Below are 144,179 nucleotides of genomic sequence, written 5' to 3'. Positions count from 1 at the left end.
CTCACTCACTGCTGTCAGCACTGTCTGCTTCAGTCCCCCTCACTTTTCATGCTCCCTCTGCTGTAGTCATTCACTCGCGTCTTCTAACTTTGTTGCACTCATGAACACTCACACACTCAGATAGTCCTCTACTCACTCATTCACTGCTGCAGTCAGTCACTTCTCTGCACTCATGCGTTCCTCCCTTGAATTCTGCAGTCACTCCTGTACTCGCTCACTGCTGTCAGCCCTGCCTGCCTCAGTCCCCCCTCACTTTTCATGCTCCCTCTGCTGTAGTCATTCACTCATGTCTTCTAACTTTGCTGCACTCCTGTTCACTCACTCACTCAGATAATCCTCTACTCACTCATTTACTGCTGCTGTCAGTCACTTCTCTACACTCATGCATTCCTCCCTTGAATTCTGCACTCACTCCTGTACTCACTCACTGCTGTCAGCACTGTCTGCTTCAGTCCCCCTCACTTTTCATGCTCCCTCTGCTGTAGTCATTCACTCATGTCTTCTAACTTTGCTGCACTCATGAACACTCACTCACTCAGATAGTCCTCTACTCACTCATTCACTGCTGCAGTCAGTCACTTCTCTGCACTCATGCATTCCTCCCTTGAATTCTGCACTCACTCGCTCGCTGCTCATTCCCTTCTGTGCCCTCACTCCTTCATTCATTCATTCATTCATTCTTGTGCACGGATTCCTTCGTTCACGCCTCGTGGGGCCATTACATGCCCTCATGGGTGCAGCAGGTGCAGGACCCTCACTGCCAATCCGGTCAAGAGGGCGGGGCGACAGGCGTGTGTAGCAAGGAGAGGTGTCATTTAAAAGGCACGTGCGGTACCTGCAAGAGAACAGCGAGTCGACATTTGAGCATGTTTATTTTGTACTAAGGATGCTTTTTCTGTGTTTTTTATTTATTATTTGCGCAGGTTGCCTGTAATAACGTGAGCCGCACAGTGAGGCAGGGCTCGGCCATGAGACGAGTGAGAGGCACTTGCCTGCTCCCACGCTGCTCAGTCCCTGCCTCCTCCCGCCTGGCTCTGCTGCGGTCAGTCGGATCCTGCTCCCTGGGCCCAGCGCCAGCCTCTGTGTACACAGCAAACAGGCCCAGCGGCCCCGGACTGGCCCCGCCGGTCCCTGCTGCGCCTCTGACGGAGCCCAGCAGCGGCAAGGCCCGAGGGCTCCAGCACTGCTGCTGATCACAGCAGAGTGGGAAACAACCAACCATGCCTCAGTGGAGGCTGACGTCATCACAGCTGATGCTCCCTGGGCCAGCGGAAGCGGGCGTCATCACAGCCTAATACCCCATGACTCAGTGGAAGCTGCCGTCATCACAGCCTGATACCCCCCTCCCACCCCCATGACTTAGTGGAAGCTGAGGCCATCGCAGGGTGCTGATACTTAATGCCTCAATGGAGGCTGACGTCATCACAGCTGATGCTTCCTGTGCCAGTGGAAGTGGGCATCTTCACAGAGTGATACCCCATGACTCAGTGGAAGCTGACGTCATCACAGCCTGATACCCCCCTCCCACCCCCATGACTTAGTGGAAGCTGAGGTCATCACAGGGTGCTGATACTTCATGCCTCAGTGGAAGCGGACGTCATCACAGCGAACCACCACGTGCTTCAGTGGAAGCTGACGAAAGCAGAAAGAACAAATGATGGACGGAATGCTGGCTTGGGGTGAAAAGAATTGGCATTACATTATAAACAGAACATGCAGCTCCAAGAAAGATGTGAAACTGAAGCCTGGTGCATGGAGTTAACTTATGCAAGTCTCAAACATGGACACTCGATCACACTCATTCACGCATTCACTCACATACGTGCATGAACAGAGACTCACTCAATCAATACACTTGTAGAGCGCGCTACTCACCTGTGAAGGTCTCAAGGCGCTGGGTTGGGGGGGGGGGGGGAGAGGAGAGCCGCTACTGCTCGAAGAGCCAGGTCTTGAGGTGTTTCCTGAAGGTGAGATGGTCCTGGGTCAGTCGTAGGTGGACGGGGAGGGAGTTCCACGTCTTGGCCGCCAGGTAGGAGAATGACCTTCCTCCGGCGGCGGTTCTGCAGATCCGTGGGACAGTGGCGAGGGCGAGGCTGTCGGAGCGGAGTTTGCATGTTGGAGTGTAGAACGTGAGGTGGTTGTTGAGGTATTCGAGACCTCTGTCGTGGAGCACTTTGTGTGTGTGGGTGAGGAGCCTGAACGTGATCCTTTTGTTGACGGGGAGCCAGTGCAGGTCTCTCAGGTGGGCTGATATGTGGCTGTGGCGGGAAATGTCGAGGATGAGTTGTGCGGATGCGTTCTGTATGCGTTGGAGTCTTTTCTGAAGTTTGACTGTGTTTCCTGGGTATAGGGCGTTCCGTAGTCTTGTCGGCTGGTGACGAGGGCCTGGGTGGCCGTCTTTCTAGTTCCGGTAGGGATCCACCGGAAGATCTTACAGCACATGCGCAGGGTGTTGAAGCATGAAGATGAGATGGCGCTGACTTGCTTGGTCATTGTGAGAGAGGAGTCCAGGATGAATCCCAGGTTGCGTGCGTAGTCAGTGGGTGTTTGGTGGGGTGCCCAGTTCTGTGGGCCACCAGGAGTCGTCCCAGGCGGATGGGGATGGTCCGAGGATGAGGACCTCCGTCTTGTCTGAGTTCAGTTTCAGACGGCTGAGTTTCATCCATTCAGCAACGTTTTTCATTCCTTCCTGGAGGTTGAGCTTGGTGGCGGCTGTCTCTTTGGTGAGGGAGAGTATCAGCTGGGTGTCGTCGGCGTATGAGATGATGTTGAGGTTGTGTTTGGGTGCGATGGTGGCGAGGGGGCTCATGTAGATATTGAAGAGGGTTGGGCTGAGCGATGAGCTTGAGGTACGCTGCAGATGATCTCGGTGGCTGCGGAGCGGAAGGGAGGGAGGCGGACTCTCTGGGTTCTGACTGAGAGGAACGAGGTGATCCAGTCCAGGGCTTTACCTTGGATCCCGGTGTTGTGGAGGCGGGTTATTAGGGTGCGATGACAGACTGTTTCAAAGGCGGCCGAGAGGTCTAGGAGGATGAGGGCGGTGGTTTCCCTGTTGTCGAATAGGGTCCTGATGTCGGTGGCTGCGATGAGGGCGGTCTCGGTGGCTTGGTTGGCTCGAAATCCGGACTGGGATGGGTTGAAGGATCCGTTGGCCTCGTGGAATGCGGTCAGTTGTTTATAAACGATCTTCTCGATCACTTTCGCCGGGAAGGGAAGAAGAGAGATGGGGCGGAAGTTTTTGAGGTCTTTAGGGTCCGCTGTGGGTTTCTTCTGTCAGGCGTTGATCTCTGCATGCTTCCAGCTCTCTGGGAAGGTGGCAGACGCGAGGGAGTTGTTTATTACATTCCATAGGCGGGGAGCGATGATGGTGTCGGCTTGCTAGGTGAGCCACCAGACCAGCTTCTCACATCAATGCCCAGAGGCTACAAATAACTCCCAATAGGTTAATTTTGCAGAGACAACCAAGCTACAGATGTTCCCATTTCTGCTTAGTGTTTTCACAGGTGTTAAACAGAATACAGCACACGTAGGTGTGATATCTTTCTGAGAAAGGGAACAGGCTGTCTGAAAAGGCAGGGAGCGCTTGACTGCACAGTGTGATGGCCACAGCACGCAGGAACAGCACATCCCCTCACTTCTGACGGGGAAGCAAGAGGCGAGGCTATTCACGCTCTAAAATGCAGAAGGCTGAAAGGCAATTTACATCTCGACAACTGCAAAAGAGCCATCAACAATCAGAACATTGTGCATGCTCAGCACACACTGAAGAAAAAGAACTGGCTGTATACTTGAACCGACTGGAGGAGGTCTTTTATTATATTTATTATTTTTTTATCTGAAGAGTTTTGAGTAGCGCAAGCATGACCTGAGGGTATCAAAGCGCTTTACAGCAATGGCACGACAATTATCTGTCAAACACAGTACAATAAAAAAGAAATGTTTTTTTTTAACACCTTGGCTGCTAGGTGTTTTCCCCTCCTGTGCTGACTTTTCATTATTTCCTTTGTTTCATGACGAGCTCAGCTCGTCACCAGCACAGCTCAACCGTGCATCATGACGAGCTGAGCTCGTCATCAGCATCGAAAGGGTTAAATTTATTTTATTTTTATTATTTTTATTTTTGGTATTTGCGTATATACATACAGTTTCGAGTGAATAATCCTATCTTTTCTTCCTACACCGTTAACACTGCAAAATGCATCAGATGGAAGCATAAATCTCTGCAGAATATTCTTCCGACATCCACGGATCGACATTTCTAGATAGCGATGTGACATTCTTAAGGGAAGGGGGCTACTTTTAAGGCAAATATGCACATTGTGCAATAGTACAATGCAATCACTCATAGCAAGGAGAGCCAATGGGTGAAGTGGGCTGACCCACATCACTGGCTGTAGGCTGTGGTGGGCGGAAGCAAAACATGAATGACAATTTAACAAACCAATGGATGAACATCACTGGCCCAAATCTTCAGTATGTCCGTACATTTTGTGAGATTTAAAAAAATAAAAAAAGTCTAGCAAAAGTGCTAAAGTGGTCTCAAATTCCAGACGTATTGCAAACGTTACGACCGATAAATATATATATTTTTTAAATCCTTGAAGAGACGTCATTTGTTTCCTGTCTGTTGTAGATAATGTATCCAAAATAAATATATTCCCTCTTCAGATCCTCCCCTGTACTCCTGCACTTTAACCCCACCTTTTTACAGCACTCTATTGCTTTTCTCTAGTGTTGCACCATATAAATCCACTTGTGACATGTCCACATAAAAAAAAACATCTAACACCAGTCTGACCAGATAGCTCAGTGAGGAAAATACTTGCTGGTGATATAAAGAGCTACAAGTGACAGGTCTGCTATCAATTTCTCTAAATTGAGTGACACCTGTCATTTACAAAGCAAAACCAAAGGGGATGATGGACGGAGTGTTGACCATTGCAAGCACTCACCCCCAGTCAACTGATCTGGGTTGAATCCATCATCGTTCTTTAGCTCACTCCGCCACCCCAGTTCAGCCATGGCCAAATGCAAATCAGTCTGACCCTGTCATTTACAGCGCTTACAAATGGTTTGAAATGTTACAAAAAGGCAGTTATTATTCCGCCAGCTGTAACATCCACTGATCTATGCTTTTCTCTATCATTGATCTGTCCACAGTATGAAGCGCTAAATAACTTATTTACTGACTGTTTGCATTTTACATTACATAGGAGAATTTGAAAAGTCTCAACATAACACAAAGGGTCAACAGTGTGTTGTACTTGGGGGCGTGGCCTGGAGCCGAAGATGGTGGACGTGTAGCTCTAGAGCTCCGTCCGTAGTCCTCTACACTCGCAATTTATCCTGCTTCCCCCACCTGCAACCCACCTGATTGCTGCACCGGAGGCTTCCGGAGGTGTCCTGCTGGAAGCGGAGCGGTGCTTCTCCACTCTGCCCGCTCTGCTGACGCGCCGACACGGCTGCTTCGGCCGAGGCCTGCTGCTCGTGGTAAAGCCCCGGGCTCAGGTGGGCAATCTCCCCGGCCTCCCCATAGCCTCTGGCGCGGTCCGATCGGGACTCCGCGCCGGAACACAGAGGCGGACACCAGCGACAGACATCGCCATTGAAGAGGCGCCCTGCTCCTGCAGCGACCCTGCGGCCCCCCTCTCCGCTGCAGAGCCCTGCCCGACCACCCTGCTGGGGGCTCTGCAGAACGAGCGGAGGCTTTCTCTGACCGGCTGACCGGCTCGCCGCCAGCCTACACGGAGAGCGAGCCGCCTGTTATCTGCTGTGCTGACCGGGACTGTGGGACGGGCGGCGCCAGGCTCCTGACACCAGCACTACTTGCTCCGGACCCCCCCGGGCACTGCAGGCCTCAAACGCAGTATCATCGGCGCCATCTTGTCTCTGGGTCCCGGACGGAAAGTGTCCCCGGCCCTGCACTGAGACATCTCTCTGGCTCACACACTTGCCGATCGGCGGGACTGCGACTGGGATTTCACGCGGAGTGACGCACTGTTGGGGTCAGTGTGCCCGACAGCAGGCAGCGGACAGTGGACAGCAGACCCTGGATATCCAGACAGCCGGCCCCAGCCAATGGTAAGGGGGTGAGACACGTGCGCTGCGGACCTGTCACCACGCGCTGGCCCACACTTCTCGAGTGCCCCTGCGTGAGGCCGACTCACTTGACATTTGCAGCAGGCCGTCTTTCTCCCTTCATCTGCTCTCTGGGGAGCTAAGGTCACTTCTACCCACGGGGCCTCCCTGTGGAAGCCGCCTATCCCGATACCGACGCCACGGACAGAGATTCCACGCACTCCCTGCCAACCCTGGGTCTACGCTACTTTCACCCTTGACCACCACACCCTGATCCTGCGGTGGACGCGGTCCGACGTCCAGAGTAGACACGAGGGTGGGCGACGGCGATCTGCTGTGCCCTTTCCAGCGCCACCCTGTTAACGAGATCCATGGGCAAACATAGGAGCAAGACTCATGAACAGGGCGCTGCGGCGGACCTGCAGTCCACGGGCTCCGAGGACCCGCTGGCCTCCTCCAACATGGACATCATTCCGCCGACTGGAAAAAGGTCCCAGGACGCAAAGTTGGACCTTATCCTCAATGAGATACGAGCGACTCGCGAAGCCCTGGAATCGCGTATAGACAATATGGCGACTGGCCTATCGCTATTAAGGGCGGACCATAACACATTGGCGGAACGAGTGGCGGAGCAGAAGATAGCGCTGAATGACCTAGTGCCACAACAGACGGAACATTCCACGAGGTTGGAGGGAGTGGAGAAACAGCTCAAACATCTCTGGGACAGGGTGGACGAGGCCGAAGGACGAGCGCGCCGCAACAACGTCCGCATCTTAGGCATTCCGGAGAGAAGCGAGGGGAGGAACCCCACCCAATTCGTGGAAGACTGGTTACGAACGCTGGTGGGCCAAGAAGATCTCACTGCCCTGTACAGCGTGGAGAGGGCACATCGGATGCCTCCTCGGCCCCCCAAACCGGGGGCGCCCCCTCGTCCTCTGATAGCGCGCCTCCTTCACTACAGAGACCGGGACACGGTGTTGCGTGCGGCCAGGGAGAAAGCACCAATACGATTTGAAGATAAAAACATTTCAGTCTATCCTGATTTCACGCCCACTGTGCAGCGCGCCAGATCCACATTCATGGGTTTAAAACGCAAATTAAGATACAGGAATATGAAATATGCACTGCTGTTCCCTGCTCGGCTCAAAATCCTGCACGACAACAAATCCCACTTCTTCGACTCACCAGAAGAGGCTGAGGAATGGATGGAGGTCAATCTGACGCCACCGACCTCACAGGACCCATTCGGGGAGCACCAAGGAGGCGGCCGCAGCGACCACGGGGACCCACCGGACCGACGACACAACACCCCCAGCCCAGGACACCACTCTTCCCATGGATCCTCTGCGAAGACGCACCATCCTGGTACTAGGGTGGCAAGCCACCCGTCGTCAACTCACCGGCAGCAGCTCACGGAGGAGGCACTGGCAGCCCACGACGCGGAAGCACTTGGAGACAGGCACACCGTCACCACCGACACTCATACAGAGGTGTCTGGCTCAGTGGACAGCTTGCCGCTGTTCCCGAAAATTACGGCCCAAATGGCAGAGGAGTTCTGATCTGCTGAGAATATGATCCCCTCCAGGTGGTAATGCATACTTGAACTTCCCCCCCCCCCCCTCCTTTCGTATGTGGTGGGTTGCATGGGGAACCCACTTTGTTGAGGACTAACTAGCCCATGCAGACCGTTCAGTGACAGTCGACAGAGGCCTGTCACCCCCCGGTATGCACACGGACTCCATTGACTTGTGCCCACGTTGGGCACCACAGTTTGGATCCCGGGCACGTTGGCTTGGGGACCTTTTTGTTCAGGGGTTCTTTGTTTTCACGACACTCTCACCTTATCGCAATGCTGAACTGACATGGGGACCCGGGCGTTTCGCTGGGTTGCACCACACAGATGGTTATGGGGCCACTTAATAAGTACCAACTGTGCACCTGGAACGTGCGTGGCATGGGAGCAGTGCAGAAACGTCATAGAATATTAGCCCAGCTTAATCGCAGGGGGACCCAGATTGCATGCCTGCAAGAGACACATTTGAACGCTGCTGAAGCTGTGAAGCTGCGCAAGAAATGGAGGGGACAACTATTTGCTACCTCCTATTCTGCGTTTTCGAGGGGAGCAGCGATTTGGTTCCGCGGCTCTGTCCCCTTTCAGATGTTAGAGCACAGAATCGATAAAGAGGGCCGATATGTATTTGTGCGGGGGCTGTTAGACGGGGATACTGTTGTATTTGGATGTGTTTACTCGCCGAATTCTAATCAATCGGAGTTCTTGTTAACAGTGAACGGGGTGCTGGCGGAATGGGCTGATCATCGTTGGTTTATTGGGGGTGATTTCAATGCAGTGCTTGATGTTACATTGGATAGGTCACATCCCCCTTTACAGGCGACTGAGAGTAGGAAACAAGCAGATGCTCTTACTAGGTGGGCTGAGGGCTGGGACCTGACTGATGCATGGCGCAGTACACATTCACAAGAGAGGGAATATACTTTTTTCTCCCCACCACACCAGCTTCATACCAGAATTGACCACATATTCTGTTCCCGCTCCGTAGCAGATGCAATTGTCCAGACCCAACACATGGGGAAAACTCTGTCCGATCATGGCTCCGTGGAGCTCACATGGCAGTGGGGCAGGCGACTAGCCCCCATCCCCACTTGGAGACTGTCTCCAGATCTCCTTGAAGACTCGGTATTCCGGGCCTCACTGTCCGATACTATAGTAACATATTTCTCCACAAACATGAACACGGCCAGCACCCGTCAAGTGGAATGGGATGCATTTAAGGTCTGTCTGAGGGGGGCAGCCATGACCGCTGGAATGGGCAGGAAACGGGAGATAATTAATCAACTGAAGGAGGTGGAGGGCTCCCTAGCTTCCCTAGAGAATGAGGCTGCCGGCACCCATGCACCCTTCACACCACTACAGGAGGCTCACATTCGACACGCAGAGCTACTGGAAGACCTGAGGCTCCTAGACTATAGAGAATACTTGAACAGGCAGCATGCACAGGCGGATAGAGCTGGCCCACTTCTAGCCCGCCTTTTGCGGGACTCCCCAGTGAACCACCCCATTTTGAGAATCTTAGACCAAGCAGGCAACCCAACTACCACCCAGGTCGGGATCAACACTGCGTTCAAGGGATACTACACAACGCTGTATAGCCCCCCACAGCCCCTTCCCGAGATTGCATTCGAGGCCTTCACGAGGGACTTAGCCCTGCCTCGACTTACTGACGGGCAAATCAAAGACCTTAAGCGCACCATTACAATAGCTGAAGTCAGACAGGCAATACGCGCCCTTCCAAAGGGCAAGACCCCTGGAACTGATGGCCTACCAGCCGACTTTTATGTAACTTACATAGACCTACTAGCCCCACGGTTACACGCTATCTATTTAGAAGCTCTGCGGACAACTACCCTACCGCAATCGTCTATGCAGGCGTTAATTACGTCCCTTTTGAAACCTACTAAAGAAGGGCTTCAGATGGCTGACTATAGACCCCTGTCCCTTCTCAATACTGATTCCAAGATATTGAGCAAGGTGCTGGCGTCGAGGCTCGTGCAATACGTACCTCAGCTGGTCCATTCGGACCAATGTGGTTTTGTCCCTGGCCGCAATACGGCCATGAACCTCAGGCGACTAGCTCAGCTCATGCTCGGTGACCGTGAGGACACGAGCTCCGAAGGCTGCATATCCCTAGATTTGAAACAAGCATTTGATTCCCTTAGATGGGACTATATGTTCGACACGCTGTCAAAATTTGGGATTCCACCCGAATTCCTCGCTTGGGTCAGATTGTTGTACACCGCCCCCACAGCTAGAGTGCGCACCTCAGGCCATATTTCAGCCCCTATAGCTATAGCACGGGGCACCAGACAAGGCTGCCCACTCTCCCCCCTCCTCTTCGTCCTTGCCCTTGAGCCGATGCTCTGTAGGCTCCGCCAGATGGCCCCCCGATATGGCATTCTACGACATGGGACGGCACATATAGTGTCCGCTTACGCGGATGACATTATCTTATATCTCCGGGATTTGAGGGGCGACTTGAGCCCTGTTGCCCAGGTCTTTGAAGACTTTAGGTCAATCTCAGGCCTGACCAAAAGCGAATCCAAATCATATGGGTTTACATTTGCAGCCGCAGGTCTGGCTACTCCACTACCCTTCGCCCCCCACGAGTTCCAGATAGCTGAAACCACCTTCAGATACCTGGGGATGCAGATCTACAGGGAAGCCGACAAGATGCTTGACGGTAACCTCGGGAGGGCCATCAGAGCACTGAAATCGCAGATACAATTCTGGCTCACACTACCACTTTCTATACCCAGCAGAGTGGCGATATCCAAGATGGTGATGCTCCCCCGCCTTCTATACCACTTCACTAACTTGCCACACCTGATCCCGGCAGCAACCTTTAAGACCCTAGACACTCTACTCACCGAACTTGTGTGGGGGCACGGCCGCAGGCGTATAGGTCTGTCCAAGCTGCAGCTCCCCTCTGACGCCGGTGGCATGGGTTTGCCTGATTTTAGAGCCTACAACTATGCGTGTCAACTACAATGGCTGGCCTTCTGGGTGGCAGGCCGCAATCTTCAGGAGATCAATATAACGGATAGGGAGCATGCATTGGGGAGAATACACACGTTACTTTTGCCCAACTCGGTTATACCGAGGGATGCCCCGCCTCTCCTCAAACTGGCGATAACTTACTGGCGAAAGGCATTAAAGTATACGACCCCTGGGTCGTCTTATGCACCCACGATCCCGCTCTTGGGTATCCCGCTGGCCACGGGGGCTCTATCGGCGGACTCGCTGGAACAATGGCATGACGCGGGAGTGTCACACGTAGGTGACCTGTTCGCGGAAGAGCACCTATTGTCCTTCGCAGACTTTAGAACTATCCACGGAGTCCCTAGAGGCACCTTCCTCCTACACGCTGGCCTTCGCCACTATATCACACACAAGTGGTCCCCTGGGGGCCGAGAGCCAGCTACGAATCCTCTCATCACAATGCACTACCTGATGGGCACGGGCGCCCACCTGACAAGGTGGCTCACTGCTACTGTTAAGAAGGGGAGGGCTTCCGATCTGTCACCACTCCGGGCAGCATGGGAGGGGGACATTGGTAGGTCCCTGAGGGATGGAGAGTGGGAACGTATCCTTCAGTTTCCAAAAGAAGTAGCTAGGAACCCCAAGTTTAAGTGCATTCAATTGATGCTCCTACACAGAGCCTACCTGACCCCACGCCGCATACATACGATGTTTCCTGATGCGAAAAGTAATTGCCCCCGATGTGACACCGAGGACGCAACACTAATACACATGCTCTGGCAATGCCCCAAACTAGGATACTACTGGACCACGGTCCATGAATCGCTCCAGAAAGTGGGCGCTCTATCCCGATCTCCTACACTGGAATGCACGCTACTAGGGTTGAGGCCCTCACAACGCACCAGAACCGTGGCGGCACGTTTCTCGGACCTGGCCCTGTTGCTGGCGAAGCGTGCCATCACGATGAGGTGGAAGTCACCTAGACCTCCCAGCCCTGAACTGTGGAAGGCAGAGGTGGTGCGGTGGGGTAAGGCGGAGGGAGATGCACTGCAGCGGGAGGAATACAGAGGCCTGAGGAAAACGCCAATCTCACTGGACTGGTTTACCACATTAGGTATGTTTGAAACTGGGGACGACGGAGAGGACGAGGATGCAGGTGCCTCTCCGAATGTAAGATAAATGTGTCCTTAGCCGGACTGACATGCACTGTCACTGACCGTGGTGCGCTATGGAGAGATGAGAGGGGCCCCCCAATCACAATCACTGTACTTGTCTTGTTTCATCTATGTGTACAGATGGATGGAGCCATATGTTGTAATGCCGTAAGTGCCCCAGTCTAATGACTGCTGGATAATATGTTTTTGTGAGAGTGTCGGGTGGGTTTGTTGAGGGTGGGGGGAGGGATAGCATTGACCGGGGTTAGTCTATAGTGTGACGGTTCTTGTCACCAACAAAATGAAAAATCAAGACAATTATGCAATTATAAGTTCTAAGCAAACTAATGTATGTATTACCCTGTTTCCCTCCGGAACTGGAAATTTCTGTGACTGCTTTACCTACTATGCTAATAAAAAGATTTAAAAAAAAAAAACAGTGTGTTGTACTTATCAATTGAGAAATGACAAAGATGCATGGGTATACAGTCAACCAATCGATCAATCAGTCAGGATTTATAAAGCACAGCTAATCACCTAATAGGCTATCCAGGCGCTCGCAGGCCCTGTTATTAATACAGATAACATTTGAAAGTATTTTACAAAAATGTAAAAAATCAAATCGAATGCAAAGGCATTGTTGGGCTGAGGATGAGCAGGCATGAATGAAGTGCCTGAATAAATTATTAGCAAGTGGACAGGAGGGAACAGAGGGCGTGGCAAGTTGGTGATTGAAGGAAGTGACCTCTTTTCAGTTCTTTCCTCAACTGGCGGAGGATGAGGACAGCTTCATGTTCAGTCACAAGCCACGCCAGACTTTGGAGGCCACAATGTCTCCTTATTGGCCCTCCAAGTTTTCAGTCACGCAATGGCAGTGGCTTTCAAGCTGTGAGGAGCCCGCCCCTTCCTGGAGGCCCAAAGGGGAAGAGGGTGGGGCAGGATGTGAGGTGGTTGCACAGAGGACTCAAGTTGCTTCAGCCACTTCAATGGGAGAGCAGCTGCATCTGCAGTCGACGGGAGCCATTTCAGTGAAAAATACCTGCTGACTTGGCAGTTTTCCATAAATATGTCCGCCATACCCTCAAAGCTACTCAGTGCATTATTTCTTTTTTGGGATGTGGGTGGAGGGGTGCAACAAAATAATTCTTGCAGGGGGAGGTGCTAGGATTGGGCATGAGAATGTTTGATGGCCGCATGTTCATTTCAGGGCTGAGGGTTGTGTCATCCACCCGAAACCACAACTGTTCTTTGTTTCCTTGAGATGTGAGGCTGGTAATAGCTGGAAAGCACCAGCTGCGGGAACCACCTGATTTATCGGTTACTTCATGGACTTCACATTCATCTACTACCAGGTGCGCCACTAGACCCGCACTGGTCGCGCACTGTGCAACAGTCTTTTTTGGCACCCCTCCCCCATTTCCTCCTTTTTCACGACTTCCCTCACTACCACTCACCAACAGTGCACCTAAACTCTCTATTGCCCCTTTCTGATAAACATTTCATTTTTTTACAAGGCTACTCCTAGTTTACTCGGACTCACTTCTGTGATCTGCATGGAACACGCTCTTTGTAGCAGGCACATTAACCATCTGTGCTGTGTGGGTGACAGGAGTGTCCATATGAGTGCACATTGAGTGATGCAACAGTGTGAGAGTAGGGTGAGAGGAGTGACTGCAGGGTGAGTGAAGTGACTATATGAATTTGGATGCGGATGTAAGTGCAGAGTTGGACGAATTAATGTATGGTTAGTGAGGGGCTTGTTTGAGTGAGATTGCAGAGTGAACAGTGAGGGGGACAGGTTAGTGAAGTGTTCCATGAGTGCAGGGTGAGTAGTGTGCTTGTGTGAGTGCAGGGTGAGGTACACGGTGAACAGCACAGCGCAAGGGCCTTGTGAGCGCAGGGTCAGAGGAGGGAGAACGGTGTGAGTTCATGGCGAGTGGCTGTGTGGTCATTGTGAGTGTAGGGTGAATAGCGTGAGTGCATGCTGATCAGTGTGAGCGCATTGTGATCACTGTGAGTTCAGGGTGAGTTTGAAAGTGAAGGGCGAGAATGAGGAGTGAGTTGTCTGAATGCAGGGTGTATTCCCAGACACATAAAGTAAATCAACATGTTATTGAGGGCTGATGTAGGGTTTTCAGATATCAGTTAAACTATTGCTGTTATGGCATTATTCAGGGACAGGGCTGAACTGGCCGTAGCAGGCACCAGGCGTTTCTAGGGCTGCCTGAATGATCCATGACTGATAATTAAAGGGAACAAAGACAGAAAAGTCACTTTACAAACTACATATGATTTTATTTATAATCCTATTTGGTGTCAAGAGAAGGCCTTTGCATGCTTTTTAAACAGCAAATGGATGGTATTTTTCTTTTGGCAACCCTACTGTATATATTTATTTTCATTAAATGTATTCTCACACTACAGCAGTAAAAGTAAAATCCAAATGTAAGGAATAGGCAGAGAGGGGCCGAGGAGGTACTGAAACCAGAAAAGAAAACTAAGCCTTGTTCAACAGTTTACAAAGGTATGTAAATATGCAAATGGTCTTTCAAAGACCTGTGAAAAACTCCTGTGTGCAGGAGATAAGACTCCAGACACTGCTGGCTGAGCCCACAGCAGCTCAAGCTGCAGCAGCCCGAGCTGCGACACACCACAGGGGGGGCTGAAGCCCTGTCAGCCCTATGGGCGCCGCATGTCTGTCTACTACCAATCACACTGACTCCGTTTCACGGGCTCCCTCATCCTCATCTAAAAACTTCAATTCTATTTAGAGGACCTTTGGATCAGCCTTGAGAATAAAACATAGCGCCTTAAGGCAACATGAAGTATAATAAGTACTATCACTCTTACTCGTTCAGAAATAACTTTATTTATCTTCATAAGACCAAAAAAGAGCAGGAAAGATGAATAAATACTAACAATTCCCACATTAAATAAAATGTTCCAATTGATGTATACCAGTATTATAGGCCCACATGCATCAATATGGGCTTTTGCGATTTCTAATTTGCGAAAAATAGCGATTCAGAAATTAGAAATCGCAAAAGCCTATGCATGAATATTTGTGCATTTTTTATGCAATTCGGTAAAAATCGCTATTTTTACCGAATCGCATAAAAAATGCGTTTTTCAAATTGCGAATTCGCAATTCCCATTCATTCCTATGGGCTCAAATGCCCATAGGAATGAATGGGAATTGCGAATTCGCAATTTGAAAACGCAATTCAACAAAGCATTTCAAGGGTGGAGAGGGGGGTCCAAATGGACATGTGTGTCTGTAATTTAACAGTTTAAAAAATGAATTTTTGTGCATTTTTAAACAATTTCGCAAATTACCACGAGGTTCAACTTCGTGGTATTTTGCACTTGCAATTTCAAATTTCGCAATTTGAAATCAAATGATGCATAGCATTTCAGAAATCGCAAAACTGCGATTTCTGAAATGCTATCGCAATTTTAGAAGTCGCAAAAAAGTTGCGATTTCTAAAAAAGCATGATGCATCTCAAAAAGCATTTTTGGAATCGCAAATGGCCGATTTTAAGGAATCGCACCGTTTGCGACTCCAAAAATGCTTGATGCATGTGGGCCAAAGTGATTAATACAATCAGTTAAAAATGCCATACATTGCATTGGTTAATACAAGAATAAAAAACATATATTGATTAATGCAATATATAAAAGGTTTATGAACATCAGTAAAATACATCAAGTATTCCTTATTTCTTTTTCTAAAGAAAAATCTATACGCATGTGTAAACCTTTTTAGCGACAATCATAAACCTCCCTATGGCACACGCTATATCTAAAGACCGCATTTCAGTTATAATTTGTATAGCTTGGGTTCCATTTCTAATCTCATATTTTAGAAACATTGGACGTAAAACCTTTTTTCTCTCAGTTATTCTTTAAGGCAATCCAACAAAATGTGCAATAAGTTGCACTTAGTGATTAGACTACATGTACAATTCCCCTCATGGTCCATCATGGCTGTTTTTATCTTTTCATTAGCATAACAAGGCTTAATTCTGATTCTTATCCTTAACACTTCTCTTCTCAAGCAGCTATCTGGAAGTGTATCTACACATGGGTATCCTACTTCCTTTTTCCATGGGCCAGACATGAAGTGAACTGATTTTTTCTCCTCAAGGTACTTTTTTTTATCATAGTCTCGGGATAATTCCAGGCCTAATGCCCTTAGCTCACTCTTTGTAATCTCAATTTGTTGGACTTGTATGGGCAGCTTGATTCTCATCTCTCTGCAAACGTTTACCAAGGTTTTCTTAACCACATTGGGCCATTTTTAATTCACTGTACTTGTATTTCCTTTCTTGCACCACAAAGAGATCTTCTGCTCTTCCTCCGAGCTAAGGCGCATCCAATATCTTATCAGTGCCATACAGGCCATTATTTTCCATGATACCAGTTCTGTCTCTATTCTCATTGCCTGGATCATGAAAGATTTAGATAGTGCTAGGACATGTTTTAGGTATTTCCCCTCTTCAATATCCCATTTGTTTTTACCGCTTAGATAATGCAGTTAACTTCCATATTGGAATTGTGGAGGAATCATGTAAATGTAATGTAAATGTATTTGAGCTTATATAGCGCACAGCTACCCACAAAGGGTTTCCCGGCGCTTGCTTAGGGAACCCGTCCTGGTATTCCCCTGTGAGATTACCCCGGCAGGGTATCCACAAGGTGAAAGCCAGGCATCCCGCCGCGAGGGGCCGTTGTGGAGATTAAGCAAGCTATTGCCCAGAGTCGCAGAGTGTGAACCCGTGAGTTGAGAAGGCACCGGAGCGAGAATTATCGAGTCCGTGGAATTTTTGAGCCCAAGACCCGCCGAGGCGGGGAATTGAACCCTGGTCCAGGGCCGATCTCAGCTTCCGGGTCTGCCGCCTCTAACCCCTGAGCCACACTTCTCCACGGCTACATAGGCTTTCCTAAATTGCCCCATCATTTTTATTACATTTCTTCAGGCCACTAACTGAAGTGAAAGTCCTTCCTCTCAATTATTCCAAATGGACATCCCATTTTAGTGACTTTTTGAACCAGACCCCTAAACACTTATATTCCTTTACTGTCTCCAGTTTAGTGGGACCAAGGTACCAGCTGAACTTTGTTTTGCAGCCAAAATACAAGACTGTTGTTCTTTCCTTGAGACTTGAGGCTGGCAATAGCTGGAATGCACCTGCAGCGGAAAGTAAACCACCTGTGTAATTGGTTGCTTCATGGACTCCACATTCATCTACTACCAATCACATTGACTCTGTTTCGCGGGCTCCCTCCTCCTTGTCTAAAAATTACAATTTCATTTAGAGGACCTTTGGATCAAGTCAGTTTCATAAAGTCCCATCTCATCAACCTTGAAAATAAAACAAAGCGCTGTAGGGCAACATGAAGTAAAATAAGTACCATCACTCTTACTGCTACTACAAGTGCACAAAGCGCTATTGCTAGCTTCACACTGGAAGGATTACAGTGACTACTTTTACTCCAATGACTGCTACTGTTACCACATCTACCTCTCCTATTACTAGTAATAGTCCTACACTACTACAGCAAGAAGTGGTCAAGTTACTAATAGAAACAAGTAGTATTACAAGTGCTACTCTCGCCAACACTCCTAATAGCATTTCCGTATATATTGCGACCTTAACTACTTTCATTATTACTACTGCTGGTACCATTGCTCCTACTGCTACTACAAGCGCACATAATACTGTTGGTAGTTTTACCCTGGAACAGTTAGAATGGCCAGTTCCACACATGTGACTAGTAATACTAAGAATACTATGGGAACAGTACTGCAGCAAGTAGTGCCAACCTTACTAATAGTATAATTTCTACAAGAGTCTATTACTGACACCTCTTCCACTGCTGCATCCTCTGGTACTGCTACTGCCTATATAATGGTTACACCATTACTTCCAGTAATACTGCAAACACTACTAACACTAAGAGTCCACTACAGGTATAATTTTAGACCAGACTCATTGCGTTTTATGTTAATCTTAATGCCATGAATCTCAATCATTGACAACAGACCAATTTTAACCCTTTGGCCTCGGCGGTAATTCCGCCGCGGCCCTAGGGGGGAGAGGGGCCGTACGGCGCCGCCATGCTCGTGACGGAACCACTCCGTCACGAGCCGCGGTGGCGCTGTGCCTGTGATGGAATGGTTCCATCATGGCCCCGCCCGCCTAATAGAATGATCAGCGCAGGCGCGAAATCAGCGCCGTGCAGGCGCGGCGGCCGGGCGGTGACGGAACCATTCTGTCACCAGCACAGCACCACCGTGGCTCATGACGGAATGGTTCCGTCACGAGCATGCAAGGGGTTAAATGAATAAAAATTATTATGCAGGTACTCGATTATGTGTATAAAAGAAAAACAAAGTTTATTTGATCAATTTTATTAAAACCTTTTCATTACACAAACGCAATCAGACATATAAAGTGTTAAGTGCACCCAGCAAATATGAAGTCTTGCTCAAATATACACCTGAAACACCGCCAAGACCACGGACCCAGCGCAACCCACCCGCAAGAACACACCCAAACACAAGACCCTGCAATGCATCCTCCTCAACGTCCGATCCCTCCACAAATACGCCACCAAAATCTGGGACCTCCTCGACAGCACCACCCCGGGCATAGTGTTCCTCACCGAAACATGGACCAACACCTCCTCGGGACCGGGCATCGCCATCACCATCCCCCAAGGATACAAGATCTCCTGGATGGACCGACCCAACCGCCCGGGAGGAGGAATCGACATTGTCCACAAATCCACTCTCCACCTGAGCACACTCGCTGATGAGCCCACAGACCTGATGGAACACCTACACTTCAAGATACTGGCCAGCCCTACCACCACCCTCCGAGAGGACCCTCATCTATCGACCCCCTGGACCCTGCGGACCCTTCGCCAACTCCATCACGGACATCATCTCCCCGCAGGCCATCGCATCCACCAAAGACACCCTTCTGGCAGACCTCAACTTCCATCTCGACAACCAACAAGACCCCAGCACCCCATCCCTCCTGGACAACCTCCACAACATTGGACTTCGCCAGACCATGACGAACCCACGCATTCAGCAGGACACACCCTCGACCCCCTCTTCACAACAGGGAACTCCATCACCTTCAGCCACATCACCGAACTCCCATGGACCGACCATCGATGCGTCCACTTCACCTTCAGAACACCCACTATCCACAGACACCAGCACCTGATCTCACGAATAAATTGGACCAGAATCGCCGACGACCAGCTAACCTCATCACCCAGCAACTCCACCCTGACCGTCGCGGAAAACGACGACCCCATCGCCGCAGCCCGAACCCTGCACAGATGGATCACCGACAGCGCCAACACCTTAGCTCCCCTCAAGAAAAACAACAACACCCACGCCAAGAAAGCTAGATGGTTTAACACCGATCTTCGAGAGTCCAGACGCACTTGCCGTTGCCTCGAAAAGGACTGGAGGAACACCAAACCCACAGAAGCCCACAACAACTTCAGAGCCACCACCATAGTCCATCACCAACTTATCAGAAAAACAAGGAAAAAAATCGATTGAAGACAGAATCTCCACCCACGCACAAAACAGCACAGAACTCCTCAACATCATCAAGGAGTTTTCCCAACCAACCAGCGAGTCCTCCGACATCCCACCCTCACAAGACCTCTGCGACAAACTCAGCACCTTTTTCCACCACAAAATCACGAGCATCTACAACAACTTCGATAAAGACAACCAACATTCTGAACTCTCACCAACCACCCCAGACACCATAAAGCCAACGATCCACAACTGGACAGCCCTCACCACGAAGACACACTGAAGACGGTGAACTCAATCCACTCTGGGACCCCCAAGGACCCCTCCCCCACCACATTTTCAACAGAGCCACCAACACCATTGCATCCATGCTCTGCCACACCATCAACCGCTACCTGGCAACTGCATTGTTCCCCGACGACTGGAAACATGTTGAGATCAAGCCCCTCCTCAAGAAAACCTCGGCGGACCCCACCGACCTCAAAAACTACAGACCCATCTCCCTGCTCCCCTTTCCCGCGCAAGTCACCCAGAAAGCCATCAACAGCCAACTCGCCACGTTCCTCGAAGAGCACAACATCCTCAACTCCTCCCAATCCGGCTTAAAAAAAAACACAGCACGGAAACCACCCTCCTCTTTGCAACAGATGACATCCGCACCCTACTGGACAAAGGGGAAACAGCAGCCCTCATCCTCCTCAACCTCTCAGTGGCGTTCGACACAGTCTCTCACCGCACCCTAATACGCAGACTCCACGATGCAGGGATTCAAGACAAGGCCCTCGGCTGGATCTGCTCCTTACTCTCCAGCAGAACGCAGTGGGTCAGACTCCCCCTTTCCTCTCGGACCCTACACCAACCACCTGCGGAGTCCCCGAGGGGTCATCCCTCAGCCCAACGCTCTTCAACGTCTACATGGCTCCGCTCGCCCCCATCGTCAGAACCAGGGGTGGGCGTAGTGGGTGTAGTGGGGCTATGCGGAGTGCCACAGAGACGGAACCAATCTCCGCACACTCAGCGTAGCTCCGCTATGCGCCACCCGCCGCCCTCCGGCACTATTAAAACGTTAAGAAAGAACAATTTAAAACACCTTACCTTATCGGCGGCGTCAACAGGCTTCCCTCTTTCTCCATTGCGCCTTCTTCTTGAAAACTGCGCATGTGCGGGGCCCCCACATGCGCAGTTTTCAAGAAGAAGTTGTGATGGAGGAAGAGGGATACTCGGGGACGCCGCCGATAAGGTAAGGTGTTTTAAATTGTTCTTTTTTTATCACTTTAATAGTGAAGGCGGGAGGCGGGTGGGAGGCCAAATCCGTTCTGCCGTGAGCGTGCAGAGATTTGCCTGCTACGCCTACTTCGCGGAGCGCTGAAGAGGCAAAATTCTGCACATTCCGTGGGCAGAACGGAGTTGTCCGCCCACCCCTAGTCAGAACCTACGGACTCAACATTGTGTACGCAGACAACACCCAACTCATCCTCTCCCTATCCATTGAACTCAACACCGCCAGACACAATTTTCGAGAAGGCATGGAAGCCGTCGCAAAATGGATGAAAAACAGCTGCCTTCAACTAAACACCAACAAAACAGAAGTTCTCATCATGGGCCCGCACCCTGATGCCTGGAACAACACCTAGTGGCTCCCCGCCCTCGGAAGTCCGCCCACCCTCACGGACCACACACGCAACCTGGAAATCATCCTGGAGATCTCAAAATGGACCGCCAGATCAACGCTGTCTCTTCCTCCGGCTCCTACAGCCTCCGCCAGCTATGCAAAACCTTCAAATGGATCCCCTTGAACACAAAAAGACCTTCACTCACGCCCTGGTCACCAGCAGACTCGACTATGGCAATGCACTCTATGCTGGAATAAACAAAAACCTCACACGCAAGTTACAGAACATCCAGAACGCCGCAGCAAGACTGGTCCTCAACCTGCCAAGACACTGCCACATCTCCCAGCTCCTGCGCACACTTCACTGGCTCCCCATCAAAGCTAGAGTCACCTTCAAGATGATCACCCACGCTCACAAGGCCCTCCACGACACCGGACTAGCATACCTGAACAGCGGACTCAAATTCCATGCACCCCAAAGGACCATGAGATCAGCCCAGCTCTCCTACGCTGTGGTCCCCCGCACCAGAAGGCCCAGATCAGGCGGCCGCTCCTTCTTCTTCCTCACTACCAGAGCCTGGAACACCCTCCCTCTCCACCTAAGACAGACAACATCTCTCCCTATCTTCACAAGAACCTCAAAACCTGGCTCTTCGACAGACCCCCTCCTTGATGGACTGGAACCTGTGAAAACCCCCTCCCCCAGCGCCTTGAGACCCTAACGCTTATCAAACGCGTGATTGATTGATGGAACCACTTTTTAGGAAGCGTGACATCTCTTTGTTTGCACACACAGTTTTTTCTATATACATGTTGTTTCTTTGCAGTTGCTTAAGCAACCTTTTTGCAGCAGACCAAGGCTTTATTACTGGAGAATAGTACTCTGTGCACCACCAACACTGCAACTGCTAACGTTGTCATTTGCACCCAGTGCTGATCCTCTTTTCAGAACAAATGTTCCTTGGAGGCCTCCTGAGTGATGTCCCTCAAGGGATCACCTGGGTGTAGGTCAGGGAATCTGTGGAAGTGGAAGCTTCTGCCACACCACTGTGTGTAGGTCATACTTTCTGGGCCTTGTGCTCTGCCAGACATCTGGATGTGCAACAGCAACACAAACTGTCTAACTGAGCACTTAGACCTCACAGCCTGGGTATGCCCTCACTTCGCTATCACATCCTAAGGGTAAGCCAGCACTTAACGCTAACATCCAAAGGGTAAGCCAACACTTACCTTTCACATCCTAAAGGTAAGCCAGCACTTAGCCCTCACATCCAATGGGTAAGACAGCATTTAGCCATCACAGCCTAAAGGTAAGCCCTCACTTAGCTATCACATCCGAAGGGTAAGCCAGCACTTAGCTTTCTCATCCTAAGGGTAAGCCAGCACTTAGCCCTAAGATCCTAAAGGTAAGCCAGCATTTAGCTTTCTCACCCTAAGGGTAAACCAGCACTTAGCTTTCACCTCCTAAGGGTAAGCCAGCACTTAGCTTTCACCTCCTAAGGGTAAGTCAGAACTTAGCTTTCTCATCCTAAGGGTAAGCCAGCACTTAGCTTTCACATCCTAAGGGTAAGCCAGCCAACCATACCGCGTTGTGGCATACCACTTAATGGGCACTAGGGGGCATGCTTGAAAGCTGGACTAAGAAAAACAAAAAAAGAAGCAAAAAGTGGAATGCTTGAACTAATCTCAGTTACTAGTGATTACTGGGGTTGCATTCTAGTTCATCATATTCTACCCACAACGCCACGCCAGATAGAGACCAGCAATGGGCAAATCAGTCCTGGTACTGCACCAATGGGAACAGTACAGCCAGACTGTGAGGTCAGGTCCCCTCTAGATGGGAACAGAAGCAGCCCCAGATGGGGTTGTACTTGCTGAGCTCCAGCAGGGATTGCAGTTTCAGTCCTATGCCACGTTGAGCATAGGGCCTACATCTGGGCATACCCTTTTCTCTGAAGGACTAAAGACTCATGCATTGTGATTGACAGTGTTAAGCTTTAAAAGATAGTCAGTCACTCCATGAGGTCACATACTGTCAGTCACAAAGCGAATGTGAGTACAGGTCAGCCTGCTAACAAGAGACAAGACTGATGCAACAGAACCAGATTCCAAAGAAAAAACTGGAGCCCAATGCAGCTGTTCAGGTCAGGGTTATGGTGCCATGCCACAGCTGTGTGTAGGATCCCATGTTCTTAGCACAACATGACTGATGGCAATGACCTGCAACCATGATAAGGAGAGGGGTTGTTTGTGTATGTGTTTGTGTGCGCTTGAGCATGGTCATGTTTATTTGCCTGCGTAGGTGCAAGCGAGCCAGCGATGATGGATGTCTGGGGAGTCTGTATTATCCAAGCATCAATCAAAGGTATAGTGGCATAATGACCCTGAAATAAGGTGGTTCTCCTCAGTATATTTGTGGGTGTTCTAGGTAATATGGTAGCCATCCTTGGAGGACAGAAGGAATTCTATGTGTAACAATGACCATGGCATAGGTTTGCTCTGGTTGGCATAATGTGGGCATCCTAGGTAATATGGGGTCCCAGGCACGAGGTGCCCACCATGGCAAGTTGTGGGCAACCTGAGGGACTGATTAGCATATTGTAAGCATCATCAGCATTATAGTGGCAGTGGCATACATTGGGCCACATCGACATACTGTGCCCATCCTAGGCATTACCAGGTGGCCATTTATTTTTTATTTTATGGAGTTTGTAAAGCGCGCAGCTACCCCCGAAGGGGTGTCCCGGCGCTAAAAACCAGGGGTTACTGAGTGGAAACAGGAAGAGAAGAAAAAGGACGGTGCAAGAAGTTAGAGTCCGGAGAAGAGCCAGGTTTTGAGCTTGGCTCGGAAGACGGTTTCAGAGGGGCAGAACCTCAGTTCAAGAGGAAGGGAGTTCCAAAGTCTGGCAGCAATGACACCGAAACCTCTGCCACCGGTTCTGGAAAGTCTGAAGCGGGGCGAGATGAGGAGGCGGAGGTCATTGGATCTCAGGGATCTGGCGGAGCGGGATATCGAGACCCGATTTTTCAGGTAAGTGGGACCAGAGTTGTTGACGGCTCGATAGGTAAGGGTGAGTACCTTAAACTGGATGCGGCTGGCCACAGGGAGCCAGTGGAGTTGCCTTCGATATGCAGAAACAGATTGGCGGTAAGGGATGTTACCGATCAGCCTGGCCGCAGCATTCTGGACAATCTGCAGCCTGCCGATCAGGTACTGCGGGGCTCCTGCATAGAGGCTATTCGCATAGTCCAGGTGGGACGTGATAAGGGCCTGGGTGACTGTGCGACGGGAGTCCGTGGGAAGGTACGGGAGGATCTTTTTTATCATCCGTAATTTCATGAAGCAGGCAGAGGTAACCTTATTAATCTGGGTTTTACATGACAGGGAGTCATCAAATATGAAACCCAGATTCCGCGCCGAGTGCACCGGGGTTGGGGCGGGATTAAGAGCTGTCGGCCACCAGCAAGGCGAGGGAATAGAGGTTTTTTGATTAAAAAACAGAACCTCCGTTTTATCTGCATTCAGTCTTAAATGATTCGTAGTCATCCAGCTGCTGATGTTATTCAGACACTGGCGGAAGTTGAGAAATGCGGAGTCCGAGTGGTCCCGAAAGGAAAACACCAACTGAGTGTCGTCGGCGTAGGATACCACCCTGACCCCGTAGGACTCCACGACGTCCGCCAGGGGGGCCAGATAGACATTGAAGAAAAGAGGGCTGAGGGCGGAGCCCTGTGGCACCCCACAAGACAGGGGTTTTTCCTGTGATTTGTAGGGGCGCAGTAGCACTTTCTGACTTCTGGATGAGAGAAAGGACTCTATCCAGCCGAGAGCAGTGCCACCGATGCCTATCTGCCTGAGACGGTCCAGGAGGATGGGGTGAGAGACCGTATCGAAAGCTGCGGACAGGTCGAGGAGAACCAGCATGGCCTCCTCGCCCCTGTCCACACACTCCCGAACGGTCTCCGACACCTCTAACAGGGCCGTCTCGGTGCTAAACCCTGCTCGGAAACCGGATTGGGATCCGTGAAGCAGAGAGTGGCTTTCTAGGTAGTCAGTAAGTTGGAGCTGAACTGCTTTTTCCAAGACTTTGGCAGGTTTGGGGAGGAGGGAGATAGGACGGTAGTTGGAAAAGATCGAGGGGTCCGCGTCTGCTTTTTTCAAAATGGGGATCACCAGTGCCTCCTTCCAGGAGGTGGGGAAGAAGCCATGGTGAAGGGAGGCATTCCAGACGGAGAGGAAAGGGCAGGCCAATGAGGGTGCCAGTTCTCCCATGATTTTGGCGGGAACAGGATCGGAGGGGGCACCAGATTTGCAGGCGATGAGCAGTCTAATGGCCTCGTCCGTGCTTAGTTTGTTAAATGCAAGGAGAGATGGGGACTCAGGGGGATTGAGAGCAGGAGGTGAGGTGATTGTCTCGGTGGGGAAGGAGACACATAGTTTATTTATTTTTTCTAGAAAAAAATCTGAGAGTCCCTCACAAAGGGCCTGACTAGCGGTAATTTGGGGGGTTCTAGCAGGAGGGTTGATGAAGTCTTTAACAACATTAAAGAGCGTCTTTGAAGAGTTTTTTGCTCTGTTGATTTGGGTGGCAAAATGGTCTTTCATAGCGCCCTTTTTCAGTTTAAGAAATTGTTTGAGGGCCAATCTGTAGAGTTGTTTGGCATCAGGGTCATAGTGAAGCCTCCATTTGCGTTCCAGAGCTTTGCACTTGCTTTTCTCCTCCCGAAGGGAGGTGGAAAACCAGGGAGCCGAGGGCCGTGACCTGGTGGAGGAGATGGTTATCTGGGGGGAAATGGAGTCGATTGCCTTAAGAAGGGTAGAGTTTAGCCTAGCGACATTTTCATCAATGTTCGGGGAGAGGAGCTCCGATTGGTAGTGGAAAATGGGGTCCAGGGTAGCACAAGTGACCTTGTGCCACTTTCGTCCTAGTTCCTTCCTATGAACCGGTTGGACAGATTTGCGTCCTAGGGTGAGCGAGAATGGGACGAGGAAGTGATCGGTCCAGGTTAAAGGAAGAGGCTGGAGGGCAGTGATGAACGGAAAGTTAGCAAAGATGAGGTCCAGGGTGTGGCCTGCCACATGCGTGGGACCTGCAACCAGTTGCTTAAGATTGAGGCTTTCCATGGTGTCAATCAGGTTAGTAGCTTTAGCACAAAGCGGGTTGTCGATGTGGAGATTAAAATCGCCCAGAACAATGAAGTTTTGATGTTTAATAGAGAGATCGGCTAGCAAGTGGACAAGGGCGTTCAGGGAGGGCGTGGAGACGGGAGGGGGACAGTAGATGAGTGAGCCAGCTAGAATAGTAGACGCATTGTCGGAGAGGGAAAAGTACATGGCTTCGATGGTGCCTATTTCACTAAGTCTAGTGAAAGTAAGCTGGAAGGAAGATTTTAGAATGACGGCAAGACCGCCACCGGACTTGCCTCCGGTTCGATTAAGGCATTTGATGTCGTAGCCTGGGGGGATGGCCAGATAGATGTCTGGTGAGGAAGAGTCTGTGATCCAGGACTCGGTAAGGAAAAGAATATCCCATTCCTCAGATGAGATGGACATCCAGATGTCGTTTGCGTGACGGGGCAGAGATCGACAGTTAATCAAACCTGCACGTAGAGTGGGCTGATTGGAGGAAGAAGAATGCGATGGTGAGCAAGGGGGGAAACGGGGTTGGCAGGGTGGGAGCGTGAAGCTGCATAGTGGGCAGAGATAGTGAGTGGTTTCCAGGTGAGTCGGGCTGCAGCGGGGGCAGGTCGGGTAACAATGCGAATTTAGCCGATGTAGTTGGGCAGAAGTCCAGCAGATGCGGGAGGGGCTGGTGGAAGAGGCAGGGGGACTGGCCCTGGGCCCGGTCCAGGCCCGGACGGGCCCAGACGGGCTTGCCTTTGGCGCGCCTTCGGCGCGCTGACGGCGCGCCCGCTGCGCCCGTCCGCTGCGCGTCCGGTAATTGCACATGATTTTATAGGGGGAAGGGGGACGGGTGGGCGTGGCCTCGGGGTGGGCGTGGCCGGTTCACCTCGCCGTCAATGGCGTCTAATGATTGTGAGAGTCGGTTCCTACGTTGCAGCGAGGGTCGCTGTTCGGCGCTTCTGTCGCCTAGTAAGTGCTGAAAGGGTGGGTGAGGTTTATTTTAAAAAACACAGAGTAATACACAAAGAGAGATTCAATAATCAAGTTTTTAAAAGGTGCTAGGTGTCTCCCGGCTTCCGCCTCAGGAGAGTTGCTGGTTCAGATTAGGAGCGCTGGAGGCAGCGTTTTTATGCAATCGAGGGCGGGTGGGCGTGGCCTCGGGGTGGGCGTGGCCGGTTCACCTCGCCGTCAATGGCGTCTAATGATTGTGAGAGTCGGTTCCTACGTTGCAGCGAGGGTCGCTGTTCGGCGCTTCTGTCGCCTAGTAAGTGCTGAAAGGGTGGGTGAGGTTTATTTTAAAAAACACAGAGTAATACACAAAGAGAGATTCAATAATCAAGTTTTTAAAAGGTGCTAGGTGTCTCCCGGCTTCCGCCTCAGGAGAGTTGCTGGTTCAGATTAGGAGCGCTGGAGGCAGCGTTTTTATGCAATCGAGGGCGGGTGGGCGTGGCCTCGGGGTGGGCGTGGCCGGTTCACCTCGCCGTCAATGGCGTCTAATGATTGTGAGAGTCGGTTCCTACGTTGCAGCGAGGGTCGCTGTTCGGCGCTTCTGTCGCCTAGTAAGTGCTGAAAGGGTGGGTGAGGTTTATTTTAAAAAACACAGAGTAATACACAAAGAGAGATTCAATAATCAAGTTTTTAAAAGGTGCTAGGTGTCTCCCGGCTTCCGCCTCAGGAGAGTTGCTGGTTCAGATTAGGAGCGCTGGAGGCAGCGTTTTTATGCAATCGAGGGCGGGTGGGCGTGGCCTCGGGGTGGGCGTGGCCGGTTCACCTCGCCGTCAATGGCGTCTAATGATTGTGAGAGTCGGTTCCTACGTTGCAGCGAGGGTCGCTGTTCGGCGCTTCTGTCGCCTAGTAAGTGCTGAAAGGGTGGGTGAGGTTTATTTTAAAAAACACAGAGTAATACACAAAGAGAGATTCAATAATCAAGTTTTTAAAAGGTGCTAGGTGTCTCCCGGCTTCCGCCTCAGGAGAGTTGCTGGTTCCATCACTTTCATATTCTGCGTATTTTATGCATAATGGACATCTGAGTAGTCCTAGCATAATGTGATCATCCTTGACATAGTGTAGTTATTCCAGGCATATGGTGAGCCTGGTATTAATTGATCCTGTTTTGTATGGTGTTGGAACTGTGGGTAGCCCAGCACGTAGGGACCATCCCTGATTATGCCCACAACCATTGAAAGTTCACCATCTGCAACTGTGCAGTGGTGCTCCCAGCTGACAAATTGGTGGTCAGAGCCACGAGTTCTAACGTTCAAAATGGTTGTACTGGACACGTGGGAGGGGACACATACCCAATCACATACATACAGTATTCTTTGTGTTACAGTTGTCTGTAGAAGTGGGCGAGCCAACAAATTAACAGGGAGAGCCGAGCCAGAGCCGAGCTGAGGGTCTGTCTGGGCTCTAAGAGCCTATGCACAAGCCAATCCCTGGAAATGTTTGGCATGTAGCTATGCAACAAATACCATGTAAAGTATAGTAAAGACTCTTCAAAATTAAATAGAAGTGCATTTAAGATGTAGACGTGTTTGAAGTTAGTACATCAGATTATATCCCTGCACTCAGAGGGTCATTTATTAAAAGTGACCGCTTTTAAACATGTACTTATTCACCCCCCCATCCCCGCCATGACAATAATGCCATTAGCAAATTAAGAGGCGAATCAGTTGTCATGTGCGCCTAGATTGCTACATCGAGCAGCATTATAGTGGCCTGGCCTCTTTAGTTCCTGCTTAAATGGATGTTGACCATCCCCAGTCCCCAGCCTTGTTCACCATAGGTTCTCCTGATTCCGCAGGGCCATTGATGAGTCTCCAGCCTCCAGTAATTCAGGGTCTTGGAAGGGTACCAGGGAACCAGGACATGAGCGAACGTTGCCCTCAAAAGGAATCTGTTGCCATTTTGGCACCAAAGAATGCGTCCAAAGAGCCTCCTAATCCATTGTGCAGCCTGAGAAAGCAACGAGTTAGATGACCCTCAACCAGCCATTTGTTTCTCTCTTCTCAAAAATGTCCATGTATTTTTGATGTTTTGACTTTGTTTGAAGGAACCATAAAATACCAATCTGGTGCTCCCAGAGACCATCCTTGATGACCACTGGCACAATGGAGACCCCAAACTTATCTGCACCCAGGCTCATCCTTGGCATACCCGACGGACCCACATCACACCCCAACTCAGGCAACTCCACTGGCTCCCCGTACAGAAGAGGAGCCAATTCAAGCTGCTGATCCACGCACACAAGACTCTACACAACCAGGAACCCGCCTAGATTAACCACCGCCTGAACTTCGACCAACTGTCGAGAAGACTACACCCTGCCTCCCTTTCGCTTGCCTGTACTCCCCTCATATACCGAAGCAGAAGTGAAGGGCGGTCCTTCTCCCACATCACAGCAAAGACCTGGAACAGCCTCCCCACGCAGCACTGGACCATCACCTCACTTACGGACTTCCGAATCGCCTGCAAGACAGTGCAGTTCAAATTAGAGTCTGGGACATGCAAGCACCTGGATAACCTATTGGGTGATTAGCGGCACTATATAAATCCTGATTGATTCATTGATTACCTCACAGTCTCAAGAGGGAACAACAGGCATGTTCCAATGTTTGAGATCAGTATTGGGGGTAAGTATCATATTAATGGTCGCCAAATTGCCATTCATTACCCCTTCGCTGCGGGGGTTAATCCCCCGCTGTGCTGGGGGCCAGGGGGCGCGCACAGCGCCCCCATGCTCATGACGAGCTGAGCTCGTCATGAGCTACGGCGCTCCTGTGCTCATGACGAGCTCAGCTCGTCACAGGTGTATTGCCTCCCGTGGAACGCTCAGCACAGCGGGGGAATTCTCCCCGCACCTGAGCGCTCCACGGGCCATGACGAGCTGAGCTCGTCATGAGCACCGGAGCGCCGTGGCTCATGACGAGCTCAGCTCGTCATGAGCATGCAAGGTGTTAAAGAATTCCGGCCATTACTATTAATTAAAAAAGTAAATAAACAACAACGGGTCCTGGTTTTCAATCAATCAATCAATCAATCAATCAATCAATCACAGACATTTATATAGCGCACTACTTACCCGGAGGGTCTCAAGGCGCTAGGGGGGGGGGGAGGGGTGCTGCTACTACTGCTCGAATAGCCAGGTCTTGAGCTTCTTCCTGAAGGAGAGATGGTCTTGGGTCAGGCGCAGGTCGGTCGGTAAGGAGTTCCAGGTCTTGGCGGCCAGGTAGGAGAAGGACCTTCCTCCTGTTGTCGTTCTCCGGATGCGGGGGACGGTGGCGAGGGCGTGGCTGGCGGATCAGAGGTGTCGTTTGGGAACGTGGAAGTTGATGCGGTTGTTGAGGTAGCTAGGTCCTTGGTCGTGTAGGGCTTTGTGTGCGTGGGTGAGGAGGCGGAAGGTGATTCTTTTGCTGACGGGGAGCCAATGCAGGTCTCTCAGATGTCCGGAGATGTGGCTGTGTCGTGGGATGTCGAGGATGAGTCTGGCTGAGGCGTTCTGGATCCGCTGGAGTCTCTTCTGGAGCTTGGCGGTGGTTCCGGCGTAGAGGGCGTTGCCGTAGTCCAGTCGGCTGGTGACGAGGGCCTGGGTGACCGTCTTCCTTGTCTCGGTGGGGATCCACCGGAAGATCTTCCGTAGCATGCGCAGGATGTTGAAGCATGACGAGGAGACGGCGTTGACTTGTCTGGTCATGGTGAGGGAGGAGTCCAAGATGAAGCCCAGGTTGCGTGCGTGGTCTGTCGGTTTGGGTGCGCTGCCCAGGGCGGGGGGCCACCAGGAGTCGTTCCAGGCGGAGGGCGAGGAACCCAGGATGAGGACTTCCGTCTTGTCTGAGTTCAGTTTCAGGCGGCTGGTCGTCATCCACTCGGCTACGTCTTTCATCCCTTCGTGAAGGTTGGCTCTGGCGGCGGCGGGGTCGTTGGTCAGGGAGAGGATCAGCTGGGTGTCGTCAGCGTAGGAGATGATGTTGAGGTTGTGTTGGCGTGCGATGGCTGCGAGGGGGCTCATGTATACGTTGAAGAGGGTGGGGCTCAGCGAGGATCCTTGAGGGACGCCGCAGATGACTTCGGTGGCCTCTGACTTGTACGGTGGTAGGCGGACTCTCTGTGTTCTTCCGTCGAGGAAGGAGATGATCCATTCCAGTGCCTTCTCCTGGATTCCGACGTTGCTGAGACGCTGCACTAGGGTGCGGTGGCAGACAGTGTCGAAAGCCGCGGAGAGGTCTAGGAGGATGAGGGCCGCTGTTTCTCCGTTGTCCATCAGGGCTCGGATGTCATCGGTGGCAGCGATGAGGGCGGTCTCGGTGCTGTGGTTGGCTCTGAAGCCAGACTGTGAGGGGTCGAGGGATCCATTCGTCTCGAGGAAGGTGGCCAGCTGCTTGTTGACGGTCTTCTCGATGACCTTGGCTGGGAACAGGAGGAGCGAGATAGGGCGGTAATTCTTGAATTCGGTGGGGTCCGCTGTAGGTTTCTTTAGTAGAGCGCTGAGTTCGGCGTGCTTCCAGCTCTCCGGGAAGGTGGCGGTGTCGAAGGAGGTGTTGATGATGTCCCGCAGGTGGGGTGCGATGACCGCGTCGGCCTTGTTGAAGATGTGGTGAGGGCAGGGGTCGGTCGGAGATCCGGAGTGGATGGAGTTCATCATGTGGATGGTGTCTTCGGTGCTGATCGGAGTCCAGGTGCGGAGGGTGGTGGTGGGGGGCGGTGGTTCGGTTGTGGCGAGCGTCGGTTGAGTGCTGAAGCTGTTGTGTATTTCCGCGATCTTGTTGTGGAAGTAGGAGGCGAGGGAGTTGCAGAGGTCTTGCGATGGGGTGATGTCGTTGTTTCCGGCGTTGGGGTTGGAGAGCTCTTTCACGATGTTGAAGAGTTCCTTGCTATTGTGTGCGTTGTTGTCCAGCCGGTCCTTGAATGCAGTTTTCTTGGTGGCGCGGATCAGTTGGTGGTGCTTCCGGGTGGCAAGCTTGAGGGCGGTCATGTTGTCCGGTGTTGGTTCCCTTCTCCAGGTTTTCTCGAGGGCTCGGCAGTTCTTCTTGGAGCTCTTGAGTTCGTCGGTGAACCAAGGGGCCTTCTTGCTGCTGGCTCTGCTAGGCGGGGACCTCAGTGGGGCGAGTTCGTCCGCGCAGTTGTTGATCCACTTCGTGAGGTTGTCGGCGCCCTGGCTGGGGTTCGCTGAGCTGGCGGGTGGGTGCTGGCTCAGGGAAGCAGCGAGCTGGTCGGCTGTGATCTTGTTCCAGCTTCTTCGAGCAACCGGTTGCTGGTGGTGGTGGATCGTCGTTCTTCTGAAGGTGAAGTGGACGCAGCTGTGGTCCGTCCAGTGGAGTCCGGTGGCGTGGCTGAAGGCGATGTCTTTGCTGGATGAGAAGACGGCGTCGAGTGTGTGTCCGGCGAGGTGGGTGGGGGTGGATACCAGCTGCTTGAGTCCGAGGTTGGCGAGGTTGTCGAGCAGGGTGAAGGTGTTGCGGTCGTTGTTGTTCTCCAGGTGGAAGTTGAGGTCCCCCAGGAGGATGTAGTCGGCGGAGGGGAGGGCATGCGGGCTGACGAAGTCGGCGATGTCCTCGCTGAATTGTGTGCGTGGTCCTGGGGGTCGGTAGATCAGGGTGCCTCTGAGGGTGGTCCTCGGGTCGGTGCGGATCTGGAAGTGTAGGTGTTCGGCGGTTTTCAGGGTGTCGTCGGTGTTGGTCGTGATGTGGATGGTGTCCCTGTGGATGATGGCGATGCCTCCTCCAGTCTGTTTGACGCAGTCCCTCCGGGTGATCTTGTATCCGTCCGGGATGGCGATGGCGATGTCGGGCGCTGAGGAGTCGTTCATCCAGGTTTCCGTGAGGAAGGCGACGTCAGAAGCTGTGGTGTCGAGGAGGTTCCAGAGTTCGATGGCGTGCCTGTGGACGGAGCGGGTGTTGATCAGGATGCACTTGAGGTGGTTGCTGCTGGTGTTCGGCTTGGCGGGTGCTGGAGTGGGGCAGGTCCGGATGCAGGTGAACTTGCAGGCGTGGCAGCTGAAGGGTCCCTGGGTGCGGGAGCGGGGAGCGGGGAGGGTACAGAAAGGAAAAAGGGGGCGTGGTCAGCGGCGGTGGCGGGAAGCGGGAGGCGGGTAGAGGGAGACGGGGGCAAGACAGGCAAGCAGGCAAGAATTGACAACAGTTAAACAAAAAGTACTATACAACAAAATACAAAATACTAACAGTGCAGAGGGGCACACGACGAGATAGGGGGTACAGGCGAGCACAGCGCTACGCCGTGGGAGACCACGCCGCGAGGTGGCAGGGGGCGTGGTCACACGGCGGCGGCCGGGGCAGCGAGGCAGGCAGGCGGGAGGCACACGCAGCAGCTGGTGGCCGTGCGGCGCGGGAGGTGTCCTAAACTAGGTCACACTCACCTGCGTCGCACGGTCGCCATATATGGCTAAGTGTGAGGGAGGGCGGGGCAGCTGGGAGGCGGGAGGGTACAGAAAGGAAAAAGGGGGCATGGTCAGCGGCGGTGGCGGGAAGCGGGAGGCGGGTAGAGGGAGACGGGGGCAAGACAGGCAAGCAGGCAAGAATTGACAACAGTTAAACAAAAAGTACTATACAACAAAATACAAAATACTAACAGTGCAGAGGGGCACACGACGAGATAGGGGGAACAGGCGAGCACAGCGCTACGCCGTGGGAGACCACGCCGCTCGGTGGCAGGGGGCGTGGTCACACGGCGGCGGCCGGGGCAGCGAGGCAGGCAGGCGGGAGGCACACGCAGCAGCTGGTGGCCGTGCGGCGCGGGAGGTGTCCTAAACTAGGTCACACTCACCTGCGTCGCACGGTCGCCATATATGGCCAAGTGTGAGGGAGGGCCATTGTCATTTATTTGCACTAGGGCAGTAAGCATCATCCCAGGGACCTGCTGCAACACCGTAAAACAGATGACAAGGGGCAGAGGGATCCCTTCTGCGGGGGGCAGAAGCATGATTCCGGGGGGGGGGGGGCATTAGTCCCTAGACCCTGTGTTCAGGGTTCCACCCTGATGCAGCAAAATGTATTCATAGATGTTGAAGCAAAACTGCCCTGTTTACTAATGAGGAGGCAGCAAGCACAGCTGTACCAAAGATGGCACCAGATGCTGGAGCTGCCCTGCTTTGCCTTTCCTTAAGTATTATGGGGCATATTATCAAGAACGGCGTTAAAATTATCGCCGCTTTAGCGGCAGGAAACTGCTGCTAAAGCGGCGATAACGGGCTTGATAATATGCCCTGGAGAATCCCTTAGAAGCCCATGTTGACACCAGAACCTGGGCTTCTATTGGAATTCACAAGGGCATATTATAAAGCCAGTTATCGCTGCTTTAGCGGCAGTTTCCTGCCGCTAGAGTGACAATAATTTTAACGCCGTTCTTGATAATATGCCCCTTATTTTTTTATCTTAGAAACAGGTGTTCCTGTTGCATGGGGCCTGGTGTGAAATGTTTTACCTGGCCCCGAAATCTTCTGACACGCCTGCCCTTTTGCACCAATTGGCTTTCGAATGACATCATAATGAAATATCACTTCCACAGATGGTACCGCTAACAATGCATCATTTCCCTTTTCATGCCGCAAAATTTTGCGACCGGAGACTTAATTTGGTCCTCTCCTGTTTCCTTATTCCAGTGGCCCAGACTTTAATATTTCTGATGACGGTTTAGCAGTGTGCTGTTCTGCTTGTCTCTCCTTTCTCATGCACCCCCACAGCCGTGGCTTATGTCTCCCACTCTTCCCTGCTTGTGAATTATCCTCCAGGTGAGTGCTCTGTGGACGCGGATCTGCTTGAAAGAATGAATGCGGTTATCTGTGTTAACTGCAATCATCCCGGTTAATTAACCCACCGGTGAACTCCTGAACTCTGATACAAAATCTCAGGATAGACACTTATTTTCTATTTTCAGGTAAACGGTAACCTATATTTGCACTTTGACGAAGCATTCCGACTCCACTGCCAATTACTCACCAGTTACAAACAATTCTTTAACTTGGTGACCTGCACATTCACCTAAGATCCTGGATGAGTCAGTGAATGCAAAGCACGAAGCACCAGTTACACAGAGGTGATGTGTCAGCTGCAGCAGCAGGGCAGAGACTTTAGAGCCAACATTAATCCCACCATAGAAAAATAGTTCAAACCAGACTGTGGGAGCTTGTTACTTATATCAATGCATTACAGAGAGCGCTGGTGGGCGTGCACTTGCTTGTGCTTATTTGTATTACGATTACTATAAGCTCCCTATATATGTTAGCGGTCTTTGTATAGCGCCCAGTCAGCCATTAGGTGGTCCTCGAGGCGCTGCTGGATGCGCCTCAGCGCGTGGTTCCTGGGTTTCCTGTGCAGAATGGGTTCTGAGTCATCACGTGATGCTGTGACCCTGCTCTGGTTGGACGGCAGTGTCTCGTTCATTGAGCTGTCGGTGTGTAGCTCTAGTGTTGCAGAGACTTTTTATTTATCAATTGTTTACACATCTTGAAGGAGGGAAACGTGCACCTTTCCACTTAATTAGAGATGCTGTCTGCCTGGCTGTGGGGCATCCCTGAGCTGGGTTGGGCTGTGAGTAGTTGCGCCTGCTGTGCTCAGCTGCATGTTTGTGTGTTGTGTACCTGGTGGCAGCTTCCTATCGGACCGTGGTTGCTGTGCTGTGGGAGGGAGCGTCTCTCTGAAGATTGCTGGTGAATGTCTGTGTGTTTGTGTCGTCTCATGCTGGCAAGTGTGTTTGGTTTGTTCCGGTGGATTTATCTACTAAAGTACAAACCAAGACAGAGACACTGTGGTGCTATGTGTGTTACATCACAAGTGCGTCATCACAGGAAGTCAGGCCCAGTGAATCAGATGGAGACATAGGCAGAATCGAGTGCAACCATTTCAGGCAGGGGCAGTGGCCCTGCTGTGCTTAGCGCCAAGTGAGCGCAGCAACAACTCAAGCAGCACCCACGGTTGGGGACATGAGTAGAACCCATGCAACCTTCTAAAGCTGCATATTTCAAGACTATATTATCCTAGAATATGAAGCATAAGTGCTACCGGATAGGGCAACTCTCACTACAATAAAGTTTTTCAAAGAGTGCAACAAACAAGTACAAGCACTGATAAAGCCAAAAAAGGTGGCAGCCAACGCCAAATGTATTGGCTTTGCCAATGCTTGTTGCAGCAGGAGTCCTACAGTAAAAAGTAGACCGTGGACAATATTTATTGTCTGGTTCTGTTATCAAATCCCTTGCAGAATAGAGACCTGAAAAGCTAATTTTAGATCTGCCAAAAATAACAAAAGATGTTGCTATGCTTTGTAAACACTTTAAGTCCATGTTTTTGCCGAACAACCCGAAGCTCAGCCTGTACCCTTCGGCTCAACAGAAAAGTGGGCTAAAAGGTGGATTGAAGATGGACACCATGCCCTGTGAAAAGACTGCTTGATCTTCACTGACAATCACTCGCTGCATCCCAGTCTGTAGTGTTTTGCCCACCTTGAGACCCCAGTTTGGACCCAGCCATATGCACATCAGTCTTGACCCTGCTCCTCATGGGAACAGTCAGACCAGGTCCTCTCTGAACCAGAACACAAGCAGCCCGGGATCTGTTTCGCTCCTGGTATAGGGCCCTCAGCTAAGTCTAGCTTAATTCCAGTGACACAGTGAGCACGGGCGCTATGTCTGGCATACCTATCACACTTAGGGCATCAAAAAACAGTGATTGATTTAATGCTTGAATAAATCTCAGCCACTGGCGTTTGCTCGGGACCGGATCCTAGTCGATTGCTTTTCACCCACCATGCCACCTCAATTTGGACCTAGTCCTATGCAAATCAACCTTCTTCCTGCTTCAATGGGAACAGTCCAAGCCAAAGTGCCAGGCCAGGTCCATCCTGAACCGGAACACAAGAAACACAGGACTGCTTTCACCCTTATTATGGGCTCATCATTAAGCATGGGCGAATTTTGCGGATCTCGCGTTCGCGAATTTGCGGATTTTTGAACTCGCAATCCGCAAAATCCGCGAATTCTTGCGAATTTGCGGATTTTTTTTTTTTTTTGTGTTCGCAAGGATTTCTGCCAGTTCGCGAGGGTTTCGTACCAGTTCGCAATTGCGAACTTACATTTCGTCGCGCAACGGTCGCGAATTATGTTGTTTCTACGTCTGGTTCATCATCACAGGTTCCCAGCACCCTCTGTTTCACCACTGCAACCCTCTGTTACATCAATGCCACCCTCTGGTTCATCATTACTGTAGATTATGGGGGGGAAAAGCAAGCACACCATCCCTGCTTCAACTCAGATGAATTAATTTGGGGTTAGTTTATTAATGTGTCACTGTTTTAAAATTCCAGTCTGGCACCTGCTTCCTTATCTGTAATTTTGCTTTCTGTTGCAGTGCATTTTTTTTCCCCAGGACCTTCTTTGTGGCCTACTTGTAGCTATTGTATGAGCCTGCTGTGAGGGTCAGAGCAGGGTCATACAATTGTTGCAACTAGCAACTGAATTCTGGAGGGGCCCCAGTCAGGAAGCACTACCGGGAATTGTTACTAATGATGAGTTTGAACTCTTGCCCCTGCCGAGTGCTTTCACTTTTGAAAAACTCGTTTTTCTGCAATTTCGCGGGGTTCGCGGGGTGCGAACACGCGCAAGATCGGATTCGGAAGCCGCAAATTCGTGCGAATATGCAATTTGTTTTTTTTGCAGCGTGTTAGTTGGCAAGGTTTTGTGCGTTTTTGCGAGCCGCTCGTAGCGCAAGACGCGAAGTTACCCTCGCGGTCGTGCAAGGGCGCAGCCATCTTGTTTGCCTGACGTATTTCCGTTTCCGGGCGCGAAGTGTAATCTCGCAAAGTCCGCGGTTTGCCAGTACAGTCTCGCGCGTGTTCGCAAGGAAAATCTCGCGCGAACTTACCCGCGCGGTCGTGAACGGGCGCGGCCATCTTGTTTCTCATTCATTGCTATGGTTCTGGGCATGGTCTTTGTATCCTCTGTCAATCTCTGCCATCCTTTGCTTGTTTGAAGTTTTTTTTTATCTATTTTACTTATTATCTATCCCTCTATTTTTCTAGCCCTATATTTTTGTGTTTACTGCTACTTTTGGTTAATTTTAAACTACTTTTGTAAACTCTTTTCTTTTCTTCTCTTCCCTATTCTATTTTCTTTATTCCTTTCCGCCCAGACCATGGTGAAGGGAGCCGGGAAGCATCCCGAGAAGGGGAAGGGTCCCGCACCCCGTGTCCGGCTCCCGTGCGGGCGTTTGAGGGGGGAGCTAGTGATGCCACGGGAGATCTTTACCCCGGAGGAGGTGGGCCAACTCATTTTTTATGTTCAGCGCCGCCTCCCCAGGACCATCATGGGAGGCGGCAAGATCAGTGCCGGGTACGGGGCCCGGGAGCGCCGGAAGCGGTGGGAGAAGGTGTGCCAGGCCATTTACCACCACTCTCGGGTCTGGCGCACCTACAACCAGGCCACCCACCGCTGGACGGATGTCCTGACCCGTGAGCGAGATCTGCTCGACCTCCTTGGCCTTGAGATCCCCGGGCTTGGTGAGTAGTAGTAGCTATGTCTTTACTACTATGTTTTCTCCTGCTGTGTTATTATATTGCAAATTTTTGTTTTTTTTACAAGAGCAATAATGCTGCTCATTACATTGTAGGTACATTTTATTTCAAAATCTTCTGTGCATTTCAGGTACACTGCTCTCCTTCTCAGTAGTGTTGCTACTATGCTTATTTGTTTTAGATTTTGTGTTCATTTCATTGGCCTGTGAAATTATGTATGAGTGTAGTTGAAAGAACTGCGCAATGCTACACACTAAGGTTCAGATTTTTAATTACCGGCGCATCCCTGCAAAGTTGCAGGGATGCGCCAGTAATTGTGCGTCACGCCACCATCACCCATGGTGCGCCGTATTACAATGCGGCGCGCCATGGGCCCAAAACGTCACCAAAGCGTTACGCATCTGTGCCGTAAAGGTGGCGCATTGCTGGAGTTGCGTCGCAACGATGGTGCAGCTCCATCAATTCTCTGGGGTGCCCTATCTCCCCAATGCTGCGTCAAGCCGTACGTCTGCTTCAAGCAGGCGCAGGGTTTGAGTCACGCATCATTGTCCTCAAAGTGACTGATTGAAATCTTGTAGATTTCCCTCAGCCACTTTTAGGATGCGTTCCTGCGCAGGAACGCCCTCCCTTGCGCCGGAACACCCCTATTGGCGCAGGGCTTTACAACGTGATGCATCTCCCAGATGCGTCACGTTGTTAATATACGCCGCACCATTGCGCCTCTTATGTGCTGTCGCTGCGTCACAAAAGTCACGCAACAATGGAGCAAAAGAGCCGCAAGGGCCTTATAAATCAGCCCCTACAGACTCAAGTCCAGTCCTTCCTTTGTACACATGGCGATAAGAAGAAATAGTGGTGGTGGATTAATAGTTTGAGTATTTTAATGACTGGTGAATGTAGTAGGAAACTTTAGTGTTGTCGCTGATCTTCAATCACAATGGACTTTGGCTGTCACTTTGCGTGCTGCGGACTGCTGCCTGCCAATCCTAGGCAAACCTTTTTAGTACTTTGTTTAGTGAGTTACATAGGGTAGTTTCCAATTCGACGGTCCGCAAATCAAGCAATACTAAAGTAATGACGTAGTCGACCACATGAGATTGGTCAATAATATATCCCGTGGAGTCGTTCCCTATTTGCTATTTCGCAAAAATATTTTGTTACTTTGTTAGTTCTTTTTTAAATGTTTGATTTGGTTGAGAAATAAATATCATCCATGTTTTCTGTTTTTCTTTCTTTCATGTTGTACATCAGCTTCCCCCAGGGGCAAGAGGAGGACACAGGAGGAGGAGGAGGAGGGTGCTGTTGTCGATGCAGGCCAGGACCGGGCAGTCGAGGGCTCCTTTGCTGGCCCCAGTAAGTTTTAATTTTAATATAGAGTACTTATTTTTTCCTAGCGTTCCTCATTCGATTTTTTCTAAATCGTCTTTGATCTTCTTGTAGACAGGATCTAAATTCTTATCCCTATGACTCCGTGTGGTATTACTAGATTATTCTTATTAGTCTGTCTGTGTAGCTAACTAAGATTGCACATTTGGCATTTCCATTGGACTCCCATTCTAGTCAGCAATAGCTCTATGCACTGAGTGTAGTCCTCTGGGATTGTCCATATTGTCTTTTCAAGTATTCTAAATGTTTATGCTTTGACCATTGCCAACAATAAAAAGGTGAATGACCACCACCAAGAAATAATAAGATACTACTTTACTTTTGGTTTGGATAGGACAATCCATTCTACTACTGTTGCAGGGACAAATCTGCACAAACAGAACTATGGACACTAAATAATGCATCGCTTAGCTTATCAATTATAATAGGTGCTGTAACTGTTAGACTTTCCACATACCTCAGTGATAACAGACTTTGTAGTTGAACCCCGGCCCCAATCTCCTTACTGACTAGATAGTGTGGCAGAGTCATTTAGCTCCCAAAGTCACCGATGGCAGAGGCACGGACTCATGCTTGCAAAAATTCGAAAACCTTTAGCTCATCCACTCTAGTCTGGAGGACCAAAAACCACAGACTCTATTTAAGTTTAAAAGCTTTATTAAAAGTAAACACATTTATTAAATTCAAGTTTGTCATAAAAGTGAACGTGTAACTGAAAATGGAAAAGTGCTTAGTGCTGACGATTAATTGGACACATTTCTTGTGGTCGAGCCGAGCTCTCACCTGGTTTGAACTTGATCCTGCTCGTGTTCTTAGAAGTCAAGGTTCTGTCTGTTAGGAGAAAAAGTGGTGCGTGTTAAAAAGTAAAAAGCAAACATTCATCAGTTGTGCCAAAAAGTGCAGCAAGACAACAGCCTTCCCTGGAAAAAGGGACCTTTTTACTCTAGAGTACACAGTCAAAAATTATTAAATTGTACACTTTTTTTCACATTTCTTTCTTCCTCCTAGACCAAATATTATATAGTAGTGAGTGGTGTATTCTAACATTATTAAATGTACTTTGTAGGTGGAACATCTGGAGACGGGGCCAGCGCGGAGGTGGTGGCATTGGACGAGGAGGACAACTCTGGGGAGGAGGCGGTGCAAGTGCCGGAAAAGGACATGCCTGTGAGGGTTCACACGGTGGTGGCGGGCAGAGGTAAGCTATACATTCCTTAGTCATTGAGATTGAAGACTGCAGAGTGTGCTTTCTGCACGGGTGTATTATAAAAAAAGCAGGTAGTAGCCTCCTCTAAATGTACTTCGACTTAGCTGTGAAGTTTTTGGCGAGAAGAATCCCAATCAGATCTGAGGTGAACTTGATGGATGGGATGAACGAAAAGCGAAAGAAGGGTGTAAGTAAGTGTGGAAGCACGAGAAATGTAATGATGACTGGCAAAGAAGAATGATATGTGTTTGCTTGGTCCCCGAGGTGGCTGGGAAGGTAAGAAAATGGTATGGTGCATGGCTGGGTGAATGATGAAGCAAGGATGGGTGGAAGGAGAACAGCCTGGGTGGGTGAGACAGAAACTGTATGTGTGCAATATACTTTGAATGGATGGATGCCTGGATCATTCATGGTACTATCTGACTCTTAGATAGCATATGTGAATCTAGAGAGAGTAGACGGTCACTGGATGAACTAAGTGTTACTTTGAAGAGCATGTAACACCGCACCCGCACGTCCGTTCCAGTGTAGGAAAGGCAAGGAAAAGAAGTTGTAACGTTGTCCAAAGACTACCATGAATAGTAGCAGTAGTTTGTATTGCAACTGCAAGCACAGCATATATCCAGTTATTACGGTGGGCACTCCCTACCTCCCTTAATAACTTTAGTTTAGTAGTAGTACGTCATTCATGTGTGGGGGTATCACTGTTCACTCAATAATAAGCAAAGCACCTAAAGTCATCCCATATGTCATCAAATACATCCCATGTGAAGTGATAGATAATCAGATAATTTAGCTTCTTCATTTTCCTTTTCTAATACTCATTTGCACTGTAGGGTGAAAGCTAAATTAATTAAGCAGTAGCCCTTTTAACAGAGTATTCTCAGTGCCACCCGTAATAGAAAAGTAAGAGCTTCACCACCTGCATGTACTGGACCGGTACAGTAACGCAAGTCTGTCTCACTCACCATGGTGTGCGTCTGTTTTTCTCGGGTGCAAGTTCACTGCGCTGGCATTATGCCGGCTTGCATAAGATAACGTACCAATTGTCCTAAACAAGAGAGAAGAAGAAGAATAAGAGTGGTGTACTGTCATAGTCGACTGTAATAGAAGTCCATAGTGCTCGTAGAATTTGTTCCTTAAACTCCCACTAATGTTAGAGCAAGGATGAAGAAGTCGGAGGTTACATAGATACTGTCCTCAATAGTTATGCACTGTGCTTTCAATTTGCTACTTGTACTGTGACAACTTTCTGCTCAATCATTTTGTGTTAATCTTAAGGAGCATTGGTTACAGACTATGTCTTTCTTTTTTCATGTAGTTGCTCCTTCCAAATCCAAGACACCATCAAGGAGGAAGGAGCAGGCTCGAATGGCCCGGCAACGGAGGCTGGATGCCACTGTTGCTGAATATCGGCGGCTGGTGGCCCTGGAGGAGGAGGAGACGCAGTCTGGAACAACAACAACGTCCACTGGGACAGCTGCCTCCTCCTCCGTGCGGGCTGCCAGCCAGCGCAGTGCTCCAGCGGTACGGAGCCGGGCTACCAAAGCCAAACGCCACCGCCCAGCAGCAAAGAAAGCAGCTGCCCCTCACAGGATTTGCAAGGCACACCGGCGCCGCTTATCCCTCAGACTGTCCTACCTGGAGCAGGAGGTCCATAATTATAAGAACGTGGTGGAGGGCCTCCGCTTCGAACTTGCCACCCTCCGCAAGGAGCATGATGCCCTGGCTGCTAATTCCAACAGCACCCTGCCATAGTGTCCCTTGCCCCTTTTTTAGAGACTTTTGGGGGGTGGGAATTGGGAGTTGTGATTTTTGGGGACTTTTGAAGGACAATCGTTGGGGTTAGGGAGGGTCTTGCGGGAGATTCTTTTGTTAGGGCTATAAAAATATACTTTTTGAAACTTTATCTGACCATACCTGTTTTTTACTGCTTTTGAGTCTGGTGGGTGGGGGTTTAACATAACAGTAAGTTTGTTTTCCTGAATAGTCCTAGGACTTTAGTAGTACTACCGTCAATCAAATCTCTCGTCTCTCCTAATACTCCATTATACTACCTCCAACCAAACGCCTATCTTACCTGTAATTTCTGTTTGCAAGTAGGGCTAGGCCCAGGGCTGGCTCCACGGGAAACAGCAAATAAGGTTGGCAATCCTGGGCGGATAAAATTTCCTCATAGCGGTGGTACTACTGGTGTGACACAGTGGCAGTTGCTTGCCTATGAAAAAAAGAAAATGAAATCTGGTTTGTCCTCCTGAGCAATACAAAGGTACAATACAGAATATAGCAGGTGACAGAAGTACACTAGAACAGTGCCACGTTGTAGCCTAACAAATGTTAAAGTATAACTAATTCGGTTGAAGTTCTTTGACATTAGCCATGGGTCTTTGTCAAGCAGAGTAAGAATATATCCTCGGATTTCTTCACCAGCCTGTTGCTATCACCTTATCCTCCCCAGCAAGTGTGTGGATTTATTGCTGTAATTTAGTCACACATCAATCAAAACCACACAGCCCGGGGGAAGAGGGTTAGGGTTTGAAAAATGGATGGGTACGGGGGTTTTTGGGAAAGGTTTTGGGAGACAAGAAAAAGTAGCACAGCATGGACGAACAATTGTGAACATAAACAAATCTTTGGGTACAAACCTATCCCTCAATCTTTGAAAGTGCATACACTACTGTAACTGCATGCATGTCAGTTAAAAGTAATTAGTACTTTCGACAACTGTGGAAGAAAGAATGCGACAGTACAGGGCGTGGGTGGAAATATTGATAACTATATTCAACATAAGGTCTCTGTAGCCAGATACCTGAGAGCCTTGCTGGTCACTATAAATCCATTCACAACAACACTCAATGGGGTTGGTCTGGAAGGTGTCAGGTTTACTCCCCGTGATCCAGTCGATGCAAATATGGTTCCACCTCCAAATGTCACCAACACCCAGAAGTGTAAACACAGGGTGTTCGAGGCATTAGGCGGGGGAGAAAAATAACAAACTAAAATAAAAAATGTGGGATGGGTAAAGGTAGGGTCAGCAGGGAAAGGATACCTGTAACAGAAGACAAGACAGGCATCAGTGAAGTGCTGTCCTAACATACAAGGGTACTCTCATATAGTCTCACTAAATAGTCTGCAAGTCTCCCGCCTACTCATGGGAAATGTAGTTTCATAGTACGGTAGGCGCTTAGGGGCTGCGTAACCTGACAGAAGGTATAGTAGATAGAAAAGGAGAAATTGCTTTTTTTCTAGGTGTCCCCTCACTCACCAGGGTTGCCCCTTGGTGACATGCTTCATCATTGGGGCCATCCCAGTCCTCTACGGCCTGGGGCGTGCTGCGACTTGCGAATTACGTAGGAGCACTTACAAATGACTATGTGTGGTGCAGATGTGATAGTGGAGTGGACTAAGTGATGTGTTAAGGGATCAATGTAGAAGCAGAGAGAGAGCCAAGAAATGCAGTCACAGTCAGAGAAAAAGGCAAGGGATACTGTATCTATGTGGTTGTAGTGGTCCTGTTGGAAGTGGTAAGTAAGTTGCCCGCAGAAAAAAAATCCTCCTATTAGCGGCACTCCTCCATTGCAGCCGACGCTTCGTCCATCGATGTTGGTCACCAGAAGACACCCTGTCCACTGCCTGCCTGATGCTGAATTGTGGCTCGCTACTGTGAAGCCTGACTCCATCCTTTTTTCCCCATTGCAGAGACTGAAACCCGGCCTGTAATTATTCAACGAAAAACAGGAAGTGATATAATATTACAACACCACTGATAAATAAATATAAGGCATGTAGGCTGTGGAGTGCAAAAAGTCACAATTTGTTTTTCCTAGTAGACAGTACAATGTTTTTGAAAGTGCGTACTCTGAGTCACCTTTTGAAGGATGTATGGGCAAATTAATGTATCGGATCTTGCCCCTCAAGCTAGGTGTACTGTAAACTGTGTTTTAGAACAAAATTAGATCTTCCTAGCAGTGCTCCCACCCAGACCCTTACTAAAGCCAGTCGCAAAAATGTAGAAGACCCCCAATCAAATCTCAAAAAACGAGGCCTAGCAGAAAACTGGTGACAAAACTTACTTTGAAAGTAAAAGTAGGCCGAAGTACCCTAATTACCCATTACCCACCGTGGATTGCATTCAAACCACTTGCAAGCAACCAAGCAAAAGTAGCCATAGCCAGCATCGCTCCAAGACTCGAAATCCCCCCCACTCAAACACATGCAATAGAAATACTGCTAACCCTAACGAACCCTAAGTTAAGAATAGTGGCAAAGGCTTTCTTTAACTATGCCAAATCCCCCCTTTCCCACCATGGATTTTCTTCAAATGACTTGCAACCAAAATTACACATTCTCACGAGTGCTCTAAGACCCCAGAACTCAGTTTGAAAAATCTAGAACACCCCGAAACACATGCAATCCTGCTGCTAGGGCTAACCCTAACGAACCCTAAGTTACAAAAAGTGCCAAAACTAAAGGCTTTTCCGCGCGGATTTTGTCCCAACCACTTCTACCCGGTATTAGACCTTCCCAGGAATGCCCCAAGACCCGGCAACCCACCCGCCAAGAAGCGTAACACCCCCAAACAGGCCAAAAGCAAAATCTCATACTTGCAATATTTCTGGGCCTTCGGTCCAAACGCGCTGCGTAGCTAGGCCATAAGTCGGGGTTGGCACGACGGATTTCCTGAAAAGCAAATGCAATCAAGATTAGAGTGTCCCAGCAGTGCTCCCAGACCACGAAACTCACCCGCAAACAGACGGAACCCCCCCTAAGAGCACCTCAAAGGCAAGCAAGTCATCAAAAACACACAAAAAATTCCGCCTGGGATTTGGTCCAAAACACTTTTATCCGGTATTAGAGCTTCCCAGCAATGGCCCCAGAGCCGTCAACCCAGGAGAAAACGAGTAGAAGACCCCCAAACAGCCAAAGAGCAAAAGTACAAAAATGGGGACTTAGTCACTTTTTCACAAATTTCCCAAATCACTCCGCGCGCGCTCTGCAGCTAGGCCCTAAGTCCCCTCAGCCACCATGGATTTGCTTCAAACCTCTTGCAAAGTAAAGTATATATAGCCAGCAGTGCTCCCACACCACGAAACTCACCCGCAAACACCAGGAAGCCCCCCAAACAGGCCCCCGAAAACGCTACATAGAGCAAAATGTCAGAAATAGCCCAAAAAAAAATCGGCCTGGATTTTGTCCCAACCACTTCTACCCGGTATTAGACCTTCCCAGGAATGCCCCAAGACCCGGCAACCCACCCGCCAAGAAGCATAACACCCCCAAACAGGCCAAAAGCAAAATCTCATACTTGCAATATTTCTGGGCCTTCGGTCCAAACGCGCTGCGTAGCTAGGCCATAAGTCGGGGTTGGCACGACGGATTTCCTGAAAAGCAAATGCAATCAAGATTAGAGTGTCCCAGCAGTGCTCCCAGACCACGAAACTCACCCGCAAACACCAGGAAGCCCCCCAAACAGGCCCCCGAAAACGCTACATAGAGCAAAATGTCTGAAATAGCCCAAAAAAAATCGGCCTGGATTTTGTCCCAACCACTTCTACCCGGTATTAGACCTTCCCAGGAATGCCCCAAGACCCGGCAACCCACCCGCCAAGAAGCATAACACCCCCAAACAGGCCAAAAGCAAAATCTCATACTTGCAATATTTCTGGGCCTTCGGTCCAAACGCGCTGCGTAGCTAGGCCATAAGTCGGGGTTGGCACGACGGATTTCCTGAAAAGCAAATGCAATCAAGATTAGAGTGTCCCAGCAGTGCTCCCAGACCACGAAACTCACCCGCAAACACCAGGAAGCCCCCCAAACAGGCCCCCGAAAACGCTACATAGAGCAAAATGTCTGAAATAGCCCAAAAAAAATCGGCCTGGATTTTGTCCCAACCACTTCTACCCGGTATTAGACCTTCCCAGGAATGCCCCAAGACCCGGCAACCCACCCGCCAAGAAGCATAACACCCCCAAACAGGCCAAAAGCAAAATCTCATACTTGCAATATTTCTGGGCCTTCGGTCCAAACGCGCTGCGTAGCTAGGCCATAAGTCGGGGTTGGCACGACGGATTTCCTGAAAAGCAAATGCAATCAAGATTAGAGTGTCCCAGCAGTGCTCCCAGACCACGAAACTCACCCGCAAACACCAGGAAGCCCCCCAAACAGGCCCCCGAAAACGCTACATAGAGCAAAATGTCTGAAATAGCCCAAAAGAAAATCGGCCTGGATTTAGTCCCAACCACTTCTACCCGGTATTAGACCTTCCCAGGAATGCCCCAAGACCCGGCAACCCACCCGCCAAGAAGTATAACACCCCCAAACAGGCCAAAAGCAAACTCTCATACTTGCAATATTTCTGGGCCTTCGGTCCAAACGCGCTGCGTAGCTGGGCCATAAGTCGGGGTTGGCACGACGGATTTCCTGAAAAGCAAATGCAATCAAGATTAGAGTGTCCCAGCAATGCTCTCAGACCATGAAACTCACCCACAAACAGACGGAACCCCCCCTAAGAGCACCTCAAAGGCAAGCAAGTCATCAAAAACACAAAAAAATTTCCGCCTCGGATTTGGCACAAACCACTTTTAGTGCTTCCCAGCAATGGCCCCAGACCCGTCAACTCACCTGCAAAGAGGTAGAACAACACCCCCACAAGTGCTGAGTCTTTCTTCATTGGGCGTAAACCAGCCCTCTGCTTTGATGGAAATAGGAGTCTGGAGGAGGAGGATAGAGGAGCATGTTCTTCTGAACTTGTGAACCTGAGGAATGCAGACTGCGGCACCTTCAAATAAATTAGCAAACAAGTGAAGACAGTTCTGCTGATGGGCTTGTCTTTGTGATTATCTGATTAAAGTTTGAATTATATTAACTGTGCACAACAAAGAAAGACAGACACACAGGAATAAAAGTGAATAAGGATGAAAAAGAAAGTTATTGATTCGTTGTCTCATTTTCAGGGCTCGAAGTCGGAATCACGGTCCAGGAATAAGAATAAGGCTTCGTCATCATACTCTGCGAATTCAGCCCGGGTGAGGTCAGTGCCACCTGACAGAGTAGAAATTCCCTCATCTATGGTGCTGGCCACCTCCTCTTCATCCGGCACGCTCTCTCGTACTCTTATATCTGGTGGTATGAGGTGCTGATTCATCTTGATCATTGTTAACCTCTCCACATTTTTGGGCGAGAGGCGGCTCCGTTTGGGAGTTACAATCCCACCAGCCGCACTGAAAACCCGTTCAGAAGACACACTTGCGAGTGGGCAAGACAAGTAGTTTAAAGCCAGGTTGGTGAGCTGTGGCCACAATTCTTTTTTCCCATGCCAATACGCCAATGGGTCAGAATTAACATAGACCTCTGTGGAGTCATTCAGATAGTCCTTCACCATCGACTCAAGGTCCTCCTCCAAGGTTCCTCCACTTTGCGTAGCTCTTGCTGTGCCTCTGGCCTTTTGAGAACCAAACCCACGCAGAGCTAGCCAATCCTCTTCAGCCTCCAATGTTTCTGCTGTCTTTCGTGCAGATGATGCGGTTGCCGGTGTCTTTAACGGCTGAGAGGTCACTTGTGCCACAGCCACAGGTGCAGAAGTGGATTGTTTTGACTGGGGATGGCCTGCTGATGTACTGCCATTTCCTTCAATTTCCAGCCGTTCTGTTTCAAACTTCTTGGCTGACAAGGCTAGCCAACGTTTGTACTTTGTAACATCTTCATCAGCAAAAGGAAAGAATGCTCTGCCTGCCAGCGCCTTTTTGTAGCGTGGATCCAGAATAGTAGCACAAATGTAATGCTGTTCTGAGTGGATCTTTTGAAGACGTTCATCACCTTGTAGGAGCTCTAATAATTTCTCAGCCAGAAGCAAAGAGTCTTTCTTTTTGTCATCTTTTCGAAACACAGAACACACCTCCTTCAGTTGGTCCTCCAGCATGTACAACAATGGGATAGCTTTTCCCAAATTAGAGTCCTCCTTGCTGACTGCACGTGTGAAGACCTCAAAAGGACGAAGCATGCGTGTTAGGCTTTCAACTATGTTCCATTGCGGCCCACCCATCCTCAGCTCCTCTATACCCTCTTTCAAGAAATATTGATCGAGTTGCGTATACTGCTCATACAGACGCTCAAGCATGTAGAAGGTTGAGTTCCAACGTGTTACCACCTCCTGGATGAGTGCTTTCACTGGCATTTGACTTTGATATAGCATGCTCCTCAGCTGCTTGCGGGCCTTAAAAGAATGCCTGAAATGCTTGCAAATTTTTCGGCAGTTCTCCAATACACTGTACGCTGCACTGCGTTTATTACCCAAGAATTTTTGGACAACCAGGTTTATACAGTGCGCCAAACACGGCACTCTGAAATAGTAACCGTCCCTCATGGCCTTAACTATATTGGAGCCATTGTCTGTGGAAACATAACCAACCTTGCGTTTTAGTGGGGACAGACAGTTAAGGACCTTTGTGTTAAAGACATCCAAAATGTTTTCTGCTGTGTGACGTTTCTCCAAACCAAACATGGCTAGTGTTGCATGTTTCCGAGCACCTTTAAAAACAATGTTAGTGTCAACACCTGAGTTTAGCTTTGCTTTAGCCCCTGAAAAAGAGACCCAGTGTGCAGTGATGCACATGTAATCAGCGCCTGCGCCACTGGTCCACATGTCTGTTGTCAGATGTATAGTGTGAACAGCACTCTTCTGCAAAGCTGCCCCAATCACCTTCAGAACATCTTCATGTAGTGCTGGAACCGCAACTCGGGCAAAATAGAACCGGCTAGGAACCTTCCATTTAGGGCAGAGCACTGTCACTAATTCTAGAAAACCAACCCCTTCTACAAAAGAAAAAGGGAGAAGGTCCAGAGCTAGCATTTTAGCCAGCTTAGTGTTATACAGACGGGTCATTGGGTGGTTGCGTTCATATTGCGCTTCTGTAAACAACATCTTTTTAATGTTGCCCTGGACCAATGATTTACGGGATGATGATGATCTCTTCGACCCAGTTACGCTCGCTGATGAACTTTTCCGCATTGATGTCTCACTCTCTCCCACACTCTTAGTGTGGCTCCCATGGGGTGTGCTGCTGACATGGGAACTGGGTGTAAGTGAAGTGTTTGAATCGTCTTCTACCTCCTCGTCATCAGCAGATGACAAATCAACGTTTTCATTACGTGCAATTCCGGCTTTCTTGACCGCCTCTAGGTGCGGAAACCATTCGACAGGGTGCCTTCTCTCAAGATGACCTCTCTGGCCTCCGGTACCATAGTTAGAACCAAGCTTACCACGACTAAATCGAAGCTTACAAAGGCTACAAATGGCTACGTTTTCCTTTTTTGGGCAAACACTAAAGAAGTCCCAAACTGGAGACTTGAAATGTCTTCGGGGGCCGGAGGAGGCGGCGATACTGGTGGTGGTGGTCCTGCTGCTAATGACAGATGAAGTGGAGGATGTGGATTGCCGAACTTCAGTACGTTTTGCACTTTCACCACCACGAATTGAGGTCGAGGACGAGGTGGGTACCTTCTTGCGAGGAAGAAATATGGAAGCGGTAGGTTTTGGTGTACTACTTAACTCCAAATCTAATGATTCCATTTCCATTGCCTCCTCGCCGACATCATCATCACGCTCAGCAGCTTCTCGGGATAGGGTCAAAATGTCTCTTTGCTGCATGCCCGGTGGGGCTGCAGTGACCTTTGTGATGACTGCCTCGTCGTCATCGTGAGAGGCTTCATCACCAGCAGTATCTGTCACTTCTTGTTGAGCCTCATCACACTCCATAGGTTTGAGTTTTTGGACGACCTTCCTTTTACGCTTAGGTACCGGTGGCAGATCATGGTGTGCCTCTGCCTCACTGTCAGACCGCAGTTGTCGTGGTTCCCAAGACAGATCACTTGCACCAGAACGAGGTGGGCTTGAAGAAGATGTAGACACCCCCCTTGATCTTTTCCTTGCTAGGGATGTGGAAGACAATGAATGATCATCAGGAGGAGTGGCTTCCAATGATACCTCAGCTTCATTGTCGATTTCCAAATGTGCCCCTACTTCGGGAGGAACAACTATTGTGGGCACTTGTGAACGTCCATGCACCTTTGCTTGCGCATCTCCTTTTGCTGCCTCTCCTTCCACATGTACTTGGGCGTGTACTTGCACATGGTGTTGTTGTTGCGGCTGTGGTTGTTCAACACTTGTCAGATGAGTTACAACAACCTGTGTTGATTCAGGGACATTGCTGCTACTTTCTTGCGATGAGCCAACATCACTGGTCGATGGTGATTGGAGAAGTACACTGACTGCCTCTGAAGCACTCAAGGGCTTTGACTTAAGTTGGCGTGGTGGTGGAGGCACTGAACCCAATGGAGCAGGGGTGCTGCTGCTCTCAGGTTGGTCCCCAGCAGATCCTGCTGCTGCAGGCGTACTTTTTTTTTTGCTCCCAAAAAAAGTGGCGGGTGGCACACCAGCCTCCTTGGTAACTTGCTTCTTCTGCTCCTTACTAGCAACTTTCTTGCTAGAGGAGCTACGGAGAACTTTCTTTGGGGCCATCTTCTTCAGAGCAGGTCAGACAGCAGGCCGCAGTTGCACGAATTGTAGAGTTGTCTGAGGCCAGACGTGACGTCGCGTGACGTTATGCTGCACACACACACCGCTGCAGGACTTCTTCCTGGCACTGGTGGTTCTCTTGAGTCTTGTGCACCTAAAAAAAATGGAAGACAGAGGAACATCAGTTCAGTTATAGAGCACAAAAAAATCGAAAAACACTGCAAAATCAGCACAATCCCAATCCATCCATGCCCTCCATAATGTTTAAATTCAAGACAACCCACAGAAAGACTAGGCCCATGCAAGACTCACTACCCCTGGGCATAAATAAAGGTTGAAAAGTAGGCAAAATGGTTGGAGGCCTAACAACAAAGCCTGCATTCAAAATGGCCACTTGCCTGCCAAGCACATGGCCAGTGCCTGTAGCTGCACTCAAAATGGCCACCAGCCACATGGCATGTCCCTCCCCATGAACACCCCCAAAAATCGAAAAACACTGCAAAATCAGCACAATCCTATTCCATCCATGGCCTCCATGATGTTTAAATTCAAGACAGCCCACAGAAAGACTAGGCCCATGCTAGACTCAAATACCCCTGGTGAAAAGGCCCCAACAACAGGTCAAAAATCGAAAAACACAAAATTTTACAAAAAAAAAAAATCGAAAAACACAGAAAAATCAGCACAATCCCAATTCATCTATGGCCTCCATGATGTTTAAATTCAAGACAACCCACAGAAATACTAGGCCCATGCAAGACTCACTACCCCTGGCATAAATAAAGGTTGAAAAGTAGGCAAAATGGTTGGAGGCCTAACAACAAAGCCTGCATTCAAAATGGCCACTTGCCTGCCAGCACATGGCCAGTGCCTGTAGCTGCACTCAAAATGGCCACCAGCCACATGGCATGTCCCTCCCCATGAACACCCCCAAAAATCGAAAAACACTGCAAAATCAGCACAATCCCATTCCATCCATGATGTTTAAATTCAAGACAGCCCACAGAAAGACTAGGCCCCATGCACCACTCACTACCCCTGGTCAAGGCCCCAACAACAGGTCAAAAATCGAAAAACACAAAATTTTACAAAAAAAAAAAATCGAAAAACACAGAAAAATCAGCACAATCCCAATTCATCTATGGCCTCCATGATGTTTAAATTCAAGACAACCCACAGAAATACTAGGCCCATGCAAGACTCACTACCCCTGGCATAAATAAAGGTTGAAAAGTAGGCAAAATGGTTGGAGGCCTAACAACAAAGCCTGCATTCAAAATGGCCACTTGCCTGCCAGCACATGGCCAGTGCCTGTAGCTGCACTCAAAATGGCCACCAGCCACATGGCATGTCCCTCCCCATGAACACCCCCAAAAATCGAAAAACACTGCAAAATCAGCACAATCCTATTCCATCCATGGCCTCCATGATGTTTAAATTCAAGACAGCCCACAGAAAGACTAGGCCCATGCTAGACTCAAATACCCCTGGTGAAAAGGCCCCAACAACAGGTCAAAAATCGAAAAACACAAAATTTTACAAAAAAAAAAAATCGAAAAACACAGAAAAATCAGCACAATCCCAATTCATCTATGGCCTCCATGATGTTTAAATTCAAGACAACCCACAGAAATACTAGGCCCATGCAAGACTCACTACCCCTGGCATAAATAAAGGTTGAAAAGTAGGCAAAATGGTTGGAGGCCTAACAACAAAGCCTGCATTCAAAATGGCCACTTGCCTGCCAGCACATGGCAAGTGCCTGTAGCTGCACTCAAAATGGCCACCAGCCACATGGCATGTCCCTCCCCATGAACACCCCCAAAAATCGAAAAACACTGCAAAATCAGCACAATCCCATTCCATCCATGGCCTCCATGATGTTTAAATTCAAGACAACCCACAGAAATACTAGGCCCATGCAAGACTCACTACCCCTGGCATAAATAAAGGTTGAAAAGTAGGCAAAATGGTTGGAGGCCTAACAACAAAGCCTGCATTCAAAATGGCCACTTGCCTGCCAGCACATGGCCAGTGCCTGTAGCTGCACTCAAAATGGCCACCAGCCACATGGCATGTCCCTCCCCATGAACACCCCCAAAAATCGAAAAACACTGCAAAATCAGCACAATCCCATTCCATCCATGATGTTTAAATTCAAGACAGCCCACAGAAAGACTAGGCCCCATGCACCACTCACTACCCCTGGTCAAGGCCCCAACAACAGGTCAAAAATCGAAAAACACAAAATTTTACAAAAAAAAAAAATCGAAAAACACAGAAAAATCAGCACAATCCCAATTCATCTATGGCCTCCATGATGTTTAAATTCAAGACAACCCACAGAAAGAATCAGTCCACCCACCACTGAGTACCCCTGGGAAAAGGCCCCAAAACAGCCCAAAAATCGAAAATCCCAAAATTTTAGTTGCAGCAACTGTAATGCCCCAAACAAACTTACTTGTAAAATTTCTAATCCAACAGTGATCCAAAGAAAGTCAAAAAGGCCTCAAATCCAAAGATCCAGCAGCATCCACAAAAGGTAATCCTTCCAGGTCCACATCCGAATGAAAAGTGACCAGGAGATGGACAAAGCACTGGGAGGAGCCTGCTGAACAGGAACAGGAAGTTGAAGACTATGGGGCACTTCCTTCCTCCCACCCCCCTGCCCCCCTCCCCAAAATGGACTCCTCGCTAAAAAAGTGCAGGCAAATGTCAAACTAAGGAGTTATTCACATAAAAATCATCATTTCTAGAAGGTTTATGCTGCTTGCTGGTGGATTTCTTGTGCAGAATTGCAAATTTATATTTTCGCGCGCCGCATCTCAAATCTCGCAATTGCGAAGTACCGCGAGACGTGATCTCGTCGTACTCGCGTTGACAAACTATCGATGGCAAGCCGCGATGACGTAATCGCGCTCGCCAATTCCCGCGGGATCACACAGCAAGATCCAAAATGGCGCAGCACTCGCAAACTATCGAAAAAAACAACTCGGCAAACGATGATAAACGCCGCGCGCCGCAAAAATTGTATCACCAACGCCGCGCGCCGCCCAAAAAATCCGCTGCGTGCGAATTTGCGGATTTTGCGGGAAATCCGCAAATCTCGCGGATTGCGGATTTCCCGAAAATCCGCAAAATCCGCGAGCGGAACGGATTTTCCGCCCACGCTTACTCATCATCCATCTTTAGCTTGGTTTCTTGTTGCACAGTGGGCAGCGGACCCACAGCTGGGCATACCTGTCACACTTAGGGCATCAACTACAACAACAAGAAGGTGATGGATGGGAGGCTTGAATTGATCTCAGACCTCGACAATCCTAGTCCATCATTTTTCCCCACCACACCACCTCAGTTTGGACCCAGCCACATGTAAATCGATCTTGACCCTGCCCCATTGGGAACAGTCCAGTCCCAACTGCCAGGCCAGATCCATCCTGAACCGGAACACAAGCAACCCAGGATCAGTTTTGCCTTGAATAGGGCACATCAGCCAGGTATAGCTTGGATCCAATGGCACAGTGAGCACGGGACCCATGTCTGGGCATACCAGTCGCATTTAGAGCTTTAACTGCAACAGCAACAAGATGTTATGTTATGTTACTTTAGTCTTTTATAGCGCTCGGCTACTCCGATAGAGTGTCCCAGCGCTTTTATTGACAGCCAAAACAGACAAACATAACACAGTGAAATAAAACAGAGCAGTAAAAATAAAAACAGACCCAGCTACAGAGAAGAGAGCGTACTAAAGAGCAAAGAGCCATGTTTTAAGGCCCTTCCCAAAAGTCAGCAGATTAGATGTGCTGCGCAATGTCAAAGGCAAAGTATTCCAAAGCTGTGGTGCCCGCAACCTAAAGGAGCGACCTCCGATGCGGGATTTTTTTACTCCGGGAACCACAGCAAGGAACAATGATTCTGATCTTAGGGATCGGGCCGGCTGGTAAAAGGCAAGCCTCCTTTGGAGGTATTTAGCTCCCGAGGCATAAAGAGCCTTGTGAGCCAAGGTCAAGGCCTTAAACACTATCCGCTTCCGGATAGGCAGCCAGTGGAGTGACTGCAGCAGGCCAGATACTCTGGCTCGCCTGTGAAGGTCAAAAATGGCCCGCGCGGCCGTGTTCTGGACCACCTGCAAGCGTTGCAGAAGATACTCCGGCAGGCCCAGGTAAAGTACGTTGGAATAGTCCAATCTTGAACCAATCAAGGCCTGCACCGTAGTCTTCCTGTGATCTTCTGAGAGCAAAGGGAGAAACTTCCGGAGCATCCTAAGGAGGCCAAAACAAATTCCAGTGAGAGCAAGGATTTGGGATTTTAGCGTCAGCCCATTGTCAATCTTAATTCCCAGATTCTTTGCTAACTGGGATGAGCACGCTGGAGGAAACATGTTAGCAGGCCACCAATCATGCCAGTCTGGCTCAGATGGACAGCCGAAGAAGAGTACCTCCGATTTATCTGAGTTGCACTTGAGGCTGTTAAGCTGGAACCATTTGAAAACAGCCCCAAGGCACTCACGGAAACTCTCTCCATCAAAATCTTCTCCTTTCCTGCACATAAAGAGGAGCTGGGTGTCGTCGGCATAGGATACGATCTGGGCCCCAAAGGACTCCACCAGTGCCGCCAGAGGGGTCAAAAAGATGTTAAATAGAGTCGGGCTCAGCACGGAGCCCTGTGGGACTCCGACTCCCAAAGGCGACATCACGGCAGAGCTAGGTGAGGCCCAGACCGTTTGTCGACGGCCAGCCAAGAAAGATCTAAACCAGCTGAGCACCGTCCCCTTCAGACCGATCTCATAAAGTCTGGTGAGGAGACCCTCGTGGGGGACGGTGTCAAAGGCTGCCGACAAATCAAGCATAACAAGCATAGCTTTGCCTCCAGAATCCAATGCCTCTTTAATGGCTTCAGACACCTCCAAAAGCGCCTTCTCTGTGCTTAAATTGGGGTGGAAGCCGGATTGAGTGGAGTGTAGCAGATTGTAGGATTCCAAAAAATTGGAAAGCACAGTATGCGCATGCTTCTCCAAGATCTTAACCAGTGCAGGGAGGAGAGAGATGGGCCTATAGTTGGCCAGGGCCTCAGGGTCGAGGCCCGGCTTCTTGAAGAGGGGAATGACCATAGCTTGCTTCCAAGCCTGCGGGACCACTCCCCGGCTCAAGGAGAGATTCAAGAGCGGATTTTCCAGCGGATTAACGACTGCCGCCATTTTCGCCAGAAATTTGGCCGAGCATGGGTCAAGAGGTGAACCAGATTTAAGATTGGCCATAAGTGCCAGTGACGAGGAGGCTAAAAATGGCGGAAAGGCTGCCAAAACTGGACCCACATGGGCCGATGGAGCTGGTCCATCCTCGAAGCTAGGAGAGACTTCGACCACCCTCAAGGGAAAAGAGTCCTGGATCAACTTTATCTTGGAAGTAAAAAAGTTGGCAAGGGCAGAAACCCAAGACTCGGAGGGGGCGGCCTGAGTCAAATTAGATCGTGGGGCCGTGAATTCCCTGACAATCCTGAAAATCTCCTTACAAGAATTAGATGCTGCCTCAATTCTCCTAGCAAAATAGCCTTTTTTCTCACAGAGGATATCCCGGTGGTAGGCTTTAACCGTTGTCCTATAGATAAGCCTGGCAGCGGAATCATACTGTGACCGCCAAGCCCTTTCAGCAACCTTGCACTGAAATGCTGCGATAATGGATAGAATGCTTGAATTAATCTCAATTTAGAAAAGGGGGTGGTGATGAACAGAGTGTCTGAGTTAAACAGACCACTCTTACCCAGTCCAAAGATCAGGGCTTGATCCATCACCGTTATTTATCTCACTGCCCCATCCCAGCTCAGAACCTGGCTATATGCAAATCAGTCTGTCCCTGGCCCAGTGCATCATGGGAACAGGGCAGACTAAACTACCAAGCCAATTCTTCACCAGAAAGGAGACAAGCTACCGGGGACCGGTTTCTGGCATTTCAGCCTTCTTCGGCCCGGCTTGCTTGAATCCTGATGGAGCAGTGAGAAAGGGACTCATGTCTGAGTATACCCTGCCACACCTATAGTGGCCAAAAACGATTTAGAAAAGGGGGTGGTGATGAACAGAGTGTCTGAGTTAAACAGACCACTCTTACCCAGTCCAAAGATCAGGGCTTGATCCATCACCGTTATTTATCTCACTGCCCCATCCCAGCTCAGAACCTGGCTATATGCAAATCAGTCTGTCCCTGGCCCAGTGCATCATGGGAACAGGGCAGACTAAACTACCAAGCCAATTCTTCACCAGAAAGGAGACAAGCTACCGGGGACCGGTTTCTGGCATTTCAGCCTTCTTCGGCCCGGCTTGCTTGAATCCTGATGGAGCAGTGAGAAAGGGACTCATGTCTGAGTATACCCTGCCACACCTATAGTGGCCAAAAACGATTTAGAAAAGGGGGTGGTGATGAACAGAGTGTCTGAGTTAAACAGACCACTCTTACCCAGTCCAAAGATCAGGGCTTGATCCATCACCGTTATTTATCTCACTGCCCCATCCCAGCTCAGAACCTGGCTATATGCAAATCAGTCTGTCCCTGGCCCAGTGCATCATGGGAACAGGGCAGACTAAACTACCAAGCCAATTCTTCACCAGAAAGGAGACAAGCTACCGGGGACCGGTTTCTGGCATTTCAGCCTTCTTCGGCCCGGCTTGCTTGAATCCTGATGGAGCAGGGAGAAAGGGACTCATGTCTGAGTATACCCTGCCACACCTATAGTGGCCAAAAACGATTTAGAAAAGGGGGTGGTGATGAACAGAGTGTCTGAGTTAAACAGACCACTCTTACCCAGTCCAAAGATCAGGGCTTGATCCATCACCGTTATTTATCTCACTGCCCCATCCCAGCTCAGAACCTGGCTATATGCAAATCAGTCTGTCCCTGGCCCAGTGCATCATGGGAACAGGGCAGACTAAACTACCAAGCCAATTCTTCACCAGAAAGGAGACAAGCTACCGGGGACCGGTTTCTGGCATTTCAGCCTTCTTCGGCCCGGCTTGCTTGAATCCTGATGGAGCAGTGAGAAAGGGACTCATGTCTGAGTATACCCTGACACACCTATAGTGGCCAAAAACGATTTAGAAAAGGGGGTGGTGATGAACAGAGTGTCTGAGTTAAACAGACCACTCTTACCCAGTCCAAAGATCAGGGCTTGATCCATCACAGTTATTTACCTCACTGCCCCATCCCAGCTCAGAACCTGGCTATATGCAAATCAGTCTGTCCCTGGCCCAGTGCATCATGGGAACAGGGCAGACTAAACTACCAAGCCAATTCTTCACCAGAAAGGAGACAAGCTACCGGGGACCGGTTTCTGGCATTTCAGCCTTCTTCGGCCCGGCTTGCTTGAATCCTGATGGAGCAGTGAGAAAGGGACTCATGTCTGGGTATACCCTGCCACACCTATAGTGGCCAAAAACGATTTAGAAAAGGGGGTGGTGATGAACAGAGTGTCTGAGTTAAACAGACCACTCTTACCCAGTCCAAAGATCAGGGCTTGATCCATCACCGTTATTTATCTCACTGCCCCATCCCAGCTCAGAACCTGGCTATATGCAAATCAGTCTGTCCCTGGCCCAGTGCATCATGGGAACAGGGCAGACTAAGCTACCAAGCCAATTCTTCACCAGAAAGGAGACAAGCTACCGGGGACCGGTTTCTGGCATTTCAGCCTTCTTCGGCCCGGCTTGCTTGAATCCTGATGGAGCAGTGAGAAAGGGACTCATGTCTGAGTATACCCTGCCACACCTATAGTGGCCAAAAACGATTTAGAAAAGGGGTGGTGATGAACAGAGTGTCTGAGTTAAACAGACCACTCTTACCCAGTCCAAAGATCAGGGCTTGATCCATCACCGTTATTTATCTCACTGCCCCATCCCAGCTCAGAACCTGGCTATATGCAAATCAGTCTGTCCCTGGCCCAGTGCATCATGGGAACAGGGCAGACTAAACTACCAAGCCAATTCTTCACCAGAAAGGAGACAAGCTACCGGGGACCGGTTTCTGGCATTTCAGCCTTCTTCGGCCCGGCTTGCTTGAATCCTGATGGAGCAGTGAGAAAGGGACTCATGTCTGAGTATACCCTGCCACACCTATAGTGGCCAAAAACGATTTAGAAAAGGGGGTGGTGATGAACAGAGTGTGTGAGTTAAACAGACCACTCTTACCCAGTCCAAAGATCAGGGCTTGATCCATCACCGTTATTTATCTCACTGCCCCATCCCAGCTCAGAACCTGGCTATATGCAAATCAGTCTGTCCCTGGCCCAGTGCATCATGGGAACAGGGCAGACTAAACTACCAAGCCAATTCTTCACCAGAAAGGAGACAAGCTACCGGGGACCGGTTTCTGGCATTTCAGCCTTCTTCGGCCCGGCTTGCTTGAATCCTGATGGAGCAGTGAGAAAGGGACTCATGTCTGAGTATACCCTGCCACACCTATAGTGGCCAAAAACGATTTAGAAAAGGGGGTGGTGATGAACAGAGTGTCTGAGTTAAACAGACCACTCTTACCCAGTCCAAAGATCAGGGCTTGATCCATCACCGTTATTTATCTCACTGCCCCATCCCAGCTCAGAACCTGGCTATATGCAAATCAGTCTGTCCCTGGCCCAGTGCATCATGGGAACAGGGCAGACTAAACTACCAAGCCAATTCTTCACCAGAAAGGAGACAAGCTACCGGGGACCGGTTTCTGGCATTTCAGCCTTCTTCGGCCCGGCTTGCTTGAATCCTGATGGAGCAGTGAGAAAGGGACTCATGTCTGAGTATACCCTGCCACACCTATAGTGGCCAAAAACGATTTAGAAAAGGGGGTGGTGATGAACAGAGTGTCTGAGTTAAACAGACCACTCTTACCCAGTCCAAAGATCAGGGCTTGATCCATCACCGTTATTTATCTCACTGCCCCATCCCAGCTCAGAACCTGGCTATATGCAAATCAGTCTGTCCCTGGCCCAGTGCATCATGGGAACAGGGCAGACTAAACTACCAAGCCAATTCTTCACCAGAAAGGAGACAAGCTACCGGGGACCGGTTTCTGGCATTTCAGCCTTCTTCGGCCCGGCTTGCTTGAATCCTGATGGAGCACCCCTTGTTGTAAATATTTTTGTCCACCCTAAGCGTGGAAGGGTATACTCAGATGTGAGTCCCTTGCTCATTGCACCATCAGGATTCAAGCAAACCGGGCCGAAGACGGCTGTAATGCCAGAAACCGGTCCCCGGGAGCTTGTTTCCTTCCCAGTGTAAGAATTGGCTTTTGTAGTTTGGTTTGCCCTGTTCCCATCATGCACTGGGACAGGAACAGACTAATTTGCATACAGCCAGGTTCTGAAACTGGAATGGTGCAGTGAGCTAAAAAACGGTGTTGGATCTAGCCCTGATCTCTTGACTGGGTGAGAGTTTTCTGCTTAATTCAGAGACTCTGTCCCTCACCACCCCTTGTTGTAAATATTTTTGTCCACCCTAAGCGTGGAAGGGTATACTCAGATGTGAGTCCCTTGCTCATTGCACCATCAGGATTCAAGCAAACCGGGCCGAAGACGGCTGTAATGCCAGAAACCGGTCCCCGGGAGCTTGTTTCCTTCCCAGTGTAAGAATTGGCTTTTGTAGTTTGGTTTGCCCTGTTCCCATCATGCACTGGGACAGGAACAGACTAATTTGCATACAGCCAGGTTCTGAAACTGGAATGGTGCAGTGAGCTAAAAAACGGTGTTGGATCTAGCCCTGATCTCTTGACTGGGTGAGAGTTTTCTGCTTAATTCAGAGACTCTGTCCCTCACCACCCCTTGTTGTAAATATTTTTGTCCACCCTAAGCGTGGAAGGGTATACTCAGATGTGAGTCCCTTGCTCATTGCACCATCAGGATTCAAGCAAACCGGGCCGAAGACGGCTGTAATGCCAGAAACCGGTCCCCGGGAGCTTGTTTCCTTCACAGTGTAAGAATTGGCTTTTGTAGTTTGGTTTGCCCTGTTCCCATCATGCACTGGGACAGGAACAGACTAATTTGCATACAGCCAGGTTCTGAAACTGGAATGGTGCAGTGAGCTAAAAAACGGTGTTGGATCTAGCCCTGATCTCTTGACTGGGTGAGAGTGTTCTGCTTAATTCAGAGACTCTGTCCCTCACCACCCCTTGTTGTAAATATTTTTGTCCACCCTAAGCGTGGAAGGGTATACTCAGATGTGAGTCCCTTGCTCATTGCACCATCAGGATTCAAGCAAACCGGGCCGAAGACGGCTGTAATGCCAGAAACCGGTCCCCGGGAGCTTGTTTACTTCCCAGTGTAAGAATTGGCTTTTGTAGTTTGGTTTGCCCTGTTCCCATCATGCACTGGGACAGGAACAGACTAATTTGCATACAGCCAGGTTCTGAAACTGGAATGGTGCAGTGAGCTAAAAAACGGTGTTGGATCTAGCCCTGATCTCTTGACTGGGTGAGAGTTTTCTGCTTAATTCAGAGACTCTGTCCCTCACCACCCCTTGTTGTAAATATTTTTGTCCACCCTAAGCGTGGAAGGGTATACTCAGATGTGAGTCCCTTGCTCATTGCACCATCAGGATTCAAGCAAACCGGGCCGAAGACGGCTGTAATGCCAGAAACCGGTCCCCGGGAGCTTGTTTCCTTCCCAGTGTAAGAATTGGCTTTTGTAGTTTGGTTTGCCCTGTTCCCATCATGCACTGGGACAGGAACAGACTAATTTGCATACAGCCAGGTTCTGAAACTGGAATGGTGCAGTGAGCTAAAAAACGGTGTTGGATCTAGCCCTGATCTCTTGACTGGGTGAGAGTTTTCTGCTTAATTCAGAGACTCTGTCCCTCACCACCCCTTGTTGAAAATATTTTTGTCCACCCTAAGCGTGGAAGGGTATACTCAGATGTGAGTCCCTTGCTCATTGCACCATCAGGATTCAAGCAAACCGGGCCGAAGACGGCTGTAATGCCAGAAACCGGTCCCCGGGAGCTTGTTTCCTTCCCAGTGTAAGAATTGGCTTTTGTAGTTTGGTTTGCCCTGTTCCCATCATGCACTGGGACAGGAACAGACTAATTTGCATACAGCCAGGTTCTGAAACTGGAATGGTGCAGTGAGCTAAAAAACGGTGTTGGATCTAGCCCTGATCTCTTGACTGGGTGAGAGTTTTCTGCTTAATTCAGAGACTCTGTCCCTCACCACCCCTTGTTGTAAATATTTTTGTCCACCCTAAGCGTGGAAGGGTATACTCAGATGTGAGTCCCTTGCTCATTGCACCATCAGGATTCAAGCAAACCGGGCCGAAGACGGCTGTAATGCCAGAAACCGGTCCCCGGGAGCTTGTTTCCTTCCCAGTGTAAGAATTGGCTTTTGTAGTTTGGTTTGCCCTGTTCCCATCATGCACTGGGACAGGAACAGACTAATTTGCATACAGCCAGGTTCTGAAACTGGAATGGTGCAGTGAGCTAAAAAACGGTGTTGGATCTAGCCCTGATCTCTTGACTGGGTGAGAGTTTTCTGCTTAATTCAGAGACTCTGTCCCTCACCACCCCTTGTTGTAAATATTTTTGTCCACCCTAAGCGTGGAAGGGTATACTCAGATGTGAGTCCCTTGCTCATTGCACCATCAGGATTCAAGCAAACCGGGCCGAAGACGGCTGTAATGCCAGAAACCGGTCCCCGGGAGCTTGTTTCCTTCCCAGTGTAAGAATTGGCTTTTGTAGTTTGGTTTGCCCTGTTCCCATCATGCACTGGGACAGGAACAGACTAATTTGCATACAGCCAGGTTCTGAAACTGGAATGGTGCAGTGAGCTAAAAAACGGTGTTGGATCTAGCCCTGATCTCTTGACTGGGTGAGAGTTTTCTGCTTAATTCAGAGACTCTGTCCCTCACCACCCCTTGTTGTAAATATTTTTGTCCACCCTAAGCGTGGAAGGGTATACTCAGATGTGAGTCCCTTGCTCATTGCACCATCAGGATTCAAGCAAACCGGGCCGAAGACGGCTGTAATGCCAGAAACCGGTCCCCGGGAGCTTGTTTACTTCCCAGTGTAAGAATTGGCTTTTGTAGTTTGGTTTGCCCTGTTCCCATCATGCACTGGGACAGGAACAGACTAATTTGCATACAGCCAGGTTCTGAAACTGGAATGGTGCAGTGAGCTAAAAAACGGTGTTGGATCTAGCCCTGATCTCTTGACTGGGTGAGAGTTTTCTGCTTAATTCAGAGACTCTGTCCCTCACCACCCCTTGTTGTAAATATTTTTGTCCACCCTAAGCGTGGAAGGGTATACTCAGATGTGAGTCCCTTGCTCATTGCACCATCAGGATTCAAGCAAACCGGGCCGAAGACGGCTGTAATGCCAGAAACCGGTCCCCGGGAGCTTGTTTCCTTCCCAGTGTAAGAATTGGCTTTTGTAGTTTGGTTTGCCCTGTTCCCATCATGCACTGGGACAGGAACAGACTAATTTGCATACAGCCAGGTTCTGAAACTGGAATGGTGCAGTGAGCTAAAAAACGGTGTTGGATCTAGCCCTGATCTCTTGACTGGGTGAGAGTTTTCTGCTTAATTCAGAGACTCTGTCCCTCACCACCCCTTGTTGTAAATATTTTTGTCCACCCTAAGCGTGGAAGGGTATACTCAGATGTGAGTCCCTTGCTCATTGCACCATCAGGATTCAAGCAAACCGGGCCGAAGACGGCTGTAATGCCAGAAACCGGTCCCCGGGAGCTTGTTTCCTTCCCAGTGTAAGAATTGGCTTTTGTAGTTTGGTTTGCCCTGTTCCCATCATGCACTGGGACAGGAACAGACTAATTTGCATACAGCCAGGTTCTGAAACTGGAATGGTGCAGTGAGCTAAAAAACGGTGTTGGATCTAGCCCTGATCTCTTGACTGGGTGAGAGTTTTCTGCTTAATTCAGAGACTCTGTCCCTCACCACCCCTTGTTGTAAATATTTTTGTCCACCCTAAGCGTGGAAGGGTATACTCAGATGTGAGTCCCTTGCTCATTGCACCATCAGGATTCAAGCAAACCGGGCCGAAGACGGCTGTAATGCCAGAAACCGGTCCCCGGGAGCTTGTTTCCTTCCCAGTGTAAGAATTGGCTTTTGTAGTTTGGTTTGCCCTGTTCCCATCATGCACTGGGACAGGAACAGACTAATTTGCATACAGCCAGGTTCTGAAACTGGAATGGTGCAGTGAGCTAAAAAACGGTGTTGGATCTAGCCCTGATCTCTTGACTGGGTGAGAGTTTTCTGCTTAATTCAGAGACTCTGTCCCTCACCACCCCTTGTTGTAAATATTTTTGTCCACCCTAAGCGTGGAAGGGTATACTCAGATGTGAGTCCCTTGCTCATTGCACCATCAGGATTCAAGCAAAGCGGGCCGAAGACGGCTGTAATGCCAGAAACCGGTCCCCGGGAGCTTGTTTCCTTCCCAGTGTAAGAATTGGCTTTTGTAGTTTGGTTTGCCCTGTTCCCATCATGCACTGGGACAGGAACAGACTAATTTGCATACAGCCAGGTTCTGAAACTGGAATGGTGCAGTGAGCTAAAAAAAACGGTGTTGGATCTAGCCCTGATCTCTTGACTGGGTGAGAGTTTTCTGCTTAATTCAGAGACTCTGTCCCTCACCACCCCTTGTTGTAAATATTTTTGTCCACCCTAAGCGTGGAAGGGTATACTCAGATGTGAGTCCCTTGCTCATTGCACCATCAGGATTCAAACAAACCGGGCCGAAGACGGCTGTAATGCCAGAAACCGGTCCCCGGGAGCTTGTTTCCTTCCCAGTGTAAGAATTGGCTTTTGTAGTTTGGTTTGCCCTGTTCCCATCACGCACTGGGACAGGAACAGACTAATTTGCATACAGCCAGGTTCTGAAACTGGAATGGTGCAGTGAGCTAAAAAACGGTGTTGGATCTAGCCCTGATCTCTTGACTGGGTGAGAGTTTTCTGCTTAATTCAGAGACTCTGTCCCTCACCACCCCTTGTTGTGAATTAATCTCAGCCACTAGCAGTCACTCAGTGAGGCATCCCAGCCCATCATTTATCACCCACTGTGCCACATCAGTTTGAACCAGCCATATGCAAATGAGTCTTCACCGTGCTACATTGGAAACAGTCCAACATGAACTTCCAAGTCCACAACCTTTGTGAACCAGAAAACAAGCAACCCAGGACTGGTTTCAGCCTGATTGGGAACAGTACACCCAGAATTACCAGGCAAAACCGGTCTTGGGTTTCTTTTGCTCCGGTTCAGGGAGGACCTGGCCTGACAGTTCTGGCTGGACTATTCCTTTTGGAGCAGGGTCAAGACTGATTTGTATATGGTTAGGTCAAAACTGTAGTGGCATGGTGTGCAAAATAAGGACAGACTAAGATGCGGCCTCGAGTAATTACCAGTGGCTGAAATGAATTCAACATACCATCCATCACTATTTTGTATAATTGAATGTGTCGCCCTTATTGGAACGGGTATGCCGAGACATGGGTCCAGTGACCACTTTGTCAATGGAACCAAGCTATATCTGTCTGATGAGCCCTAACTAGAGCAATACCTGTCCTGCGTTGTTTGTGTTCCAGGTCACGAAGGACCTACCTGTCAGTTCAGACTGAACTGTTACCATTGGAGAAGTATCAAGACTGGTTTGCATGTGGTTGGGTCCAAACTGAGATTGCATGGTGTGCAAATAATGAGAGGAACTGGCATGTGGCCCGAGTAATTACCAGGAGCAGAGATTAATTCAAGCATTCACACCGTAAAATTGTTGTCCCTAGGCGCACAAGAACTAGAAAAGAAAGAAACAGCACAAAACCTTGGAAAGAATGGAACACCAAAATAAGAACCCGGCAGTAGGGTATAAAGTAACCGGCCTAAGTCTTTTTCAGACCTGTTTCTGTACTCCCTTTCTTCAAAAGCCCCTTTCTTTGACTAGCCCTAGGCACAAACATGATCTTACAGTAAATGTTCCAGGATATGAAACTATAGTGACTTAAGAAACTGGACAGAAAATTATGCATAACAGTTTTGAACTTTGCTCCCTCTCCATTTTCCGTTGGCAGTAACACTTTAATTTCAACAGAAAGCATGGACATGTTTACATTGCTGTTATAATAATCGGCTGCTCTTTGGTTCCATCCCATACGAGGGTTACGATAACTAAAATTTTTTAATGTCATTTTTATCTGTATCTGAACTGTGACGTTTTCATCATGGTGGTATGTTCCACTCTCTTTATGATTTTAACTGATCAAATAAAAGTATTTTACTACTAATTCAAGCATTCCATCTATCACTTTTTAGTATACTTCAATGTGACTCCCTAAGTGGAATACTAATGCCCAGAAATGGGATCTTTGTATACTGTGTCACTGGAACCTCGTTAAAGCTGACTGATGAGCCCTAACTAGGGAAAAATGGGTCCTGGGCTGCCTGTATCCTGGGTCAGAGAGGGCCTGCTTTGGCAGTTTGGACTGGCCTATTTCTATTGGAGCAGAGTCAAGTATGATTTGCATATGGTTTGGTCAAAACTGAGGTGGCATGGTGTGCAAAAATACCAATGGACTGCAGTCCGTCCCGAGTAATTACCAATGGCTGAAATTAAATCAATCATCCTGTAAATCCCTTTTTTGTATACTTCAATTGGTTATCTCTGGAAGCTTCACTGCATGATCATACCGGCACCTTGGTAAAAATGGTAGGCCTGACACATTGGTGGTACTTCTTAGAATATTACGGGTACACTTGGTATTTGGGTGCCTACCCTTTGGGAATATGTGTGTACTGGTATATCAAGGGTATCCCTAGTAACAATAGAGGCATTGTTTGCATTTGAGTGATCCCTTAGATATATGCTGGGCCCAGCATATTGGTGTTACTTATTGGCATACTAGGGACATCCATGGCATTTTTGTGCCCACCCTTTGCCCAAACACTGGGTCATTTGGACTTGCTTCTGTTCTTGATTGGATGGGATCTGTCCTCTTATTTCGAACTGGACTGTTCTTATTGGAGCAGGACCCAGACTATTTTGCATATAGCTGATCTCTGTGTACCATTCCATAGTGGGTGAAAAATGATGGACTGGGATGCAGCACTAGCTGCATCCCAGTCCATCATTTTTGATGGTGAGACTAATTTAGTATAATTGACATAATATCGGAAACAAAAATATCATGTAAACAGAATATTGTGTCAAAAATATCAAAAGCCAACATATCGAAAAGTTAAGTGTAAATAGGCAAGTTTAGATTTACTATTCTTAACTCCACTTCTACGTACTTTGAAGATATATAGCGTCAAGGTATATAGATGTGGAGTTTTATATAGTAAAACTTTGCTTACCTATAGAAACTTACCTTCACAATGCTTTTGCCCTAGATTTTCTTCATACAAAATTTTGTCCCACAATATTTGTGTTTCCAATGTTCTGTCTAAATGCCACTAATTTAGGTATTCCTTCCATCACTGTGTTGTTTGTTGAAACCTTTGCCAAAACACTAGGCCTGGGATATCTGTGGCATCATAATAGAGGCATCAAGAGCATTTTGCTGTCCACCCATTGGCAAAACATTTCCACTAGTATATTGACAGTCATTTTTGGCTAAGTGGGGCGATCCATAACATGATGGCGCACACACACGCTTGAAGGAACTTTGACCTAGGCACATAACCAATACATCTTTTCCTGTTAGAAACATCCACTGGGTGAAGACGTCTGCCCCTTGGATAAACACTGGCCATGGCATTTTGGTGTTAAATCTTGGCATACTGTGGAATCCATGAAATGTTGGTGTCTACCTCTGATATCTTGCCATTGGCACAACTGTTGTGAAGTCAGCACACTAGTAGTTGGGAGTGGGCGGGGCTAGGGGGCCAGAGGAAGAGGAGGAGCGGACACAGGAAAGAGTTAGTTAGAGTAGGGACAGGGTACAGGCTGGATGTAATACAATAAAGCTCCCGTAACCCTAAGTAATGGTGTCTGTGATTATTGGTAGCAGGATGCTACAACTGGCGACGAGGGTGGGATTGCACTGATGCAGCCCACAGGATCACAGAAAGGCACCCTGTTCCCTGCAGCGTCGAGGGAAGAGCTCTGCTGCCGAGTAAAGCTAAGGCCTGGTGTTTGTGGCCGAGAGCAAGTGACTGCGACCCTAGAGAAGCCGGGGAACCCCGAGGAAATCCCGACCTGCGAGCGCTGAAACGCTCGGTCGAAGAAACCCTTGAGCGCTGAATGCGCGAGTCCCGCCGGGTGTGTGGATGACCCAGCAACTGTGAGGAGACACGAGTCGGGAGCCCACTCCGACCCTGTCCAGTGCCACACGGCGAGTGAAGAGGTGTCCTGGAGGAGAGGACGCTGCCCCGATAACCTTGCAGCCAAGCGCGGCTAAACGCGCCAAACCGGAGCTTGAATATCGGTGAAAGGAAAACCTCACGCCCTACTTCTTGACATATTGTATGCATCCATGGCATTAGATAGTGTACAACAGCATGCTCCTCTTTCATCCAGTGGTATCACTCTCAACTGGTACATGGGTGCAAGGTCATGCTCAATCCTCGCCCTTGGGAAGTTAGGAAGTTGGCACTTGTGCCTAACAGTAAACTACCTATCAGCTGCCTCACACCCAGGTTATCCAGTTCCTCATCTATAAGCTGTATGTGCTTCATATCCCTGTGCAATTTTCTCACAGTGGATCGTGGCTGCAGAGCAATCCATTTATCCTAATCATTTTCTCCCTGGCTCTGCCAATAGCTCCTCTTTTGAGGGCCCTCTTCCACACTCCCCTGGGGAGCAACTCTGCCCAAGTTGCTGTGTCTCTTGCAGAGATGCCATTATTTCCCTCAAGTACCCTTTCAGCCCCAGATCCTGTACCAAGTCACTCTCTTCTGATAAACTAACACCTCATCATGATGCCCCCTCTTGAGCTGCAATTGTTTAGGGTTGGCATCAGTTGTCCACATGATACCCTTTTGCCATCTCACTGCACCTGTGTTTCTCCTAAACTGAAATCAGCTATTTGTCAAAAAGGACATCTTGCGCTCTGTGTCACTGTATATTGGGAAACAAGTAGGAGAGTAAGGAGTTGTGTCCGTGAACGTCGGACGGGAAATACTCCTGATTCCTTGGTCAAGGATCAAAAGAACAAAATGGAGGAGTACTACCCGATGAGGGTATATGAAGGCTCTTGTCTGAACTCAGGAAGAATTGTTCCTTTGTTAGGAAACCCCTCACTCACCACCTAGTGGTGACTTGCTTCATCATCGGGGCCCACCCAAGTGGCCTAGCGTCACTTGGGTGTGCTTCAACACCTGCAATTGCAGTGGAGCTGGTAGTGAAATGTGGGGTGCAAACAAAAAAGAATGTGAGTGTTAAAATTGTCCTGGTATTCTTTTGTATAGAGTTTTAATAAAAAAGATACTGGACAAAATTAAAAGATAAGGTTGAGATAGTAGTGGGGAAGTTACGGCCCACTTATCTCTATTTTATGTGTTGGTTGACATGTTTCTACCATAAGGGGAAAATCCCCGGTATTCCTCAGGACCAAAACAAGGAAGTGGGTGGTATGTGCCCCCTAAAAGACACACCCAGTCCTAAATCCTTGGACAGCCAGAAGAAAAATCAGCTTCTGGGACGCACACCTAAAATGGAGGGTGCTGTAAAACAATGCTGTAGCTCAACTCGAGCTGCATCAAGCAGGAGTGGGGCGCTATGCCGGTAACAACATAGTGGTTGTCAGGGCGGGATCAGGCGGTTCACCTACTTCCCCGTGCTCGCTGCTCGGTCGTTTTTCTTCTGGCTGTCCAAGGATTTAGGACTGGGTGTGTCTTTTAGGGGGCACATACCACCCACTTCCTTGTTTTGGTTCTGAGGAATACCGGGGATTTTCCCCTTATGGTAGAAACATGTCGACCAACACATAAAATAGAGATAAGTGGGCCGTAACTTCCCCACTACTATCTCAACCTTATCTTTTAATTTTGTCCAGTATCTTTTTTATTAAAACTCTATACAAAAGAATACCAGGACAATTTTAACACTCACATTCTTTTTTGTTTGCACCCCACATTTCACTACCAGCTCCACTGCAATTGCAGGTGTTGAAGCACACCCAAGTGACGCTAGGCCACTTGGGTGGGCCCCGATGATGAAGCAAGTCACCACTAGGTGGTGAGTGAGGGGTTTCCTAACAAAGGAACAATTCTTCCTGAGTTCAGACAAGAGCCTTCATATACCCTCATCGGGTAGTACTCCTCCATTTTGTTCTTTTGATCACTGTATATTGGACCACCGAAAGGCAAAATATCGATATGTACTGTTTTTTTCTTATTCCAATCGCTTCCCCGCTTTTTTAAATGCGAAACAAGAAAAAGCAGGGGGCATAATGTAATTACTAATGGCTTAATTTATAGTCTGACGGATGGTCCTCTGTCTGTATAGAGTGGCAAAAAAAACATTACCTCTGCCATTCTGATGGACTACCAAATTTAGAGAATTCAATCAGCCCAGAGGTCATCTCTGTACATTGAAAGGAGCTGCCATCATGGCTTTTCTTTCAGTGTGCCAAAGTTTGGTGGGCATCCACCATCAATTTTGACGGCCATTCGCCAAACCTTTTTTTTTTTAGAAAGAAACTCCCAAAGTGGGCAACCCTCATTGGTCAAAAGAGCAGCCATAGCACACAAGCCTTGAACAACTCTTCATCCAATCTGAAGAGCAAATTGTAACTGTTGTACTAGTCCACGCAGTACTTTTGCTGCACCAGGTCTTTTGTCATATTTCCTACACACATTTCAAATCTCATTGCAAAAGCTATCTATTCACACCTCCATGGTCACTTGCCCAAAAAATATCCCATCCATCTTCCATGCTATACGTGCCAGGGTGATTGCCTCAACAAGTGATGCCAACATAACACCCTACCATCGCCTACTCAAATCAAAAAAGAGTTTATTGTTATCAGTTAATAAAAACCTTTGCAATATACATATAAAACGATACCTTTTTTTAAATAATCGCGTATCTTAGCAACATGAATTAATATTGCTACAGCTCAGGAAAATTTTATCTTGTTAAAAAAACATTATCATTATAAAATGTGTTCGGACATTTTCACAGTTGCTATAAATCGACATATGCCACAATAAAAGATTCAACAACTCTAAGTGTCAACGTTTCAGAGCTGTTTTAACCGTATATAGACATTGTGTATTCATTATACAAAGCAAATTCCTCATGCTATGGTATTCTGCTTACTCTTTTTGACCCAGTCGATCCTCCTAATGCCCCTCCACCCCCCAAACAGCACTTGCTCGACCCAATATAAATGTCCTAAAGCTCACTAGAATGACCACTGCACAGGAGGAGCCTACAGCATCTTCCAGAGTTGCCATGTCCTCACTCTCCTACTCCAGTATGCCTCTGAACCTCTTCCACTGCACAGAGGCAAGACATCAGTGATGCTACTGTCCACACCAGGTGCATCTATTGTCCTGAAAATGCAATGAACGAGATTGCTTCCCTCGAGTTGTCTGTTATCTCTTGCACCATTAGGTATCCCAATTCCCGCATCACTTACTCAAGAACCCCTAGCAGCATAGCACACTCAGCCTTTCTCTCACACTTCCAGGCAAAAAAAAAATACATATCCAGGAAGTAGATTACCTGGTAGAGCTAGAAGACACTGTAAATACCCACTGCACAAAAGTGTTTGACCGCGCAAAGAGTTCACACATCAAACATCCTAAAAGGAACACTTCCCTCAGGAATAGATGCACCTCAGATTGATTCCATAGCAATAAAAAGTCTGTCAGGTGTGCCAGGAGCGATTGCACTGCTGAATATCTACCCCAAAATATTGTGGTACAAGAATATCACATAAAGAAGGTCGAGGGAGAAAATATCAAAGGTAAGAGCATAAAGGGAGGTTTAGATTGACTATTTCTAATACCACATCTACGTATTGACTATTTCTAATACCACATCTACGTAACTTGAAGATATATGTACCGTGTCCATGCATATATGTGAAGTTAGGTATAGAAAATCTAGACTTACCTACCTGTATATGTGTTTTTGGGATGTTTTGTCCTCGATATTGTGTCCCACAATATTCTGGGGTCAGTACTCTGGAAGCGCAGTGACAGGAGCAGCCTAAACGCTGACTTGGTTGTCTATCTTTGGCTCCTCCCCATAAATCATCACCAGAGCCACAACATGGTCCACACATTATTTTTGGACAGTGTAGTTTTTTACTACCAGTTTTTCTGTCCATGTCACATGATGGATCACTATGTAATCACAGTCCGGTTTTTAGATGCCACCTACAAGGGTGAAATTATTAAATTACTTAAATGTCAGTTGCCATGGAACCCACCTCCCAACTACCTATCGCCTAATTTTCTAGATTCTTCTTAACGACATCCAGCATTGACTTCAAAGTTTTCACCTAACGCTTCGCTCATGCACCTTATAATTCAGATGAAAATAAAACTGCAAACTCTCTCCCATCAATCTGACCCTGTCCTTATATGGTCAATGCTCCAGCCACCCTCCCATCCAGTCCAATCTCACCAGCAAAGGAAATTTCCCTCTGCCGCTCTCTGACCCCCTCACCTCATCCTGGGACTCCCACCTGACTGCCACCCTGATGAAAACTGCACACTGCTCTAGAGCATGTGTCTTTATTGCAAGCCCAACAAGCACTCCTTGGCAAAGGCAATCCTCCAGTTGGCCCTCATTCCCAAATCCGTAGCATGACCAGCACCTGCGACAAAATGCTGGCAGACTGGGGGCAATACTTGGCATAAAGGGAAACACTGGTTCTGGCATCGAAATAATGAGTACTGGGGTAGTTCTCTGGATATTGGTACTGGCGTACTAGAGGTAATCCTTGGCTTATATGGCAGCCATGGACAAATGCTGGAGCTGGGGCACTTGAGGCAATTCTTGGCATAGGCACACCGTTGAAAAGAGGCTGGCACTAGCACATTGGGGGTAAATATTGTCATGAGGGAGGTCTATCGCTGGGTTGTAGAGGGGGGCAACCATGACAAAATGGCAGCCTTGACACGCCGAGGTACCCTACAACCAACACTTATCCTACATCTCACCCTTTTCTTGGCTATTGACCTAAATCTTAATTTTATAATATCAATCATAGAGGCATCATTAGACCTCCTGCCTGTGTTAAACGTGTCTCATTCATTCATCAACATTTATTAATTCATTTATTAAGTGTACCCCTAAACCCAAGCCTACCATTCACCCGCAAACTAACCCTGGAACTAACCCATAATCTAATCCTAAACCACACACACACACACACACACACACACACACACACACACACACACACACACACACACACACACACTTGCAATGCTGCTGTCAGTGCCATTCTGCTCTACACACCCCCACACACACATACCCACACACACTTACTTACTCACTCACACACACACACAGTTGCAATGCTGCTGTCAGTGCCATTCTGCTCTACCCCCCCCACACACACACACCACACACACTCACTCACACACTTTCTTTCACACACACACACACACACACGCACACGCACACGCACACGCACACAAGTCAAGTCAAGTCAAGACAAAGAATTTATATAGCGCTCTACATACCCAGAGGGTCTCAAGGCGCTTGAGGAGGGGAGGGGAATTACTTGTCAAATATCCACGTTTTAAGTTGCTTTCTGAATGCTAGGTGATTCTGGGTAAGGCACACACACACTGTTGCAATGCTGCTGTCAGTGCCATCCTGCTCTACACACCCCAACACACACACCTCCCACACTCACTCACTCACTCACTCACTCACACACTCTCACTCACACACTCTCACTCTCACACACACACACACACACTCTTGCAATGCTGCTGTCAGTGCCATTCTGCTCTGTGTATGGGATGGAAGCTTGCCTTGATTCTGAAATGCTTCACCTGTTGTGTGCACTGCTGCCCCCTACGTTGAGCTTTCAGTGTTTGAGAGCAGCATGCACTGGACCTGCTGCCAAGTGTCTCACACCTATTATTTGTTTTGGGGAAGCTTTAACTGCTAATGTCCATGTGTTACAGAAACTTGGCATATGTTTTATACTATATTAAAGCCAAAGTTGGACCTATTCAGTGCTTGTTTATTTAAGATTAAAACTACCTATAATGCACTTCCTAGAAACACTGCCATTTTCCCAGAATACCTGGGAGCTCATGTTAAAATGTAAAATCTGATTCTCTCGTTTTTTGATTAAGCTAGGCCTCATCCATTTTTCACTTCCAGTCTGGCTCTATCCTTGACACCGCAGCTGTATAAACATGAGTGAATAATCTAGATTGGGGCATTGAAGGTAGTGTATACGTGCAGAGTCAGCGCAAAAGTACAGCTGGCGTCTGCCGGGGTTTTTCAGACAATGGTAAAGCCTCAAGTAAAGTTTACTCAGATAGCATATCTTGCTGTGCAGCGTTAGGACGCGACAATTGCACAAGACACCAAGGCTGTTGATTCTTACAGTTACCTCATTTACTCGTTTTTCCCATATCTCTATTTACCTCTGGGTGTCCGTTTGTGATCTTTTGCTATAAAAACCCATGTAACCATCGTTCAGTGTGCTTCCTCCTAGAGTATCTCTATGGTGCTTGTCGAATGAGCCCCTATTCATGAATGCTAATAAATGATCCTTGGTTTGTACTTCACTCCACTGTTGATTCCTCCTTACTTGTTAACCCGTGGACAAAGGGTGACCCTGCACCAGTGGGTTTTCAATAATCCACCTCCACACTCAAGGCACATACCTTCTCTACCCTCCGTCCTCCATTGCAGTTAAACCCTTAAGGCTAGACACTTGGTTCATAAAGCACGAGAAATATGTATGCATGTTTTGGTATACAGTGTCCATTTTCAGCACTGTATAGACTTGAGACAGTTTTGTGCTCCCCTTTTTTGCCCACCCATCTGTCCAGGTATTGTCTCCTTCATTTTAAAATGCAGGTGCTTTCTTGCACACCATTCATTGTTTTGTTTTGTCTAATTAACCGAGAGTATTTCAAGACGTGAAGCAGCAAAAAGAGGGAGTGAGCAAAGAGTATATCAACACTCACTGAGCGCTAGAAGAAAAAGAAAAAAATAGTTCGGTGAATGCTAGCAGTGGAAGGGTAAAAGCCATCCAATCAGAGCACAGTAACGAAGAAATTATCTTGAGACCATTCAAACAAAGACTAGGGAGGAAAGCCATTGAATAGGAAGCAGGGAAATGGGATAGACAAGACTGTCATCCAATTAAGAGCACGGGGCTGATTCAAAGTCCCCTATATGCATATATGTATTGGCGGCAACAAGCCTTCACCAACAGACTGCCAAAGCTGACAGTAGGCGGGAGCAAAAAGTGGATAAAGTAGGCCCCATTCTTAAACTAATGAGTGTGTCAACACCCAAAGGTGTGAGACCTTGCATAGCTGTAAAGTTTCTCAATTCGGGAAATCACAAAACTCTTCCAAGTTAAGCTTAGAAACCTGTACCAGTCTCAGTTTTCCAGGCATGATCCTTGAAAAGATTTATGAATTTCAATTTTTAATCCAAGAACATACATGTGTATATGGATGCAAAAAAAAAAAGACCTAGAGCAACTGCAAACTTTTTTTTCCTCCGGAGCAAACATATTGCTGCATTTTATGGGAGTTTTATGGTTTACATATAGTCGGACATGAATATCAACCTATTGGAGTTAATATTAGAAATATATACTTAATGGAGCAATATCTGTGCAAACGATATTTATGCAACGGTATTTTTGTTAGAGAATATTTTTGGTATCGATATTTGACATAAACGATTTTTCACTGTGGAGAAACCTCCTCATCCACATCCACCGAATTTGAAGGGGTGTTCCGTTCTGCTCCGAATTCCTGGAAAGAGTTTTACTCCTGCTGTTGACAATAGTAACTGCCCAATCTTTTCCAGAGTGCAAAGGGGTCAGAAAATGGTTTCTGAAGACTCACATATGTGTTATTTTATAGGCAAGCACCACCTTTCGAAGTATTTCTGTGCTTGAATTTACACACCCCATTAGTAGGTTTGCTCAGTGGCTACTCCTCCGCTAAGGAGGAGGAGCATCGACCCACTTCTCTTTGAGCAGTGCAGAAAGGAAAAATAAAACGATAATTTTATTTTTCAATGCGGATTCGGAGCTTGGTTAGGGTGGGGCGGGGCTGGGCTGTCAGAGCAGGGGAAAGGGAGGAAATATGTGCACCGTAAGTGGGCATATCAGTTTGGCAGGCCCTCTTGGGCCGGCAAAACAGAAATGCACACTTAGCATTTCTCCACCCGACTGTGTTGCACAGACGAATGGATAACTGTCTCAGGCACTACCTGACTGGACAAACTGGCTGCTCAGATCAATCACGACGCTGCGGTCATGCTGGTGACAGCAGTGTTACGATTGGCTTAGGGGTGTCTGAGAACCTGTATGCTTCTATTTTGTGCATCCGGGAAGAGAAGAGGACGAAGGAGAGCCGGCGGCCGTTCACAAGTAAGTGTTCTGTTTATGTTGAGCCTAGCGGCAGCGCTCATGTGCTGCTTGCTCTGCGAGACTGCTCTAGTAGAATATGGGAGAGAAGCCGCGCCCACTCTCCTTCCATATTTTTCATTGGCTGCCTTCAAATTTGTTAATAGGCTTGTTAGTCCCTCCTTAGTACGGCCTTGTCTTCATTTGTACCCTCCCATGGGAACTGGCCCTTTTACTTCGGTTGTTACACGGGACTTGTTATTTAGTCTATAAGCAATATTTACTTTGAGTTCTCTTACTGCAGGCCGGATATGCACTGCTTCAGCTGAAACCACTTGTTTTTTTAAGCAGCAAGGCCGCCCCATTACACGGCCCCAGCTTTCAATTAAGCGTGGGTGTCAAATCCGTCTCGTTCGCGGAATTTGTGGTCCGCGATTCGCACGAATTTGCCCAAAAATCCACAAATTCACAAGCTGCCGATTTATTTGCTTGGTCGCGCATGAAAAATACAATATCGCGCACGCTGCGTTGACTTACCGTGATTCTGTGTTCGCCGAGTTGTTTTTCTCCCGGTTTGCGAGTGCTGCGCCATTTTGGATCTTACTGCGTGATCGCGAAAGAGTTTTTCGACCGCGATTACGTCATCGCGGCCCGCCATCTGCACAGCGAGAGTTTGAGAACGCGAGTACGTCATAAGGTCCCGCGATTACGCATCGCGGGAGTAAATAATGCCGAACACGTAGATGCGGCGCGCAGCTGACTTCGGCGGGAGATTTGAACAGCTCGCTTTCCCGAAATTGCAAACATTGCAATTCTGCACAAGAAATCCACCGTAGGCAGCATAAACCTTCTGAAAATGATGAATTTGATCAGAATAACTCCTCAGATTGACATTTGGCTGCACTTTTTGGTGCAAGGAGTTCATTTTTTAAGGGGGGGGTAGGAGGAAGGAAGTGCCCCAGAGTCTCCAACTTCCTGTTCCTGTCAAGCAGGCTCCTCCCAGTGCTTTGTCCATGTCCTAGTCACTTTTGATTTGGATCTGGAGCTGGAAGGATTACTTTTTGTGGCTACTGCTGGATATTTGTATTTGAGGACTTTTTGGACTTTGGAGTTTGGATCACTTTTGGACTTGAGATTTTACAAGTAAGTTTGTGTTGTTTGGTTGGGACATTGCAGTTGCTGCAACTACAGTTTTAAAACTTTTTTCACAACTTAAAAAGAATATATATTGTGGGTAGCCACAGTATCCAGTAGGCCCAGGGTTAGTCATGGGTGCATGATACAACTGTTTCTGTGATTTTTTTTTTTAAACTTAATTCTCATTTATGTCATGGAATTTTTGTTCACTGTTATATGTTGATTATTTTTTAATTTTGGGGTGCCTGTAAAGCCTCACTAGCCAGTAGGCCCAGGGGTAGTGAGTGGTGCAAGGACCAAGTCTTTCTGTGGGGTGTCTTTAATTTAGACATCATTGAGGGCATGGATGGCGTTGGATTGTGGTGATTTTTATGTGTTTTTTGTCTTTTTGGGGTGTTGTTGGGGCCTGGCCATGCGGGTGGGGGTCATTTTGAGGCCTGGTCCAGGCAGGGCCTGGCCATGTGGTGGGGGTCAAGGCTCAAGGGGCCATTTTGGAGCCAGGCAGTGTGCTCAGGCCTGCACCCAGTTTGCCTTGCTTTCATCCATTAAGCCCAGGGGTACTCAGTGGTGCATGGACCAAGTCTTTATGTGGGGTGTCTTGAATTTAAACATCATTGAGGGCATGGATGGCATTGGATTGTGGTGATTTTTGTGTGTTTTTCGACTTTTTGGGGTGTTGTTGGGGCCTGGCCATGTGGGTGGGGGCCATTTTGAGGCCTGGTACAGGCAGGGCCTGGCCATGTGGTGGGGGTAAAGGGGCCATTTGAAGCCAGGCTGTGTGCTCAGGCCTGCATCCAGTTTGCCTTGCTTTCAACCATTATGTTCAGGGGTACTCAGTGGTGCATGGACCTAGTCTTTCTGTGGGGTGTCTTGAATTTAAACATCATTGAGGGCATGGATGGCATTGGATTATGGTGATTTTTGTGTGTTTTTGGACTTTGTGGGTTGTTGTTGGGGCCTGGCCATGTGGGTGGGAGCCATTTTGAGGCCTGGTCCAGGCAGGGCCTGGCCATGTGGCTGCGGGACAAGGGGCCATTTTGAAGCCAGGCAGTGTGCTTTGAGCCATAGGCCTGCACCCAGCCTGCCCTGCTTTCACCCATTATGCCCAGGGGTAGTGAGTGGTGCATGGACCAATGCTTTGTGCTGGGCCTCTTGAATTTAAACACCATTTAGGGCATGGATGGCATTGGATTGTGTTGATTTTTGTGTGTTTTTCGACTTCTTGGGGTGTTGTTGTTGGGGCCTGGCCATGTGGGTGGGGCCATTTTGAGGCCTGGCCATGTGGCTGGGGGACAAGGGGGCATTTTGAAGCCAGGCAGTGTGCTTTGAGCCATAGGCCTGCACCCAGCCTGCCCTGTTTTCACCCATTATGCCCAGGGGTAGTGAGTGGTGCATGGACCAATGCTTTGTGTGGGGCCTCTTGAATTTAAATATCATTGAGGGCATGGATGGCATTGGATTGTGTTGATTTTTGTGTGTTTTTCGACTTCTTGGGGTGGTGTTGTTTGGGCCTGGCCATGTGGGTGGGGGCCATTTTGAGGCCTGATCCAGGCAGGGCCTGGCCATGAGGCTGGGGGACAAGGGGCCATTTTGAAGCCAGGCAGTGAGCTTTGAGCCATAGGCCTGCACCCAGCCTGCCCTGCTTTCACCCATTATTCCCAGGGGTAGTGAGTGGTGCATGGACCAAGGCTTTGCGTGGGGCCTCTTGAATTTAAACATCATTGAGGCCATGGATGGCATTGGATTGTGTTGATTTTTTTGTGTTTTTCGACTTCTTGGGGTGTTGTTGTTGGGGGCCGGCCATGTGGGCGGGAGCCATTTTGAGGCCTGGTCAAGGCAGAGCCTGGCCATGTGGCTGGGGGACAAGGGGCCATTTTGAAGCCAGGCAGTGTGCTTTGACTTGAGCCATAGGCCTGCACCCAGCCTGCCCTGCTTTTACCCATTATGCCCAGGGGTAGTGAGTGGTGCATGGGCCAAGCTTTGTGTGGGGCCTCTTGAATTTAAGCATCATTGAGGGCATGGATGGCATTGGATTGTGTTGATTTTTGTGTGTTTTTTGACTTTGTGGGCTGTTAAACTGATGTTCCTCTGGCTTCCTTTGCTTTTAGGTGCACAAGAGAACCACCAGTGCCAGGAAGAAGTCCTGCAGCGGTGTGTGCAGCACAACATCACATGATGTTACGTGTGGCCACAGACAACTCTGCAACTCGTGCAACTGCGGCCTCCTGTTATGACATCTGAAGAAGATGGGCCCAAAGAAAGGTGGCCGTAGCTCCTCTACAAAAAAAGTTGCCACTGCCAGTAAGAAGGAGCAGAAGAAGCAAGTGGTGCCTCTTACCAAGGAGACTGGTGTGCCCACAGACACTTTTTCAGGAGAAAAAAAACCAACGCCTGCAGCAGCGGGGTCCGCCGGGGACCAAGCTGGGAGCAGCACGTCCGCTTCATTGGGCTCAGTGCCACCACACCAAGTTATGTCCAAGTCCATGAGTGCTGCAGAGGCAGCCACTTTGGTTGTTCAATCACCATCGACCAGTGATGTTGGCTCATCACAAGAAAGTAGCACCCAATCAACGCAGGGTGTAACTCAGCTGACGAGTGTTCAACAACCAAAGCTGCAACGACAACCACAGGTGCAACTAGTACAAGCGCAAGTACATGGGCAAGGAGAAGGGCAAGTACAAGCGCAAGGAGAGGAGCAAGTACATGCACAAGGAGAGGCTCAAGGAGAAGCGCAAGTAGAGGCGCAAGGAGAGGTGCAAGTAGAGGCGCAAGGAGAGGCACAAGGAGAGGCACCACTAGAGGTGCATGGAGCGGCACAATTGCCCACAATGCTTGTTCCTCCAGAAGTAGGGGCACATCAGGAAATCGAGATTCAAACGGAGGTATCATCCGAGGAAGCCACTCCTCCTAAGGATGATCCATTGTCTTCCAGATCCCCAGCAAGAAAAAGGTCAAGGAGGTCCACTGCAAGTTCTTCTTCAAGCCACCTTCCTTCTGATGACCTTCATCTTGATTGGAACCCAGCAATGCAGTCTGAGAGGGAGGCACGCCACGAGCCGACAAAGGTAGCTTAGCCTAAAAGGAAGATTCCCACAAGGCTTTCACTTATGGCTGATGATGGCGACGAGCAAGAAGTGGTGTATGCTGCTGATGAACAGTCTGACGACGACCCAGTCATCACAGACGTCACTCCAGCCCCAGCGGGAATGCAGCAGACATTTCTACCCTATCCCGAATTGCTGCTGAGCGTGAGGTGGGCGGCGTGGCACTGGTACCACAACCAAAGCATTTAACTACTACATCAACATGACCTACAGCTTCCATATTTTCTCTTCAGAAGGGCCGGCAGGGACCTCCATCCAGCTCAACCTCCATTACCTCAAGTAGTGGTGCTGTAAGTGCACAACAGAGTTGAATTCAGCCACACCCATCCTCCACTTCATCTGGCATTGAAACTGAAAGTAGCACCTCCACCACCACCAGACATTTCCAGTCCCCAGTTTGGGACTTCTTTAATGTTAGCCAAAAGGCGGAAAACATGGTTGTTTGTTCGATTTGTAGAACTGTAGTTAGTCGGGGTAAGCTTGGTACCAACTATGGTACCAGAGGCCAGAGAGGTCATCTCTAAAAACACCACACTCTCATTTGGGAGGCGCACCTAAGGAAGATCCAGGGAGCCAAAAGTACAACAAATCCAAATGTATCCATTCATATTGCATCTGATGATGACGAGGGGCTGATCATGCAGGGGGGAAGTGAAGAAGCGACAGACATTTTTTCTGGTACACCCAATACCCCTAGCAGCAGCACTGCAATGGTAGCGCCCACACCCTCTACCCCTGCAACATGTATGAGGCACACTAAGAGTCTGGGAGAGACACCAATGCGAAAGAGTACATCAATGAGCCTAACTGGTTTGAAGAAGTCTGCATCATCATCATCATGTAAAACGGTCCAGACCACCATTAGCAGAATGTTTTAGTTGGATGCGCCATTTGAACGCAACCACCCAACGGTACGTCTGTATAATGCAAAGTTGGCTAAAATGCTAGCGCTGGACCTTCTCCCTTTTTCTTTTGTGGAAGGGGTGGGTTTTCTAGAATTTGTGGCAACAGTCTGCCCTAAATGGAAGGTTCCTAGCCGGTCCTATTTTACCAGGATTTCTGTTCCAGCACTACATCAAGATGTGCTGGAGGTGATTGGCGCAGCTATTCAGAAGAGTGCTGTTCTCACTATCCACCTGACAACAGACATGTGGACCAGTTGCCAAGCCCTTGATTACATGTGCATCACTGCACACTGGGTCTCTTTTTCAGGGGTTAAAGACAAGTTAAAAGTAGGTGTTGACACGGACACAGTTTTTCAAGCTACTCGGAAACATGCAACAATAGCCATGTTTGCCATGGAGAAAACTCATACTGCACCTAACATTTTGGAGGAGTTTGATAGGAATGTCAATGAATGGCTGCCTCCAAAAAATCGCATAATTGGTTATGTTTCCACAGATAATAGCAGTAATATAGTTAAGGCCATGCAAGATGGTAACTACTTCAGAGTGCAGTGTTTGGCGCACAGTATTAACATCGTGGTGCAAGATTTCATGAAAAAAGAAAACACAGTCAGCAAGTTACTGAACACCTTCCGAAGAATCTGCACACATTTCAGCCATTCTTTTAAGGCCCGGAAGCAGCTGAGGAGCATTCAACATGAACGTAGACTGCCAGTCAAAGGACTCATCCAGGAGGTGGCAACACGTTGGAACTCAACCTTTTACATGCTTGAGCATCTGTCTGAGCAGTGGGGGATAATAAATGAGTATGTCTATAAACTAGGTTCTACTATGAAAGACATGAGGCTAGAGTTGGAGGAATGGAAGCTAGTTGCAAGCCTGACAGACATGCTTCGTCCTTTTGAGATCTTCACGTGTGAAGTCAGCAGGGAGGACTGTTCTTTGGGCAAAGCTATCCCATTGTTGCACATGCTAGAGCACCAACTGAAGGCGGTGTCTTCAACGTTCCGAGATGATGCTGAAAGCAAGACGCATATCAGTTGGCGGAGAGGTTATTAAGTCGCCTAGTTGCCAATGAAAGGCTTCAAAACATACATACAGAACAACATTACATTTGTGCCACTATTCTGGATCCACGGTACAAAAAGGCAGTGGCCAGCAAAGCATTCATTCCTTTTGATGAAGCAGATGTTTCAAAGTACAAACATTGGCTAGCTGTGTCAGCCACTCGGTTAAAAAAAAGAGCGGCAGAAAATTGAAGGAGCCGGCAGAAGTACAACTGAATCAGCAGGCCATCCGGTGTCAAGTTCCACTTCTGAATCTGTGGCCGAAGGGAGTCACTTTCCCTCACAGCCGTTAACGACACCAGCAACCGTATAATCATCCTCACCTGCACCAGGCCCAGCCATAATATTGTCGGAAGCGGATTGGCTAACTCATAAAGGGTTTGCTCGTTCCAGTAATGCAAAGGCCACAGATGGTACGCAAAGTGGAGCAACCCTGGAGAACCTTCAGTCGATGGTGCTGGCCTATCTGGATGACCCAACAGAGGTCTTTGTTAATCAGAACCCATTGCTGTATTGATATCGAAAAAGGCCTCATTGGCGACTGACCACCAACCTGGCTCTAAATTATTTGTCTTACCCACTCGCAAGCGTGTCTTCTGAACATGTTTTCAGTGCTGCTGGTGCCATTGTAACTTCAAAAAGGACCAGCCTCTCAACCAAAAATGTGGAGAGGTTAACACTGATCATTCAAGATGAATCAGCACTTCATACCACCAGATTACAAAATACGTGAATGCACGCAGGAAGAAGAGGACACGGACTTAGGTGACGGAAGTTCTTCTCTGTTAGGTGACCTACTCCCGTCTCCATTCATAGAGTTTGAGGATGAGCTCTACTTCCCTGACACCGAGGCCTGAAAATGACTTCCTTTTTTTCGTCCTTATTCACTTTTATTCCTGTGCGTCTTTCTTTGTTTTGCAACTTTTACCACAACAAAACTCTAATCACCTAATTACAACAAGTCCATCAGCAGCACTGTCTTCATCTTCTTTCCTTATTGATTTGAAGGTGCCACAGTCTGCATTCCTGAGGTTCACAAGTTCACAAGTCAATTATGCTCCTCTATCCTCCTCCTCCAGACGCCCCCTATCCATTTCCCTCAAGGCAGATGACTGGATTACGCAGAATAAACAAACTTTGTCTTCGTACTCTTAGACGAGTCCCTTCAAGTGGGACTGGAATTACTGACTACATGCTTGCTGATTGCTGACAGTTACTTCTGAAATTGATTGACAGGAGAGGCTGCCCTGTGGTCCCGCACTTTCAGAAGAAGATGCGGACAAAAAGTTGAATAGGTAATGAATAATGAGAAGAAGATGGCATGCAGTGGACATCGATGGCTGCCTGGCTCTGATAAAAGCAATGGCTGTTTGTTGTGCATGAAATGAATCATATGTCTCCTGTTATTATTTAATCTTTTACACACTAAATGTAACTCAAGTCTACTCTGCTTTTTTTTACCTTGTTTAATTCAAATTGTACTTCAACTGCAGGGGCCACTACGTTGCATTTTCCAATATGCAAAATGTCCTTGGACTTACTGTTTGCGAATATACCATGATGATTGATTAAATATTATATCTTTTTTCTTTACAGTCACTCACTGGGATGGATGGATCATCAGCGTCGGTTTAGGGAAGAACTATGGCCAATTTGTGAGTGTCAAAAGGTAAACCAGTCTACAATAACTACTACAGCAGAACTACATGTCTGTCTAGTCGTAGTATGGCGTGGTCGAGGCAGTGTAGTGTTGTTATGCCAGGCAGATTACAGAGTACAGCAGTTCATGTAAAATTGGGGTTATGTGGCTTGCTGCATACAATCAGCTATGCTTTGTCTGTGTCAAAGAGCCTAGGTATGCTACTTCAGGTTGCTTCACTCAGTGGTGCCTGCCTTGACCGTCTGCATGGCCCTGCCACAAGCATGGCCCAAAAATCTGTTACACTCAAGATTTGGCGAATTTTCTGCAATTTCGGAGGATTCTCGGATTGTGAATTTGCCTCCGAAAAACAGTTAATTTCGCGAGCGGAAGGGATTTTTGTTTTTGGCCCATGCTTGCAGCAGGGCCATGCAGACGATCAAGGCAGGCACCACTGAGTGAAGCAACTTAGTGTAGTATACCTAGGCTCTTTGACACAGACAGACAAAGCATATCTAGGGTTTAGGGTTCAGTGCGGTTTACTAGGGTTTTTGGGTTTAATGAATAATTTGGTAGCGTTCCCGGAGTCTAGGGCTCAGGGCCCGATGCAGGCTTCTTCATAATGATGTTGGCAAGGTTTTAGGGGGGTTTGGCCTTTTTTCAGAATTGGCCGAATTGTGGCCTTTTTGGGTGTTTTGCGGGCGCGTGTGTTTGGGTGAACAAGTCGTACACCTAACAGTGGATCGATTTTGTTCTGCCTTGCTGAGATTCTCGGGAATCACTGGAACAAGTGTCCTGGTAAGTTTCAAGAGGATCGAAGTAGTGGAAGTGCTAAAACAGCACTTTTTTGTCAAGGCGCGATTTGCGATTTCCCATGTTTTGGGGACAGCAGTATTGCATGTTTTTGGGGGGCTGCTTGGTGGGGTTCTAGATTTTTGGGGGTGGGTTAAGGGGTCTGGGAGCACTGCTGGGAAGGTCTAATTTTGATTGCAAGTGGTTTGAAGAAAATCCATGGTGGGAATGGGGGGTTTGGGCCTAGTTGCAGACAGCGTTTGGCACAATTTACACTGAGCCCTAGCAGTATTGTATGGTTTTGTGGGGCTGCTTGGGGGGGTTCTAGGTTTTTGGGGGTGGGTTGGGGGGGTCTGTAAGCACTGCTGGGAAGGTCTAATTTTGATTGCAAGTGGTTTGGAAAAAATCCATGGTGGTAAAAGGGGGTTAGGGCCTAGCTGCAAAGCGCGTTTGGAGCGATTTTCAGGTAGGCCTCTAGATTTTTTAAGTGTGGTATTTTCCATTTGTACTTTTGGCTTGTTTGGGGGTGTTCTACTTTTTGGGGCGTGGGTTGGGGGGGCTGGGAGCACTGCTTGGAAGATCTAATTTTGATTGCAAGTAGTTTGAAGAAAATCCATGGTGGAAAAGGGGAGTTAGGGCCTTGCTGCAGAGCGTGTTTGGAGCGATTTAAAGATAGGCCTTGCTGAGGATAGCACTCCTGCGTGTTTTTGGGGGGCTGTTTAGGGGTGTTCTCCATTTCTGGGGGTGGGTTGAATGGTCTGGGAGTACTGCTGGGATCCACTGTGGAAAAAGGGGGTTAGGGCCTAGCTGCAAAGCGCGTTTGGAGCGATTTTCAGGTAGGCTCTAGATTTTCTAAGTGTGGCATTTTCCATTTTTGCTTTTGGCCTGTTTAGGGGTGTTCTACTTTTTTGGGGTTGGGTTGACTGCTGGGAACTGGGGGCACTGCTCGGAAGGTCTAATTTTGTTCTAAAATCGTAGTTTACACTTTCCACCTAGCTTGAGGGGAAAGATCCGCAAATTTTGCCCACACTTATTTATCCTTGAAAAGGAGACTCAGAGTACGCACTTTCGAAATGATGCTTGTATGTATTGTAATACTGTCGACTCTAAAACTGAAAGTGTTATTTTGCACTACACAGCGTACCTTATATTTTTTTCTCCGTGGTGTTTTAATATCACTTCCTGTTTTTCCATCAACAATTACAGGCGGGCTTTTAAGGATGAACTCAGGCTTACCATTAGCGAGCCGCAATTCAGCATCCGCCAGGCAGGCAGTGGACAAGGTGTCTTCTGGTCCCCAACATTGATCGATGGAGCATCAGATGGAATGGAGGAGTACCGCGAAAAAGAGGAATGGCTGGATGCATGCAACTTCCCAAATTCAACAGGACAACAACATACAGTTACAGTATCCATCTTCATTTCTACTTATCTTTTAAGTAATGGTATTGCTTTGAACTTCTTTGAGTGTGACTCTGTGCATTTGTTTGCTCTCTGCTTCAATTCATCCCTCCAGCCATTGTATACTTTTTTCTTTGCTATTTTTAAACTAATTTAATGTACTAAGTGGTTCTTCTCTCTGAGGGCAGATAGGCAAGTGAAATTGCGTAATTACTGCAGCCCTGTACTGTCACATTGTTTCTTCATAGTTAGTACATTGTAGAAAGTACTACTTACTTTTCAGTAACCTATCCATTTAGCAAGCAACTTCATGCATCCAGTAGTGCATGCACCTCCTTATGTCCCTTAAAAGATTTATGGATATCGTCATATTTAAAGATTTGTTTATCTTCATTTGTTGTTTGTCCATGCTGTGGTTTTTTTCCTCTCTCCACAAAACTTTCACCAAAAACCCCATTCCCATCCACTTTTTAAACCCTAACCCTCTTCCCCCGGGCTGTGTGGTTTTCATTGAGGTGTGACTAAATGACAACAATAATTCCACACACTTGCTGGGGAGGATAAGGTCAAAGCAGCAGAAAATTAAGTTAAAGGCTGGTGAAGGAATCCAAGGATATATTCTTACTCAGCTTGACACACACCCATGACTATTTGCAAATCAAATCGGATTTTCAAGTGCGCCATCAACTGTATTGATCATCAAGAACATCCTCCTCCTACACGAGGCGAATGATTATGCTGCTGTGTCCTTCACCTTCAGTACTTTTTCTTGAAGTAGCCAAAGCCAAACTCCACGCAACTAGTGGTTATACTTTGAATAAATACTTTAGCATTTGTTAGGCTAAATTATGGCACTGTTCTTGTGTACTGTGCTATCTATTGTACTGTTTTAATGCTCCGCTCAGGCCACTCAAGGTTTCAATTTTTTTTTTTCATATGCTGCTACTACCACTGTGTACCAACACTACTACCACCACAACAATGCCATTTCATCCGCCCAGGATTGCCAACCTTAATCGCCATTTGCCATGCAGCCAGCCCTGTGCCTAGCCCTATTCTTAAACACGAATCACAGGTAAGATAAGCGTTTGGGGGGAGGAAGAATAATGGAGTAGGAGGAGAGAGGAGAGACTGATGGTAGTACTAGTAAAGTTGTAGGACAATTGAATTCACTAACTCTGTGAGTGGCACTTACTTTTGTAAACATTTGGGTGATTTCCTAGACAATTTGAATCAAGCAGCCAGTTAAGTTTCAGGAAAACAAACGCACAGTTACCCCCCCCCCCCCCACCTCCCCCTGCAAAACAGTAAACACGCGTATGCTAGGTTTAACTTGAAAGTAAATAATTATTTTTATCCCTACCAAAAATAAACTATCCTGCAAGACCCGACCCACCCCCCTCCCTAACCCCAAAGAATGTCTGTGAAATAAAAAGTCCCCAAAGTCCAAAAACCCAACTCCCAATTCCCACCCACCCAAAAGTCTTTAAAAAAGAGCACGTCGGGCAAGTAGATAGTCGATCTGCTCCAAAGCACTGTGTGTTTGTCTGGGCAAATGTAGGCATATTTATACTTTGAAGGTGCAGAGTTTGGCGTATGATTGGACTTATTAACGTCATTGAAGACTCAGTTCTTCGAAAACTCCATGATTTCCTAGATAAATTAGTAATGAGGCAAGGGGATGTCCCTAGCTGCTGAAGGCGGGTTTTTCTAAGAAATCGTTGTTGATTTTCGGAACTTAGTGGAAGTAGCCATGCTGTATTTGGGCTGCATAGGCTTAGTCTAAATATGGTAATGATTTCTATGCCTATATAAGGATCGGGTAATTTATACCTATATAAGGGCATGAATCGGGAAAATTACACTAGGGTCCTAGATTCATTTACAACACCACCACCAATACCACCACCCTCAATACCAACACCAATACCACCACCACCAATACCACACACCAATACCACCATCACCACCTATATCACCACCAATACGACCACCACTACCAATACCACCACCACCAATCCAATACCACCAATCCAATTGGTGGTGGTACTGGTGGTATTGGTGGTGGTGGTGGTATTGGTGGTAATGGTATTGGTGGTGGTGTTGGTACCACCACCACCACCAATACCACTACCACCAATACCACGACCACCATTACAACAAATGCCAATGCTACCACCACCAATACTAATACCACCACCACCAGTACCAATACCACCACCAATACCAATACCACCACCACCACCATCAATACCCCACCACCAATACCACCACCACCAATATCACCACCACCAACACCACCACCACTACTGATGGAGCAAGGACTCGTAGAAAAGAGACTTTCTCAGAAGCAATCCTCCCATTTAACTCCTTAACATGTTATTAATTACGTATTGTGTAAAACTAACGTGCACCACATAAAAACGAGGGTTAGTGAAGTTTGCATATGTGTTTACTAACGTGAATAACTCGAATGAATTTCTAAAATGTGACTGTAAAGTACTTTGAAGTGGTTCACATGCAATCAATTTAGATAAAGACTTAAAACTTACCCGAGTCTGTGGGTATTTACTTTAAAGGGTAACGGTTAGAATTGTTAATTTTCACCATCAACTAGCTCAACTAATGGTCCATCGACCGGAGGAAAGAACTTTTTGATCAGTGAAAGGTTGGTTAAGAGTAAGAAATTATCAATCTTAAAAATGTGAAAAATCATAAAACCTTGACTCCAGCGCTTTACTCAATTGTGTGTGTTGATGGGCCCAGATGAGTATATGGTATTGGAGTATCTGTTGTTGGTACGCCACTGGATCACTACCACCACCACCAGCAATACCACCAATACCAATACCAATACCACCACACCACCAATGCCAATACAACCACCACCAATGCCAATACCACCACCACCACCACCAGTACCAATACCACCACCAATACCAATACCACCACCACCACCAATACCACCACCACCAATACCACCACCACCATAACCACCACTACCACCACCACCACCAATACCAATTGCAACACCACCAATACCAACACTGCCACCACCAATACAACCACCACCATACCAGTACCACCAATGCCACTACTAATACAAATACCACCAGTGCCAATAGCACCACCAATACCACCAATGCCAGCACCACTAATACCAGCACCACCAATACCACTGCCACCAATACCACCACCACCAATACCAGTACCACCAGTACCACCAATACCACCACCAATACCAATGCCACCAATACCAATAGCACCACCAATCCCAATAGCACCATCAATACCACCACCACCACCAATACAACCAATGCCACCACCACCACCAATACCACCACCACTAATACCACTGCCGCAATACCACCACCAATACCAATACCACCACCACCAATACCACCACCTCAGTGCCTCTCGCTCACTAGTAATAGCAGGGGCACTGTACGAGTCAGGAGCTGCAGCCGAGACCATCTCTCCCTCCCTCCCTGCCATAAAGCACAGCACGGCCTGCACCAGGAGGTGAAGCCAGGGCCCTACTACAGCTAAAGTCTTTTTTTATTAGGCCAAAGATAGTAAAGACATTACGCAATGCCACATGGTACACTCAAATCACAGAGAGGGCAGGAAATAGCCACCTCACCCGCTCTTCCTCCTGAGCCTCGACAGTGTAATCACAGAGCCAAAGGTGTTGGAGCGCTTTGTTAGTGTTTATAGCTCAGATCATATGTAACTCTCACTTCACACTTTGTATCTGTGTAATTTACAACACTTACACATCTTCTTCACTGCACTATTCATTACTACTTTGAAGACATCACAGGCCGGTCTCTTTTCCTCTGATATTTACAATCTAACAAGCGGTCAAGCAGGCCCTTTATTGCAAAGCAATAGTTCTCGCATTTGCAAGAGTTTCACTATTAGTATTGTAAATGACAATGCCTTTTATTTATGTTTTAAAACCCAAAACATAAATAAAAGGCATTGTCATTTGCAATGCCAATAGCTCAAACTCGTGTGAATGCGAGACCTATTGTATTGCAAATGCTTGTTTTATTTTTATACCCCCGCCACGCCTCACCACCCCTGTTCTGCAGCAGCTGCCACTGGATTTACTCATACGGAAACCCCCATTTACTAGAACAAAATTAACTTTTCTGGATTGGAAAAATGGTTTTGTAATCATAAATCTGGCTATTTGTGTGTGTAGGTCGGATTTGTACACAGACAGTTTCAGGAATAGAAAGTTTAAAAACAGTGCCACACAACCTAATATTCACTATTTGCCTGAGGATCAATGGAAGCCATTGATGTAAAAATAGACCTTGGCCCCTGTATCTTCTGAAACTGAAGAAGAAGATTAAAATTAATAAACCAGTACTTTCCGTCCATGGTGTTTGCTTTCACATCGCCTGAGCTGGCAATCCCAGCGTGTGCTTTGCAAGCAGTGTTATTATTGCTTACTCTAAGTGTATGTACGCAGCTGTGAGTCCAAGCAGAACTGCAGAACAAAGGCGTCTCTGTGCAGGGAATGCTGCCCTCGCAGGTATGTTTTCTCCTCACGGTCCAGTTCTCTGCATCAGGGCCAGGTTGTGGTTATTAAAAAGAGAAGGAAGCAGTGCCAGGCCCAACCTTTGTATGTAACAGGACAGCATGACTAGGCCCTGCCCTGGCATCCTGGTTCCATCCTGCAAGGTCCTGGATGTGATGCTTGAAAGGCTGCAGGGAGGCATCGGGCACTGCAGAAGGGCTGTCTTTGGAAAAAACACAGTTGATAGACAGAATTCAGAACAATGTCTTACATTCACCCCAGTACAAAGATCTGGGCCTAAATCCATCGTTTTTTGCACTCCACACCACCCTAGGTCAGACAATGGCTATATGCAAATCAGCCTTGACCCTATGCCTCATGGGAACAGTCCAGCCCGAACTACCAAGCCATGTCTTTCCTAGACCGGAATCAAGCATCCAAGGACGGGTTTCTGGCTATCAGCCTTCTTCAGCCTGGATAGCTTGACTCCAGTGATGTGGAGAGCCTGGGACTCACGTCTGAGCATACCCAGCCCACTCGGGATGAAAATTGCAAAAAACACAGTTGATAGACAGAATGCAGAACAATGTCTTACATTCACCCCAGTACAAAGATCTGGGCCTAAATCCATCGTTTTTTGCACTCCACACCACCCTAGGTCAGACAATGGCTATATGCAACTCAGCCTTGACCCTGTGCCTCATGGGAACAGTCCAGCCCGAACTACCAAGCCAAGTCTTTCCTAGACCGGAATCAAGCATCCAAGGACCGGTTTCTGGCTATCAGCCTTCTTCAGCCTGGATAGCTGTGGTGTGGAGAGCCTGGGACTCATGTCTGAGCAAACCCAGCCCACTCGGGGTGAAAATTGCAAAAAACACAGTTGATAGACAGAATGCAGAACAATGTCTTACATTCACCCAAGTACAAAGATCTGGGCCCAAATCCATCGTTTTTTTGCACTCCACACCACCCTAGGTCAGACAATGGCTATATGCAACTCAGCCTTGACCCTGTGCCTCATGGGAACAGTCCAGCCCGAACTACCAAGCCAAGTCTTTCCTAGACCGGAATCAAGCATCCAAGGACCGGTTTCTGGCTATCAGCCTTCTTCAGCCTGGATAGCTGGACTCCAGTGATGTGGAGAGCCTGGGACTCACTTCTGAGCAGGGCTGTCTTTGTACAACACGCACTGGCAGTTCAAAAGGTGTGGCGCTTGTATAATGCAGGACACAGAGGCACAGGCGTAGCTTCGGGGAGGGGGTGCTTGTGGTGTTACACCCCCCTAAAAAATGTATTCTGCAATGAATAGTTGGGTATACAGGTGCTTTCAGTCGGGTGTGGTTAGCTGTCTCTTGGATTGCACACACAGACAAAAACACACACACACTTGTTAGTATGAAAAATATTGTGTTTTAGGTACTACTAACAATCCGCACTCCACTCCCTTTACCCTGCCCCTGAGCCCCAATCCCCATAATGCCCTGCTTCTCAGATAATATATTTTAATAAGGTATGTAAGCATACTTGTTGGGACTTCTGAAGCTAAAACCCCCTACCTGCCTCAATTTTACTGACCAAGCTACGCCCCTGCACAGAGGCTCACAACATTAATGCGCACATACAGAGGTTCATTTTCACCAAGTCACATACAGGCATTAACGCCAAGGTACTATAAGCACAGCAGCATCAACGCTGTGCACTAAGGCCTTCATTTAGAGTAGGGCAGATGAGATACTCCCTCACAAACGTGGCAGATGTGCCATCCACTAACTTTGCGGTTCTTCTGCTCCATGTAGAGCCTGAGACACTAACATGTTTCTTGCCGAGTGGACCCACTAAACATGGCAATAAGCAGCGGCTTCTCTGCTATGGCGGAGGTATGTCGCCCCACTGCTTTTCAGCAGTGAAAATTGAAGAATAAAATGATAGTAACAAAGGTTAATATTTTATTTGTCCTCCCTCATTTCCTGCAGCTGAGTGGATGCCGGGCTATCCATTCTGGCAGGTAGACACAGCCGGAAAGAGGAGGAGTGGTGGCACTGCTTCAAGAGCAGCTGAAAAACACAAGAGCGTCCCTAAACACTAATATTAAAGTATAGGTAAGTTCAGGGCAAACAACATGAGGTCTATCATCTATTGACAATATTACAATCAACATATAATAATGAGTACAAAAATTGCCAATGAATAAAGATAAAATCACAATTTATTACATCACTTGATTATAAAAACAATACATAAATTAAAAACACATCATATGACACAATCAAGAAGTTTTTTTATAATTCATAGTTCGAGAAAACAGGAGTCGACGCTTGTGGGGATATGTGGGGGTGCTGCAGATCCCCTGGGAACCCCCCTGGGACGGAGTCTGTGGCTCCGGTGTGTGGTCAGTGCCACCATACCCACCGTGAAACTTCCGTGTTGAGCTGCTGATCCCCTTGCGGACCGGACTGGTCCTGAAAATGGCGCCGATCTAGGGATCGTCCTTGGGCCCTGATCAGTAGCAGTGACCCACTTGGTAACGGGTCTGGTGCGAATCGAGGCTGACCTGTGCTCCCTACGTGCGACCTTGTGTGTGTGTGGCGGCGAGGGCTGCGGGAGCTGCCGGGGCCGGCCGTGCCTGTGAGGCCTACATCGGAGCTGAGGGGAGGAGCTCCCCCTGAGGTGTGCGGCTCGTGCTGTGCGAAGCGGCGGCGTTGACCGAGACGAGCCTGGCGTGGGGATCTGGGCTGTCGCACTAAACAGCAGACACAGACAACGCTGGATCGGCTTAGTGTCGCCGATTGACGGAGAGAGAGGAGTGCGGCGTGGTGAGTGCGGAGCTGGTGCGGGCTGGGCCTGGGCTGGCTGGGCGGCTCGGCCCTCTCCGGGCGCTGCCGCTGTATACGTGGTGGTGCTTGTGGGGGCCTAGGCTGCTAGGTCGCTGGGGTCGCAGTGTCGCAGCACTGCTTCCTGTGTGCCCTGTGTGAGTGCTGGCTGCTTCTCTGTGGCTGGAGGCACTCCCTGGAGGGCTCCCGAACGTCTGCTGGCTGGCTCTGTGGGCTGACGAGGTCGGGGCTTCGCAGGGGGCTCTTTGGCTGCGGGAGGGGCGGTTGTGGCGCTGCTTGGGGGCACAACGGGACCGCCTGTCCTTTACAGTCTGCAAGAGAGCCAGCTGAGGACTCTGGTTCATCGGAGTGCCCCAAACGGAACACGGCCTGGGTGTCAATGGAGTAGTGTTGCAGACTGACGCAGCACTGAAAGTCATCATGAGCGGCTCGTGGTAGTGTGGCACTAGCTATCCTCGCTAAACACAAGTGACTATTGCTAACTACTGAATAAGGGGCCTACCCTTCTGGACTCTACTGTACGTGCAGGGCGGTGCTGAAGTGTTACCATACTGCCACGGGCGCTGAGGCTGTCGCAATACAACGCCAGTGGGGCTGTGGAATTGGGTGGCTTGTGTCATTCAGAGACTTTCATCCTCAGTATGGACAAATCGGACCCCAAACAGGCTAAATTACAACTTGAAAACAAACGCAGCACTTGTGCCACTGAAGGGATGGGAGACCAGTCGGAGCTGCATGATGCATCGGGGCTGGCAGAGAGTGCGGGAGATCACACCAGGGCCATCTTGCTGGAACTGCCGGCTGGCATGAGAACGATAGACAGCAAAATTGATGCGTTGGCGACTGGGCTAGACATGGTGAAGAAGAAAGTTGAGAAGCACGAGAATAGACTGGATGTTCTAGAAAATCGAATGTCTGACACACATGATGCACAGGCTGAATCTCGCACGCAGCTTTTACAGATGGAAAAGATACTGGAAGTAATTAGTGCGAAGAATGAGGATTTAGAAGCATGATCGAGGTGTAATAATCTACAGATTATTGGTCTATCGGAATCCACTCCTATCTCAAAAATGGAGACCTTTATAGCTGGCATGCTGCGTGAGCTCTTCGGACCTGCACTCTCCGCGGTGATGATTGTGAAACGCGTGCATCGCTCGCTAGGACCCAGGCCCAAACCCGGTGCGCCGCCCCACCTGATTATCGGACGTCTTCTGAACTATGCTGACAGGGACGCAATGCTGAGAGAGGCTAGAGCCAAGGACCCAGTTGTTTATAAAAGAGACACACTGTCCTTTTTTCCGTACTACACCCCGACGGTTCAAGCGGCGAGGAGAGAGTTTGTACCAGTAAAGAAACTGTTGAGGGCCGCCTCGGTTCCTTATGCCATGATGTATCTGGCCAAATAAAAATGACGCATGAAGAACAGGCACACTTTTTTAATGATGCGAAATCTGCCTTGAAGTTTACAAAACACATCTGCAAGAACAGACCTCGACAGAAGGCACATGAGGACACAGCTGGGGCATCTGGATTGGAAGATACAGTCTAATGACTGTGAGGATAGACTGTACTATTGCGAGTGGGAATATTCAGGCTCTCACATGCTTGGTGGGATATGAGGGCCCAGGATGGAAGATTCAGTGCCAGGAATAAAGGGGGCGGATGGTAGGGGCACACTAGCACTGAACGAGTTTAGTCCCGGGGGTACTACCATATAGTTTTAATCAGGACATTTGACCCTGGGGTACGCAGGGGTCATGTATAGGTGTATTCCGGCGGCCGCACTCCGGTGCGAGTACCCGTCGCCGTTCCTCTTCCCCTAGCGGGTGTTCCCCGGATGTTGCATTGTGTAGTTCAGGGGGATGTTTTGAGGGAGGGGGGCTGGGCTTGGTCTCAACCTAATTGGGAGGTTGGAGTGGGAGGTGGAGGGGGGTGGGCAAGGGGAGTTGTGGATTGTTTTTTGTTCTTTTCTGTTACACATCTGTCATGGTACATGCTTCTGAGCTTGGCGCAACGTCTGGGAGGAGAATGTTGCAAGGTGCTGTAAACAGCGTCCTTCTGAAACTGATTACTATTAGTATACAACAGTTTCCTGGACTCCATGATGGGTGATAGGTGCAAAATGTTGAAATGGAATGTCTGTGGCCTCAACTCACCTAAAAAAGTACGGCAGGTGATGGCATACCTGAATCATCATATGATACATATAGCTCTGCTGCAGGAAATGCACTTGACTAAATATACTCAACGTGGCATTGTGGCTAGGTGGGCAAGTTTCAAGCTGGCGTCGTCGTATTCCTCCTATGTGGGAGGGGTTATGATTCTGGTCAAGAGAGGGGTGTCATTTCAACCGATACATACGTTTGTAGATGAAGAAGGCAGGTGTGTGATGGTACATGGCAAGATGAGTGGCAAATTGATTACTATCATTAACATGTATGGCCCGATCATGGATGACCCGAATTGTTTCTCCCGCATGTATGGTATGCTGAGAGACTGGCTGGAGGCTCCTATTCTATGGGGGGGACTTGAACATGTACCTAAACACTGAGCTGGATAAATCTAGCCCCATCTCCCATCGCACCCCTAAGGTTGCTAGGAACATTGGCTGTGCCATGCAGGAGTTTGGACTGTGTGATATTTGGCGTGTGCGGAATCCTCAAGTGAGAGAGGGCACGCCTTCACATGGGAACTGGTCGCGCTTAGACTACTGGCTGATTTGGGTGGAGATTATGGATTGGGTGGAGGATGTAAGGAATCTGGCTAGGACACTGTCTGATCACTGCCCGGTGCAATTGGAACTGGTGATCCCGGCGGCTGTATGTCGCCCCTTTACGTGGCGGCTGAGGTCCGAGGCTTTGCTTGACCCGATATATGAGACAACAGTACGGGAAGCCATAGAACAATATTTCACCCTTAACAAGGGTACTGTAGATGAGGCCTCAACACTCTGGGAGGCCTCTAAGGTCACGATCCGAGGGGTGTGTATTAGCACCTCGGCGGGCATACTGAGGGATTTAAGGACACAATTTCAAAAAACTGAAGACAAGCTGCGTGAGCTTGAACGCAAATACGCTGAGGCACCTGAGGTGGGAAAATTAGCACTCATACAGGAATTGCTTAAGGATTATGATGAGTTGGCTGATTTAGAGATCAAATATTTGTCGCATAGGCACACCGCCCGACACTATGGGGAGGGAGGACGACCGGGACGCACATTGGCGTTTAAAATTAAAGAGACGCACATTGATAGAATTGTAGATGAACAAGGTAGGGAACACAATCACCCAGATACCATTGCGGAACAGTTTAGTGGTTTTTACACTGATCTATATACGTCGCGAGGAACTGCCTCGGAGGCCAAATTCGAGTCATATCTAGAGGATGTGGCGTGTGCTTGGCTTTCGGACGTGCATAGGGAGTATTTGTGTGTGGCTATAGACGAGCAGGATGTAAAACAGCAATCTCGGCGCTGTCAAATGGTAAAGCACCTGGTCCTGATGGTCTCACGGCAGAGTTTTATAAGAAATATGTTGATCTTCTTGCGCCGCATCTTTTGGAAATGTACGCGGAAGCGCATGATTCAGGGAAATTGCCACCATTCCTCAGACAGGCATTGATAATCACGTTGCTTAAAAAAGACAAGCCCCCGGACAGGTGTGACTCTTATTGCCCACTATCGCTGATCAACATTGACGCCAAGATATTGGCTAAGATTTTGGCGATCAGACTACAACCCCTGATGCAATGTCTGGTTCTGCCCAATCAATTGGGTTTTATACCCGAGAGATCCACTTTGCATAATCTATTAACTGTTTTCTCCATATTCCATGTGCTTGAACCAACTATGTCAGCGGTGGCAGTATTGTTCGACGCTGCTAAAGCATTTGACTCGGTGGAATGGTCGTATATGTATTATGTTTTGCGTCGCATGGTGTTCCCGCCTTTGTTCCTGTAGTGGATAGCGGTACTTTATACAGAACCGACAGCTAGAGTGCGTGTTGGGAGGCTGACCACTGAACCATTTTCCATAGAGAGGGATACGCGTCAGGGGTGTTTCACCGCTACTGTTTGCAATAGTATTGGAACCCTTGGTTTGTGTCATTCGCTAGCGACACAGGGAGACTGCGCTCAACTTCAAATATCGACCAGTCGCCATTTCGCTTTTAAGCAGACAACATGGTACTATTTGTGCGTCAACCCTCCAGGTATCTGGCGCAACTCCTCCGGGAGTACATACGCTTCGGCCACCTTTCCAGCCTTTGTATTAATTGGGATAGGTTTCTTATTATCCCGCTGATGACTGCCACGGTGCAGCCAGATTTGGAGTTCCCACTTGTGTGGTCAACGGACCCATGAAATACCTTGGTGTCTGGGTTCATCGGGATCCGAATACGGTAGTCAGGGAAAACTTCGGGAGGGCTTAAACGAAGTTGGAGAGTCAGGTGGATGTATGGATTTCACTGGCGCTATCCCTGGCAGATCGCATTGCGCTTATCAAGATGGTGGTCCTACCGCAGTTCCTATATCTTTTTCTTAACGTCCCAGTGGTACTAATGTTGGGGTTCTTCAGAATCTCCACAGACAGCTGCTCCGACTGGTGTGGGGAGGCAAGCACGCCCGTGTAAAGTGGTCGGTCCTTACTGGGGGGTATGAGAGAGGTGGGTAATGGGCGCCGGACTTCTATGCATATTATTTGAGCGCCCAGGCCCAATATGTGTTCTATTGGTATAGGTCGCATGCGTACACTCCTCATGTTGCGGTGGAGGAAGGGGACGCGGCACACAGCGTAATCACCCATCAGGCGCGCAGCACCCCGAGAATAGAAATAAACTCAGTGGAAGTCACTATTACCGCTTGGAAGAAGATAGGGCAACTGGCGTGGAAGTTACCGTTGTACGCGCCACATGTGTTTCTTGAGCATCATGCTGCCATGTCTGTAACGCATGAAGCACCTTCTATGCGGCTGCTTCACGAAGCCAGCCTTCGGCGCATGCTTGATATTTATCTGGATGGTTCTTTTATTACACAGGCCGACCTACAGTATGTCAGTAACCAGTCATTGCTATTCAGGTTTGCAATGCATCGCTTGTGGCAGGCGGCCAGGGTGCATTATACCACTTATCCATATGAACCCCCCACGCTTTTGTTCCTGAAGTTTGCACTTACCACACCTACTAACAAGCAGCTAATTTCCAAGCTCTATAAGATGATTAAAGATGAAAGTGTGAGTGAATCAGACGAGAGCTGGGAAAGATGGAATGAGTGTTTGCCTGACCCGATCTCGGAAGCGGATTGGAAATACATATGTGTATTAACAGGGACTCTCAATATGAATGGGAACTTGAGAATTCTACATTTTAAATACATACTTCAAGTGTATTACACTCCTGTACGGTTGCACAGATATGGCCTGCGTGCATCTGATCACTGCGTGCGTTGTGGGCAAGGGAACGCGGATTTTATGCATTTGTCGTGGGGATGTCAGAGTGTGCTCGAGTTCTGGAAAGCGGTGGTGGATCATTTAAAAGAGATGGTGGGTGTGGAGCTTCAGTGTACCCCGCTAATATGCTTGCTCTGTTGTGTGCCTCAAGTCAAGGGAGTAAGTGGCAAGTTTGTGCGCCTGGCTTTATTACTAGCGAGAGTGGCGGTCGTATGGGGGGGTAGACGTCGACCGAAAATTGATCTGTGGATAAAAGATTTGGTGTACTGTAGAGATAATCTGGAAACCTATGCGGAGGAACTGCCGACGATCTCGAACTATGGTTGATATTTTATCAAATATGCCCTGCAATATTATTGGAGAATTATTGTGAATACTTTATTTTTTTTGTCGATTTTATTATGTCTTTTGTTGTAATAAAACGTAAAACTTTTTTTTTTTAAAGTTATGTATTTGCGCCATACGATCGCCACTGTGGTCGCAAACCATTGACTGAATACCAACATCTCAAACTGCTTGGTGCCTGGTGTCCATTTGCAGTGTAGGAGCTGTCTACCAGGGACATCTTCGACTGCCCGGTAAATCAGGAGAGGAGGCAGCGGTCCAAGGGAATGCTGCAGGCTACCCACAACTTCACTCTCTTCATCAAGTTTTCTTTGTGAATTAAAGCCCCTGTCTCTTCAAGGGGCAAAGGATGCAATTTCAACTTGTGGAAAATGCACATGATGGTCGGCTGTCCTTTGCATTGCTTCATTTAGAGGCATTCAGAAGGATCTGCAAAGCCATCCTTCCTCGTTAATATTGGCCAGGAATTCTGCAGATCCTTCTGATTATCATGCTTGCGTTGTGATTGATTTGTACACCTGTTGCAGCAAATAGTCTCACTTTGCATTGCCATTGCTGCACAGAACTAGTGTCAGTGTCTTTGATACAAAGTACTCATATAATGAGTCAAAACCACCACGGTAACCATGTTGGCGGTCAAAGTTTATTGAGACAAGATGACGCAAGGTTGGGCCACCCCAAGCTGCTCGTTGGCGTAGCCCCAACTGACCATGCCCCAACATTCTAACGAATCCCTATGCCCTCCTATTCAAAAGTGGATCCATTGGTACATTAGAAACTTGCATAACACCAGCATAACATATTCAAGTATCCTAAGAACACTACATCCTGAAAACTGGGGAGAAATAAACTCTTATCCTGGTCCAGGTATTGAATTTCTGTCTCGGACACAAACAAGCCGTGAATCCATGTCTCACAAGTGAATGCTTGTTTCCCACCAGCAGGAAGGTACTGTGGCATCCACTGGCTGGAGCGAGTGATGGACGGTGCCCCTAATCGAACAGTGGGCAGGTAGGCGTACAGGTAAATGTGTCCTTTTTCTTGTCTCCCATGCACAGCTGTGGCATAGAAGGTGTCCTCTCTGGTGCCCTCTTTCCTTGTAACAGGCACGAGATGCACATGAGGCAATGGCTGGCAAGAATTTAAACTGGTCCTTGGTGAGGCTAGCTTTTTCAGGATAGGCTTGAAGAGGTAGGTTTGGTTAGTGGTTAGGCAGTGTTATAAGAAGGTCATGGGGGGATAGAAGGGTCGGCCGGGTTCCTGAATGGAGGAGTAAGCTGTGGGAGAATGGTTGGGGGAAGGCATAAGAAAGCCATGAGACTCTGAGAGAGAAAGGAAGCGGATAATTGTAAGTAAGGAACCAATGACAGTATAGAAGCATGAAGGGCCAATAGGGGTTTATGATTTTTTTCCAGATGTTGGTAAATTGGGCTTGTTTAATGATGCGGGATACGTTATGTTGATGTATTAGTTTGGAAACAAGTCCGCGTCACGGATAACTTTGAACCCCTTTGAGCACCCCAATCTCTGATGCAATGTTAAAAAATAAGAGGTTGTTGGACCACCTGTTGGGCAGTTTTGACACAGAGACTGCTGCTGTGAACACCATAAATAATATGTGCGTCTCACATTGACACCTGCAGAACCCTGACACATTAGGGTATTTGCCTAGTAGTTTTTTTTTTTAGCAGATTGAGAGGAACCTCTATGTGTTGGACATCCGACTTTGGTGAAAAAGGGAAAACTGACACAATGTGGCTCCTTTTCTGTGTGCTGTTGTCTCTTTGGTGAAATTGACTACGCAGAACACTCCATGGGCTCTGGGTGCTCAAATCCTGAGTGCATGTTGCAATGATGGTGATTCTGAATTGGGCCATTTGCCCACAGATTGTTGTGTAATTGAGCAGGGAATAAATGGCAGCTGGTTCTTGGTTACCAGTCACTGGATTTCTGGCATTTAGTGTGGCATGGCAGCTATCCTTTATACTGGAAGATCTAAGTAATAGTAATAGTAAGCGAGGTGCATCTTGCAGTGTCGTGTGAGTTTGTAATGATGGAACCCATTTGGCTCCTGATGGACTCCATAGAACTGTGGCGTAAGCATTAGAGCGTAGTGACGTGAATGCAGGTTTAGAATGTTGAGTTCACAGTTAGGAGCAGAAGATGTGTTATACTAAGCTCAATATGTGGCATTGTCATTGGCCCCAACCCGGGCAGGGGAGGATGCTACAACTGGTGACAAGATAGGGGATAATTAATTTCGAAGATTGGCATTGCACTCCCAGAGAGTTTGACGTGGTCCAGCAAACTGCTTGTGCGTGCCACGTGTGCGTCAGTCGAAGTGTGGAATTAACGTTTGGCATATGTGCAGTCAAAGTGTAGCCCTGTCTGTGTAAAACATTTGAAGATAATGAAAGATTCACTGAGCAGTTTACAAATTTTTGGTCAAGATCCTGCTGGGAAGGCCGCAAAGAAAGGTGCTGCGCTACTGTGCAACATAAAGCCATGCATCATAAGGAGTGATAACGCTGTGAGCAGAAGCGCTGCGAGGCAGAGATCAACCAGGTGTCATGAGGTACAAAGAGAGGCTTACAAGCAACAATATTTAAATACAAGAAATGTCATCTGCTTAACAAAACTGAGCAAAGAGAGTCATTGTGCCACAGCGCTGGGGAAACTGAACCCCAGAGGAAACAACTAGATTGTGCTTGAGGAGTTGCCCATACCCGAAGTGGCACACCACCAAAGCTGACGGGTGGTGGCCCAGAACAACTCAAAAGGTCTCCTGAAAGCAAAGGGCTCCCATGGAGATTAGCGGGAGGTCAAGGTTTCATAGACTTCCCAAAATGACCCAGCGGCCAGCACAGTACATGGCCTTAGAGATGGTATGGGTGAAGTAGGTCCTAGTGAACAACAGATGGTGTAGGAGAGAACTCAACCCTCAGAGTCAGCCAATCTTGTAAATGGTTACACCTTCATGAAACACCATCTGCCATCTGATACTGATAAAAGCTAAATATTGATGGCAGGTGGACTGCCTGGATAGAGAAATTTGATGATTTAATTAATGTAATAGAAGAAGCAGATAACAAGATTATCAAGTGCTATAAGAATCTTGCTAGTGAAGGTGTAAAACAAGTCAGAAAGAAAATGCCATGAGGTGACGAAATTACATGCAGTCAAATTAAAGCAAATTTGAATCTCAAGTTCAATCCAATGCTGAATGTAGATTACAAAATGTTAGTGCACCATGGCGCGAAGACAAAATGCCCGGCTTAATGTTCCAGAAGTGACATTCAACGCACGCCCATAAGGCCAAGCGACCACATCAACCGAGGCAAATTGACACCAAACAAAGTCAATCAACATCTAAAACTTTGTCAAACAGTTCATCAGTATCAACGCCAAGTGAAAGTTAAGAAGATGGTTGTGCCATGTCGATGTTTACCTCAGAGAAACATGCGCATGTTGAACTGCCCATCTGTGAGAAAAAACACCGGTCCAAGGAAAGTCGACACGACAAAGCACCAAAATCATTTAAACATTGTCCGAAAATCACACTAAAATCAACGGCTGTTCAATACCGTTCATTATTGATAGTGGTGCATCAATATATATTATGCCTGAGGAGGAATATAATGATCTGTCTCCCTTGCCCTATCTAACGCTATCAAAAACTAAAATGTATACATGGGCTACATCAACTCAACTAAAAAGTCAAGGTTCATTTGTAGCAATGGTGAAACTCAAGAAAACAAAGGTACAAGCACCCATTCATGTACTTCAAGGTACAGCATCAAGTGCCTGTTTACTAAGCTTCAGCACAGCTGCTAATATGTGACTGATATCTGTGAACTATACATGGATGTTCATCATGAAATAACATATCAATTGCCTTTGTTGTTTCATGGGTTGGGAAAACTCAAGACTATGAACTTCCAAATACACATTAATGAGGACGTCCGTCCTATTTCTCAAAGACACAGATGAATTGTATTGCCGTTCAATCAATCAATCAGTCATTTATTCAATCAGTCATTCAATCAATCAGGTTTCTTGTAAAGTGCGTACCACTTACCCGTAAGGGTATCAAGGTGCTGTGGAGGGGGTAATCTGCGGTTCAGTGGAAGAGCCAGGTCTTGAGGTCCTTCCTGAATTGAGGCGGTGACGGTGATTGCCTGAGTTGTAGGGACAGGGAATTCCAGGTCTTCACAGTGAGGTAGAAGAAGCATTTTTCTTCAGCCGAGGTCTTGTGGATCTGTGGGATGGTGGCCAGGGCTAGCTGGGCAGAGAGAAGATGTCTGGTGGGTGTGTAGAAGGAGAGACTGTCATTGAGATTTGAGATATGCGTGTCCGGCGTTGTAGAGGGATTTGTAGGCATGGGTGAGGACCTTGAAGGAAATTCTTTTGTTGATCGGGAGCCAGTGAGGTCTGTCAGGTGACCAGTGATGTGGCTGAAGCTGGGGATGTTCAAGATGAGTCTGGCGGAGGCATTCTGGATGTTCTACAGTTCTGTAGGAGTTTCTGGCATAGAGTGCGTTGCCGTAGTCGTCTGCTGCTGATGAGCGCATGGGTGAACGTGCTCCTGGACTTGGTAGGGTTCCACTTGAAAATTTTCCAAATCAGGTGCAGCGTGTGGAAGCAGGAGTACAAGACGGCGCTGATTTGGTTGTTCATTGAGAGTTAGAAGTCCAGGATGATGTTGAGGTTTGGTGCCTAGTCCATGGGTGTGGGGGGGTTTAGAGCACTGCGGGACACCAGGAGTCGTCCTAGGCGGAGTGGGTGAACCCCAGAATGAGGACTTTGGTCTTGTCTAAATTAAGCTTGAAGCAGCTGTCCTTCATCCCATTGTGGAATTTGACTTTGGCAGCTATGGGTTCGTAGGTGAGGAGAGGATCAGCTGTGTGTTGTTGGCATAGGATATGATGTTGAGTCCGTGGCTTCTGATGATAGCTGCAAGCAGGGGGTTGATCTCTGAGTGTTTCCAGTCTTCAGGAAAGGTAGCGGACTCAATGCAGCAATTGATGGTGAGGCAGAGTTCGGGGACGATGGAGGTGCCAGCTTTGTTGAAGATGTGGTGAGGGCAGGCATCCGACTGGGCTCTGGAGAGGATGCTCTTCATAATCCTGAGGATGTCGTCAGAGGTGAGAGTGGTCCAGTTGGGCAGTGTCTGCTGGAGTCTGGAGTCATTGACTGCGGTGGTTGCAGGTGGGGTGGGTGAGTCTTGAGTTGTGAAGCTTTCATAGATCTCTTTGATCTTGCTGTGGATGGATGTGGCAAGGTTGTTGCAGAAGTCTTGGGGGGGAGGGGGATGGTGTCTGCTGCCCCGTGCTGGGTTTGGCAAATTCTTTGACTACGGTAAAGAGCTCTTTCCTGTTGTGTGCGTTGATGTTGATGCTTTCCTGTGTGGCTGTTTTCTTTGTAGTTCTGATGAGGTTGTGGTGTGCTGTGACGGCAGTTCTGAAGACTGTGTAGTCTGCCATTGTCTTGCTGCTCCTCCATCTTTTCTTGAGCAGTCTGGACTCTTGGAGGACTGGAGAGAACCAGCTGGCTTTCTTGGAGGGTTGCTACCTGAGGGTTTTCGGAGGAGGCCAGTGTGTTAGCGCAGTTGGAGATCCATAGGTGGAGGTTGTGTGCTGAGGCATTGGGGTTGTGGATGTCGGTCGTGGGGTTTTGCTGAAGGAGGTGGTGAGCTGGTCTTCAGTGATCTTGTACCAGCTTCTGCTAGAATAGTGGGAATGGTGGTGTACGGTGGGTTTGGTGAAGGAGAAGAGTACACAGGGATGGTCGGTCCAATGTAGCTCGGAGGTGTAGCTGACGGAGATGTTGCTTATGAAGAAGATGGAGTTGAGCGTGTGTCCTGCTAAGTGGGTTGGAGAGTTAACCAGTTGTTTGAGTCCTATGGTAGCGAAATTCTGCAGTAGGGATGAGGTGTTGTGCTCGTCGGGGTTGTCCAGGTGGAAATTGAGGTCACCGAGGTGGATGTAGTCCATTGAGGTAAGAGTGTGGTGAGCGATGAAGTCAGCTATGGCTTTGCTGAAGGGGTGGCGGGGTCCGGGAGGTCTGTAGATGAGTGTGCCACGCAGGGTGGTGTTCCACTTCTCACTTACAGGAAGCTGTTGAAAATGATCTTGAATCCTTACTCAAACACAATATCATTGATTATTCCACTGGTCCAATCCAGGAGTCTTCCCCAAAGTGGTAGTACTCAAAAAGGACAGTGAAGAAGCTGTACGCATCTGAGTGGATAAACGTCAAGCAAACAAGGCAATTGAAAGAGAATGACGTACAGGTTCACACATTGCTGACATGGTAACACAAATGAATGGTTTAAATGTATTCTCTCGCCTTGATCTGAATGAAGAATATCATTAGTTGAAACTCGAGGAGATTTGTAGGCACATTACAACTTGTTCTACATATGTTGGTGGGTTGCGATTAAAAAAACTACATTTTGGTGTGTCATCCACTGTAGAGCAAATTCAAGAAGCAATTTGACGTGCCATACAACCAGTCATGAATGCTTTCAATTATAGTGATGACATATTAGTTTTCAGAGCTACACAGAAGGAGCACGACAAAGCTCTTGTACAAGTGTGTCAGTTTCTCGCTGATGCCGGTTTAACTTTAAATGCTGAGAAATGTGAGTTCCATAAGACAAAGCTAAAAAATGTTGGCCATATCTTTTCTGATGGGGGCATGACACCCAAGCCAGCTTAAGTGCAAGCCCTGTCAGCTGCCTGTCCCCAACAAGATGTTTCCTTGTTACTTTCATTCCTTGGCATGCCCAGCTCTTGCTCTAGATACTTACGAGACTCTGTCATGGTCTGTGTGCCATTAAAAGACTTGACGAAATAGAATGTTTCTTTTTTTTGGGGCACATGAATGTGAGCAAAGCTTCCAGAAAATCAAACAAGCTATTGAGATTGCTACTGAAATGAAATACTTTGATCCAAAGCTTCATACTGAGGTTGTTATTGACGCTAGCCCTGTCATGTTAGACGCCATCCTTGCACAGCACTGTAGAAACCCAAATGCTCAAAGGTGTATTGTGGCATATGGAAGTCGAAGTTTGTTCCAAACTGAATGTTCTTATTCACAACCTGAGAAAGAAAGCTTAGCAGTGGTGTGGGCTTGTGAACAATTCCACATATTCTTGTATGGGAAGCCCTTTGCACTTGTGACAGATCATCAAGCATTGCTGATGATCTTTGGCAATCCAAAGGCATACATTCCTCCTCACATTGAATTTTGGGGTCTGCAATTGCAAAAATACAACTACACCATAATGCTTTGTCCAGGGAAAGTTTAGAACCCTGCCAACTACTTCTCATGAGTGCCTCTACAGTTCCCTGGCACCCATTCTAAGGCTGAAAATTACATACATTTCATAGTGAAATCAAGCACCCCATCAGCCATTTCAGAGGCACTAATTGTCACTGCCAGTGACATGCTAAAACTAAAATACATTATTACACTTCAGTCTTGGTACCAGCACCCTTGATCTCTTACTAGTGACGGTGAATACCAGAAGTTTCAAAATGTCAAAGATGAACTGACAGTTACTCAGGAAGGTATTATTCTAAGAGGTTTGAGAATTGTTATTCCGGAGAGTCTGCGGACAAAACAGATGAGTGAAGTGGCCTATGAACGACCTTGTGGAATTGTTGCCACCAAATGAGCTCTCCGAGACAGATTCTGGTTTCCACATCTCAATGAGAGAGTAGCAAGAGATTTGAAGGCCTGTCATCTATTCAACTGCCTGTCATTCAAAATCACTTAATACACTTTAAACATGTCAGAGTTGCCAAGGCATGCATCGGAAAGAATTGCTGTTGACTTATTCAGTCCTCCTGACAACGGACAACACCTGATGGTGATCGTTGATGAATACTCGCGTTTTCCACTTGTAGAATATCTCTTATCTGTCACTCAAGAGAGAGATTAGACAACATCTTTGTGATATGGGTTCTTCCTGCGATCTTAACAGCCCACTTTTCTACAGTTGAGAATTCAGAGACTTTCTCAGTCATCTTAATGTGAAGCATCAGAAGAGCATACCTCTTTGGCTTCAGGTGAATGACTATTAAGAAAGCTGCCCAGTGCACTAGAAAAGCTTGACCATAAAACTGTCTTGAATTTGAAACTTCAAGCTTTCCGTTCGACCCCTTACTTGACCACAGGTGAAAGCTCTGCAACCTTGATGTTCAGGAGAGCCATGAAGACCAAGTTATGTCAATGGAGCAACGGAAGGACGAATACTGAGGAAGGAACTCTCAGGAAAGACTTGGATCGTAGAGGAGAACAAAAGCCTATGCCGACAAGCGTTGATATCCAAAAGATGTGGCATTCACTAGAGGAGATTGCATGCTTGTTTGTTAGCATAGAAAACAAAAGTCTGAATGCTCCTTTTGATGAACTATTTCATGTAGTGACCAGCAAAAGACACATGGTGACTGCCCAACCTCCAGGGAAGTTCTGTACCTGAGATTGTTTGCATTTCCGACATGTGGCCCATCGCTTGTCAGGCACTGATGTAAGTGTAGAGACATGATCTGAAAGCACATGGGAAGACCCCCTGACTGCTGCTGTTTCTAAATCCCCAACTACGGTCATAAACACTTCTACTGATTATCCCCAGACATGGTCGGGACGTTTGATCAAAGCGCTACGAATCCTCATTGAAGAGCTATGATTGTGTATATATTTGTAAACATTTTTAAATTTTATTTAACAGAGGTGGAGATATAGTGTTGTGTGAGCTTGTAATGACAGAACCCTTGTGGCTCTTGATGGACTCCATAGAACTGTGACATAAGTGCTAGAGAGTAGTGAAATTAATGCAAGCTTAGAATGTTGAGTTCGCGTTTACACACAGAAGAATAAAGATGTATTATACTAAGCTCCGTGTGTGGTGTAATCATTGGCGAGGACCCGGGCTGGGGAGGATGCACACAACTCATCATACAGTCTTATGTGCCTCAGAAGATGGATTCTTTGCAATCCATCTCCTGTATATTAATGCATTGTGAACTTTGGCACTTGGCAAACCAGCTGCAGATGGCAATCAACGTGTTTCAAAATCAGCCATTCAGCATCAGAACTCTGTGCTTCAGCAGGTGCAGCACATGAAGCAGGATCCTCAGCAGCAGCTGCACTGTACAGAATTCCTAAAATAAACTTGTAAGATATAACACTACTCTGCTAATACCCTGTGGACGCCAAGTTACATGAAAGGTCACAATGCATACAATTATCTTCTTTACCGCTGACATCTGGTTAGCACATGACAAATACTGAATAATCTTATTTACAGTTATGAGTCATTTACAGTTTGCACACTAGCTTTTAATTTTTCTGACTTTTGATGGGGTTACGTTGAAACAATTCAAGAAGCTCTGGTTTTATGTAGTACCGAGTCCACGTCCACATCCTCAATCTTCCTCATCCCAGTCAATACTATACACAAAAAACCTCCACCTGCTATGTTCCTTAAAATCCTGCATGAAATATTTACATTGAATTAAACTTTTGCTTACTTTTTCCCTCCATTGTTTATTTTAAATGCACCTTCTATCTGCTGCATGTCTACTCTGCAACTACTCAAAACTCATACTTGTCTGTCTTACGCTCTTTTTTAGAAACCATAACAATATCTATTCCAGCAAGCATTTGCTTCTCACATAGCCCCCCTAATGATCACACCTAGGTCACTAATGGACCACTGAGAAACTGGAGCAAATGCATGCATTGGTTTCTTTTAGCATGCAAGACTAACCCCAATAACCAATGGATTGACCACTAACGTTGGGCTCCCAGGTAGAGTGCTACTCACCGTAAAGCACTTCAGTGCCTCATCCGGGGTAGCAAGAGCTATATAGATGTAAGTTTAATTTCAAATCTACCAACCCTGCCAGTTTAGGAGGTAGATTACCACATTTTCAGCAGATTTATTGCATGCCAATTCCATTCTTTGGTCTTGGCTTTTAATGAGGCCCAAGCATTGGTTAATGTATTTAAAAAAAAATATGTGCTAGCCTAATTTTTTCTCACAAGTCACTGCTGGATATGAGGCTTGTTGAACACTAAGGATGTATAATCTTGATTCCACCTCGTGCCTCTTTGATCCACCACTAGACACTCTCTGGCCCTTTACCTCACTCTTGCAGGTTCTTTTGCATCCCTGTTTTCTCTCTTTGCCTCAGTTTTTCCATCTTCCTTTTCGTCTGTCCTCTGTTCTCAAAAGATCAGGATTATTTTATTGCAAAGCGGCATTGTTTCTTATTTGTAATTTCTGAAATGATGCTTTAACACATAAATCGTAAAGTCCACCCCAATAAACCTCACTCCAGTCCACCTGACTCCAATCCATGCCAATCCACCCCACCTCACCCCACTCAATCCAATCCACACCAGACCAATCCAACCCGCCCCAGTCCAGTCCACATCACTTACCCCAATCAAACCACTCCAACTCACCACACTCCAATCTTCCCAACCCACCTGTATTGCTTCACCCTCCCAAATAATAGAAAATCCTGCACTACCACACGGAGGCACAAACACGGCGAAGCAATAAACACACCTGGAAAGGGATTTCACTCTCATAAAATGAGGCACATCAAAAGACCGTTTTCAAAATAAAACATGGAGTTTTATTTGTGCAACACTCTCTAACAGAAAGGCTTTCCCATTTGTCAAATGAAACAAGAAATAAATGTATATATATATATATATAAATATCTTGCAACAGTGTAACCAAGAGCGTGTAGACGCCGGCGCTCTTTGATGGGGCGGTGCGTTCCAACCGGCAGGGTCACGCTGGTGAAAATTCAAAACAGTATTTTACCTTGCGGAAAAAAAAGGATGAAACACACACACTTGTCATCAGAAGTTGTGGCGGTTTTATTCACAAAGTCTCACCATGGTGAGACTTTGTGAATAAAACCTCCACAACTTCTGATGACAAGTGTGTGCATTTCATCCTTTTTGCCGCGAGCTAAAATACTGTTTTGAAAAAAAAAAAAAATATATATATATATATATATATATATAGCTCATAATCCTCAAGATCACTTTCGGAAAACAGCACTCATAGGCACGTTGCTATTGTATCTCCCGTTTTTAATTATTCAGAGTCAACAAACGCGTTTCGGCTGCAAGCCTTCGTCAGTGTTGATTTTCGCGCGCGTAGCAGCAGTGTATTTAAATGGGTATCACATGGTTAGTACATGACATAAAGAAGGGACTTGCAAAAAGTCACGCCATTTTGGAATGTGCAAATTTGAACCAGTTGGTTTACATAAAAATGTATACATCATTGACATTCTACATGGACTTTGCACTGCTGATTAGAAATAATGCTGTGTATCGGCTTGTCATCCCGGTTATTAGCGTACCTTCAACCAATCTCAAATATTTACAATAAATAACATAATGTGAGATATTAGTTAATCACAATATATCCACATATGTGGTTCTCATAGTTCCGCCGTGGATCGGCAAGTAACCCCTGGTTTACCTTACACAGGGGTTTGAATATAATGTATTGGTTAGCCTATCCGGGATGAATTGTCCGCCGTGTGATCATGCTTTGGCCTGTGTCCCTAATTTCTATGTTAACCAGAAAAAAAATGTCAGTGTTGCATTTATATTTCAATCATAGCCTCATTGTACGTTTTCAAGAAACCAGAAAGACGAAATAAATTCATCATATGTCTATGAATTAATTAGGTCAGATAGGCTTGCTCACCGTGAGCAAGCCTAACGGCGAAACGCGTCGGCTTTGTTGAACCTTTGTGGTAAATAAACACCTTCAATATCTCGGAGTGTCCCGACCTTTTTCTGTGCCCTGGAGGGCAGGCAGGAAACGTGGAATATTTTCTCAAAAACGCCGGTTTTGGGGAAGGGACCGCTGTGCAGTTTGAGCCCAGGATTACCGGCAACTTTGTGCAAAAATATATATATATATATATATATATATACACACACACACAATAACAACACACTTATAAGTAAGCAAATGCAACTTTTAAATGCACGAAATAAAATACATGGAATCAAATACAAGCAGATAATAATACTGGGCGCCCACTGCAAGACATAAGCACTGTTAAATGCAAATAATCAGAAAGATATATACACTAAATACATCAAATGATTATCAGCACTAGAGACTTGAATGTGCACACAGACACACTCACACATCACAACGCCAATAATAAAAAAACACATCAGATTATTATAACCACTGGAGACTTGACTGTGCACAAAGACACACTCATACATCACAATGCCAATAATCAAAAGAAATATATCACTGATCTCTCTCTCTCTGAATTCCTGCCAACTTGGCTGGAGGAGCTCTTGACAGCCAGGCAGAAGCCTCAATCGTGACCCTAAAAACAAGTACCCTGTGGCAACAGGTCTGCTCCACAACGAGCTACCATCTGGACGCCAAGATTTCCCGCCTTTAAGACCTTTTACTCAACCTGAGGAGAAGTTTCTAGAAACCTTGCCCCCTTTCTTCTGTTACAAAAACCGAGTTGACCATACTGGTCTGTGTCAGGGCCAGACAGAAGCTGGCCAGGCCACTGTATTTTGACTCCGAGACAGAGCTGTACATTCCACAAATGTCTCTGGCAACAACAATCTGTGCTCTGAAAGATTCCAAGCACGTATCCCACACATTACCTTAATGAAGCTTATGAAAGTCTCCAAAAGTACAAAAAAAAACTTGCACGTGAATAACCTAAACAACTTGAGTGATCTGGTGGCCTGCCTCTGTGCGCAAAGCTTAAGCTAGACAGAGTCAGAATTCAAGATGGCATGAGGGCATGTCAAAGCCAATAGTAATAACTTCATAATACTTTTCAATGTACCACACAATGCACATGTGTGCACCACTGCATATGGCATCACACTCTTAACGCCCCAATGTACAACATAATGCACATTTGAACAGCACCATATAACACTACACTCCAAGTCAGAGAAGTACATTCCTCACCTTTCTTTCTCTCACGCTTTCAAACACACATCCCTCACGTTCTGTTCCTAAGAAAGCTGTTCGACTCTGTGAAAACTCTCCCACTCCCACAAAGGAGACACAAAATTAAATCTTCAAGGCAGAGTGTGCATGCAGAACAAATGAGGTCGTACATTCAAGCTAGAATAAATCAAAACCCCCAAAATCAATTAAAACAATGGTATTCAAAGGTCATCACGTGGTCCCAATACATGGAAGTGCCTCTGGCAGTGCACCACCGCACTCCAATCTGCTCCACTCCAAGCCCAAACCATCTGCCCAGTTTCAAACAATTTGACACACTGCAATCCTAAATAACCTGCCCCATTCCAATCCAAAATAATCTGCCACTCTACAATCCAAAACAATCTGCTCCACTCCATTCTGTTCTACTCCAATCCGCTTCACTCCAAACCAAATCAATCTGCCCCATTCCAATCTGCCCCACTCTAATCAGCCCCACTCCAGTCCTCCCCACTCCAACCCTAAACAATATGCCCACTCCAATACAAAACAATCTGCCCCAATCCAGCCTGCCCTGCTCCAAACCGTCCCACTCCACTCCAAAATAGTCTACCCAACTCTAATCCTCCTTACTCCAATCTGCCCCACTCCAATCCAAAACAACCTGCCCCACTCCAGTCTTCCCTACTCCATTTGGCCCCTATCCAATCCAAAACAATCTTTCCCACTCCACTCCAATCCAGCCCACCTCACCCCAGTCCACCACTCCATACCAATTCAACCAAATGCACTCCACTCCAATCCAGTCCACCCTACATTCATCTAATCCAGCCCAATTCAATCTACCCCACTCCTATCCAATCCACCTCACCCCATCCAATCCACCCCACTCCCTCCACAATCCACCCCACTCTTTTCCATAACAATCTACCCCACTCCAATCTGCCCCGCACCAATCTCCCCAACTCCAATTCAAAACAATCTACCCCACTCCAATCAGCCCCTCTCGAATCCAAAACACTCTGTCCCACTTCAATCTGCCCCACTCCAATCCAAAACAATCTGTCCCACTTTGATCTGCCCCACTCCAATCCAAAACAATCTGCCTCACTCCAAAACAATTCGTCCCACTCCAATCCACCTCACCCCAATCCAATCCACCTCACCTGATCCAGTCCATCCCACTCCAATCCAATACCTCACCCCAATCCAGCCAAATCCAATCTACCCACTCAAATTAACCCCTCTACCCCATTCCACCCCACCACACCCCAATCTAGTCCACCTAATCCTACTCACCTGACCCCAATCCAGTTCACCCCACCCCAATCCAATCCACCCCACCCCATTCAATTAGAAAACAACATACTCCACCCTAATCCACCCCACCCCAGCCCATTTCAATCCAGCCCACTCTAGTCTAACCCACCACATCCAGCCCACTCCACTCCAATCCAATCCATCCTACTCCACTGCAGTCCAACCCACCCCCCTCTACTCCATTCCACCCCATTCTCCCACATTCCAGTCCACCGACCCCAGTTCAGTCTACCCCACTCAGTCCAATCCATCCAGCCCACCACACTCCAATCCACCCTACTCCAATCCAATCCACTCTACTCCAATCAAATCCCTTGTTTCAATCCAATTCAACCTACTCCAATCCAATTCAATCCACCCCACTCCAATCCAATCCATCCCACTCCAATCTATCTCCCTTCCAGTCCAGTCCACTCCTCCACTCCACTTTGATTCAATCCACTCCAAACCACCCTACTCTAATCTAATCCACTGCACTCCCCTCTAATCCGATCCACCCCACCTCAATCCACCTAAATCCAATCTATCTCACCCCATTTCAATCCACCCTACTCCAACCCACCCCATCCAGTCCACCCACTCCAATCCAACCCACTCCAATCTACAACAATCTACTCCAATTCAATCCACCCCACTACCTCAATCCACTCCAAACAACTCCTCCCTTTTAAACCCTACTCCACTCTATGACACTGCATTGTACGGCACCGTACTCTGCAACATTCTCTGCCACTGAAGACACTCCACTCCCTCCAATCCACTCTAGGACACTTCATGCCACTAACTTTTAGCCATGATGAACAGCAGCCACACTGGTGTACAACATGGCAAAAACACATTGCCAACGTCAATAGCTCTTGTTTAGGCGAGACCTATTGGCTCTGCCAATGCTTGTTCTCTCTTGTTCTGGGACTAAGTCTGATAATTACAAATAAGTCCTGGTCCCAAACAAAAGAGTGATGGTCGGCCCCACCTGCAACCACTTGCTCAAATGAAGCACTGGCGCCTGTGCAGCCTCACAATTCACTGCACCTCCTGCAGCAAATCAAATGCAAGCATCACCTAGCGAAGGCAGCCAGGGGTTAAATGCGGAAGCATTCCTGGAAAGTTAAACTAGAAGCTCCTTATCAGTGAGTGAGATGAAAGAGCAGTGGGAGGAGGTGTAGTTTCTGCCGCCCCCATGGAGTGTTTGCAGAAAGAGAACGTTTTTAAAAGGACAGATTCCTAACACACCTTAGACCGGGCATTCTTTCCCCCTGATGCTCACGCCGCCCTCTGTGCCTATGAAGAACTGAAGATGCCACAGCACAGACCTCAAGGGTCACACAGACAGATTGGTCCAATCGTCTGTCACTCAGAATCAGCTGTCACTCTCCTTGTTTAAGTAAGCTAAGGAAGCCTCTTTACTTTTCCAAGCTTACATTAACGTGGAGCAGCTCTCTCGATGGGGCAAAGGCTGAGCCTGAAGATGCAAAGAGTTGCTGGAAAAATTCCCACTCTTTTTTCTGACAAGTTTGGGACAAAGACAAAGAGAAAGAAAGAGTAGACGGAGAGGAGAGTCTTTTGCGGAGGACAGAGGACAAGTGGAAATTAAGGTGAGTCTGGGTTCCTAGTGTGCCTTTAAACAACTGGTGCTTTGGGGTGGGGGGTTTGAGGGTCTGCTCTGTGTGTGGATTGGCGGGTTAGTGGTACAGCAGGTCAGGATTGAGGTGCATTAGCAGATGTACCTGCAGGGGCTTTGGTTCTGACCCAGTTTGAAGCTGGTGCTGCCGGCCAGGCTTGAGGCCCATTGGCAGAGCTGTTGGCCAATAGCAGGAGTCAGGCTTGGTTTAAGCTAAGACCTCATATTCCAGTCCTGTGTTTTGTATATAGAATTCATTCTGGAAACTGCCATTTAAGTGGACTAACCCTCCTGAAAATAATGTTCTTTAAAAGCTCATAATTGGAATGGTTCATCCAGGGTTATATGCAAAGCACCGGAATTATGCAATTTTGCGGCTGTGTCGTTTTCCCCATAATTATGGATTTCCTGCTTTTGCCACATAATTCATTATTCATAATTCATTATCTGCTGCATAATCTTCAGATTTCAACAACAAAATAGTTTCTAGCTCAAACAGATCAAAGGCTACTGAAAACATAGCAACATGTGTTGCTGTGCAGTGTGAGGCCTTTTACAAAGATTGACTGGTTCATTTTCTTTTTTTGCTTATTGCTGTATTGAGGCCCCAAGCTGGTCCTAATAAGGTGAAACCCTTGCCCAGACAATGTTTACCTGTGTAAAAATGGCAAAATAAGGAAATAATACTATCACAAAATGTGCAACATTATACCACAAATGTGCCTTTTTTTGCTGCATAATTTAGTCAACCTTGCTGAATAATTCCTTACCACAGAATGCCAGACAATGTTTACCTGTGTAAAAACGGCAAAATAAGGAAATAATACTATCACAAAATGTGCAACATTATACCACAAATTTGCCTTTTTTGCTGCATAATTTAGTCAACCTTGCTGAATAATTTCTTGCCACAGAATTCCAGTGGCCTTATTGTAACATACCTCCTTCTTTGGGAAAACAATGTTATTTTTCTGTTACAATTACCATTGCCCCCATACAAGAGAAAGAACCATCGTTTTTATATTAATAACGGTGCATGAGAGTTGATCTCCGGAAATAGGATTGCATTTTTCAGTTGTAATAAATGTGTTGAGGGCCTAAGACAACATTCAAGCATCCGTTCTGGGAGATGGTCCAGAACAAGTTGGCCAGATCCTCGACCAATGGCCCAGATCCATCTCAACCCTGCCCCCAGAGCTATAAGTATTGTGTTGTATTCTAATGTTGCAGGCATATAGCGGCAAATACCCCTATGTAAGGCACTGAAGCACTTACACCCATGAGTAGCATGCTAAGCCAGTAAGGGGGAAGTGGTTGGAAGAGTGATGTCTTTGTCTTGAGCTTATGTGGGAAGTGTTTTCATGCCATGCTGCGGTTTATGCTGTGAAACCAAAGACAAGCCACAGGAATGATCTGCCCACTGAGGACAATGACTCCTCCCAAGCCCACACCTGGGAAAACCTGAGACAAATGATTTCTAATCTCTCCAGGTAGCCAATGATTATGTGCTGGAATCATCCAACTCATGAGTATAATCGGCGAACCCTCCTCACAATATGATCAACTGATAGAAGGTAGGAGAAGGAAAGGTGCCTAGCTGTTTGATCTGCTACCCTTGAAAAGGTGTGGCTCCCCGTACAAGGGGATTTTCTGTTAAATGGTCTGGTGAAACCCACTTTGCCTTGTGTATTCTTTTGAGTGGGAATACTCTGCTAGCTATCACCGAACTGTTCAGGGCACAGAGATCTGCAAGCTTTTCACCATTCTCATTGGTATACAGTCAAAATATCAAGTTTTTAATATTGAATTACAATAATATCGAGTCTAAAATATAGAATGGACACAATGTCGAATGGACAGAATATAGACTACAAAAATATCGAATAGAATAGCATAAATATCGAATCAAAAAATATAGAATGGACAAAATATCGAATGGACAGAATATAGACAACAAAAATATAGAATGACAGAATATAGACAACAAAAATATACAATGACAGAATATAGAAAACAAAAATATAGAATGACAGAATATAGACAACAAAAATATAGAATGACAGAATATAGACAACAAAAATATCGAATTTGAGGTAAGTAAGTTAATAATAATTTTTTAAAGTATTTTTTATTTTAGTATATGTGTGAAAAGTGTATATATTTTTTTATAAATTATTTTAATTAATTAATTTTATGGTATTTAATTTTTGCGTAGTATAATTCTGCAGCGGGTTGTGGGTTTATAGGGGAATAGGGTGGGAAGTAATTTAATTATAATTAATTAAATATGTTAATTTATTTATTGATATTTATTTAGAATTAATAGTTAATTGATAATTAATTGGTAATTAGTTAAAATATAATTGTTAATTATTTTAATTAATTGATTAATTGATAATTATGTAAATTGTATTAATGTATATTCTGTAGCGGGTTGTGGGTTTATAGGGGAATAGGGTGGGAAGTAAATTAATTATAATTAATTACATTTTTAAATTTATTTTTTGGTATTTATTTGGAATTAATTGATATATACATTTTTAATTGGTAATTAATTAAAATATAATTGATAATTACTTTTAATTAATAGTTTAATTGTTAATTATATTAATTTTATTAATTTATTTTCTGTAGTGAGTTTATAGGGGAGTAGGGTGTTAAGTAATTTAATTGTGAATAAACAAATATTGTTATTTATTTTTTGGTTTTGTTTTGTTTTAATTATTAATACATTTTTAATTGTTAATTCATTATATTGTTAATTGGTAAATAATTTGTATTAATAGGTAATTATTTGTAATAATAATTTTTGGGGTATTTTTAATTGGTTAATTATTATATTATTTAAAATTGTTCATTATTGTTAATTAATTTGAATTTGCTATTAATAATTCATTTATTTTTATTCATATATGAAGTATTTACTTTCTCTACTGTTGCACTCTCTGGAGTGTGAATAGTAATTTTTACCCCTACGCTGTCCAACTCTTTCCCTACTGTTGCCCTCTTTGGAGTGGAAATAGTAATTTGACATCTTACGCTATCCAATGCTTTCCCTACTGTTGCATTCATTAGAGTGGGAATAGAAATTTTTACCCCTATGCTATCCAACGCTTTCCCTACTGTTGCACTCTTTGGAGTGGGAATAGTAATTTTTGCCCCTACGCTAACCAACGCTTTCCCTAAAGTTGCACTCACTGGAGTGGGAATAGTAATTTTTACTCCTACGCTATCCAACACTTTCCCTACTGTCGCACTCTCTGGAGTGGGAATAGTAATTTTAACCCTCCCGCTATCCAACGCTTTCCCTACTGTTGCTTTTTCTGGAGTGGGAATAGTAATTTTTACCCCTACGCTATCCAAAACTTTCCCTACTGTTGCACTCTTTGGAGTGGGAATAGTAATTTTTACCCCTTACGCTATCCAACACTTTCCCTACTGTTGCATTCACTGGAGTGGGAATAGTAATTTTTTACCCTTACGCTATCCAACGCTTTCCCTACTGTTGCACTCTCTGGAGTGGGAATAGTAATTTTAACCCTCCCGCTATCAAACGCTTTCCCTACTGTTGCACTTTCTGGAGTAGGAATAGTAATTTGTACCCCTACGCTATCCAATGCTTTCCCTACTGTTGTACTCTTTGGAGTGGGAAGAGTAATTTCTACCCTCCCGCTATCCAACGCTTTCCCTACTGTTGCACTTTCTGGAGTGGGAATAGTAATTTTTACCCCTACGCTATTCAAAACGTTCCCTACTGATGCACTCTTTGGAGTGGGAATAGTAATTTTTACCCCTACGCTATCCAACACTTTCCCTACTGTTGCATTCACTGGAGTGGGAATAGTAATTTTTTATCCCTACGCTATCCAACGCTTTCCCTACTGTTGCACTCTCTGGAGTCGGAATAGTAATTTTAACCCTCCCGCTATCCAACGCTTTCCCTACTGTTGCTTTTTCTGGAGTGGGAATAGTAATTTTTACCCCTACGCTATCCAAAACATTCCCTACTGTTGCACTCTTTGGAGTGGGAATAGTAATTTTTACCCCTACGCTATCCAACACTTTCTATACTGTAGCAATCTCTGGAGTAGGAATAGTAATTTTTACCACTACGCTATCTAATGCTTTCCCTACTGATGCACTCTCTGGAGTGGGAATAGTAATTTTAACACTCCCGCTATCCAAAACTTTCCCTACTGTTGCACTCTTTGGAGTGGGAATAGTAATTTTTACCCTACGCTTATCCAACACTTTCCCTACTGTTGCACTCTGTGGAGAGGGAATAGTAATTTTGTACCCCTACGCTATCCAACACTTTCCCTACTGTTGCACTCTCTGGAGTGGGAATAGTAATTTTTACCCCTACGCTATCCAACACTGTCTATACTGTTGCACTCTGTGGAGTGGGAATAGTAATTTTTTACCCCTACGCTATCCAACGCTTTCCCTACTGTTGCACTCTGGAGTGGGAATAGTAATTTTTACCCCTACGCTATCCAACACTTTCTATACTGTTACAATCTCTGGAGTGGGAATAGTAATTTTAACCCTCCCGCTATCCAACGCTTTGCCTACTGTTGCAGTCTTTGGAGTGGGAATAGTAATTTTTACCCCTACGCTATCCAACGCTTTCCCTACTGTTGCACTCACTGGAGTGGGAATAGTAATTTTTACCCCTACGCTATCCAACACTTTCCCTACTGTTGCACTCTCTGGTGTGGGAATAGTAATTTTTACACCTACGCTATCCAACGCTTTCTATACTGTTGCACTCTCTGGAGTGGGAATAGTAGTTTTTACCCCTACGCTATCCAACACTTTCCCTACTGTTGCACTCTCTGGAGTGGGAATAGTAATTTTTACCCCTACGCTATCCAAGGCTTTCTATACTGTTGCACTCTCTGGAGTGGGAATAGTAATTTTTACCCCTACGCTATCCAAAGTTTTCTCTACTGTTGCACTCTCTGGAGTAGAAATAGTCATTTTAACCCTTCCGCTATCCAAAGCTTTCCCTATTGTTGCACTTTCTGGAGTGGGAATAGTAATTTTTACCCCTACGCTATCCAACGCTTTCCCTACTGTTGCACTCTGTTGAGTGTGAATAGTAATTTTTACCCCTCCGCCATCCAACGCTTTCCCTACTGTTGCACTCTCTGGAGTGTGAAAAGTAATGTTAACCCCTACGCTATCTAACGCTTTCTCTATTGTTTCATTTAATGGAGTGGTTATAGTACATTTTACACTTTCAGCTATCCTACGGTAAAAATATTGTAAATATTTTGTTAATATTATGTATATATATATTCACTGAAAAAACCATAGGTTATAGACCATATATAGTTAGGAATTAGCATTTACAAAACCTTATTTTACTCACACAAAACCATTGAAATTCCATATATAGTTAGTTGCACTAACTATATATCGCGCACCCGCAATCCACTGCTGATGATGTCACATATTACATCATTCATGACATGGTCAGTGACATCACTGATGACATCACTGATGACATCATCCAGTGACTGTATGTTTCTGTAAAGTTAAAATATGTCTTACATATTGAAGAATGAGTGGATGTATAAGTATCTGGATGAAGGATTTAGTAGGTGCATGACTGACTGTATGAGAGAGTGATTAAATGTGTCTCACTGAGTGCATGGGTTAGTAACTAAACTGTCTTAATTTGTGCATTATTATATCTGTTGTTCTATGAACTGCTGCATGTGTTGATCAGTAGCTATATGAGTAACTATATGGGTTATTGATTGGTTGTCCAAGTATTTGTATGGGAGAGTAAGTGTGTGTGTGGGGGTGGCTGGGGGGTGTGTGACTCTGTGCATACATGTGTGAACAGTTGATTCACTAGATCTATGGGTTCAAAACTGCATGTGGAAACAGCTGTATGGGTGGTTGACTGTGTACGAGTGTATTGGTGAGTGAATGGATATCTCAGTGCTACATGTCAAAGTAAGTACATATGTAAAACACAGTACATGTGAGAGTTCACATATATAAATTACTGTGTATAAGAGCCAGTGAATGTGTGAGTGGCTGAATGGATCATTGAAAACTTGTATCAGTGATTGTATAAGAGAGTAAATATGTGTTAGAATATGTTTCAATAAGTAAGGTGTGTATAACTGCATAGTTGAGGAAATGGAGATGTGATTGATTCAGTGCATGACTGACTAGGTGTGTGAGTAACTCCATGGATGAGTGACAGTCTGTGAGTGTCTGTTTACTCTGAGTGTATCTAAGGTTATATTAGAGTCTGAAGAGGTTGATCGTATTATCACATGATTGATGTCATCAGTGATGTTGTCAGTGATGTCATTAGAGTTGTCATCAGTGATGTCATTTGGGTTGTCATCAGTGATGTCATCAGTGATGTCACTGACCATGTCATGAATGATGTAATATGTGACATCATCAGCAGTGGATTGCGGGTGCGCGATATATAGTTAGTGCAACTAACTATATATGGAATTTCAATGGTTTTGTGTGAGTAAAATAAGGTTTTGTAAATGCTAATTCCTAACTATATATGGTCTATAACCTATGGTTTTTTCAGTGAATTTTCAAGGTTTTGTAAATGCAAATTCCTAACTATATATGGCCTAAAACCTATGGTTTTTTCTGTGAATTTCAATGGTTTTTTATTACCAAATATCAAATGCTGTCAAATGTCAAGTACATGATAGGTAAAAACATTTTCGTGTTTATGCACGCTGATGTGCTTTGAACGCTGCCCCCCCTTCCCCCCCTCTTTTCTCTTAGCAGTACTCTCTCTTTGCAGATAGTGAAGGGTAGTTAACGCAGGCCTTTGCCCCAGTTGTAATCCGTCGTGCCTGCTTCTCTCTCTATTTGATTGATTGCTATCCAAGCATTTACTGTTTTAGAATTGGTTCTCTTTGGTTCATTCTGTATTTACAAACAAGCACAGAGTCGCAATACTCTGTTTAGTCTTTGCAGATAGTGAAAAATAGTAAAAAAAAACAAAAGGAATCGAGCAAAATCAGTAGGCCACTAATGGGATCTGTTTTTGACCTCGCTAAAATAGAAACATTAAGAACAACCCCTCAAGAGAAATACGAAACTAGTAAGATGAACTTAGCTCCACACCATGATGGCTGCAAGACAGCTTGACTCCGCCGCCCACCCCACCCCACCCAAAATAACGACAAACCCTATGCAAATATTATAAATATATACAACACACCAGCAAAGTAACAGGGTAAAACATTTTATTAAATAACTATTTACATAACTATTTTATACTTTTTGTTGCCCGATCCGGCTAGCTCAATCGATCGAGCATGAAACTCATGCACTCTGATAGCAAGCGTTGCTGCTGATGCTATGCAGACCAAAACTGGTTTTCAGTTTGTACATTCTTCTAGATTTTTCCATCCCAGGCTGGTTGAGTTTGTAGAACGATGGCTTCAGATTTTCAGCATACGGTGTGGTGGCGCGGACTGGGAGGGGGCGCATGGCTCCTAACCCCCTCCCCAAGTAAGATTTTCATACGTGAGTGTACGTTCATGGTTTTGGTCCCTGAGTTGCTTCGATGTCACTGCTATGCTCAAATGGCATAAGTTCTGGATGTTGGGTGCCATAGTTCAGAGTTCTGAGCAGCGCTTGTAACACTGTCTGAAGCTTATTTGCACCTACTGCAGCTTCACTATTCTCAAAGTAAGTGAGGGCCGTTTGTGGACCTGACTGCATTTGAAAACAATGTGATATGGTACCTCCCTAAACCGCTTGACGGAGGCCCCCGAGGGGCGGTGTGATGGCACGGACTCGGAGAAGACGCTTGGCTTCGACCCCCTCCCCAAGTCTTATAGCACTGGTGTAGCCTGAGATCGCCCCCGACATAGGCGGCCGGCTCCCAGGGTCCGGCGGAACTTTTTGCCTTTTGATGACTCTTCCATTCTGGACCTTGTCCCACAATCCGTTTGACCTGAAGACACGCTGTAGTGGGGCGCCCCTTTACCGTTTCAGTTGCCATTCCGCCCGCTTTTGCTACACTGTTCCTCTTCCGCCATTCAGCTGTTTACCGCCCGCTCTTGCGACTACAGCGTCTCGCTCACCATGTAGTTGAGTTGCTCCCGCTCTTGCGATGCAACGATAGGCGGCTGCCACAGGACTCTCAAAATGGCGGCCGGCTCTTCAGATTTGGGCGTGGTCCACTAAAATGGCCCTGGGACACCTTGGAACTCGGACGCTTGCCTGATAGGGCTTGGGTCCCATTCTCGAAAGCGTCCCCTCAGCCTTGAAGATTCTACAAAAGTCTTGGGGGCCCCCGACTCCCGCAGGCTTCTGGTGGGGAGCGGCTGCCATGATTGCTCGTGGAATGGCCACGACTGACCTACGAGATAGTGGTGCTCTCATGCTGACGCCAGCTTCAGTCTGAAACATCCAGAAACACTGTAGACTACCAATTCGATCAGTTCCGGTAGCGCCCCAACATGACCCGGTAGAGAAGAACTTGCCCTCCCCTCTTTGACTGATGGTTCTTGTTGCCTGTCCCTTCTGTTGTCATTTAACAGAACTTTTTAGAAAGCTGAAAGGGGTTGTGTTCCGAACGCTGGTTGGTGGAGACATTTTGACTATATTCTGGACCTACGTTGTCGCGTAATGCGTTATATGACACGCCGCGTTAGCGCACCCGAAAGTGCTCCGGTGCGTGAAGCGCAGCTTCCCGGAAGCGATCCGGGGCGCGGCGCGCAGCGCGTAACGTAAGCATAACAGGTCATGTGACTTGTTAATAAAACTTTTCATTGGTTCATTTTACTTTTGTTATTTGAATGATGAAAAGCTTGGTTATATGACCTAAAAATTACGCTTTTTATTGGTTTCGAACATTATTTTTTCTTAAACATATATGTTATAATGTTCCAGGCTAATGTACTTTCCCCGAAAATGTACAACTGTCCTGCAAGTAAAATATATTCCTTTTTCGAGAAAAAGGGCGTTTCTTCGTCCCATGACGGAGCCATTGAGTAAAAGAGGCTCGGCCTGCTGTCTTAGTCGCCGATACGACTGATTATCAGATTCTAATCGATCACTTTATGTTGCAGGAGTGGAAAACACAACTGCCCTTGACCATTTATCTTTACTGCGTTCCTGCGTATTATACCTTTTATCCGTCATGTAATTGGACTGCTTTATTTCACTTGCCTTTTACTGATTCGAAAACAGTGACTAAAATTAAAAACTTTACCAATGTAAATACTACTACCATGTTTTGTTTTAAAAACCTTTATTGTGAAAATGTCAGTATACAAATACGGGCCTATAACCACGTGGGCCGGCCACGGAGCAAACTGAAATCGTATATGATGAGGAGACATTTACATTGTAGAAGAACGTAACGAGCGGGCCATTAGGTTGCAAGAACTAAGGTGTCTAACAGTTGCGGAATCGGTGGACGTACATTTTGTAATTAAAATACGACAGGGCCACTTTCAATAAAATTATCTAGATATACATTTGCGGGCAAGTACCATGGGTGACGTTAATTCGAACTTTCAATAGTACAGTAATCAATAACACATCAGAACTTAATATCAATAGGGATGTCGAAATATTCAATCAATTCTCGTCCCCGCCCGCCATGAGCATCAAAACTGCATTCATATCTCGTGATATCAAAGTTGTTCAACCAGTACACAACAAGGAGTTATGAGTCCCATTTATACCGGCGCCATTTTGGGCGAGGCCGGGCAGGTCCAGGATATAGTCAAAATTTCTCCACCAACCATCGGCCAGACCAGAACCCCTTTCGGCCCTTTATGCTACAAGATGATGTCTTCCATTCAGAAAATATTGTTGGCAGCATTTTGAAAGGAAAGATAAACAGCCGTTCTCCTAGTGAGTCTCACATTGTTACATTTAGGAAGAATGTTGAAGAGTAGTATGTTGAAAATCTGAAGCCATTGTTCTACAAACTCTCAACCAGCCTTGGATGGAAAAAAAAATCCTGAAGAATGTACAAACTGAAAACCAATTTTTGTCTGTATAGCATCAACAGCAACGCTTGACTCAGCTTCGTGTGAAGCCGCCATTTTGATTCAATCAATAACGTCCCCCTGCACACATTCAGGGACCTGGTCGTGTCTTCAGGTCAAACGGATTGTGGGACAAGATGCAGAAAGGAAAAGGAAAAAAGTTCCGCCGGACCCCGGGAGCCGGCCGCCTATGTCATGGGCGATCTTTGGCCACACTAGGGCGATAGTGAAGCTGCAGCAGGTGCAAATAAGCTTCAGACAGTGTTACAAGCACTGCTCAGAACTCTCAACTATGACACCACCTCGGTGCCATCCGGATCTTGGCGCCTTGTGCTGGTTCCGGCCTATTCACACATCGGTCCGCTACTGACACCACCTCACAGGCCAACGGGGCACCCCACGCCGACTTTCGGCGCAGCATTGTAGGATGGCCACACCAGAGCAGCAACTTGCTAAACACCACCTCGGTGCCATCCAGATCTCGGCGCGTTGTGCTGCCTTCGGCCTACTGTAGCCGCAAGTGCGGACGCAACTCAACTGGATAACGAGTGAAACACCAAGGGGCGCCCCACTGCAACCGAGGAGCCTCCATCTTGGGGGCGACGCACAGCATCACCAATGCAGTCAGATCCTCAAACAGCCCCCACTGACTGACGCGACCTCACAGGCCAATGGGGCGCCCCACGCCGACTTTCGGCGCAGCATTGTAGGATGGCCACACCAGTGCGGCAACTTGCTGGACACCACCTCGGTGCCATCCGGATCTCGGCGCGTTCGAGTCACTGTACCGCAAGAGCGGGAGAAACTCAGCTGGACACGCCGTCTTTCGGAGCAGCATTGTAGGATGGCCACACCAGTGCGGCAACTTGCTGGACACCACCTCGGTGCCATCCGGATCTTGGCGCGTTGTGCTGCCTTCGGCCTACTGTAGCCGCAAGTGCGGACGCAACTCAGTTGGACGGCGAGTGAAAAGATAAGGGGCACCCCACTGCAGCCGAGGAGCCTCCATCTTGGGGGAGACGCACAGCCCCCACTGACTGACGCGACCTCACAGGCCAACGGGGCGCCCCACGCCGACTTTCGGCGCAGCATTGTAGGATAGCCATACCAGTGCAGCAACTTGCTGGACACCACCTCGGTGCCATCCGGATCTCGGCGCGTTGTGCTGCCTTCGGCCTATTCGCACATCGGTCCGCTACTGACGCCGCCTCACGTGCCAACGGATTTTCTACGCTTTTTATAGCCCTATGCCACATAACAGGTCATGTGACTTGTTTATAAAACTTTTCATTGGTTCATTTTACTTTTGGTTTCCTAATGATAGAAGGCTTGGTCATATGACCTAAAAATAACACTTTTCATTGGTTTAGAACATTTTTTTTTCCCAAACGATGAAAGCCCCACCTTGTTTCTGGATGTTTCAGACTGAAGCTGGCGTCAGCATGAAAGCACCACCATCTCGTGGCTCCGTCGTGGTCATTCCGCGAGCAATCATGGCAGCCGCTCCCCACCGGAAGCCTGCAGGAGTCGAGGGCCCCCAAGACTTTTGTAAAATCTTCAAGGCTCAGGGGACGTCCGAGTTCCAAGGTGTCCCAGGGCCATGTTAGTGGACCAGGCCCAAATCCGAAGAGCCGTCCGCCATTTTAAGACTCCTGTGGCAGCCGCCTATCGCTGCACCGCAAGAGTGGGCGCAACTCAACTACATGGTGAGCGAGACGCTGAAGCCGCAAGAGCGGGCGAGAAACAGCTGAATGGCGGATGAGGCACAGTGTACCAAAAGCGGGCGGAATGGCAACTGAAACGGTAAAGGGGCGCCCCACTACAGCACACGAGCCGCCACCTGGGGAGGCCCGTTCACGCCGCCTCTCCCCCCCACCCCCCCCCCCCCCCGGGGCGCCCCACGCCGTTTTTCGGAGCAGCATTGTAGGATGCCAAAACCAGTGCGGCAACTTACTGGACATCACCTGGGTGCCATCCACATCTCAGCGCGTTCTGCTGCCTTGGGACTATTCGCACAACAGACCGCTACTGACGAGGCCTCCCCGCGCACCCCCCGGGACGCCCCACGCCGTTTTTCGGAGCTGCATTGTAGGATACCAAAAACCAGTGCGGCACCCAGGTAACATCACCTGGGTGCCGTCCAGAACTCAGCACGTTGTGCTGCCTTGGGACTATTCGCACAAAACACAGCTACTGACCATTGTTGCTTCTTTTTTCAAAAAAATGTTTAAATGTATTTACTGTTTTTGTTGCGTTCTATATATTTATAAGTTATTAAAGTGTTATAATCCTACTACTTTGTTGGAGTATATTTTTAATGTGACACATAATTGTAAAAACTTTGATGTACAAAGAGGCATCCCTGGAATCTACCGCTTCAGGCTCGGACCCACACACCCTCACAGTGAGAATCCCCTCCCCAAGCACAATACAGGATGGTTATCAGATAGTAGGAACCAGTATGGTGGGACGGATCTCATGGGGTGGGGGCCTTCATCTACTGTAACTCCTTTGAAGAGGGATGATTCTCATACATGCCAACATTTCAGAAGAGCAAAGTGGGAGATTTAAAAAAAAAAATCGGGAGAATGGGGCCTTGAATCGGGTTATTGTCATGTGTGGGCTTTGGAAGTGTGCTGCTGCAGGATCGGACATTTAAAACTCAAATGCACGTTCTTTTTCTTACCTTTCCGAAGCATGGAGCGCAATAGCAGGCAGAGAAAGGGTGATGCAAGTGTTGAACACTGCCTGGCCTGGCAAGTTGCTGGCAGTGCCCCCCCCGCCCGCTCCTGAAACAGGGCACACACACCGCCGCCCCGAGTACTTCACAGATCTTTAAAAGACCATGCGCTTGTTAATGAGGCTTAAATGGTTTATCACCCCTTCTAGAGCCCCTGCATCGGCCCTCTGACGTTTCCTGGAAGAATTAGCACGTAACACAATACCAAGCCCTGTCAGCTGAAACCCCCGAGGAATCGGGTTTTTGCTTGCAGGAATCGGGAGGCGGGAGACTAGCACTGAAATCGGTAGTCTCACGCCTGAATCGGGAGGGTTGGCATGTCTGGATTCTCTACAGCTGGGGCCATAAACTACATCCGCAGGGCTAGGTGATAGCCTGGGACCGGCCTGGACAATCGGACACAGAGGAAGAGAAGTGTCAGAGGGTGCGGTAGTGAATAGGGTGAAAGGGAGGTGTCGGGCGGGCACAGGGTGTGATTCTCAGAGAAGAACAGCGCAGATGGGGGGAGGTTTATGGCCCATGCATGAGAGAGAGAGCGGGGGTGACCAGTGCGTGGGGGAGATGCTTGCGAGGGTGGGGAGCCGTGCTGAGAATCAACGGCGTGCAGAGAGTGGGTCTGGTCAAGGCATCTAAAATGGCTGCCGTGCACGACAAAATTGTGGCATTGGAAAAAAGGCAAGATGGCGCAGACAATGTTTATCAATAAGGATTAATTTATAACAAAATATTTTATCGCAGTGACAAATTGGCGGTCAACACTTCCTGATTTCCATCGAATCGAACGTTAACAGACGTCACGCAGCAAAAAAAATAAAACGCTCACGCACAGCCGCTGGAAGACATGTATCAACATATATGAGCCTCCTCAGCCACCCTCAGAAAACATAAGGGATCAGGATACGTCTCCCGTACCCCCTTATACCTAGTAATTTAATTAAAACGAAACACAAAATGGTGAATTCCTGTTTCGCTACCAGTTTGCGGCCCAGTTCGCGGCCCGGGAAGCGCTTCTACCGTGAAAAATCAATTTTTTTTTATTTTCCCCACGGGACCCTTTAATAACCCCAACATCATTCCTAGGGGGTCAAGAGGGGTCTACCTTGCCCCCTTTCATTAAATTCCCCCTTCGTTTTTCACCTCTTCTTGTCTCTCGATCCTACCGAGAGACAAGATGGCGGCCGCTACCGCTGGAAGACATGTATCAACATATATGAGCCTCCTCAGCCACCCTCAGAAAACATAAGGGATCAGGATACGTCTCCCGTACCCCCTTATACCTAGTAATTTAATTAAAACGAAACACAAAATGGCGAATTCCCGTTTCGCTACCAGTTTGCGGCCCAGTTCGCGGCCCGGGAAGCGCTTCTACAGTGAAAAATCAATTTTTTCCTATTTTCCCCACGGGACCCTTTAATAACCCCAACATCATTCCTAGGGGGTCAAGAGGGGTCTACCTTGCCCCCTTTCATTAAATTCCCCCTTCGTTTTTCACCTCTTCTTGTCTCTCGATCCTACCGAGAGACAAGATGGCGGCCGCTCCGGACTGTTTAGAATGTTGACAGACACCGGAGAGCCAATCAGCTTCGCATCGCAAAGTTCTGTTACGCGAAAAGTACGCGAACCGGAGCGCAGCCCGGAGCGCTGTTACAGATATATATATTTTTTTGAACGTTAATTTCTCAAAATCCACTGAAGCACATATATTGAGACCTAGCAAAGGCACATCGGGCTAACAGTCCCTACAATTTTGGCAAGTTTCGTGCAAATCCATTCAGCCGTTCGAGCTAAAAGTGAGGCCAACCGCCCTATGGAAATTAACATGGGAAAAACGTGTTTTGGGACCCCCCTTTTTTCTCAGCCCCCCCTTGACGAAACCCCCTTAAATTTTCAGGGGCTGCTCAGAAACAAAATGTGCCATTTTCCTGAAAATTTCAGCCGATTCCGTCCACAAACGCCAAAGTTATTAGACATAGAATTTTCAAAAGTTCCATAGAGAAAAAATCCTAACTATATATACCTACTGGCTATCGCCAGTAGGTAATATATATATATATATATATATATATATATATATATATATATATATATATATATATATATATATATATATATATATATATATATATATATATATATATATATATATATATATATATATATATATATATATATTAACAAATTAATTTGTAAAAAAGATTTTTTTAAATTATATTAATTACTTATTAATTTTAAGGTTATTTAAGTAGTTTAAGTATGTTTAAGTTAATTATATTTAGTATTTAATTTTTATTTAATTTAAAGCATTTTTAAAAATTCGATATTTTGACTAACTATATTTTTTACATCGATATTATTGATTCGAAATTTTTGTACTTACCTGTTTGGAGATAGGAGGTCGATATTTTGGTATTCTATATTTTTACCTCGATATTTTTGTAAGTCGATATTTTTTACATTGATATTGTTTCAGTGATCCATTCTCATTCATGTCACCTGCCTGCTTCATACCCAGTGTTGTTGCTTTCAATCTCTGCATTGAGGTCCCCCATCAGTATGGCGATGTCTCTCAATGCATTTCTGCAGGATGGACTGGAGCCTGTATAAAATTGTTCTTTTTCCTCTTCTTTGCTGTCATTTGGAGGTGTATAGCACTTGATAACAACTCAAAGCACACACTCCCTCGTGACCTCTCTATTTTTTTAAGGGTTTTAGCCTCTTACATTCTGACATGGGCATAACAAAACACAAATGTTACTGTTTCTGATTTCCATTCTCTTTTTTATTTGTTATTTGAGTTATTTTTTCTTTGTTATATCTTTTAAACATTGTGATCATTAAAAAGGACAAAAAAACATTCCTTATATACACAATTTAGCAACATGAGAAATAATTCACAAAATCATATAGTAAACAAAATGTGACCAGGTAGAGAACAAACAACAATCAAACCACACATACATACTTCACACACATTCATACCACAAATTATCTGTGCAAGTTATCGCGTTTCGTTGGTTCTAGTCTAACGCCCAAAACCAGGGTCTCTACAAAATGTAGGATTTTATTTAGACTTGGTCGATGTTTTCAGTGGCAATAGATAGCAATAAGAGCCACCTTCCTCAAGACCCGCCAGATTATCAAATAATGTTCTCTACACCCTGGTTCTTCTCCAGTAGAACCAATGCTGTAACCTATTGTAGCTTCCAAAAACGACCTTCTTTGGAGCGGTGGTTACTAATCCCACAGAATTCTCTTTTGGCTCAGATATTCCTAAAATGGGTTGCATACAAAATCTCTCATGATTCCATTTTAAGCAGCATAAACTTCATTTCCACTTAGGTGTCCTATTCTCAGAACAGCGTTTGTTATCTTGATTCCACAGGTATGGGTATAATTCTCTATTGCTATTTCTCCCTTCTGAAGTGCAGTCTCTCCTGTGAATTATCAATAAAAATAGGCAGTGATGGTCAGTCAATCTGCAGGATGCTCTCGTCGAATTTCCCGGAATAATTAGAGTGATCGTAGAGATTGCTATCTTCAAAGAAGGAGCCCTAAAGTAGTTGGCATAACCGTCCATCAAAGTTCCACACACGTCTCCTTCGGGTCACTTGATAACATTCATGTGGAAGTTCACTATGATGATTTTGGGACCGTTGGTTTCCGATTCAATCAGAGCTCTGTTGTCTACTGGCATTAGCATCAGTGCTACTCCCTAAGTATGTGGGGCATTCTCTGTTTTGTGTCAAGCATACAGCGGCATTTCTCCTGGGGCCAGTCTTTTCTGTCTGGACTGTCTCCATCTGGTCTCGCTGATGGCAAGCAGGGCAAGATTGTGTTTTTGCATATTTCATCTCCGCTGCAACTTGGGCTGTCTTGCCTGACTTGTACATGGTCCTCATGTTCCATGTCCCGATGGTGATGGTCTTGGTTGAAAGCTAGTGGATCGGCTTAGTGGCTTTCCTGATCTCTGTCTGTCACCACAAGGCGTCATAGTTCTCTCTGAAGGAGATTCCTCTCTTCCCACGGCTGGAATGTCTTTTAGTCTTTTGGTTGATGTTTCTGTAGCTAGTACCCCCCAACTGGGCCAGGTTAATTACTCTGCTCCCTAGCAGATGGGTCAAAGGCCCCTCCCACACAAAAGGGAAATTAACAGCAATTGATGCAGTTCATGGGAAAAGAAGAGATGCAGAGGAAAACTGCATCTGATAATTAACTTGTCACACTGGACATGGACTGGGACAGTCCAGGACCATTGGAACCAAGGTGAGAGCACAGACCTCTGGAGCCAGCACAGGAGGGGATCACCTTTGTAATTTTGTTGGAAAGGGATCAGGTAGCATGTCAGCTAGGGACAGAGCTGAGACCCTCACAGGAGCTCTCACCAAAGAAAACAAGTTGCCATCCTGGATTATCTCAGAACGCTGTGCAGGAGGATTGGGCCAGGGGTGAAGGGATAATTTGGCATTGTAGGATTGACCAGAGATGCCAGGCTACTAAAATCTTACTCCCCTACTCAAAACATCTTCCCAATTTAGAGGCAGTTGTGAAGACCCTGAACCTTGGAAGATATGATGGTGTAAAAGGATGCCTAATTGGAAGGAGAAGCCACCAGATACCTTGCAGTGATGGACTAAGGACTTTGACTCCAGCTGATACCCCAGGACTAGGATGGGATGGTCTCCTCATGCTCCATGCAGATCAGTAGGGGGGGGGGGGAAACTGGGCTCTATTGCTCTTGGGTGCCTTTTAGGAGGCCAGGAGGCTCAGGGGCCCATGAGTGTGTGCAGGAGGGTGTTCTGCTGGTTGCAGAAGGGCTGCACAAAATGCCCCAGAGAGCAGGAGAGGAACACTAAGAGCGATGCAGAGGAGAGGTTTGGCACAAGGAACCAGAAAATCCACCACCCCCAAAATGTGACCCTTTTGATGTTAGGATGCCTGATAAAAATGCTTCTGATGGCTAAGACTGACCACCAGGAGTAAAATGGTGCAAGAGATATGGTACTTCCAAGATGTTCCCTTTGTAAAAAAAGCAAAATAAGAAATGGGGTGCATGGAAAGAATCCTTTTGGGTAGGGCCAGGGCCCAGAAGGCCACCACAATGGTAATTGTTTAACTTATGTGGAGAGGATTGTGCATGGGACTCCCCCAGCCAACAATCAACCCCATCTACCGGCACCACGCACACCAAGTGGACACAGAGCACCCACAGTCCAGCAGAACAGATGGAGGCCACATAAGTACCAAAGCACTCTCTTCTGAAATGATGTACCTCGCCCGCTTCCCATAACCAAGACCTGGGGGGAGGGGAGGGAGAGCATACCATCACCATCTCCCCACCCGCACTGAAAGCAAGCTGCAGGCACAAGAGCTAAGCCTGCTCCTGTGCACCGCACAAGGACTGTAGTGCGCGTGGGGAGCCAGCAGAGCTATGGGGGCCTTGAGGCTATCCCCTCTGGTCCCCAATGGACGATGCTAGTTGTAGGTTACTGGGTAGGACTGAGACACCCAGATCAATGAAAGAGAGCTGCAGAAAAAATGAATAAAAGAGCAAAGCTGCTACCTAAATATTTGTAGAATTGGCCGAGGAGTGCCCCATCAGGCCCAGCAAGGGCTTCAATTGACATGTTTTCCTCCTTGTGTTGTCCCAAAGAGGGGCGCGGGGACCACGAACAAGTCTCACAAGTGTTTTGTGGGGCTGCAGAGATCACAGCAGCCCCCTCGGATGTGTATTTACAAATGTCACAATTAGTCTTTGGGGGGATTGTAATTTTAACCCCTCCAAAAGCTTATCCTTAATTTAATCACTACTAGAGTTAGAGCTTTTGTGTTCTGGATTGTAGGGACTCCTAGTGGTTAGGCCTATGCTACATTATGTAGCCAATAACAAGTGAAGAAAGACTACAACACTTGTTGAGCCCTACTTTATTTAACATCTATATGGCACCATTAGCCACATGTATTGAATGGCATGGCCTTGTGACCATTTCTTATGCTGATGACACCCAGTTACTCCTTACTTTTGACCGTACTGACACTGATAAAGCTTCATCCTTCATTGCTTACATGAAAGATGCTCTATTTTAATGCATAAGAGTCATCTCCAGTGCAATAAGGATAACATGTAAAATTTATTGTTTGGGAAGGCCAGAGACCAGTGGAATAACAGCAGCTGGTCTGGGATCTTCCTCCTCCTACTCTGGTGGCCATTAATTTGGGAGTTAAAATAGATGATAAGCTTTCTCTCAACTCTCAAATGTTGTCAGTGACGGGAACCTGTTGTGGCTTGCTCTGGTCAATGAGGAGAATGTTCAACCTTTACCTTTAGAGGCCTGCAGAACAGTGGTCCATGCTCCAATAATAGCTAGGCTGGACTATTTGAACTGCCTCTACCTTGGTGTGCTGGAGTGCAGGTTCAGAAAGCGTCAGGAAGAGCAAAATGCCTCACCCTCGGAATATTTAAAAGGGAACCAGTCTTTGATTACCTCATGGATCTGGATTGGCTTCCCATTAAGAAAATAATTCTATTCAGGGCTCTGATCTTTATTCATTAAGCCTTCTATAAGCATGGTCCTATATACTTGATTTCGAGGAAGTCACTCTAGAAGCCCTCCAGAATTCTCCTCTTAGCTTCATGTAGAGGTTTGGCGATTCCAGTTGGCCAGGGCCTGTGGTCGGTCCTTTCCGGTAGTTCCCAGTAACTGGCTTCCATTAGGTCTTCGAGCCAATTCACAGGAATCGCAATTGAGAAAAGGGCTTAAAACTCATCTTTTTTTTCTCTTAGCTTATAACTTGGCTGGTATGCTTGCCGGTACAGTTGTAGTGCACGGACACTTTTTGGAGTAGCTGCACACTTAAAAAGAAATCGCCTCATTCAAAATCGCCTCAGTCATTCGTTTTGAATTGAAATGCTTTATAGACGACCCACCTGAATGTTGAACAATGAATGTTTGAATGCTTATGCCTGTTAGTACTGTTTCTATTGGTTTACACAATGGTGTCAGATTGAAACTGGACATGTGACTTATTTTATTAATGCGGTGACACCATGACAAAGGGAGCCATCCTGCCTGATATGTACTGACACTCCTTACAATCTGTTACTTTGACAAAGTATATGTGGTTATTTTTCTTAATGTGGTGACCATTGACAAAGTCAGTAGGCCTGTCTTATTTTGAATGACACTTCCTTATTTTGCGATGTTGCATAGGTGGGGGGTATTTTTTTTTATTTTGGGGTTCAGGCACCTCTAGGGGTGTAATGTGATAAAAGGGTGTCACCAAAGGAATTGCTATCTATTGATGTTCATATTTGTAATTTAATGCATAGTATTAGGTAGTATGTGAGAAATAACAGTAATCTTCCTTTGTAAAAGCAGAAGCATTGTCTGGACAACAATGTATTGAGTGTTGCTGTTGGTGACATTGAACTGTGATTTCTTGCCCAAGCCACCTCCCCTGTGTGGGAGGTGGTGTCCACTGCTGAGGAGGCCCTGGACTGCTCTGCTTTCACCCCTGAGAGAGTGAAGTGCTACAATGAAGTACTTAGGTATTGCCAGTGATTGCTACCATGTACAGCGGGTTTATAAAAACCTTCCTCTGTGACACAACGTTCTTTTCTTCAAGCAGACTCCAAGTCGGGAGACAGCAAACTCCCCTAATGGACTCTGGCACAGCTCTCACCAGCATGAGCAAAGCGAGGATTGGAGGGAGCGGCCTCACTCAGCGCTCCTATAAGCACTGGAGCCCTGGGATTTCTCTAACGCAGCAGCCTAAAACAGCTACGTTAGAGAATTTTAAAATGTGCATGTCTGGCTGGCCATCGCAAGTCAGCCCGCCAAAGGGACATGCTAATTTTAACCGCATCGCTGCAGCGGTTATTTTTGCGCTATGCAGCTTTTTTACAAAAGCCGCGTTACATGACGAGCTCAGCTTGTCATCCGCACACGACCACCGTGGCTGATGACGAGCTGAGCTCGTCATCAGCATCGAAGGGGTTAAAGCTCACAGCTCCCTGCTGATGCCACTCTGCAGCACTGGCCTCACCCGCCCTGGCACTTAGTTTGGGACAGGTAGCTGAAAAAATAAAATAGTAATAAACAAACTGTATTGACATTTTATTTTTTTACTTTGGCCTGTGCCGATGCACCTCTGCTCAAACTGAGAAGCCCGCCCCTGCTTGGTAGACCTATTACTTGTGAAAGACTCACATCCTTTGCAACTAATATCTCAACCAGTTTCTTACAAAGTTGTTGGCAATGTTGCTTGAGAATGGTTGGGAAAACATTTTTAAGAGAATACAGTGGTCCCAGAGACCACTGCCTACTCTTAAAAAATGAAAAGAACACTTTTAATTTATTGTTTTGAAACACATCTCGTATTCCTTTAGGGAAAACAGGATTCTGGTTACAGGTGTGCATCTCAGAGGGTCCACTCAGACTTTTATCTTTAGCATGTAATAAAAAATGAGTACCATTGAGTTTGGTATCAACAAACATCTAGTATACAGTGCCAAGAGAGTGGCCCACTGTTCCAAAACCAGTCAACTGGTATTTCCACCAGGTCATACACTGGCAACATCAGTACATGAAGTGTTGGTTGGATAAAAGATGCAATCGTTTCACATAATCTTCAATTTCATGTGTAAATTAGAATAATTAGATTTATTTTAGGCACTTTCCATGTATGGCTGTGCTATCAAACATATAGATATTACATGAACATCAAAAACTATTGGGCACACCTAGAAATATTTTTCTTCTAGGGAAACAATAGCCAGCCTTTGTACAATGTCAGCTTTAGAAATGCATGCCTTTCAGGTCAACAACCATGCCGGCAGCTATGCACACATTGTAAGGACCTATGCAGCTAACTGTACACATTTGTGTCTTGTGGTACGTGGTTGTTATATGGGGGACATACACTGTGTATGACATTCCCTGAAATTAATGAGGAGAGAGGAGTTGGGTCTTGCAACCTTCCTATTAACCCACGTTTGTGTAATTGTGGGTCACACCTAAGAGACAGTTCAGTGTTGTGACCTTCCTCTCAATGCATGATGGTGTGATTGTCTGGAACAGAATTGAGATTTGCACCCCTCATGTCGTTCTGTGTGGCTGCAACTGCTAGTCTTCGGTGTTGGTGGCCACTGCTTGTGAGTGTAGGCCTTGTTGTGTCAGTGGGTTAATACTTCAGCGTGCAGTCAGAAAGTGCCTACCTGCAGGCAACACACTCTATTCTTGGGGTTTCTTTCTGGTTAATGTGTGTTATGCTCATTAGAAAGCCTAGCTGGCAGTTCTATGTAGGTCTGGCTGTGGAATTGTTCAATAAGCAAACCCAAACTTAGTCAAAAGTGTAGGTGGAAGATTTTACATACTGACAAAGCATGTACTTGATAATTGTTGAGTTGCTTACATTGCTGTGTTATATTGTTTCCTAGATACTGGAGTTTTGCATTCAGTAAAAGGTTGCGCTGGTTGTGCTCCGCCTAAGCCTCGCCAGTTTTTTCACTCCCATGCGGAGTTCCGCAAGGATCGTTGCTAAGTCCGACTTTGTTTAACATCTACGTCACAGACTTAGCAGGAGTAATTAAATCATTCGGGATGGGTCTGACATCATATGCGGATGACACTCAATTTGTGCTCGCCGTGCATAAAAACGGAGATGTGGTTTCGGCCAGCTTTCATGATGGTATGCTGCTGGCCCTTAGTACCTGGATGTCAACTCACTGTCTTAAATTAAACTCTGCCAAAAGAGAACTAATGGTCTTTGGAAATCTCTCCCCAGGTTGGTCTTCAGCCCGGTGGCCAGACACTTTGGGATTACCCCCAATCCCTGTCAAAAAAGCCAGGAACTTAGGTGTCATTTTGGATGATAGACTATCTTTCTTGCATCATGCTAACGCAGGGGTCTCTTCATCCTTTTATGTTTTGAGGATGATAAAAAAATTGTTACCTTTTGTCCCGGCTAGTACTGAGAAAAAGTTAATTTGTGCTCTGGTCATTTCTAAGGTTGACTACTGCAATGGCCTTCTAATTAATACCCAGGAAGGGTTCTGGGTAGGCTGCAGTTGGTTCAGGACGCAGTCGCTAGGATACTGTCAGGTACCCCTAAGTCTAAGTCCATCTCTAAGGTGGTGCGACAACTCCATTGGCTGCCCATAAGAAGCAGAATGAAATTTAAAGGTCTCTGTATTGCCTTCAAAGCAATTCACAATGCAGGACCGGAAAACTTAAAGAAAGCCTTTTTGGCTTACACACCCATTAGTCTCTTCACTCAGCAGAAGCTAAACGTATGGTCATCCATAGAACCAAGGAATCCAATTGGGGTGACGGAAGCTTCATAGTTTCCACAGTCAAACTGTGGAATTCTCTTCCCGTGCAGATTAAGGCTAGTCCCACGCTGCTATCATTTAGAAAACAAATAAAAACTTGGCTCTTCAAGCAATAGGTTTTCTGACCAGCTTTTGCAAACCCTTTCAGCATATAGCACAGAGACACCTACGGGTATTTGTGCGCTTTACACGTTGCTAAAATAAATAAATAACTAAATAAATAACCTGAGACTCCTACCTTGTGAATAAACCTGATTTTGTTATGACCATACTTATGGCTACCCTGCATCTTCTTTTACCACGCTGTATTTTGCTTTTCTTATATTGCAAGTTGTGTTATGTTGTGATGTACATATTACATGGTGTGTTGTGATAGGTGTTGTGGCAGATGGCTTGATCTGTTGCATAATGTAGTGCAATATAATTTGGTCTTAGTTGTTGAGATGTTGGATGTGTGATCTCACATTGTGAGATGCATTGGTGATGAGCATGCTGTGTTACATAGTGATCTGTTGTCTGATTTTGTGTGGCGATGACAAGAATGGTGTTGAGTGGAGTGGTGTGGTATAATGTGATGTAGAGTGATCTTGTTTGCTTGGACATGGTGTTTTGTGGACCGGTGTAGTGCCATTAAGTAATATTCTATGTTGTTCAGTATGATTTGGGGTGGTATGATATGGTAAGAAGTAGCGCACAGCAAATAATTTAGTGAGCAGTGCCATCGTGTGATAAGGTGTAGCATGGTGCGTACTATACGATGATGCTGTATGGTATGGTAGGAAGTGGTAGTGCATGTCGGGTTGTGGTGTGCTTTGCCTTGCATTTTTGAGGTAGGAAGTGTAGAATGGTATGGTGCTACATGATGTGGTGTTGTTTCGTAAAGTTGGTGTGAGGGTTTGGTACAATGGGTTGTGCTGTGTGTTATGCAGCACCGTTGTGTAGTGTGGCATAGTTTGAGTAGTTTTTGTGGCATTGAGTGGTGCAACGGTATTTTATATATTTTATGTGGCAAGCATGGTGTTGACTTTTGTAGTTTGAGCGTTGTGTTGCAGGTGCATTGCAGCATTGCAATGTACTGTGAACTGAGTTGTATAATGGAGTTTTAAGTGGTGGTATAGTGTAATATGGCATTCGAATGTGTGAAGTGGTACACGTAGTGTAGTCTGGTGTAGTGTGGGGTGACATGCTGTTATGTGGTACAGAGAGAACAGAGGTAGGAATGTATGGTTTAGTTAGATGTAATATGTCATTATCTGGCATTAGATGAAGTGATGTTACATGGTTTAGTATGGCTCTCTTATGGTGAAAAGTGATGTAAGGATGTTTGGTATGGTAAGCCTATGAGGTCATTTAGTGCTCTTTTTCTGTCAGAATTTGGTTTGGATTCATGTGTTGAAGTATGAGTATCATGATGGGATGTATTTTGCTGTGTGGTGTGAACTGGTGTCGTTTGGAGCTAAACATTTTTGTCAAGTGTGGTGCTGTGCAGTGTGATGTGGTGAAGTCTAGAATGAAATGGCGGGACATGCTGTACTGGGGTAGGTGTAGTCTGATTTTGTGTTGTGAAGTATAGTGAAGGATGTTGTGATTTGTTAGATGGTAGCTTAGTATTGTGTGATGAAATTTTTAATGTTGTTTGATGATGTGAAGTGAAGTTGTATGGTGAGTGGTGATGTGATATTGTGTAGTCTAGATAAGCATACCCATCATAAGGTTTAATGTGGTGAGGAATGGGGAAGTGTACTATTGAATGCTGTGATGTGATGTAGTCTGGTGTGATATGGTAGCAGCAGTGTATCATGATGTGGTAATGAGTGATGAGGTGAGTTCTACAGTGATGGTGTGTGAAGAGATATGTTAGGTGTGATGCAGCATTGTGGAGTAAACTAGTGGATGAAGTGATTTGGTGTAGCATGGTGTGATGTAGTGTTGGATGGTGTATTGAGGTGTTTGTGGCATGTTATTGTGTGATATGTGATGTGGTTTTGGAAAAGTGATGAGGATTGGTATTGTATAGTGTTGCATTTCATTGTATGTCTTTATGAGGAGCTTTACAGCCTGGTCTAGTTTGATACATTATCGAATAGTGTAATGTGGTTTAACATGATGTGTGGCATTGCAGCCTGGACATGGGGGCTTATGATGTGATGATGAGAAGTGTGATGCAATGTGGTGTTGCAGTTTGTGGCTTTGGGTGGTGTGTTGCCGTCTACAGGTATGTAATCTGGTCTAGTTTGATTAAATGTTACATCTTCTATTGTCGTATGCTGTGAATTAGGCACTGTGTGTTGTTTTATTGAGAGATGTGGTATGGAACGGTTTTGTATATTACATGGTCAGCTATGTGCTGTGCTATGGAATGATGTAAAACAGTATTATGTGGCAAGGTGGGTACATAGATGTTCTCTAAACTGCTCATGTGTGGTTTTGTATTGTCATACAGATTTCAATGGTTCTAGCCAATACAGAGTTATGTAGCGTCATGTAGCGTGGTATGGTGCGGTGTAATATTTTGTGGTTTACAATAGTGTTTTAAGGAGAGGTATAGTGTAACATGGTGTTTGTAGTGTGGTGCTTTATTGTTATGTGCTGTGTACTGTTGTCTTATATATTTGTTACACTTTGTAAGCACTCTTGTAAGGGCTCGTCGGTACACTATAGGTCTTCAGGTTTTTTACTTCAAAGGTTTTTATTGAATTTTGTTTAAAAAAAAGACATAATCTCACCATAAAGAACTATGATTCAGAGAGTATATAATGTGGGCTCATCTGAAGCATTGTTGGTGATGATGCCGATAGGAAGAAAGGCGAAGAGGGGCAGAAGAGACAGTAGGTAGAGTCAAACCAAGAGTACCAATAGATGAGTTTTGGATGTATCTATGTAGTTTACAATTCAAGACTTAACATAAGTCTTGATAACCATGAATGTATATGGAGGCAAATGTTGGGACGAGATTCTGGTTACATAGGTGTAGACAAGGTATGGAGTGTGACTGTAGGGGTTTCACTTTTTGGATGTAGAAGTTTAATTTGTTCCATAGCTTGTGTGACGCGTTGATGTGACAATTCCTATCGAACGTTGTGTTGTCCGCCCTTCTAGCAAAGCAGACTCACACCAACCATGTATGACAAGATAAGTGCTTGTATGACTTCCATTCACATAAGATATGTTTGATCCCTACAGTCAGCAGTAAGTCTTGGAGGTGTAGATCGCGAGAATTTAGGTCTGGGGTCGATGATAAGGGCCTCGGATCTAGTGTTACAGTAACTGGTATTTAATGGTAACGAAGCAACATATTAGTATAAAACACTTTGGGAAACATTTACAAGAAACTGACGCATCTGTTGTGAGGCGTCAGTGTCCCTGCGCCTCCCTGCGGAACCCTTCCATCACCTTGGCTGCACTGTATTAACAATTCGGCGCACCATGACGCAAGGATTGATAGATGCGTCAGGAATTCTGACGCATCTGTTACCGCAAAAGTCACCGATTGATGGAGTCGTGTCGCAAGCACCATGCAACTCCAGCAATGCACGGGGAGGCCTAGTCCCAATACACTGCGTCACCCCTTGCGCCTGCTCCAAGCAGGTGTAAGGTTTTGATGCAGTGGCATCTTAGAAGTGGCGCAATGACATTTTGTAGATTTCACTGCGTCACTTCTATGAGGCTCTGGTGCGTGGGAACACCCACCCTGCATTCATTATACCTGACGCAAGAATAATGTGACGCACGGCTTTACAACGTGACGCATGTCCTCAGATATGTCACATTGTAAGTGTGCCGCAACCTGGCGCATTGTTTATGCCTATGCTGCCTGACAAAAAGTGACGCAATGGCGGCGCAAAAGTGACGCAATGGCCTTGTAAATCTGCCCCTTTGTTTATAGTTTTTTCAGTTTCGATCCAGAGTGGTTTAACAATCTTACAGATGAAGCACATGTTCAAGGGAGCCTGACAAGTCTTGACTGTTCCAACAAAGGTTGAGTTCAATAAAACCGGTTTTGAAAAGTTAATCGGGTATCCAGTAAGGTCTGTGTAAATATCCACAGTTTGTAATGAGATTAGAGAGACTTTATTTATTTAAGAACATTTCCACTTAACTTTCCTTGACTTATTAGATATACTTTGTGAAGAGTTGTTTTAATGTCTTTGGGGAGGTGCAAAAGACGGATTAAAGCATTGCATAATTTAAGAAACAGATGAAAGGCGTGCTACAGCATTGGTGTCTCTTGATAAAAGGGACAAATAATAGATAGAAGGATCATGGCCACCAATTGAGCATGAAGGGTGGATGTATTTTTCCCAGAAAGGGGGGTGTCTCCATGCACTGCTTTTCTGGACCATTCTTCCTCAAAGAACCCCAATGTTAGCTACAGATCGCTGAAGAAATATGATCAAGTGACAAACACCAAGCAATAATGAACAGTAAGTGGACTGCTGTGTCCTGCACTCGGTACCATCTAAAATGCACAAACAATTTCACTCACTGTTACACAAAGATATTTCATGATTCATGGAGGCTTTGCAATCTCTCCTCCTCAGATTCCTCCTTCTGTTCTCCTGTTCATGATTCCCTCTCTAGCAGAGCTTCATTTGAGATGGCGGTTGCAAGTGGAAGCTCACAAGCACTCATTTTTAGGGAGCAGGGCTTATTTTCATCATCAGACTGTGACCTGAAACAAGAGAAAGAAAGGCAGAAAAGGAAGAGAAAGAGAAAGGCAGGAAAACAGTGGCAAAGGGAGACAGTAGGGATGAGACAGAA

Source organism: Lissotriton vulgaris, chromosome 10 (assembly GCF_964263255.1).
Source record: "Lissotriton vulgaris chromosome 10, aLisVul1.2, whole genome shotgun sequence".
Taxonomy (NCBI): domain Eukaryota; kingdom Metazoa; phylum Chordata; class Amphibia; order Caudata; family Salamandridae; genus Lissotriton; species Lissotriton vulgaris.
Note: the sequence above shows the minus strand (reverse complement) of the source record.